This window comes from Leptodactylus fuscus, chromosome 6 (genome assembly GCF_031893055.1).
Source record: "Leptodactylus fuscus isolate aLepFus1 chromosome 6, aLepFus1.hap2, whole genome shotgun sequence".
In the NCBI taxonomy this organism is placed as follows: domain Eukaryota; kingdom Metazoa; phylum Chordata; class Amphibia; order Anura; family Leptodactylidae; genus Leptodactylus; species Leptodactylus fuscus.
Genome location: NC_134270.1, coordinates 180,862,195 through 181,006,373, shown reverse-complemented (window position 1 = coordinate 181,006,373; position 144,179 = coordinate 180,862,195). Strand labels below are relative to the sequence as shown.

General features: G+C 40.7%; 2 protein-coding genes across 2 annotated transcripts; one reads left to right on the top strand and one right to left on the bottom strand.

Moving 5' to 3' along the window:
- Positions 1–14,626: 14,626 nt before the first annotated feature.
- On the top strand, positions 14,627–21,419 carry LOC142210211 (uncharacterized). Its single transcript, XM_075279235.1, has 5 exons — positions 14,627–14,684; positions 16,107–16,226; positions 18,103–18,261; positions 19,115–19,261; positions 21,280–21,419. The coding sequence occupies exons 1-5, from the start codon at positions 14,627–14,629 to the stop codon at positions 21,417–21,419; spliced, it is 624 nt and encodes a 207-aa protein (XP_075135336.1).
- A 24,060-nt stretch (positions 21,420–45,479) lies between these two features.
- LOC142209906 (uncharacterized) lies at positions 45,480–125,017 on the bottom strand. The gene is made up of 5 exons (XM_075278946.1): positions 124,937–125,017; positions 54,175–54,291; positions 50,531–50,683; positions 49,345–49,497; positions 45,480–45,773 (listed from the first exon to the last, which is right to left on the bottom strand). Exons 1-5 carry the CDS (start codon positions 124,989–124,991, stop codon positions 45,622–45,624), a joined length of 630 nt encoding a protein of 209 aa, XP_075135047.1. The 5' UTR covers positions 124,992–125,017; the 3' UTR covers positions 45,480–45,621.
- Positions 125,018–144,179: the final 19,162 nt, after the last annotated feature.

Here is a 144,179-nt window from a genome sequence, read left to right as displayed (position 1 = left end):
GGGAACAGTCTGTATAATAGAGGGAGAATGGGGAGCAGTCTGTGTAATAGAGGGAAGTATGGGGAGCAGTTTGTGTAATAGAGGGAGTGTGGGGAACAGTCTGTATAATAGAGGGAGTATGGGGAGCAGTCTGTGTAATAGAGGGAGTATGGGGAGCAGTCTGTGTAATAGAGGGAGTATGGGGAGCAGTCTGTGTAATAGAGGGAGTATGGGGAACAGTCTGTGTAATAGAGGGAGTATGGGGAGCAGTCTGTGTAATAGAGGGAGTATGGGGAACAGTGTATAATAGAGGGAGTATGGGGATCAGTCTGTATGAGGGGGCATGGGGAGCAGTATGTGTAATAGAAGGAGTGTGGGGAGCAGTCTGTATAGTAGAGGGAGTATGGGTAGCAGTCTGTATAATAGAAGGAGTATGGGGAGCAGTCTGTATAATGGAGAATGGGGAGCAGTCTGTATAATAGAGGGAGAATGGGGAACAGTCTGTATAATAGAGGGAGAATGGGGAGCAGTATGTGTAATACAGGGAGTATGGGGAGCAGTCTGTGTAATAGAGGGAGTGTGGGGAGCAGTCTGTGTAATAGAGGGAGTGTGGGGAGCAGTCTGTGTAATAGAAGGAGAGTGGGGAGCAGTCTGTGTAATAGAGGGAGAGTGGGGAGCAGTCTGTGTAATAGAGGGAGAGTGGGGAGCAGTCTGTGTAATAGAGGGAGAATGGGGAGCAGTCTGTGTAATAGAGGGAGAATTGGGAGCAGTCTGTATAATAGAGGGAGTATGGGGAACAGTCTGTATAATAGAGGGAGAATCGGGAGCAGTCTGTGTGAATGACACATGTGGAACACTTAGTTTAACATAATGGGATACTGAAGCAGTCCTTGGTCATGTGATGGACACAGATGCACAGCTTGTTACAGTCTCAGCTCAGTAAGCAGAGCTCTGTCTTGCAATGAGTTGTGCACCTTGGTGGTCATCACATGACCATGGACTGATTTTATCCAGTAGACGTAAATAATGAATGACAGCAAGCAGAGATCTAGACCATCATGAGGAATAAATGCAAAAAGTGTATTGGGAAATTGTAGAACTTCATTATACAAACAATAACATTTATTTGCAAAATAGAGGAGAATCCATTTAACTTAAGCTGTGCCTGTTCCATCACTGCCCAGTGCTCTCTGTATTATACAGCCAGGACAGGACTATAGCCGTGCTTGCTACCTCACTGCCCAGTGCCCTCTGTATTATACTGCCAGGTCAGGACTATAGCCGTACTTGCTACCTCACTGCCCAGTGCCCTCTGTATTATACTGCCAGGTCAGGACTATAGCCGTGCTTGCTACCTCACTGCCCAGTGCCCTCTGTATTATACTGCCAGGACAGGACTATAGCCGTACTTGCTACCTCACTGCCCAGTGCCCTCTGTATTATACAGCCAGGACAGGACTATAGCCGTGCTTGCTACCTCACTGCCCAGTGCCCTCTGTATTATACAGCCAGGACAGGACTATAGCCGTGCTTGCTACCTCACTGCCCAGTGCCCTCTTTATTATACTGCCAGGTCAGGACTATAGCCGTACTTGCTACCTCACTGCCCAGTGCCCTCTTTATTATACTGCCAGGTCAGGACTATAGCCGTGCTTGCTACCTCACTGCCCAGTGCCCTCTGTATTATACTGCCAGGTCAGGACTATAGCCGTACTTGCTACCTCACTGCCCAGTGCCCTCTGTATTATACAGCCAGGACAGGACTATAGCCGTGCTTGCTACCTCACTGCCCAGTGCCCTCTTTATTATACTGCCAGGTCAGGACTATAGCCGTACTTGCTACCTCACTCCCAGTGCCCTCTGTATTATACAGCCAGGTCAGGACTATAGCCGTGCTTGCTACCTCACTGCCCAGTGCCCTCTTTATTATACTGCCAGGTCAGGACTATAGCCGTACTTGCTACCTCACTGCCCAGTGCCCTCTGTATTATACAGCCAGGTCAGGACTATAGCCGTGCTTGCTACCTCACTGCCCAGTGCCCTCTTTATTATACTGCCAGGTCAGGACTATAGCCGTACTTGCTACCTCACTCCCAGTGCCCTCTGTATTATACAGCCAGGTCAGGACTATAGCCGTGCTTGCTACCTCACTGCCCAGTGCCCTCTGTATTATACTGCCAGGACAGGACTATAGCCGTACTTGCTACCTCACTGCCCAGTGCCCTCTGTATTATACAGCCAGGACAGGACTATAGCCGTGCTTGCTACCTCACTGCCCAGTGCCCTCTTTATTATACTGCCAGGTCAGGACTATAGCCGTACTTGCTACCTCACTGCCCAGTGCCCTCTTTATTATACTGCCAGGTCAGGACTATAGCCGTGCTTGCTACCTCACTGCCCAGTGCCCTCTTTATTATACTGCCAGGTCAGGACTATAGCCGTGCTTGCTACCTCACTGCCCAGTGCCCTCTGTATTATACAGCCAGGACAGGACTATAGCCGTGCTTGCTACCTCACTGCCCAGTGCCCTCTTTATTATACTGCCAGGTCAGGACTATAGCCGTACTTGCTACCTCACTCCCAGTGCCCTCTGTATTATACAGCCAGGTCAGGACTATAGCCGTGCTTGCTACCTCACTGCCCAGTGCCCTCTGTATTATACAGCCAGGACAGGACTATAGCCGTGCTTGCTACCTCACTGCCCAGTGCCCTCTGTATCATACAGCCAGGACAGGACTATAGCCGTGCTTGCTACCTCACTGCCCAGTGTCCTCTGTATTATACAGCCAGGACAGGACTATAGCCGTGCTTGCTACCTCACTGCCCAGTGCCCTCTGTATTATACAGCCAGGACAGGACTATAGCCACATACCTCCCAACTTTTGAAGAACTGAAAGAGGGACAAAATGTGTGGTGCGCGTAGTGCGCCGCGGCAAATTTAGCCCCACCCGCTTTTGTGTTGACTCCGCCCATTCCTTAATTTTTCATGTGCCCGCACACAGTATAATCCTCCTACAGTCACCCATAAATTATATGTCTCCCCTCTATCTCTCCCCCAGTTTCATATACACCCTTCATCTTCCCCCAGTTTCATGTCCCTCTTCCATCTCTGCCCCCAGATTCATGTCCCTCCATCTCTGCCCCCAGATTCATGTCCCCCATCTCTGCCCCCAGATTCATGTCCCCCATCTCTGCCCCCAGATTCATGTCCTCTCCATCTCTGCCCCCAGATTCATGTCCCCCATCTCTGCCCCCAGATTCATGTCCCTCCATCTCTGCCCCCAGATTCATGTCCCTCCATCTCTGCCCCCAGATTCATGTCCTCTCCATCTCTGCCCCCAGATTCATGTCCCCCATCTCTGCCCCCAGATTCATGTCCCCCATCTCTGCCCCCAGATTCATGTCCTCTCCATCTCTGCCCCCAGATTCATGTCCCCATCTCTTCCCCCAGTTTCATGTCCACTCCATCTCTGCCCCCAGATTCATGTCCCTCCATCTCTGCCCCCAGATTCATGTCCCCACATCTCTGCCCCCAGTTTCATGTCCACTCCATCTCTGCCCCCAGATTCATGTCCCTCCATCTCTGCCCCCAGATTCATGTCTCCCCCATCTCTGCCCCCAGATTCATGTCCCTCCATCTCTGCCCCCAGATTCATGTCCCTCCATCTCTGCCCCCAGATTCATGTCCCTCCATCTCTGCCCCCAGATTCATGTCCTCTCCATCTCTGCCCCCAGATTCATGTCCCCCATCTCTGCCCCCAGATTCATGTCCTCTCCATCTCTGCCCCCAGATTCATGTCCCCCATCTCTGCCCCCAGTTTCATGTCCACTCCATCTCTGCCCCCAGATTCATGTCCCTCCATCTCTGCCCCCAGATTCATGTCCCCACATCTCTGCCCCCAGTTTCATGTCCACTCCATCTCTGCCCCCAGATTCATGTCCCTCCATCTCTGCCCCCAGATTCATGTCCCTCCATCTCTGCCCCCAGATTCATGTCCTCTCCATCTCTGCCCCCAGATTCATGTCCCCCATCTCTGCCCCCAGATTCATGTCCTCTCCATCTCTGCCCCCAGATTCATGTCCCCCATCTCTGCCCCCAGTTTCATGTCCACTCCATCTCTGCCCCCAGATTCATGTCCCTCCATCTCTGCCCCCAGATTCATGTCCCCACATCTCTGCCCCCAGTTTCATGTCCACTCCATCTCTGCCCCCAGATTCATGTCCCTCCATATCTGCCCCCAGATTCATGTCCCCACATCTCTGCCCCCAGATTCATGTCCCACATCTCTTCCCCCAGATTCATGTCCCACATCTCTGCCCCCAGATTCCTGTCCCTCCATCTCTGCCCCCAGTGTCATGCCGTCCTCTCCTTCATCTGCCCCCAGATTCACGTTCCACCTCCACATTAAACTTACCTTCTCCTCCGCTCCCTCGCCGCTCTCTGCCCGCCTCTCTCGCTGACACATGCGGCTGAAGGAAGGAGCTGACACAGGTCAGCTACTCGCTTCGCGCTGACCGCCTCTCTCCCTGACACATGCGGCTGAAGCTGCTCGCGTGCTCGCTTCGCCGCTGCGTCTCTCTCTCGCTGACACATGCGGCTGAAGCGAGGAGCTGACCTGTGTCAGCTCCTGGCTTGTACATCGCGTCTACAAGCCAGGAGCTGGCGGCAGCAGCGAAGCGAGGAGCTGACACAGGTCAGCTCCTCGCTTCAGCCGCATGTGTCAGGGAGAGAGGCGGGCAGCGGCGAAGCGAGGAGCTGACCTGTGTCAGCTCCTTGCTTCAGCTGCATATGTGTTCAACTCAGATCTGCGTCCTCTGGACGCAGATCTGAGTTGAAATCGGGACATACCTCCGTCCAACCGGGACCACGGGACATGTTACCCAAATCGTGACTGTCCCGCGGAAATTGGGGCGGTTGGGAGGTATGTAGCCATACTTGCTATCTCACTGCCAAGTGCCCTCTGTATTATACTGCCAGGACAGGACTATAGCCATGCTTGCTACCTCACTGCCAAGTGCCCTCTGTATTATACAGCCAGGACCTGCAAGGTGGTCTGCAAAGGCTTTAGCTTGCCAAGGAAACATGGCACCCCTCCTTATCTCCCTAGTAAATATAAAAACTGAGTACCCTTCCTTCCCCTTTGTGTTAAACACTGTTGTAAAACAAAAAAAAATGCAATGCAAAAAGTGTTGTTTTATGGGTACCTCACCTGTCCACAAAAGTTGTATATATCAGAAAAATATACTAAAAAAACTGCAGCTCATCCTCAAAAAAAATAAGCCCTCACAAAGTACTGTCTTTAAAAAATACAAAAACCGTGTGGCTATATATACAGGTATATGTGTTTGCACCTTTCTCTATATATGATCACACATTCTATATAACTATAGGGGCATCGAGGTGACAAATTAGATTATCGTCTCCCATTTAGCAATGTCACCTTTGTAGTTTCACCCTTGCTGTATTTTTACACCTTATATTTACTTAGTTTGTAGTACAAGGGTGTCAGACCACAAAGGCACACAATGAGTCACATACACATAATGTACATTTTCTTCAAGTCTGTAGATTATTATCTCATTCCCCACCTCAATTTATTTTCCAATAACTCAGTGATACTGAAGTACACGCGATGTATTAGAGTATGGACAATGGAGGGTTGGGTTGTGGACTCCTGGATAAGGAGTTTTTGTATTCAGTTATGGACCATCGATCGATATCCACCATAATGGTACATTGGCACAGCTCTGATAGTGAGTTTTAACCTCTTGGATGCCACGGTCGAACATGACAGCGGCATCCAAGGGGTTCCACCAGCCTACATGTCCCCATCGGTGAGATGGGGGGGTACCGATATGCATTTCTGCGCCACAGGGTCTGCCCAGTGACCCCAGGTTTCTAGTAGCCCCTAGTACCCCTCTGATCCTGCCCAGAAGTGAGGAAGTCAGCCTATGCATCTGCATAGGCTGACCTCCTCTATAGACTGCATTAATCGTGTATTGCAGTCTATAGTGCTGAACCAGCGATCAGTGCAACGCTGATTCAGGTCCCCTAGTGGGACATGACTAAAATCCACAACAAGGCGCAGTGTTCTACATCACAGGCTCTCAGCAGCCAGGAAATAGCTGGGGTTTTTTAACGTGATTTGTAATGAAATAATCCGAATCAAATTGAATCGTTTATGAAAATTCGACAAAGTTGAAGAATCGAGTTTTTGAAAAATTCACTCATTTCTAGAAATAAACCCCATTTTTTTTAAAAAAATGGTGCAAATGCAATGTTTTTCTAATTCCTCACCAGTCTAATTTCTTACAGCTTTAATATGAAACAGCGCCATTAAGAAATAGAGTTTGTACCACAAAAAAAAAACAAACCCTCAAGCAGTTCTGTGAACAGAAAAATGAGCAAAGTTTAGATTTTTAGAGAGTTAAAAAAAATTAAAGCGCAAAAACAAAAATAGCAACGGCAGGAAGGGGTTAATGTACACGGTCACTAATAGAGATGAGCGAGTAGTATTCAATCGAATACCTGGCTCCCATAGAAATGCGTGTAAGCGGCCGAACACCAAGGGGTTCAGCGCATTGACTGTTCACTGTGCTTAACCCCTTGGTGTTCGGCCGCTTACACGCAAGCAAGGTATTCGATCAAATACTATTGGCTCATCTCTAGTCACTAATGGTCTTCGGGGGCGTATGGCTTTCTATGTCACATCAAAAACTCAGAATTAAAAAAATATATATCTAGTTCTGGGCTTTTAACCCTTTGGATGTCACAGTCAATAATGACAGTGGGTTTTCCATGGCAAGGGGCTCCCCCCGTCAGGCATTTACACCCTTGAGAATGGGATTGAATTGCAGGGCTCTGATGCAGCCGGGTCTGTCTATAGTATATTCCTACAGGGTAGGCCTGCGTCTGGCCTAGCCTAATAAACTGACGATGTGATACAGTCCATTGCAATGTATTATGTAAGACATTAAAGCTTCCAAGTCCACGTACCCCAAAATATTAAATAAAGGTTTATTCAAAAATAAATAAATAAATAATAATAATAATAATAATAATAATAATAATAATAATAATAATAATAATAATAATCATTAAAGCCACTTCATAGATTGTAAGCTCTTGGACCCTCAGTCCCATTGTGTGAATTGACTACTGTTCTGTAATGTAACTTTTTGTCTGTATTTGAACCCTACAAATTGTACAGCGCTGCGGAATATGTTGGCGCTATATAAATAAAATGTATTATTATTATTATTATTATTATTATTATTATTATTATTAATTTTTTTTATTATTATTATTATTATTATTTTTTTTTTAATAATTCCCATCTGAAAAAAAATTCCTTCAACAAGAGGCAGCCACTACATCGATCTGCTGATAACTGCCCCATACACCACAGGGGGCTCTATGGCCTGCCTAGTGGCTGGGTGCCGGTACTGCAGCTCAGCTGTGTATATTATTTGGGGTCTCTGTCTATGAAAGATACAGTAAAACACAACAACAGACTTTTCATTTGACTCTGGTCTCTCGTGCTATACGGACATGCGCTACACTAAACTCATGGTAAATATAATTATATTCATTATGTTCATCTCCGCAGCCTCAGTCTTTAATAAACCATAATTGCCGGATACCTGCCTTTCCTGCAAACAGTCAAGGGGCCATGTTATCCGCCTGCTGCCAACACATGTCCTGAACCTTGAATGACTCTAACCCCGTTCACTCTATCTAGGCTTATTGTGTTATATTCGACTCCAAAAATCTGCAAAAAGATGTCAAAATCATCTAAACATTTGACTTTTGCATTGTCCTTTCCTTCTCTCTCTGAGCCCAGACCACCATGAAGACTTCTGCACCACCTTCCCATCCCTGCCAGTGCCCCCCACCCATCTAGTGACTGTGCCCCCTTATGTGCCACATCCTCCCTAATAGATTCCCTTCTTGACTATATTCTATTAGACAAGTGATACTTTTGCCGCTAATTGGTTGATCTTCTCCTTTCTGACAGTGGAAGGCTGTGTATTATACTCACTCCAGCTCACCAGAGGGCAGGGGGAATAAACTTACTATGGACAGACTGCGATTGATGAATTTTTTCCATTACGGTAACCTGTGGCCCCCGTGGCTTCTGTATCCAATTGCAGCCGCCCCTAATTCTTTTTGTAACAAAAAATGTAAACAATTTCCGTAAAGATTTGGGAAATTGGATACTTCCAAGTTCCCATTCGTACCTGTGGATATTGCCGTGGCCAGAAGGAAGACAGCAATGAAGAACTTCATGGTTGACGACCACCTTAGTGAAGACACTGCCACGCTCTACGAAGTCTTTTGCACCGACTCTACAAAGGATACGTTTCAATCTCAGCGAGAGTCGCGGCCGAGTCTAAAGGTTGACATTCGTCCCAGTCTTTAAATATAAAGGGCGAGGTGGATTCCAACAGTTTTATAAAAAGATTTTCCCAACTTGAGTAACACAGTCCCTATCAGAAAGCAAATATTGAAGTCTCGATAGGAGACAAGGCACAATGGCATGAGGTCAATTTTTAGGTGCAAACACATAGTATTGGGTGAGGCTATAGAATTACGTAACATTACTTTGTCAAGGATAACATCTGCAACAATACAAAACGTACGTCACAAACATCGGTCTTTGCAAGGTAAGAAGTAGCATTGGGTTATTCTTAGTCCTTGTTCGTCAACTAACAAAATTGAGTGATTGAAGAAAATGTAAATCTCATCAATATTTGCTCTGACCTTTGCCCTTTATCCTTCCAAGTGTCGGACTCAGGTTCCTTGGGTCAACCAAATAAACCAGTAAACCCCCCAAAAATAGACCATAGTAATTGAATGTTTTCTACTGGACCATTATTGTACTGGAGTCTTGGCTCCTCTGGTTCTCTGGTGAGCCATGGTAATACGTGTTCTCAGTATTCAACAGGGGCGTAACTATCGGGGTAGCAGCTGCCACAGGGCCCGTCACATTAGGTGCCAATGACAGCCGCTATCCCTGCGTTTTTTTTCTGAATAGGCTGTTACCGGCTGCTTTTACTTCAGCCTGTAACAGGCCCTATTTACTATTTATGGCTACTATGGGACATCATAATATGTGTAGGGGCCACTATGGGACATAATACTGTGTACAGGAGCCACTATGGGGGATAATACTGTGTGCAGGGGCCACTATGGGGGATAATACTGTGTGCAGGGGCCACTATGGGGGATAATACTGTGTGCAGGGGTCACTATGGGGGATAATACTGTGTGCAGGGGTCACTATGGGACATAATACTGTGTGCAGGGGTCACTATGGGACATAATACTGTGTGCAGGGGCCACTATGGGAATAATACTGTGTGCAGGGGCCACTATGGTGGATAATACTGTGTGCAGGGGCCACTATAGGGTATAATACTGTGTGCAGGGGCTACTATGGGACATAATACTGTGTTCAGGGGCCACTATGGGGAATAATACTGTGTGCAGGGGTCACTATGGGGCATAATACTGTGTGCAGGGCCACTATGGGGGATAATACTGTGTGCAGGGCCACTATGGGGGATAATACTGTGTGCAGGAGCCACTATGGGACATAATACTGTGTGCAGGGGCCACTATGGGGCATAATACTGTGTGCAGGGCCACTATGGGACATAATACTGTGTGCAGGGGCCACTATGGGGGATAATACTGTGTGCAGGGGCCACTATGGGGCATAATACTGTGTGCAGGGGCCACTATGGGGGATAATACTGTGTGCAGGGGCCACTATGGGACATAATACTGTGTGCAGGGGTCACTATGGGACATAATACTGTGTGCAGGGGCCACTATGGGACATAATACTGTGTGCAGGGGTCACTATGGGACATAATATTGTGTGCAGGGGCCACTATGGGACATAATACTGTGTTCAGGGCTACTATGGGGGATAATACTGTGTGCAGGGGCCACTATGGGGGATAATACTGTGTGCAGGGCCACTATGGGGACATAATACTGTGTGCAGGGGCCACTATGGGACATAATACTGTGTGCAGGGGCCACTATGGGACATAATACTGTGTGCAGGGGCCACTATGGGGGATAATACTGTGTACAGGGGCCACTATGGGGACATAATACTGTGTGCAGGGGCCACTATGGGGGATAATACTGTGTGCAGGGGCCACTATGGGACATAATACTGTGTGCAGGGGCCACTATGGGACATAATACTGTGTGCAGGGGTCACTATGGGACATAATACTGTGTGCAGGGGCCACTATGGGGCATAATACTGTGTGTAGGGCCACTATGGGGGATAATACTGTGTGCAGGGGCCACTATAGGACATAATACTGTGTGCAGGGGCCACTATGGGGGATAATACTGTGTTCAGGGCTACTATGGGGGATAATACTGTGTGCAGGGGCCACTATGGGACATAATACTGTGTGCAGGGCCACTATGGGACATAATACTGTGTGCAGGGGCCACTATGGGACATAATACTGTGTTCAGGGCTACTAAGGGACATAATACTGTGTGCAGGGGTCAGTATGGGGGATAATACTGTGTGTAGGGGCCACTATGGGGTATAATACTGGGTGCAGGGGCCACTATGGGACATAATACTGTGTGCAGGGGCCACTATGGGGATAATACTGTGTGCAGGGGTCACTATGGGACATAATACTGTGTGCAGGGGCCACTATGGGACATAATACTGTGTTCAGGGCTACTAAGGGACATAATACTGTGTGCAGGGGTCAGTATGGGGGATAATACTGTGTGTAGGGGCCACTATGGGACATAATACTGTGTGCAGCGGCCACTATGGGGGATAATACTGGGTGCAGGGGCCACTATGGGACATAATACTGTGTGCAGGGGCCACTATGGGGTATAATACTGAGTGCAGGGGCCACTATGGGACATAATACTGTGTGCAGGGGCCACTATGGGGTATAATACTGGGTGCAGGGGCCACTATGGGACATAATACTGTGTGCAGGGGCCACTATGGGGTATAATACTGTGTACAGGGGCCACTATGGGACATCATACTGTGTGCAGGGACCACTATGGGACATAATACTGTGTGCAGGGGTCACTTTTGGGGGATAATACTGTGTGCAGGGGTCACTTTTGGGGGATAATACTGTGTAGGGGCCACTATGCCACTATTTCTGAAGAATTCTTACTTTGGAGCATTTTTCCCCACCTGCCTTAAACATAAATATGAAGGGTTTGGTACAAAGTCAATGTTCTTTGTCATAACCCAATACTGTAGGGCTAGGAAATGGGCGATATCTAAGGCAAACATGTGAGTCAGGAGTTTCATTAATAGTTGGATATTATGACTAAAAATCATGGTAAAGAAGAGGACTAGGCGGTGGAGAATTTGTCGTCACAACCTGGGACATGGTGGGAGAGGGGAGGTTATTAAAAAGGGTTTATTGGGACGTATAAGCTTTAAAGGGGTTACATGGGGAAATTATTTTTTGAATTATTTTTTATTGAGGTTCTTTTTCATCCAAACCTTGGATTTCCAGGCTGATTCCAACTTGTGGTCACATGATCAAAACCAGCACCCGGCATCCAAGTGAAATTAGCCAATGCATTGGAATCTTCCATCTGGAGGGCACCATAAAATATCCATTATTCTCTCCTATTCACCACTGAATGGGCAAAGATCAGGACAGGTGGCACAGGTATGAGTCAGATGAATAGGCAGAAGTCAGGACAGGTGGCACAGGTACAAGTCAGATGAATGGACAGAGGTCAGGATAGGTGGCACAGAATGAGTCAACTAAATGGACAGAGGTCAGGAGAGGTGGCGCAGGTATGAGTCAGATGAATGGACAGAGGTCAGGAGAGGTGGCGCAGGTATGAGTCAGATGAATAGGCAAAAGTCAAGACAGGTGGCACAGGTACGAGTCAGATGAATGGACAGAGGTCAGGATAGGTGGCACAGATATGAGTCAGATGAATGGACAGAAGTCAAGACAGATGGCACAGGTTCATCGAAACACCCCATAGACTCATTAACTGGACCAGCACAGCAACTGCTTGAGGCGGCCATAGGGGGGTCCTGGTAGTTTAGATGTCATCACTTTTTTTGGACGGAAAGTTTCTTTTACCTTGATATTATATTAGCAAAAATACCATAGTTGGAGTTTCCCGGGAATCTTGCAAGCTTATAGCTTAGATACAAAGTGACTCATTGGCATTGAAGAATTCCTGAATATTCGAGTATGCAAAACATGAGACGCTAAATATTTTTGAGTGAAAATGTTCCCATGTCTTACACAGTAGGTGCACACCAGACGCGCTTGCCTTAGTTACAGGGATGTTTGACGTAGGATTTCTCCCCGCCATGTCTCGCTGTAGCTGGCACCTTGTATTTCATTAAAAACTAAATGAAATGTAAATACGGCTCAGACATCACCACGGAGGACTCATTTCATTTTTAATATTCTTTGAAAATGTCAAGGTCTAAATCTAGAACTTTCCATGAAGTGAAATTAAAGGGGTGTTGTGGTTCATTTGTTTTAACCTCTAGGCTGGCTCAAAATAATAAACACTATAGGGGTGTCCCATCGGAGGGTCTTTATTGTTCCCCAGTCATTGTTTGCCTTCAGCTTACGGGTGGCGGGGCACTGGGCCCAATGATGGTGGGGCTCTTCCAAAGTCCCATACTTTGAGTGCTGCCCTTCTGTTTTGGTGGTAGTTAGAAATTTCAGCTTTCTTAGGACACAGATAAAGTTAAATATAATAGTAGAGCACAAACTACTCTGTGCTTCACCATTCAGAACGCAGCAAGGAGGTGCGATGAGCTGCAGGCAGCTACATGGGTATGGTGTTAGGGGAGTGGTGACTGAGGGCGCATGGGGTTACATGATGGGACACTATAAGGGGGTCTTTAAATTATGTGGAGGGGAACTTATGAAACTTTTGATCAGGCCCAAACTAAAGTGTTAAAATGTCCCTGGTTCCATCTCTAAACAAGTCTGCCCATTGAAAACATCTTCACTGATATTAGTTGACCAAATTTTTTCATTCAGGCAATTAATTATATTTAGGCTAGTCTCCTTGTAACCCAATGGGAATGGATCTACTGTGATTTTGCTTGGGACTACGCCTAAGAGGTCCACTGGCTTTCACGCTTTAAGCTTGTACAGGGATCTACAGGAAACCCCCATGTGGCTACCCCTTGGAGTTGGCTCAGTTTAGTGATGACTGACTATGGCAGCTCAAGAAACCCTGGAATGAAAGGACAAACTAAAAAATAAGGCAAGTTGAGGTCAAAGCAGAAGGATTTTGTGCAAAATGGAATATAGGCAGATGGCAGGACAGGTGGCACTGGTACGGGTCAGATAAATGGACAGAGGTCAGGACAGGTGGCACAGATATGTGTCAGATGAATGGACAGAGGTCAGGAGAGGTGGCACAGGTACGAGTCAGATGAATGGGCAAAGATCAGGACAGGTGGCACAGGTATGAGTCAGATGAATGAACAAAGTTCAGGACAGGTGCCACAGGAATGAGTCAGATGAATGGGCAGAGGTCAGGACAGGTGGAACGGGTACAAGTCAAATAAATGGGCATAGGTCAGGACAGGTGGCACAGATGTGAGTGAGATAAATGGGCAGAAGTCATGACAGATGGCATAGGTATGAGTCAGATGAATGGGCAAAGGTCAGGACGGGTTGCCCAGGTACGAGTCAGATAAATGGGCAAAGGTCAGGACAGGTGGTACAGATACGACTCAGATGAATGGGCAGAGGTCAAGACAGATGGCACAGGTGTGAGTGAGATGAGTGGGCAGAGATCAGGACAGGTGGCACACGTACGAGTTAGATGAATGGGCAGAGGTCAGAACATGACAGAATGCAGAAAACCTTTACACAAACTAGCAAAGTAGGAAAATTGTAACTCAGCCACCCTCTCGTGGAGGAACATGCCTCATGAATGGTCTACACAAAAGGGAGTCCACTACAAATGGAGCTTGGTAGGCGGCTGCTCATGGGCATATAGGGGGAGCCAAACACAAAATAGTGTATAACAGTTGACCAGTTGTTACAGTAATCATCCCGTACCGTGCACAACCAGTGGGACATGGGTTCTGAAACCTCCAATGGGAACCAAACAATCCCACAATTCCTGCGGGGAATTCAAGGAAATTGAAACATTTGTTTCACCTTTCCAGATGTATCCTATAACTTATTTTGTGTAACTTGAATCCACTTTGAGATACGAATCTGCTTTTGCTTCGGTGGAACATCCCATTACGAAATTCTTCCAAGAACCCAAAACCACCTGACAATGAACTTGACAATATTTTCATGAGAAAACTATCAGACCTGATCACAATCTTGACTGTGAGGAACCCTCTACCTAAAATGAAAGGCGACTCCATAAATCTCTCCTCGCTATACTAAGTAACATACGACGATGAATAAGATCTTTTTTTTTTTTTTTGCAAATGTTGGCAGAAGCTGAGAAATTTCTGCCAAGTAATTCATGTAAGGATTAACGCTCAGCCTCGGTGGAATCGTTCTGTCTGAGTACTGTCCAAATGCCCTCCCCAAAATACAAAAGAAGCTACCTGTGGGATTAACTTCGGAAGACGGCAGTAGCTCGCAGGCTGTCAACATGACACGATACGTCGTCGCTGCTGTCCTCATCATCCTCTTTGTCGTTGATGCAAGAGGTGAGTTTTTTTTCCCCAAAAGCAATTATTTTTATGAGAAAATATTTATTGAATTTACGTTCTTCGCATTCCTAAAAACTTTTAATGTTTACGTAATTAAAATTGGGACATTTTTAAATTTTCTTGACTTCTTAAGTCTTAGCTGTTTTTGTGCAACCGATGCCAAGTCTTGTAGGATTTCGATGTGCTGTGTTGTCCATAGAGTACTCAGAAAACCCCCATACACTCAGGGAATTGACAGCCCAAAGATGTCTTAGGTTTTTTTTAATTTTTTTTAAATTTTTGCAGAATGTGTAGGGTGAACGGCCGATATTAGTCCTTGATGAAAATTTTCATAAGACGTTGGGAGGATGGGACAGTGCTTATTAACGGAAGAGAGGGGGAAAGAGGGAAAAGGGGGAGGGGAAATGCCCCTTTTTTACCTGTATTTGTTAAGAATTTTTCCAAAATTGTTATTTCTAAATAGTTACCGTCCTTTGTCATCAGAGTATACAGGATTCCCTCTGGTTCAGTGCCTGTTTACAATAAGTTCTTGAAGGATATTGTTCCACTTGTTGGTTTGGCCCACTCCTCCGCACTCCCTTTTTGGTCCAAGACCCAGAGGGAATCCTGTATATTGTGTATTGCCCAATCTTGGTTGATGCAAGGGGATTAGCTGCTGGTGCCACGTTTTTCATTCATATGCACTATCACAACATTTCAAGGTAAGAGGCCATCTATTGGTCCTATTAATTATCACCCACATCTGACCTACTACACCAGATCAGCGCTTGGTGCCTCTCCCTATTTTTGTAATCGGAGTAGTCACATGATGCTCTAATACATTGGTTACTACTTGACCCCCCTCACAGTTTCCAAGAAATAGTATAAACATTTTTTAAGACCCCTTATATCATGGGGAAATATCATCAGAGGAAAGTCAACAACAGGTCTCTAGTATCCCCATGTGCCAATATCTGGGCACAAATAATAGATGTTTTTGGGTATTGTACTGGTGACCTCAACTGTTTACATTAAACTCTCATGCAGCTGACACATCTTCCAACAGATTACCCCATCAATTTGGCCTATGATGGTAGCTCTATCCCCTAAAAACAAAGAGGTTGGACATTCAACAGAGTTCTACCTTATTTTCCCCAAAAATTGTTGCTATGAAAAAGTTGTGGGGCACTTATACCCATAAGATGGGTGGCTGACCCTGACAAAATTTTCAGGCTCCAAGAATTTTTCACCTACATTTACGGGGACCTTAAGACTTTTGAGGAAAATGTATTGAACCCGGCGCAAGAGAAAAGTGGGCCAATTGCCTAGGAGGGTCAATGGGGTTGCCGTTGTCATTGGGTTCATCGGTTACATTTCTGTATAATCTCTCGCTTTATTATTCCGGCTCTATTTAAGTCACGTTTCTGTTTTTCCCCATAGAGAAGGAATTAAGGTGTATGGATTGCCGCAGCGCTAAAACAGGTTTCTGTAAGGGTAAATCATTAAGATGTCCAGCAGGTTCAATAGGTTGTATAAAAACCTTGGAATTATCAGTCATTGGTGAGTATGTTGTGATTGGTTGTGATCAGATGGAATATTTCCGTTAACGTTAAGCCATATTCTGTAAAAAAAAAACATATGTGTTATTATATGGAATATTGTTTGGTAGAATGTCCTAAGTAGAGATGGGCAAACTTCTGAAGGTTCAGGAAGAAATTGTTCAAATATAGAACCGTAAGTGAAATTATTATACACTGGAGTCTCCTTAGACCACACAGTACAATAGGTGGAGGACTAGAGGAGGTTATTCTCACCTTCCTGGGTTGTCTTCTGGCCCCTTCCATCCTCGTGTCCCAGGGTTATTGCTGAGATCTATGATTGGGCCTTAGTGGTGACATGGGGCACGTCAACTTTTTGATCTGATCTTGAGGCCTGATCAAAGGCATCAGCGGTGATCCCCAGGGGCCTGACATCACCCAGGAAGCCAAAGAAGGACCTAGAGAAAATTCTGGATCTCCTCTACACCTATTATATTCTGGGATTTGAAGAAACCTCAGAGTATAATAATTTCCCTTGGAGTTTGGGTCAAACCCAAAACTTTTGGAAAATTCAGGTCAAATATGGTTTGATCCAAACTGGTTCGCTCATCTCTAGTCCTAAGATAAATAAAACATACAACTGGGACTATTTTAGGAGACCAAATATTGTGGATAATGTTTAGCTTTGTTTTCTCTGCGTAACTGGACACATACCAGTTGACCAAATTAAAATTCAGGCAATAGGAGTAGTCACCTCCAGAAAAAGACAAAGTAACAATCATGAGGCATTCTAAGAGACATAAAATTGAAATTGAAAATTGAAATTGAAAATTGAAATTTTCCAGAAAAAGTAACTTGCAAAAGTTTTCACAGGTTTGAAAAACAATGTTGCAAAGTGAGAAATCTGTATAAAATAGTGTTAATAGTTTAAAGAAATGTAATTCCCATCAATATTTGGTGTGACCTTTGCATTTTGGCGGAGGAGTCCTGGAAGTGATGATACGGCCCCAACAGATATAGCCCCAACATCTGCCCCAACATCTCAACATCATCCAGTCTGTCGGGGATGTCATGAAGAGACAGAAGAATTGGAACAAGTAGCATCCAGAGAAAATCTGTGCTTAGTTCTCCAACATGGTGGTGGGAACAACCTCTCTGCCCAATTCGCCAAAAACTGTCTGCAAGTACCGAGAAGAATTGGTGGTTACACCAAATATTGATGGAATTTATACTTCTCTTCTGTAAACTATTGAAACTTCAGCATTTTTTCCACACCAGCCTAAAATTTTCCACACCGTGTACTAGAATAAAGACGCAAAGTCAATTGAAAGGGTTGAGCAATCGGGATCGGGAAAGATCGGATCCCGATCGGCGATCGAGCAAATTTCATGATCGCGATCGGAATCGGCAGGAAAATGATTGAATATCAGATTTTAAAAATGATCTAAAATCTCAAGATTGGCTCAACCCTATTGTAGACTCCGTAGAACCACCAAGAGAGAAGACTTGGTGAAATTGGTCAATCCTCCTAATTTTGATAGGCCTGCCAAAAATTACTAAAAGTTAGACAAGTCAAGGACAAAATCACAAAACAACTCAGGTGAAAATTTGGTGTCATGTGAATTTGACTATTAGTTTACGTGGCCCGTTCTTAGACAATTTTAGGGGGCGTCACACTTGTGCCCTGTCTCATTCCGCTGGGTTTTCATCCTCAGCCCCAAAAAACTGGACAGGGGATGGATTCCTGGCAGTCAGCTTAAAACGCATTCATTTGAATGGGTGTTTAAAGGGAACCGCCGGTGTCCGCCTGCGGGCTCTCGACTGGGAAATCAATCTGCATTGTGTTTAATAGCTCCGTATTGAGTTGTTATGTGTCTTTTATCTTTTTTTACATGCAGGTAACAAAACTCATATGTCATTCTCCCGGGGTTGTAACAATGACCCCCATAAATGTGACAAACAGTTCAGCTTCAACAGTGGCGATAAACATAAGCAGATACGTATGATATCCGAGTGCTGTGATTGGAGTAATAACTGCAATAAGTGCAAGATAAGGGGTAAGTGCCCAGTCTTAATGGTCTGAGGAGGATAGACATTGAAGGCCTATGGCTAGGATACATCATGAATGTCCGATAGAGGGGGAATTCACTCACTGTTACCAGTAGAGGATGTAGACAGTTCTGGGTTTGTTACAAATTTTCCAAATTTTTTGGTTTGGCCCGGCTACAAAATGTTGCCGTTTGCCCCTTATGAACCACTATTATACCCAAGGGAGGTGGACAAACAGAATAAAGAGTTTTATACGCTTCTCCTGGGTTCTGTCATGGTAGCCAGTGGTCCTCCCGGCCTCTATAATCCTTCTGAATGAGTCCATGGACCACTGAGGCCTGTGATGGGGCCTGTGGTCACGATGCTTGATCTAATAGTAGCTGACCAAACAACTCACCGATATTCATCAATATTTGGTGAAACGCATCTCATGTCATCGTTAACCACAAAGCTCATTAGTTTATGCATTTACCTGCATTCTAATAACCAGTTGTAAGTTACTGTTAAAATAATCGAGCCCCCTGATCTGTGGGACCCCTACGCAGATACACATGTTGCACCAGTGGTATGTCTACCCCTGATTGTTACTCTGACGACCAGAATTGGACAATTCTACCCATCGGAGTCTTTATGTTGGGTTGTTATCGTCAATGGGCCATCATGCGTTTGGCAGGGCCATTGGTAAACAAGCACTTACCACCTAGTTCACCCTATGGCTATAATAGGTGCCTAGAGTCAGAGGAACCATCAACTGAAGGCTAGCCTAATTCACAGGGGCTACAGATCCACATAGAGTTCATCATTAGCTGATTTGACATCTTTATTAAATAAGTAGAGTGAGGAAAATGTCTCTTCTTTCAGTACCTCCATACAACAAAACCTTGAACAAATTAATTTGCCCCGTGTGCTATTTGCATGGCGACTACAATTGTGAGCACAAAAGCTACATGTACTGCAAAGGATATGAGACCGAGTGCATGGACATTGCCGCTACAATACACAGACAAGGTAAGAAAATAAGCTACATAGACAATATATTGGCCCATTACTCAGTCCATGAGGCAGCCAGGTATAATGATATTAAAGGGGCTGTCCAGGATTTTTGTTATGACATCCTTAAGACAAGCCAGAAATATCTGATTGGTGGGAGGTAGAGATGTGCGAACGCCGTTCGATCGAATAGGTGTTCGATCGAATACCAGGCCGCACATGCAGTAAAAATTAATGTCCCCTCCCACCTTCCCTGGCGCGTTTTTTGCACCAATAACTGTGCAGGGGAGTTGGGACAGGAACTACGACAACTGAGGCAGTGAAAAAAATTGAAAAAACCCATTGGCTTCCGAAATCAGGTGACCTCCCATTTATAAGAACGGCCGCCGCCCTATTCGTGTCATTTCAGTTTTGGAGTCATAGAGAGAGTGTGGTGTCAGACTCTCAGTGCGATACAGGGCTGTGGTTAGGCAAGAATTGTCAATAATAACAGCTCAGAGCTCAATAATCGCTAGTTAAAAAAATCATGCAGCGTAGCAGCAGGGGACGTGGGCGAGGACGTGGACGTGCATACCCAGCTGTATATCCACCCCACAGTCCAGGTACTGGAGAGGGGCGGCAGCAGTGCCTCTCGTCAGTAGCAGCAGAGGACGTGGACGTGCATACCCAACTGGGTGTCTAGTCCACAGTCCAGGTACTGTAGAGGGGATGTCACGAATGTCCTTCGTCATTATGAGCAGGGGACGTGGGCTAGGATGTGGATACCCAGCTGTATATCCACCCCACAGTCCAGGTACTGGAGAGGGGATGTCACGAATGTCCTTCGTCATTATGAGCAGGGGACGTGGGCTAGGATGTGGATACCCAGCTGTATATCCACCCCACAGTCCAGGTACTGGAGAGGGGCTGCCAGAAGCAGCAGGGGACATGGGTGAGGACATGGATATCCAGCTGGGTATCCACTCCATAGTCCAGGTACTGGAGAGATTCATCAGCAAACAATTTACTCCTCCTCCTACAACCCCAGCCCCTAATTCTGCATGTGAATTTTTTATTTATTTATTTTTTTTAATAAACCCAGGGGGTTGCAACTCAATTTTTTAGGGCTCCAGCCCAAGGGCCTGAAAATTAATGTTTTAGGGGTCACCCCAAGGGCCAAAAAATGAAACACTGCTGCTGCATGGCTCTAGTCACAAGAAGGGCATAAAACACTGCTTTCTAAAGGCTCCACTCACCCAAAGGGCCAACAAATCTCTGCTGGTGAAGGCTGAACTAAGTGACAGGGCCTAAAACTCTGCAGGTAGAGGGTGAAGTCACCTGAAGGGCCTCAATCTCTGCTGCGAGCTCAGCTTAAGGGCCTGGAACTTCGTTTGGAAGGGCTCATGTTAAGGGCCAGAAAAGTGAATTTTGGAAGGTCTCACCACATCACACACATCCACAATGACAGGTCAGGGGGGGACTGAAGGATTTACCATTGTCTATTCCATCTGTGTTTGTTATGGGGAACGTGATTTAAAGGGGGGCTTGGTAATGTTTGTTGAGCTTAAATTGGGGTTTGTGTCCATCCATTTGTAGAGTAAAGAAGGTTTCCAGGTATTTTCCCACTTTGATAGAGGTTGTAGTGAGTGTGTATAGTGTGTAGTTGTTAGGCTGTGATAGTGGGGTAATAGAGGGGCTTTGGTGTGTTAGATGCCCCCAGACATGCGCCCCCTGCTGTCCCAGTTACATTGCAGAGGTGTTGGCATCATTTCCTGGGGTGTCATAGTGGACTTGGTGACCCTCCTGAGTCGAATTGTGGGTTTCCCATGAAACGAAGCATTTTCTCCCATAGACTATAATGGGGTTCCATATTTGTTTGAATAGTCCAATATTGGGGGGCTATTTGAATCGAATATCGAATAGTTCACTGTTCGCTCATCTCTATTAGTAAGCCATTAAAAAAGGTATCAACTACTGAAGACTCTCAAGTTTTTTGTTTTTTATATTTCCATTGAGGTTTATGACATTCCCATAAATTGTATGTTTTCTTTTGACAGAATATCCAGAATTCATTTTCTCTGCCATGGGTTGCACCACTGAACACGGTTGTTCTTTGGCACCAAAGATGGCACCAACATCGATAATAAAATCTGCTCTAAAGTTTTCATGCAGTCCGGCAAAGCCTATTACTCACTAATAGAGGTTTCTACTCCGGTCTACTGTTGGTGACGTCCAAACAACCCGAGCTTTTTCGATTAAAGTCTAGGTCACCTCTTACGGGAGACAGAGGAGTCGTCTTATCTTTTGGCTTTGTACTCTGAGAATCATTAGATGAATCCACAAATTGGGGAAATTAATAATATCTATTCTTTCTGTAATAAATTGCCAATAAAAAAAAAATAAAATGATCACACAGTGAGCCAAAGAGCTTGAAGGTACAGTGCCACCATGATATTATACTCACCGGCCTAAATGTGACATAAATAGTGCCGCAATAAGGAGACGTAGAGGTACATAGGCGTGGGCAAAGCTAAAAAATCAACTGGGCAGTGACAATTGGGTTTGGAAGTCACTGGGACCGTCAGAATATGTAGAACAGGGAATCTATCTACAGATGTAGCAAAGTTTAACTTGACTGGTAACAAATGTTACATTGACAGGCTTTAATTGGCTTTTATTGTATTAAGCTACAATTAGAGATAAGTGAGCCAAATCGTAACAATAGTGGTTCGGTTATGGCAGGTAAGGTGTTTAAGAACTAAATGATATCTGTTACCTTTCCTGGGCTCCGCCACAGGATCCTCCAATGTTCTGGTCATCTTCTGGGATCATTTGTCATCTTAAAGGGGTTGCCAGGGTATACAATTGCCCAAAGATGCTGAGAACTCGTCCCTGTGCTCCGGGGTCTCCCACTGAGGTCTGTTCCTGCTGGATCCGGGGTCTCGTGGCTTCAGTGGCACAAGGAAAGACAAGGGACATCCCAGGTGACATGTGCGAGTGATGTCCTGGCTCCTTTACTTCAGGACTTCCACCAGAATAAACACCTTTCCTGGCCTCCTTGCGCTAACCTGTATATCCTGGACAACCCCTTTAATTATTTTATCGAGCCCCCTCGTCTCGCTGCAGAGGGCTGTGATTGGACCTCGGCTCGATGGCACCAGAACAGGGGTGCCAGGGAGGAGCCCCGGAAAGATGAGCAGTGCTATTCCTTATTATTATACACCTTCCCTGCCCGCTGGTTATTATACTGCGGGTCCTGACAATTATACGTAACCTCCTGACAAAAAAAGTTTGAACCAAAAAAGTTCAGTCGGAAACTAATTTTTTGCCGAAACCTCACAAATATTTGTTCATCGCTAGTTAAAATTTAAGTTAAGGTTTGCTACCTATCCTTTCTATTGCACATCCAATATAATATAATATAACATAATATACAGCTGGGCTGTATATTATAAGGCTCTGCCATAGCAGGGCGGTATACTATAAGGTTCTGCCATAGCAGGGCGGTATACTATAAGGCTCTGCCATGGCAGGGCAATATACTATAAGGTTCTGCCATAGCAGGGCGGTATACTATAAGGTTCTGCCATAGCAGGGCGGTATACTATAAGGTTCTGCCATAGCAGGGCGGTATACTATAAGGCTCTGCCATGGCAGGGCAATATACTATAAGGTTCTACCATAGTGGGGCGGTATACTATAAGGCTCTGCCATAGTGGGGCGGTATACTATAAGGTTCTGCCATAGCAGGACGGTATACTATACGGTTCTGCCATAGCAGGGCGGTATACTATACGGTTCTGCCATAGCAGGGCAGTATACTATAAGGCTCTGCCATAGTGGGGTGGTATACTATAAGGTTCTGCCATAGCAGGGCGGTATACTATACGGTTCTGCCATAGCAGGGCGGTATACTATAAGGTTCTGCCATAGCAGGGCGGTATACTATAAGGCTCTGCCATAGCAGGGCGGTATACTATAAGGTTCTGCCATAGCAGGGCGGTATACTATAAGGTTCTGCCATAGTGGGGCGGTATACTATATGGTTCTGCCATAGCAGGGCGGTATACTATAAGGTTCTGCCATAGCAGGGCGGTATACTATAAGGCTCTGCCATGGCAGGGCAATATACTATAAGGTTCTACCATAGTGGGGCGGTATACTATAAGGCTCTGCCATAGTGGGGCGGTATACTATAAGGTTCTGCCATAGCAGGGCGGTATACTATACGGTTCTGCCATAGCAGGGCGGTATACTATACGGTTCTACCATAGTGGGGCGGTATACTATAAGGCTCTGCCATAGTGGGGCGGTATACTATAAGGTTCTGCCATAGCAGGGCGGTATACTATACGGTTCTGCCATAGCAGGGCGGTATACTATACGGTTCTGCCATAGCAGGGCGGTATACTATACGGTTCTGCCATAGCAGGGCAATATACTATAAGGTTCTGCCATAGCAGGGCGGTATACTATAAGGTTCTGCCATAGTGGGGCGGTATACTATACGGTTCTGCCATAGCAGGGCAATATACTATAAGGTTCTGCCATAGTGGGGCGGTATACTATATGGTTCTGCCATAGCAGGGCAGTATACTATAAGATTCTGCCATAGCAGGGCGGTATACTATAAGGTTCTGCCATAGCAGGGCGGTATACTATAAGGTTCTGCCATAGCAGGGCGGTATACTATAAGGTTCTGCCATAGCAGGGCGGTATACTATAAGGTTCTGCCATGGTAGGGCAATATACTATAAGGTTCTACCATAGTGGGGCGGTATACTATAAGGCTCTGCCATAGTGGGGCGGTATACTATAAGGTTCTGCCATAGCAGGGCGGTATACTATACGGTTCTGCCATAGCAGGGCGGTATACTATACGGTTCTGCCATAGCAGGGCAATATACTATAAGGTTCTGCCATAGCAGGGCAATATACTATAAGGTTCTGCCATAGTGGGGCGGTATACTATATGGTTCTGCCATAGCAGGGCAATATACTATAAGGTTCTGCCATAGCAGGGCGGTATACTATAAGGCTCTGCCATAGCAGGGCGGTATACTATAAGGTTCTGCCATAGCGGGGAGGTATACTATAAGGTTCTGCCATAGCAGGGTGGTATACTATAAGGTTCTGCCATAGCGGGGAGGTATACTATAAGGTTCTGCCATGGTAGGGCGGTATACTATAAGGTTCTGCCATAGCAGGGCGGTATACTATAAGGTTCTGCCATAGCGGGGAGGTATACTATAAGGTTCTACCATAGCAGGGCAATATAATATAAGGTTCTACCATAGCAGGGCAAGATAATATAAGGTTTTGCCATAGTGGGGCGGTATACTATAAGATTATGCCCTAGATGGGTTCTATATTGTAATGTTCTTCCACAGTGGGGCTCTATATTATAAGGTTCTGCTATATCTGGGCTGTATATTATAAGGTTCTGTCATGGTTCTGCCATAGCAGGGTGGTATAATATAAGGTTCTACCATAGTGGGGCTCTGGGTTATAAAGTTCTGCCATAGATGGACAATATGATATAAGGTTCTGCCATAGCGGGGCTCTAGATTATAAGATTATTCCCTAGCTGGGCTCTATATAATAAGGTTCTGCCATATCTGGGCTCTATATTATAAGGTTCTGCCATATCTGGGCTCGAAGGTTCTGCCATATCTGGGCTCTATATTATAAGGTTCCGCCATGGCTGGGCTCTATATTATAAGGTACTACCATATATGAGCTGTATATTATTAGGTTCTGCCATAGATGTGCGGTATTTTGTAAGCTTCTGCCATAGTGGGGTTGTATATTATAAGCTAGTACCATAGATGAGCTTGTCACATATTTCTTCATGGTCACCACTAGGGTTGAGACGATGTTTTGCCATGGACACACTTCCATTGATTTCAATAGGACAGCTGCCTACATCTTTGCATATTTTTCCGCCTGATATTTGGGAAAAAAATAATTGATATCTGATTTCCTGAATTCTTGCTGCGGATCTGCGGCATGTAAAATTCAGCAGGTCAGTCTAGTAACAGATTTTTCTGACCCCCCCAACAATCAATAGCATGGCGGTCTCTGAGTGCCCCATGTGAGTGACGTGTGATCATATACCATTCACTTCTATGAGAACTATGCTACCACGTCAGTCCCCTAGACGTCAATGGCATGGTGGCCAAGCGTGTCCACTACCTCTCTATTCACATGGGTTCTCGGACAGCCCGATTCTCATGGTGGCTGGGGTCTGACCACAGGGAACCCAGCAATCTGACCATTATACTATATCTTGCTTGAAACTGGGGTTTTCCAAACTAAAACTATTGCTTACCTATCCTAAGGATATCTGATTAGTATCGGTTTGGTAGGGGTCTAACACCCAGGACCCCCACCGATCAGCAGACAATACACAGAGAATGGAGCAGGAAGCAGACAGCTCGGTTCTCCCTCTAGTGGCCAGACTAGCGCTGTCTGCTTCCTACTCCATTCTCTGCGTATCAGCTGATCAATAGGGAGTGAGTGATCAATGTCTACTTTGGATAGATCATCAATATTTTAACCTGGAAATCCCCTTTTAAAGTCAAATTTTGGGTTGTTTCTCTGTTAGCTTTGCCTAGTCTAGGTGCTTAGAACAGTCCTGACTGCGGAGGTTACATTTACATGTCTGACTATAATATCATGGACTCTCTGTATTCTCTGTGTTAAAGTAATAAGGAATGGGATGACAATGGCGGCATGTGTAGTGTGTATGACAATAAAACTCAAGCTATCAGCAATCTTAGGCTACTTTTCTTGACTGTGTAGCGCGATCTCCTTCCATGATGTTGTGTGTTCCGGCTCCTTGCTAAATTGTGTATTTTAGTAGTTTTTATATCCAGGAAATTCTTGCAAAAATTCTAAAACCTAAGGTTACATTCACACCAACAAAAGCGGACAAAACCGTCACTTGGGTTGAGCCGATCTTGAGATTTCAGGATCTTTTTCAAAATCCGATTTCCAATCATTTTCCAGCCGATCCCAATCGTGAAATTTGCTTGATCGCCGATCGGGATCCGATATTTCCTAATCCCGATTGCTCGACCCTATCTGTGACCACTAGGGTTGAGCGATCAGGATTGGAAAACATTGGTTTCGATCCCTATCTTTTTGGCGGGAACTAGGTCTCACGTTAGTTCCCACAATGCTTGGCTACTGGCCAATCATTGGGGGAAAAGCAAAAATGTTGTTAGCTTTGCATCAGCAACTTCCTAGGGGGGTTGGTGGGCTTTTACAGTTGCCCATTTTAAGGGTATTTTTGTACACAAGAATGAAAGGCTGCCTTGTTTTCACTGAAAATTTGCAAACCTCCCCAAAAAAATTGCAAAACAAAATTTCTAGTTGTGGTGATGCTGCAGATTTGCCACATATTTAAAGGGTTGTCCCATGAAAAGCATCCTATCTATACTGCTTATGTGGATTTAAGACTTTTCCTAAATACATTGCTTTATCAAAACTGCTTTGTTTGGCCGCTATCTTAATTTATTCACTTCATTGTTGACACTGCGTTTCTATGGCCACTGGGCTAAGTGACGTAGCTGCCTGCTCTCACGGGGGGAGGCGCTGACAAGCAATGGAACTCCTCAGATAGGGGAGGGGGGAGGTGAGGGCTCCGGGATTACTGTGCTGTCTATCTTCAGCTTTTCCACTTATCAGCCGGTTTAATTGAATTTGGCTGATAAGGGCTGAGATAAGGAGTCCGTTACCTCTGTATGTAATGCAAGCTGACTCAAATCCAGCTCTGCTACATCAGTTTCCACATCAGCTTTATACTGTGGCAATGCATTTATAACCAATCCCTCATTACTGACTGCAAACATACCAGATACCAGAGCAAGTGAAACCCCGCCCACCAATGTGCCGAAAAATCCAGGAAGTGAAGAGAGCACAGAGCCCTGCAGGCTGCAGAACAAGAGTTATGGGAATATCTTTAACACTTCGCATTGCAAAAATTGAAATCCACAACTAAAATCTGCAGCATGCAAACCAGGGATTTATTATCTTCTAAGGCTGAATTGACATGGGGTTTTTGGCTGGATTTTGACGCGGAAAGCCACCTCAGAATCTGGACTAAAAAAACAACTCCCGTGACTAGCCACGATAGTCGCAGCATTCCGCTCCAGATTAGGCCCAAATGAATGGTCCTAGTCGGGAGGGAGTGTCGGGCCGCGGATTCCACAGTTCATTCTACCATGAAATCTGTGGCAAGAACAGACAGGTCGCTTCTTTTTCCACAAGCAGGAAGAAACCTCTCGCGGAAAAAGGTAGTGAACGGCTCCCATTTTGGTCAAGTCCATTAAACTCTGTGTGTATGAATTGAGGAAGCCATCATCATCATCTCCGGTTTTCACAGATTCTAGACGGTTGATCTGTTTTCAGCCATGGTCACCACACATCATGTCTATAAAGTTATCAGGATCGTGTACTGTCCATGGAGAACATAGAGAGGAGACATCTTTGAAAAATGGACACATGAATGACCCTTACGGCTAGGTCTGTGTGTGCCGGAATTATAGTGCGTGCACCAGACTATAGTACAGGACGGTGTGTGTATGGCAGGGGGAGAACTATAATGTTAGGTGTACCTCTCCCGGCATACAGGTGAAACTGGGTTGTACGATTCTAGCCTAAAGCTACATTCATACGACAATCTAAAGACCTTGTGACTTTACACAACAGCATTAAATTCAGTGTCATGACCATAATTTTGACTATCTGTTGTCACTAGGGTTGAGCGATCGGGATCGGAAAAGATCGGATTCCGATCCTGATCTTTTTTGGCGGGATCGAGGTCTCATGTTAGTTGCAACAATGCTTGGCTACTGGCACTGGCCAGTAGCCAAGCATTGTGGGAACTAACGTGAGACCTCGATCCCGCCAACAAAGATTGGGATCGGAATCCAATGTTTTCCGATCCTGATCGCTCAACCCTAGTTGTCACAGATAGGGTTGAGCGATCGGAATCAGAATAGAACGGATCCCGATCGGCGATCGAGCAAATTTCACAATCGGCATGGGCTGGAAAATGATCGGAAATCGGATATTAAAATCGATCCTGAAATCTCAAGATCGGCTCAACCCCAGTCACAGACCCTCAAAATATATGTCATGGCCTATGTTTTTCCTTTTTCACGGATCCTTCCATATGCTCAAAGGAATGGGGGAATCCGTGAAAATGGGCGCACCTCAAGTGAAAATTTGAAGGCTACATTCAGATGACTGACGTGCTGTGAAAAACGTCCCAAGCAATGGCAACTGATCCTGCAAAAACTAAGTCCTCACAAAGCTCTATCAATAAAAAAAATGGAAAAAAATATGACTCTCGGAAAATACCAATACATAAAAAGGGGGCTACATTTCCCCCATGCAAGGTATGGAATTAAAATGTCTGCCGATTTTTTCAGTCTATGGAAATAAAACTGAAAAAAAAAAAAAAAAAAAAACGCAACAAAACTACTATGTGTATAATAAAGGGGGAAAACAGCCAAAAAAAATCATTAAAAAATCCTCGCAATTCTGACGTTTTTTTCTGCCATCTTATAGAAAAAAAAATGCAAATCTTTGTGCTAGAGAGGACCTTTCACCTCCTCCACCAATTCAAGTTTTTTAATATCTCTTAATAGTTGTTGCTCTACTGATTCCAACACGATTGACATTTTCTCTGTAGCCTTCATCGTTCCTTGGGCAAAAAGTGCAGATAGTTTTGGTGCCTGACGTGCTACTTAGGCTCTATACTGTCAGGTGGGCGGTGTCAGATAGGATTATGACTCAGAGCTCCAATCAGAGGCAGCCAGTGTCATAACTCAGAATCACACCCACTTGTCTGCTCCTGCCGGACCCCGCCCTCCTGACAATAGAGTATAAATAGCATATCAGGCACCAAAACTAACAGTATTGATTGCTCAGGAATGACGGGGGCTGGAGGAAAAACTGCAACTGTGCTGGAATCAGTGGAGCAAGTCTCATTAAAGGATGTAAAGAACTCAAGTTGTTGTAGATGGTGAAAGGTTTAGCCTCAAATTGACCAATTGTATACCAGAAACTCACTCTTGTAGTGCCTTGCAGTGTCCTAGGCACTCTGCAGTGAGAACTTATGGATGATCAGGTATAAAGACAACGGAATTCAATGATATCGACCACAATACACATTGACAGTTATACCTAGTACCTGTTCCCAGAGGTGGGGCATAAATCTCCTAGGCCAGGGGCCACACGGTGGCTCAGTGGTTAGCACTGCAGCCTTGCAGCACTGGAGTCCTGGTGTTCAAATCCCGTCAAGGGTAAAAAACCATCTGCAAGGAGTTTGTATGTTCTCCCCGTGTTTGCATGGATTTCCATCCCATATTTCAAAGACATACTGATAGGGAAAAATGTACATGGTGAGCTCTATGTGGGGCTCACAATCTACAAAAAAAAAAAAAAAAAAAAATCTCCTGGCCCCCATTGCAAAATCAGCAATGGGGCTCTCTGCTTAGGGTCACATACACGCGCTACTTCTCCAGGCGAACTTGCCGATTCAACTGGTGCAACATGCTTGGCATAGCTACTATACTCTATACCCACCAAATTTGGCATTTTGCGGGCCCGGTTCTGGGACATCCACAGAGAGTCTGAAGAAGGTCTTGGTTTTAGCCTGAAAGAATGTTTTCCTCTACAACGATTGCACTTGTGAGAAATAAAGAGAAAAAACATTTGCACATTCCGGTGGGATGTCCATCTTTACACTATTGGCTATGGGTGGGGACCTTAAAGGGGTTGTCCCATCACAAGGATCCTATCTATACTGATAGTTTATGTGGATTTTTTTAAACACATTGCTTTATCAAAACTGCTTTGTTTGGCCGCTATCTTCATTTATTCACTTCATTGTTTACACCTTGTTTCTATGGCACTTGGGATTATCTGCTCATTTGTCAAGTGATGTAGCTGCCTGCTCTCGGGGGGAGGGGCTGGGAGCAGCTCTGAGCTGGTTGTGTCTGATAAGTAGCGGAGCTTCTCACATAGGCGAGGTGAGAGCTCCGGGATTTCTGAGCTCTTATCAGTCAGTTTAATTGAATTTGGCTGATAAGCGCTGAGATAGGGAGTCCGTTACCTCTGTATGTAATGCAAGCTGACTCAAATCCAGCTCTGCTACATCAGCTTCACACTGTAGTAATTCATTTACAACCAATCCCGTGCAAGTGAAACCCCGCCCACCATTGTGCTGAGAAAAGGAGGAAGTGAAGAGAGCACAACAGCCTGCAGGTTAGTGAACAAGCGTCATGGGAATACCCCTTTAAGCTCACACGGTCCAGAAACCACAGCTGCATCCCAAATCCTGACAAAAAGACGGCCCCTATTGAAATCAATGGAAGCCATTTGTTCCGGCTTTCGGAAAAAGAAGCGAGTTGCCCATTCTTTCATTCATCCGCCTGAAGACATTCCCTCCCGACTAGTTCCATTCATTTGGGCCTAATCCGGAGTGGACTGTGTGACTGGATGCCGGTGCACTGTATGGGCATCCAGTCGCAGCTACCTGTATTTTGTTCCAGAACCTCCACCTCAAGTTCCGGAAAAAAAACAAACATGTGAACTTACTCTTAGGCTAGTGGTGTTAGAGGACTGTCTACGTAGGACATGTTCACATGGCACATTCTAATTAGCATTAGGCTACCTGACACATTTTTCACGCTGTTTTTCTATTGTATCCATGCTAACAATTGCTATGGAGTCGAGGATCGGTTCTGGTCCCCCAGTGCTGTCATCTATTAAACGAGTCTCCAATCACCAGGACCGCAGGACCACGACACTCCGTCTTCCTGCTGATGCTCGCCGTTTATGTATCTTTTTTGTAGGTGACATTTACTTTTTGGACTAACTAAATTAAAACTTTAACTTTTAATTAACTAAACGAGTTCCTGCCAAGTGGTAAATACATTGTCTATTGACTTGAGCCGTATGTTCCTGTTATGCCGGTTCTGAGATATCGTCTCAGTGAGGTTTTTGGTTTTTTTTTTGGTTATTCGTATAGCCTTGTGTGCAAATCTGCCAAAATTCTGCAAGAGTTTGCAAGACTATGAAAACTGCAAGAGCCAAGGAAGCCCAGGAGCCTGCACGGGATCTGCCTTATGGGGGAACCTGTCCATATACTGTAGGACAGACTTAAAAGGAATACATTAGGGTTGAGCCGATCTTGAGATTTCAGGATCGTCTTTAACATCCAATTTCCGATCATTTACCATTCGAACCCGATCCCAATTCCGATCCTAATACAGTCAATGGGATTTTTTTTATTGATCGAAGATTTTAAAAACGATCCTATTCACTACACAGCATGGAGTCCAAAAATTGAACGCTTTAATATTTGGACTCCATGCTGTGTAGTGATTAAAAAAAAAATCCGCTGGCTACCTAGTCCCCCCTGGTGTCCACTTACCTGCACAGATCACTGCCGCTGCCGCTCCCCGTTCTTCTCGCACCTCTTCTCTCTTATTCACATGCCTTCAGAGCGCCTCCTCCCTAGGCTAGTGTTAGAGAATCTGGGAGTAGGCGGGGCTTGTTGTGGCTTAGGAGAGTATGGGCGGGTACAGGGCAGGGAGATATAAGTGCATCACTCACGTCTACCCTCCCAGTTCTGCCCACACTCTCCTAAGCCACAAGCCACACCTTCTTCCAGCATCTCTAACTCTAGCCTAGGGAGGCGGGGGCACACACGACGCTCTGAGATGAGAGAGAAGAGGAGCGAGAAGAACGGGGAGCGGCAGTGGATCTGTGCAGGTAAGTTGAGCAATCGGGATCAGAATTCTGTTCCCGATCTTTTTTAGGCAAGATCGGAACACGATCGCAAAATTTACTCGATCGCCGATCGGGATCCGATCTTTTCCGATCCCAATTATACATTCATATAATATATTTCCTACGGCTGAATAGTTATTCAGGTATGTGTCCACGAAACGCAACAATATGAGATCTATTCTGTTCTCTCCTTAAATTCCTCCAGTCACATTTAGGGCTAGTTCACACGGAGTTCCGCGTGAACACATTCCGCTCCGAATTAGGCCCAAATGAATGGGCCTAGTCCGGAGGGTGGTGTCGCCAAACAGACACCACAGATGAATCAGCTGTGGAATACGCCTGAAGAAAGGGTAGCTTGCTCACGGAAAAAGGATATGACCAGCTTCCATTGATTTCAATGGGAGGAGGCAGGATTTTGATGCAGATTCTGCGTCAAAAGCCTGACCATTTTGCCCCATGTGAACTGGCCCTTATTCCTCCCACTCTCTACTAATAATAATAATAATAATAATAATAATAATAATAATAATAATAATATCACTACTGCTACTAATAATAGCTGGGCCTGTTTCTATGGGAGAATGAGACAGTTGTAAAGCGGATTCTCTTGTACTTGCTGTGTGCAGGGCAGCTCCAGCCAATCACAGAGAAGACTACAAACTAAAGTCTGCAGAGGGGAAAACTGCTAAAACAGTCTGCAGAGGGGAAAACTGTTAAAACTGCAGATCATAAATCATATAATAGTCAGAAGTAAGTAAAAAATTAAATAAAATCAATAAATGCATACACATCTGTAAGGGCAGACCTCAGAAGATTCAGCTTCAGATGGTTCAGTCCAAAGATTGGTTTCAGGTTGAATGACAATGATCCTCAGCTCACCCAGTGTGACAGCTAAGGCCTAATTAAAGGCCTCAGTGGTGTCCCAGGCACATGACATCGCCCAAAAGAGGATCCATAGAGAGCCACGAATAGAAGAGGCCCAGAACATTCGGAGGACCTAAACCTGTTATAGTCTGGAGTCTGAAGAGACCCCAGTGTATAATAATATTACGGTTCATGGGAGATGAACTTGCAAAAGTTTTAAACTTTTGGAATATTTGGAGCCAATCGGTTTGTCCATCACTAACCGAGTCTGAATCACATTCGGTATAGAAATTACTTTGTTCCAGCAAACAACATAAGAGGATCGGTGAGAAGCGAATCTCCCGTATAGATGTCATTCATCTTCAATTCTATTGTTAAAAATAATCCCTTAGCGCCATCTACTGATCATACACAGGGTTGGACCCAAATCGTTTTCATCGTTTCCAATTATTTAATGCGACAGTCCAGTTAATGCAGCAGGTAATAGGTCATTTTTACTTACTTATCCCTTCTACTGCCCACAGCCACCTCTGCGGAGGTTGCGGCATTAGGAGGCCATACAGTGACCCAGTGGCAGAGTAACGAGGTGGTAGCAGCCTTATGAGGAGGCCACAGAGTGGCAAGGTGATATAATGTGGAGGTAGCAACAGTCTTAGGAGGCCATACAGTGGCAGAGTGAGGTTGTGGCAGTGGCCTTAGGAGGCCATACAGTGACCAATGACAGAGAGTGGCGAGGCAGCATGGGTCATTTAATCTGATGCATCAGGCATTGGTGGGTGGAAATCCCAGCTGATCCACGCCTAATTCATCTTCACAAAGGTCAGTCTCTACAAATTTTGGTTGGACAGGTGAGTTTTCCTTGGGGTAACTATGGCCCCCGCACTAAACACCCGTTCTGATGCCACACTACTGGCCGGGCAGGACAGCTTTTCCAGGGCAAACTCGGCCAATTGCGGCCACAAATCCAGTTTGGCTGCCCAGAAGTCCAGCCGATCTTTCAGGACGGGTGGCAGGGTGCACTCTAAGTATGACACCACCTGCTGGTGCAAATTCTGCTCTGTTTGTAACTGCTGATGAGCAGCTTCATCACTATGTGGCTCAGGCTGCTGCTAATGGAGTCCATAAAGCTCCTGCCACCCCCTCCCACAGCTGCCATGCCTGTGTAAGTTGACCGCTCAGGGTTCCCCCTGTAGGACATGCGAGAGGATGGATGATGGTGTAGATAGGCAGCGACCAACTTGCTACATATTATATCTCTTTAGTAGTTCGGATTGTCCTCCCTCTCAATGGGTGTAAAAAAGGCCCCCATTTTTTCCCGGTAGCGAGGGTCTAAACATTGCAGAGAGCCAGTAATCATCCCAATTGGGACTGGCTACATCGTCATCCGATAATGCCTCCAGGTCACTAATGTCCTCTATAACAGTCTCTAAGTCACAAACCTGACCAAACTAACAACTTTTTGAAAATTGACATAAAGACAGGAGATATTTTTGTTTCACCATTTTAATGTGATTGGATTTATTTCATATTAAGCTGCAAACCTGAGAAATTCTTCTGACGTGTATCAGTCACTATACATGACCAGCTTGCGGTTACGGGTTATGCTCGGAGGTTCCTCTTACTCTTCCTCTTCGTACACGGTACCAGTTCTGGGTCGCTGCAGGTAAGTTCTAGTTGTTTTATGTCTTTAGCTCCCAGCAGAAGTCCGAATCCTAACAAACATCCGCCCTTGGTGACGCAGCCTTGCACAGATGCCGGTTGTATTGAACCATCTACCAAAACACAAGAATTAGAGATGAACGAACAGTCAAATATTCGATATTCGTTTTGAGCAGCCACTCAATATTCGACTAATTGATCGAATATGGAACCCCATTATAGTCTATGGGGGAAAATGCTTTGTTTCAGGGGATCCCACCATTCGACTCAGGGGGTCACCAAATCCACTATGACACCCCAGGAAATGATGCAAACACCTCTGGAATGACACTGGGCCAGCAGGGGGCGCATGTCTGGGGGCATCTAACACACCAAAGCCCCTCTATTACCCCAACATCACAGCCTAACAACTACACACTATACACACTCACTACAACCTCTATCAAAGTGGGGAAATACCTGGAAACCTTCTTTCCTCCCCAATTAGATGGACACAAACCCCAATTTAAGCTCCACAAACATTACCAAGCCCCCCTTTATATCACATTGCCAATGACAACTACAGATGGAATAGACAATGGGAAATCCTTCAGTCCCCCCTTGACCTGTCATTGTGTGTGTGTGTGTGATGTGGTGAGACCTTCCAAAATTCACTTTTATGGCCCTTAACATGAGCCCTTCCAAATGAAGTTCCAGGCCCTTAAACTGAGCTCCAGCAGAGATTGGGGCCCTTCAGGTGACTTCAGCCTCTACCTGCAGAGATTTAGGCCGTTATAGTGAGTAGAGCCTTGCACCAGCAGTGTTTTTGGCCCTTGGAGTGAGTTGAGCCTCTAACCAGCAGAGTTGGGGGTATCAGGGTGGATTGATCCTAGTAGGATCAGAATTGTGCAGCGCTGATGGAGGAGGAGTATGAGGAGGAGGAGGAATTGGAGAGCTGGAGCACACACCTGCAACTTCATGTCATGGTACTTGACACCAGTGGACATGAAAATGTTGGGTCTATCCAGTGGCTATTCAGTTTTATGAGCATTAGCCGGTCAGCACTGTCAGCTCACAGCCAGCTACGCTTATCCGTAATTATGCCACCGGCAGTGCTGAAGACCCTTTCGGAAAACACGCTGGCGGCAGGGCAGGAAAGGACCTTCAATGCGTACAGCGCAAGTTCCAGCCACAAATCCAACTTGGAGACCCAATAAGTATAGGCCGCAGAGGGATCGGAGAGGACAGAGCTGGGGTCAGCCAGGTACTCCTGCAACATGCGCATATACTTATCCCTCCTGGTGACACTAGGCCCCTCAGTGGTGGTACTTTGGCGAGTGTGTGCCATTAACGTGTCCCAGACCTTGGAGAGTGTGCCCCTGCCGGGTGTGGACCGGATGACAGTTTGTCGCCTGTTGGAGGAACTCTCCTGTGTGCCACCAAACGAGAGTTGATGGAAACATCTCCATCATATTCTGCACCAGTTGCTTGTGGCAATCACTCATGCGACTGGCCCTCCCCTCTACCGGAATAAAATTACAAACATTATTTTTATACCGGGGGCTCGAGGATTGCAAAAATCCAGTAGTCATTGCTCTCCAGGATTTTGACAATGCATTTGTCAGTTGCAAAGCACTCCAACATGTATTCAGCCATGTGTGCCAGAGTGTTACTTGGTGTCACTTGGCTGCCCCCACCGGAATGCTCACTCTCCATTTCCTCCTCCTCCTCCATTTCGCCCCAACTGTGCAGCAGCAATGGGACGCAATAAACTTCCCCGCTAGCCTCCTGTGTGACAATGAGATTTGCCACTTCGTCCTCATTAATGGGAATTTCTACAGACGACTTACCAGCGAGCTGAATTATTCCTCTATAGTTCACACACTCCGTCTCTGCACCTCTACACTTGACTTTACCCATCGGTATACATCCGTCCGTAGTGCTGTTACTATAACACGCATCGCACTGATAACCGTTCTCCTTTCCCAGAGATTCACAGTCGACTGTAAAACAAAGTCATCAGATATTTTCTTATCAGAATTTCAAGAAGATCTTCAGGTTCCTACTGAGTGTCTGTTCACCAGGTTGGTTCTGACACGGGCTCTGGGATGCCACACCAAAATCCACAACCCATGCACATGAAAGAGGTTTCTACAACCCCAATCACATGTACCAAACATTACAGGAAAAAATTTATGTAAAGTCCTGGAAAAAAACAGGCTGCAAAAATTATTGCATGCTACATATTTTACTAGGAAAACACAAGGACCCACTATAAAGTTCTACATGTACTGGGGAACTTGTGATGGGCTTGTGCTAAGAGACAGAAGCCAAATCGGAACAAGAAGAGTTGCAGTGTGAAGAATGAGGACAGGGCAAAGCGATACAACCCGGGCCGGGCCGCTGTCTGTAGTTCACCTAGCGAATGTTTGCTTAAAATATAACCAGTGGCTTGTAACCGGCAACATGGTTTTATGGGTCACTACACTGGTGGTAACAAGCCAAAGACTATACTCAACCAACCATCCAATATCTGAACTGGAAACACCAGTGACCTAACCTGGAGTTCCACCATCACCTAACCCAAACATATGGACCCTAATGGCAAGTGATTGGCTTCTGTTGTATTAGTAGCCCATTAGTAGCCTGAAGGACTCTCTGGTGCTCTGGTTGGCCCGGTCTACTGACCCCTAATACCATATGTGCTCCAGATTTATATTACGACCTATAGTAATGCCAATAAGAAGCTCTATTATGTGTCATGTTGGCTATTTGATCATTGTAGCCCCTTACTCTTAGCAGCACTGGCTACATTTGCACTTACTTCCATAGGAAAGATTGTCGTTGCTGAGGTTTCCCGTAGCGCACTGAGAGCTGACCCGGACAGTTAAGCCGCGTTCGGTGGAGACAGAGAAGCAGCCATTACAAGTCGCGTTATCTCCGCACGATTTCCTTATTGATCTATATTCCTTATCATCTGGAAGAAGAACAAGCCTGGTCATTTCCTTACAGCTCAGCGCCAATGTTACAGTGTGTCCGCTTCAGGATTTAGGAAATGTTTTTTTTTTTTTTTTTTTCCACCAGCACAGTGTATGCACCTTGAAAAAACTGCTAGTGGTTTTTCCACATGGTTTTTGTCAACTCCACGTGGATTTTCTGCCTCCCATTGACTGCGTTAGTTTTTGCAGGCAAAATCCGCCTGAAGGAAGCTGGCGGAACCCATAGAACTCTATGGGAAAGCGTTTTGGTGGATGGCTTCATACATGGATACATACATGGATTCAGTGCCAAAATCCTCGCCAAAAAACTCAGTGTGGCTGAGGCCCCACATAGCATAGACACAGCCAAAGCCAAAGTCCAGAATGGCTACAAAAAGAATGGAAAATATAAAGGAAGCGCCTAAATGTTTTCCTTCTGTTAATTCCAAGGAAGTAAAAAAAAAAAAACCCACAAAACACAAAACATACTCAGTTACTCTGGTTCCTCCCAGCACAGTCTGGTCATGCAGCTCTGCTGTCCTCCAGCATAAGTCAATGCTGCACGTGATCACTGAAACCAATCAGTGACCTCAGTGGAAGGGACCCAATGATGTCACTACCTGTAACATCCCTGGAGCCTTGCCTGTGGCTGCTCATCGGTCATGTGATCATCGAGGCCAATCAGCAGCCTCAATGGAAGGGACCCAGTGATGTCACTACCTGTGACATCCCCGGGGCCTTGCCTGTGGCTGCTCATTGGGCTCAGCAGTCACGTGATCATTGAGGCCAATCAGCAGCCTCAGTGGAAGGGGCCTGGGACATCACAGCCAATGAGGCAAGAGCAGAAGGACTAGACCACGCTTGGAGGACACCAGAGCATCGGGAACAGGTGAGTATGTTTATATAATTTTTTTTTTTTCTCTTCTCATGGTCTAATTGAAAAATAATATTTTTTCTGGACAACCCCTTTAACGTGAGGCCACACATAGCAAATTACAGCCCAAAAATTGCTGAAGAAGAGTCACGGACACCACAGTGAGGAAGAAGTCAACAAAAGCTCTTGTATTTTTTACTGCTTTTGGGCTACATTTGGCCTCCCTCGTATAAGTCCTTCCCCTTTTCTAGAAACTTTTCTGACAAGGCTGCAGAGAGAGCCCTTCCCTACTAGAGGAATTGTAAGCCCACCTCTAAAAACTCCCATAAGGCCTTATTCATACCTGTGTGATGGACACGTGGGCTCTCGCTGTATAGGTACTAAAAAAGTTGTTAATAATGAGAAGCCCACGCTTAGTCCTGATCTGATTTTGGAGCATCTTCCATTGATACCCGATTACATCAATTCTAAAAGGAGCCATTACGAGGTGAGATTGTTATTTTTTAGTTAAAAGGTATATAAAAGTTACATACATAGTGTACAGTGTTCCGAAACTGTCATGCACAGACCACTAGGACATGTAGTCATATTCGCTGGACAACACTCCGTCTGGCCAATATTCCAGCAAGTTCTGCATTCAGTGGGATCGTCTGAAATGGAAGAAAATCTAGTGTGAAACAATACATAGAAGAAGAGGGGGAGTGGGGGTGTGCAGCTGCAGATTCTATGTTTTTCTAGAACTTAGTCTATGCATAGTCTATCCTTTATTGGATTCTACTTACCTGAAGCAACTAAAGTCACAAAGACAGCTAGGATACAGATGTAAGAAGCCTTCATCTTGCTGAAGTTCTGCCTGGCAGGGTTCTGTGCACATGGTCGGTGTCCGCTCTATTTGTATGTTGAAGTGACGTCATGGCATTCACCAACTCCCCAAGTAACAAGCCAATTCACATCAGTCTAAAATATTGCAAGAAAATATTTCATTACAAAAGTCAACTAGTACACAGTGTTCCCGAAATTGTCATGCATAGATCAAGTGGTTGTATGGGTTGGACAACATTCTGTCTGGCCAACATTCCAGAAACTTCTGCAATCAGTGGACTGATCTGAAATAGAAGAAAATCTTGTGTGAAAACAATACATAGAAGAAGAGGGGGAGTGGGGGTGTGCAGCTGCAGCTTCTATTCTTAGCATATGTGAGGCTGCATGCTGTGAGAGGGGAGAAGCAGCACTAGTTTTCTGGTGTACATAGGAATAGTTGTGATGTATCTTTGGTGTTCAGCCCTTTTTTGCACCACTTCTCTCTTTCTGTCCTCTGCCTAATGCTTTTTGTGAAAGTGGGGCGAGTGTGATGGTGACCCAGGGCATGGACTCCTTGGCCCCAAAAAATGATCATAACTCAAGATAGAAAACTGATGTATATTCTATAAATCTAGAGGTGTAAAAGTGATTCTACAGTTTCCAGAAATATCTCTCGAAGGATGGGGCCCCACAGGTCGGAAACGCCGCAGGAAAAAATTGCTGGGGTCTTAACCTAAGGCTTCATGTATACGACCAAAGGTTCAATCCGAGGGTCCAGTTCCAATGTTCTAGTTTCGAGGATCAGAGCCGACCATTCTGAATGGTGTCCATTTTTTCCCACTGTTTCATTTGTTTCAATAGGCAGCCCAGATCTGTGAAAATGGATCTGAATAGGACATGAGAATAACAAAAGATTTTGCAACCAACATACTGAACAGAAGACACTCAGATCGTACACGGGGTCATGTGTATGAAACCTTACAGAGCACACAGTGAAATACGCCCTCAGGTGCAAGACGGCCGCGAACAATGGATGTTTTTCGTGATTGTTTTGCACCTCGGTCATCTGAGTGTAGCCTTAAGGCCTGTGAAAAGCAGTGACAGCTCTTAGATGTAATCTCTGACTGACCCACCATAGAAGCCGAGGATTCTCCAGGGGTCCAGACTCTGCCACAGTAATAGAAAGACGCCCCCAGAGCCATCAGCAAAGAGGGACATGACTTTGGGGTGGAGGAACCAATTTGGTGTGGTTGGACAGATTGCCGGCTAGACCTTTGTAGCTCCATGGACTGTCCCCTCAAGAGGAAGGGGTTTGTATCCGGAATTATTTTTGGTTTAATATTTTGGTCTGGGGAATGGGCGGGCCAGTCAATAGCTTCAATGCCTTCATCTTGCAGGAATTGCTGACACACTCCGGCCACATGAAGTCTGGCATTGTCCTGCATTAAGAGGAACCCAGGGCCAACCAAACCAGCATATGGTCTCACAAGGGGTCTGAGGATCTCATCTCAGTACCTAATGGCAGACAGGCTACCTCTGGTGAGCACATGGAGGGCTGTGTGGCCCACCAAAGAAATGCCACCGCACACCATTACTGACCCACTGCCAAACTGGTCTTGCTGAAGAATGTTGCAGGCAGCAGATCGCTCTTCACGGCACCTCCAGACTCTGTCACATCTGTCTCCTGTGCTCACTGTGAACCTGCTTTCATCTGTGAAGAGCACAGGGCGCCAGTGGGGAAGATGCCAATCCTGATGTTCTGTGGCAAATGCCAAGCGTCCTGCACGGTGTTGGGCTGTGAACACAACCCCCTTGTGTGGACGTCGGGCCCTCATACCATGCTCATGGAGTCGGTTTCTAACCATTTTTGCAGACACATGCACATTTGTGGCCTGCTGGAGGTCATTTTGCAGGGCTCTGGCAGTGCTCCTCCTGTTCCTCCTTGGAGGAGGTAGCGGTCCTGCTGCAGGGTTGTTTCCCTCCATGTCTCCTGATGTACTGGCCTGTCTCCTGGTAGCGCCTCCAACCTCTGGACACTGCGCTGACAGACACAGCAAACCTTCTTTCCACAGTTCACATTGATGTGCCATCCTGGATGAGCTGCACTACCTGAGCCACTTGTGTGGGTTGTACAGTCCGTCTCATGCTACCACCAGTGTGAAAGTGACCGAAACGTCAGCCAGAAAGCATTGGTACTGAGATGTGGTCTGTGGTCCCCGCCTGCAGAACCCTCCTTTATTGAGTGCTTCCATAATTGCCAATAATTTCCATCTGTTGCCTATTCCATTTGCACAACAGCAGGTGAAAGGGATTGCCAGTCAGTGTCGCTTGGAGTTACATTGTGTATCTTAAGTGTTCCCTTTATTTTTTTGAGCAGTGTTTTATATCTAGATCATATTTACGTACATGGATTACTATTATTATATGTTACTATGGCGTCATATACTGCAGACGCTCCCATTACTGTGACATATACTACTGTATGTGATGGGTTATTTCTCAGGGGGGTCCTATAATAGGATGGTGCCAACATAAGTACCATACATACATAGCTACGTAGCTGAGTGATCTAGTACACGTGGTAGAGAGGATCCTGCCCGTCTGGGCCTCCAATCCTTAGGCTAGTGGTTTACTCTGTTATTGTCAGTGACCTTGCCTTATTATGTAACCCCATAGGGCATGGTTATTCAGGATTCGGACATGTACAAAATGTCCTAATGTGTCCAAGCCATTGTGTAACCTGTTTATACCATTCCTTGACTGAATGTGTTTACTTTAGCTTGCATATAATCCTACACTATAGCCATTGTTGTGCAATATCATTCGCACTATTGACAATAAATATATATTTTTAAGTTTTTATGGGTCCTTGAAGTTACTTATAATTTGCCCAGTGCAGGGGTAACCATTGGAGGTATGGCCTCCTAGTGCAGGGGTAACCATTGGAGGTATGGCCTCCTGGTGTGGAGAGGTGACCATCGGAGGTATGGCCCCCTGGTGTGGAGAGGTGACCATCGGAGGTATGGCCCCCTGGTGTGGAGAGGTAACAATAGGAGGTATGGCCCCCTGGTGTGGAGAGGTGACCATCGGAGGTATGGCCCCCTGGTGTGGAGAGGTAACAATCGGAGGTATGGCCCCCTGGTGTGGAGAGGTAACCATCGGGAGGTATGGACCCCTGGTGTGGAGAGGTAACCATTGGCGGTATGGCCCCCTGGTGTGGAGGGGTAACCATTGGAGGTATGGCCCCCTGGTGTGGAGAGGTAACCATTGGCGGTATGGCCCCCTGGTGTGGAGGGGTAACCATTGGAGGTATGGCTCCCTGGTGTGGAGAGGTAACCATTGGAGGTATGGCCCCCTGGTTTGGAGAGGTAACCATCGGAGGTATGGCCCCCTGGTGTGGAGAGGTAACCATTGGCGGTATGGCCCCCTGGTGTGGAGAGGTAACCATCAGAGGTATGGCCTCCTAGTGCAGAGGTAACCATTGGAGGTATGGCCTCCTGGTGTGGAGAGGTAACCATCGGAGGTATGGCCCCCTGGTGTGGAGGGGTAACCATTGGAGGTATGGCACCTTGGTGTGGAGAGGTAACCATTGGAGGTATGGCCCCCTGGTGTGGAGAGGTAACCATTGGAGGTATGGCCCCCTGGTTTGGAGAGGTAACCATCGGAGGTATGGCCTCCTGGTGTGGACAGGTGACCATCGGAGGTATGGCCCCCTGGTGTGGAGAGGTAACAATCGGAGGTATGGCCCCCTGGTGTGGAGAGGTAACCATCGGGAGGTATGGACCCCTGGTGTGGAGAGGTAACCATTGGCGGTATGGCCCCCTGGTGTGGAGGGGTAACCATTGGAGGTATGGCCCCCTGGTGTGGAGAGGTAACCATTGGCGGTATGGCCCCCTGGTGTGGAGGGGTAACCATTGGAGGTATGGCTCCCTGGTGTGGAGAGGTAACCATTGGAGGTATGGCCCCCTGGTTTGGAGAGGTAACCATCGGAGGTATGGCCCCCTGGTGTGGAGAGGTAACCATTGGCGGTATGGCCCCCTGGTGTGGAGAGGTAACCATCAGAGGTATGGCCTCCTAGTGCAGAGGTAACCATTGGAGGTATGGCCTCCTGGTGTGGAGAGGTAACCATCGGAGGTATGGCCCCCTGGTGTGGAGGGGTAACCATTGGAGGTATGGCACCTTGGTGTGGAGAGGTAACCATTGGAGGTATGGCCCCCTGGTGTGGAGAGGTAACCATTGGAGGTATGGCCCCCTGGTTTGGAGAGGTAACCATCGGAGGTATGGCCCCCTGGTGTGGAGAGGTAACCATTGGCGGTATGGCCCCCTGGTGTGGAGAGGTAACCATCGGAGGTATGGCCCCTGATGTGGAGAGGTAACCATCAGAGGTATGGCCCCCTGGTGTGGAGAGGTAACCATCGGAGGTATGGCCCCCTGGTGTGGAGGGGTAACCATTGGAGGTATGGCTCCCTGGTGTGGAGAGGTAACCATTGGTGGTATGGCCCCCTGGTGTGGAGGGGTAACCATTGGAGGTATGGCCCCCTGGTGTGGAGAGGTAACCATCGGAGGTATGGCCCCCTGGTGTGGAGAGGTAACCATTGGCAGTATGGCCTCCTGGTGTGGAGAGGTAACCATCGGAGGTATGGCCTCCTGGTGTGGACAGGTGACCATCGGAGGTATGGCCTCCTGGTGTGGAGAGGTAACCATCGGAGGTATGGCCCCCTGGTGTGGAGAGGTAACCATCGGAGGTATGGCCTCCTGGTGTGGAGAGGTAACCATTGGAGGTATGGCTCCCTGGTGTGGAGCGGTGACCATCGGAGGTATGGCCTCCTGGTGTGGACAGGTGACCATCGGAGGTATGGCCTCCTGGTGTGGAGAGGTAACCATCGGAGGTATGGCCCCCTGGTGTGGAGAGGTAACCATCGGAGGTATGGCCTCCTGGTGTGGAGAGGTAACCATTGGAGGTATGGCTCCCTGGTGTGGAGCGGTGACCATCGGAGGTATGGCCCCCTGGTGTGGAGAGGTAACCATTGGCAGTATGGCCTCCTGGTGTGGAGAGGTAACCATCGGAGGTATGGCCTCCTGGTGTGGACAGGTGACCATCGGAGGTATGGCCCCCTGGTGTGGAGAGGTAACTAATATTTTATTGTTCTGATAATTGACTTTTTTTTTCTCGTGTGTCGGGGGTTGGCTGGATTGGATATTTTTTTTTTTTATTTCCCTTTCCATGTATACAATACCATGAGATCTTATTTATTGGTCAATCTCTTATAAATAATATAATTTCAGTCTGGAGGACCTGTCCTGTCTCTCAGCTCCAAGGACCTGTCCTATCTTTCAGCCTGAAGGACCTGTCCTGCCTCATAGTCTGGAGGACCTGCCCTATCTCTCATCCTGGAGGACCTGTCCTGTCTCTCAGTCTGGAGAACCTGTCCTGTCTCTCAGCTCCAAGGACATGTCCTGTCTCTCATCCTGGAGGACCTGTCCTGTCTCTCAGCCTGGAGGACCTGTCCTGTCTCTCAGTCTGGAGAACCTGTCCTGTCTCTCAGCTCCAAGGACATGTCCTGTCTCTCATCCTGGAGGACCTGTCCTGTCTCTCAGCCTGGAGGACCTGTCCTGTCACTCATCCTGGAGGACCTGTCCTGTCTCTCATCCTGGAGGACCTGACCTGTCTCTCATCCTGGAGGACCTGTCCTGTCTCTCATCCTGGAGGACCTGTCCTGTCTCTCATCCTGGAGGACCTGTCCTGTCTCTCATCCTGGAGGACCTGTCCTGTCTCTCATCCTGGAGGACCTGTCCTGTCTCTCAGTCTGGAGGATCTGTCCTGTCTCTCAGTCTGGAGGATCTGTCCTGTCTCTCAGCCTGGAGGACCTGTCCTGTCTCTCAGCCTGGAGGACCTGTCCTGTCTCTCATCCTGGAGGACCTGTCCTGTCTCTCATCCTGGAGGACCTGTCCTGTCTCTCAGTATGGAGGACCTGACCTGTCTCATCCTGGAGGACCTGTCCCATCCTGTATTCTACATACAGTACATCCCATTGATTTGTGGAGTGGATAACATGTAATAATCATTTTTCCCTGTGGTGTCGCTGCAAGGAATCTGAACACTTACTGCCAGGTTTACCCACAGATGAGGATCGCTGTAACACTTTGTGCTGAACCTTTCGTTGAGGAATCCTTTCAACAAGTTGGGTTTGTCAGCGGCGGACAGCCCTACCATGCTAGAAATCCTTTGTTATAGACCAAACTAACAACTTTTTGAAAATTGATAAAAAGACAGGAGATATTTTTTTGCTTCATCGTTTTAATGTGATTGGATTTATTTCATATTAAGCTGCAAATCTAACTGAGAAATTCTCATTACATGTATCCGTCACTAGACAGGACACAGGCCCAGCTTGCGGTTACTTTGCGGTTACGGGTTACCCTGGGAGGTTCCTTTAGTCTTCCTTTTCTATCGGGACCTTTTCTGCCGCAGTACAGGCAAGTTCTAGTTCTTTCATGCTTTTAGCTCCCGGCATAGCTCCAAATCCTAAGGCACACCCGCCCTTGGTGATGCAGCCTTTCACAGATACTTGTTGTACTGTGTGATCTACAAAACATAAGAATATGTCCATTAAAGATCTTAATAAACATCTACAAATTGTATCAATATCCCCATTAACCCCTTAGTGATCAGCCTGATGTGGACCTAAAGGTGTCCCTGATGTAGCTTATATTAGGTTCATGGGGAAACATTCCGTATAATCTCATGTATCCATTGAATCCATTCGCTCTTTTTATGCTGAGAAGTCAAGGGGGCGGTCCTATCAGTGATTGACAACTATCTCATAGTCACTAGCTAGGACCACCTGCTTGAAGTAGCATAGAAAGCAGGGCCGCGTCAGCTTTTTTTATTTTAAATACGAGGGCCCCGGCCCCCCTCCCCCTCTCCTGGCGCTGCCATTAATAATAATAGTAATAATAATAATACATGTTATTTCTATAGCGCCAACATATTCCGCAGCGCTGTACAATTTGTAGGGTTCAAGTACAGACAGAAAGATACATTACAGAGAAATAGTCACTGCACGCAATGGGACTGAGGGCCCTGCTCACAAGAGCTTACAATCTATGAGGTAGAGAGGATGACACAAGAGGTAGCAGGGGCGGTATTGCTTATACAGGGGTCAGACACTTTTGTAATAGAGGTGACTGTCATTACACAAACATAAGACTGTCTGAGCCGTCACCAGTCGTGTCCTGTAACATGTGGATGGAGCTTGGACAGATAAAGTTATCCTGAGATGACCTCATATCATGTGGGGTAATGTGGGGGCGGGGACAGAAGAGGGGTCATTTTAGGGAATTTAGTTACGGTACAGAAGGGGTTACATTAGGAATTGTGATCGGCCGGTCTGATAAGATGTGTCTTTAGTTTGCGTTTGAAGCTGTAGAAATTGGCAGCTAATCTGATTGTCCGGGGTAGAACATTCCAGAGTAGTGGTGCAGCTCGGGAGAAGTCTTGTATACGAGCGGGGGAGGTTCTGATAATAGAGGATGTAAGTGTTAGGTCATTGAGTGAATGGAGAGCACGGGTTGGGCGATAGAGATGAGGGAGGAAATGTAGGGAGGTGAGGCATTATGGAGAGCCTTGTGGGGGAGGGGGAGAACTTCATATTTTATTCTATAATGAATAGGCAGCCAATGTAACGACTGGCACAGACCGGAGGCCTCGCTGTAGTGACTGGCACAGACCGGAGGCCTCACTGTAGTGACTGGCACAGACCGGAGGCCTCGCTGTAGTGACCGGAACAGACCGGAGGCCTCGCTGTAGTGACCGGCACAGACCGGAGGCCTCGCTGTAGTGACCGGCACAGACCAGAGGCCTCGCAGTAGCGACCTGTGCAGACCGGAGGCCTCGCTGTAGTGACCGGCACAGACCGGAGGCCTCGCTGTAGTGACCGGCACAGACCGGAGGCCTCGCTGTAGTGACCGGCACAGACCGGAGGCCTCGCTGTAGTGACCGGCACAGACCGGAGGCCTCGCTGTAGTGACCGGCACAGACCGGAGACCTCGCTGTAGTGACCGGCACAGACCGGAGGCCTCGCTGTAGTGACCAGCACAGACCGGAGGCCTCGCTGTAGTGACCGGCACAGACCGGAGGCCTCGCTGTAGTGACCGGCACAGACCGGAGGCATCGCTGTAGAGACTGGCACAGACCGGAGGCCTCGCTGTAGTGACCGGCACAGACCAGAGGCATCGCTGTAGAGACCGGCACAGACCGGAGGCCTCGCTGTAGTGACTGGCACAGACCGGAGGCCTCGCTGTAGTGACCGGCACAGACCGGAGGCCTCGCTGTAGCATCTCGCCTGATAGATGAGCCTGGCCGCTGCATTCAGAATAGATTGTAGGGGGGAGAGTTTAGTGAGGGGAAGACGGATTAGTAAGGAGTTACAGTAGTCAAGGTGAGAATGAATCAGAGAGACAGTAAGTGTCTTTAGTGTATCTCTGGTGAGGAAAGGGCGTATTCTGGAGATGTTTTTGAGGTGGAGGTGACATGAACGTGCGAGTGATTCAATATGAGGGGTGAAGGAAAGGTCTGCGTCACACATGACCCCGAGGCAGCGGGCCTACTGCCTAGGAGTTATAGTAAGGCCTGAGACTGCAATGGATATATCAGGGACAGATCTATTAGATGGTGGAAACAGTAGTAGTTCAGTCTTAGAGAGATTTAGTGTCAGATAGAGCGAGGACATGATATTAGAGACAGCAGAGAGACAGTCACTGGTGTTCTGTATGAGTGCAGGGGTGATGTCACGGGAAGATGTGTATAATTGGGTGTCATCAGCATAAACATGGTACCTGAAGCCAATGGGGGCTGTGTAGAGAGAAAAGAGGAGGGGGCCTAGGACCGAGCCCTGAGGAACCCCAACAGCAAGGGAAAGAGGGGAAGAAACAGAGCCCGCAAATGATACACTGAAAGTGCGGTCTGAGAGATAAGAGGAGAACCAGGAGAGCGCAGTGTCCATGAGGCCGACTGAGAGGAGCATAGGAAGGAGGAGATGATGGTCAACAGTGTCAAAAGCTGGTCAAGAAAAATAAGAAGAGAGAAGTCGCCATTGGATTTAGCCATTAGGAGATCATTGGAGACTTTTGTGAGAGCCGTTTCAGTAGAGTGCAGAGCGCGGAAACCAGATTGTAAGGGGTCAAGCAGAGAGTTAGCAGAGAGATAGCGGATTAACCGAGAATAGACCAGGCGTTCCAAGAGTTTAGAGATGAAGGGGAGGTTAGAGACGGGTCGATAGTTAGCAGCACAGGATGGGTCCAGGGAGGGTTTCTTCAATAGCGGGGTTATAACAGCATGCTTGAAGGAGGATGAGACAGGATGATGTAATTAGGAAGACAGTTGCTGCCTCATTGTTGCAAACCAATAGAGGGCGCTCACTGGAATGTGCAAGCCTGTCTTAAGACAGGATTCCAGTGAAATAACCCAATAATGGCTGCTCCCTTTAGCCTCATGGAAGGCGGATTTGCATATTCTTCCCATAGTGAAGGAGGATGGGAAGATTCCAGAAGAGAGAGAGAGGTTAAATATTTTAGTAAGGTAAGTCGTGACATCTTGTGCTTATAACTAGTTAAAATGCTTCCTGCAACTGGGCATGAGACCTGCGGTTTACAAGACAATGAGAATGCAGACAGACGTCGGCTTCCCAGCACAGACAGTGCAATGACGTCATAACATCGCGACACCTGTGCCGAGACCGACTTCCTGCGCGTGGACAGGCAAGGGCTGGCAGCTCCGTTCATCAGGATCGCAAGTAGGTGAGAATAAGCACTTTCAATGTGGTTCGGGTGCGTGGCGAAGTAAGGCAAGTCCCAGCTGGAAGAAGTGGTCATGGCGGCCCAAAGGGAAGAGACGGGAGATGTGAAGGATTAGTCACAAAATGTTACCGCACTGTATTCACCTAAATCATCTGTAAAGCCTTGGATAGAGCTGATATATATCACTACATGGTCACCGTATAGTGATATCAACATACCTAAGTTGGCATCCCACATGGACATGTTTGCCCCTCCCCCTCTGTGCTGAGCCCCTTCTGACTCCAGGACAGAGTATTTGGGGCAAAAATAAGGAGGAGGGGTATATGATCATTAATGGGGAATTTCTACAGACAACTTACCAGAGACCTGAATTATTCCTCTGAACGTCACACAATCCAGCTCAGATCCTGAACACATGACTTTACCCGTCGGTATACATCCATCCATAGTGCTGTTACTATAACACGCATCGCACTGATGACCGTTCTTCTTTTCCAGAGATTCACAGCCGACTGTAAAACAAAGTCATCAGATATTTTCTTATTCTCATCATTCCAAACAGATCTTCAGGTTCCTACTGAGTGTTTGTTCCCATGAGTTGGTTCTGGCACGGGCTTTGGGACAGATTCCTCACCAAAATCCACATCCCATGCACGTGAAAGAGGTTTCCACAACTCCATTCACATGCAACCAAAAATTACTGGAAAAAATTTATGCAAAGCCCTGGAATAAAGAGGCTGCAAAATGATTGTCTACTAGGAAAACACAAGGACCCATCATTAATTTCTTCATGTATTGGGGAACTTGTGATGGGCTTGTGCTAAGAGACAGCAACCAATTGGAACAAGAAGAGTTGCAGTGTGAAGAATGAGGACCGGGCAAAGCGATACAACCCGGGCCGGGCCGCTGTCTGTAGTTCACCTAGCGAATGTTTGCTTAAAATATAACCAGTGGCTTGTAACCAGCAACATGGTTTTATGGGTCACTACACTGGTGGTAACAAGCCAAAGACTATACTCAACCAACCATCCAATATCTGAACTGGAAACACCAGTGACCTAACCTGGAGTTCCACCATCACCTAACCCCAAAATATAGACCAGAGGTTCCAAAACTTTTTTTCTCCTTGACCACTGTCAACATTTTACTGGTTTTGGTGGACCCCCTGTTGCTACATTTCTACCATATTCCCAAAACTCGTCAAAAAATGTGAAGATTAGATCTAACGATGGAAATTTACATCGCGGCTGAGACTCCTGGGGGTCCCCCTGGACCACTTTGGGAATCACTGATATAGACCCTAATGCCAAGGGATTGGCCTCTGTTGTATTAGTAGCCCATTAGTAGCCTGAAGGACTCTCTGGTGCTCTGCTTGGCCAGTCTGAACCTGAAGGGTTTGGTCTACTGACCCCTAATACCATATGTGCTCCAGATTTATATTACGACCTATAGTAATGCCAATAAGAAGCTCTATTATGTGTCATGTTGGCTATTTGATCATTGTAGCCCCTTACTCTTAGTAGCACTGGGTACATTTGCACTTACTTCCGTAGCAATGACCATCGTTGCTGTGGTTTCCCGTAGAGCACTGAGAGCTGACCCGGACAGTTAAGCCTTGTTCCGTGGTGACAGAGAAGCAGCCATTACAAGACGTTTTATCTCCGCACATTTTAGTTATTGTTTTATGATGCTGACCATCTGGAAGAAGAACAAGCCTGGTCATTACCTTACAGCTCAGGGCCAAGGTTACGGTGTGTACTTGCTGCAATCTCTGAGACTATTGGGCCGTATCTAGTCACATGTTACAGCATTAGTTTACCATTGGTGGGCTGAAGACAAACCTCATGTTACCGCCTGTATTAGGGAGCTTCGTGTCGGACATCTCCCAATATATAGATGACAGCAGACAGGGCCGCCATCAGGAATTTTGGGGGCCCATACAGCCTAAGTGTCTGCCCCCCCCCCCCGCCATTTTAAAACTACTTTATTTTGCGACATACCCATTCTGTATTACATTTCCCTTTATTTAGCAGCATTACAAGGCTAAGGGGGGAGTTCACACGGAGTTACGTGCCGCGTGATGTGGCACCAGTTCCGCACCTCCCATGAGGCGACCTGAAGCGAGCGCTTCAGGCGGCACTATGCCAGGGCCTCAGGGAGGGCGGCATTTTTGCTAACCTAAGCCAGTCCAGGACAAGCTGTCCTGGACTGGCTTAGCACCGAGCGGTGGTTTGGGGAGGCCACTGGAGCAACGCTCCTCCAGCAGCCTCCCCTCACACTCAGGCAGAGAGCAGGCAGTCTCTGGGCCTGCTCTCTGCCAGCGAACGGCGCTAAGCCCCGCCCCCTTTGAGTCGCCAAGCCCCTCCGCTAAGCCACGCCCCCGCTCCACCCCCTCCCCCAGCGGGGGGGGGGGGGGCGGCTTTCTGTACTTCGCCTCGGGCAGCGAAAGGAGCAGGTTCACCCCTGTGTGGCACGTAGACGCCGCGGGACCCTTTGTGGGCCGTACATGCTCCCATTGATTGAATAAATGCACAGCCGCAAACTAGCGCGGCGCATACGATCCCCGCTGCCATTGAAATCAATGGGAGCTTGTACGGCCCGCAAAGGGTCCCGCGGCGTCTACATGCCACATCACGCGGCACGTAACTCCGTGTGAACTCCCCCTTAATCAGATTCTATTTGCAGGTAAAATCTGCTCCGTGTGACAGCGCCTATAGAGAGCCAACACCATCTATAAGAGCCCTCCTAATAAATCCTCAGGGCTTATTCACATTGCGTTTTTGGCCTCCCTTGCCGGGATACGTTGGTAACCAGTCAGAATCAGCTGTCAACTTATCCCTGCACGGAGAACTGGCCATTAAAAAAAGGGGGGCCTGCAGTTCTCCGTGTAGGGATAAGTGGGGAGCTGATTGTGACTGGTTACCAACGTATCCCGGCAAGGGAGGCCAAAAACGCAACGTGAATACTCCTTTAAAGTGAAAGTCCCACCCCCAAACAGGCTGCTATGCTAGTAGTATAGCAGCCTACATCATTATTAATACAAAGCACACATACCATTGGAGGTATTGTGTGCTTTGTAGTTCTCCAGCTAAAAACTTATATATTATATATTATTGCCCCAGTTTCCTCTCCGCAGTGCCGCACACCCGATGCCCCAACAATCCCCCCCCCCCCCCGTCCACCTTCTAACATCTTTCCATTGCCCCCTGTACCCATACCTCCCAACTTTTGAAGAACCAAAAGAGGGACAAAATGTGCAGCGCGCATAGTGTGCCGCGGTAAATTTAGCACCACCCACTTTTGTGTTGACTCCGCCCATTCTCATTAATTTTTCATGTGCCCGCACACAGTATAATCCCGCTACAGTCACCCGTAAATTATATGTCTCCCCTCTATCTCTGCCCCCAGTTTCATATACACCCTTCATCTGCCCCCAGTTTCATGTCCCTCCATCTCTGCCCCCAGTTTCATGTCCCTCCATCTCTGCCCCCAGTTTCATGTCCCTCCATCTCTGCCCCCAGTTTCATGTCCCTCCATCTCTGCCCCCAGATTCATGTCCCCCATCTCTGCCCCCAGATTCATGTCCCCCCTCCATCTCTGCCCCCAGATTCATGTCCTCTCCATCTCTGCCCCCAGTTTCATGTCCCCCCTCCACCTCTGCCCCCAGATTCATGTCCCCCATCTCTGCCCCCAGATTCATGTCCCCCCTCCATCTCTGCCCCCAGATTCATGTCCCTCCATCTCTTTTGTTGTAGAGATGGAGGGACATGAATCTGGGGGCAGAGATAGAGGGGGGACATCCGCACTCTGTTCTGGATTAGGCCCAATGAATGAGCCTAGTCGGGAGGGAGTGTCTTCAGGCGGATGTTGCGAGGCATGAAGAATAAGCACCTCGCTTCTTTCTCCGGGAGCCAGAACAAACAGCTCTTGGAAAAAAGAACTAAGTGGCTCCCATTGATTTCAATGGGAGCCGTGTTTTTGGTCAGGATTTTGAGGCGAATACGGCCTCAATATCCTGACCAAAAAACTCAGTGTGAACTTACCCTTAGGCTAAGGCTACACTGGACGTCCCACAGCTCTTTAGACAAACAGTTCATGGAGTTTTCCTCCGCGGACTTTCTGTTATAATGATACCTATGGGGAAACCTCCGGTGTTTCTATAGGTATAATTGACATTCTGTGATGTCCATAACGTCTTTGGTTTTGGAAACCATGGTATGTCGGCACCACGGTTTTTACCGCACAGTGGGCATGGCATTCATTAGAATCCAATCCTCTTTGCCCTTACTGTAAAATGCCACGATTTTTCCCTCGGTGTTTCCACCACGGGCAAATTGTGGCATTTCCAGTCCGTGAGGCCCCGATCTTACGCTTAGGCACCACGTTGCATGAGCATGTGTCTTTTTTATAGCCAAAGCCAAGAATGGCTACAAAGAGAATGGAAAATATAAAGGAGGCTCCTAGATGTTTTCCTTCTGTTAAATCCAGTCCTGACTTTGGCTCAAAAAACACAGCAAAAAAGGCTGCGCTTCTACAATGTGGTGTCTCTGTCTTAAAAAGGTTGTCAAAGCTATAAAACATACTCACCTGCTCCGGTGCCTCCCAGCGCGGTCCGGTCATGTAGCTCCACTGTCTTCCAGCATAAGTCCCTGTTGCACGTGACCACTGAGGTCAAATAGCCACCTCGGCGGCCACAGGAAGGGACCCAGTGAGGTCTCTACCTGTAACATCCCCGGGTCCCTTCCTATGGCTGCAGATTGGGTGCAGCGGTCAGCTGACTGGCCTCAGTGATCACGTGACTGCCAAGCTCAATCAGTAGCCTCGGTGGAAGAGACCCCGGACTGTGCAGAGAATGCAGAGTTTTGGAAAATGCAATGTTATTTGTTATTTTACCTTCTCCTTTTCTTGAAAGTTTTCTGACAAGGCTGTAGAGAGAGCCCATCCCCACTGGAGGAATTGTAAGCCCCCTGACTCTGATGAACCCACCTCTTAAACCTCCTATAAGGCCTTATTCATACCTGTGTGATGGACACGTGGGCTCTCGCTGTATATTTACTCCTAAAAAAGTTGATTGAAATGAGAAGCCCGCGCTTAGTCCTGATCTGATTTTGGAGCAGCCATTAAGAGGTGAGACCTGAGTCACTTTCATTGTTATTGTTTAGTTAACAAGGTACATAAAAGGTACGTACTTAGTATACAGTGTTCCGAAACTGTCATGCATACACCACTAGGACATTTTACTGATTTGGTTGGACAACACTCCGTCTGGCCAATATTCCAGCAACTGCTACATTCAGTGGGATCGTCTGAAATAGAATAAAATATAGTGTGAAAATACATAGAAGAAGAGGGGGAGTGGGGGTGTGCGGCTGCAGCTTCTATTCTTAGTGTCTGTGAGACTGCATGCTGTGAGAGGGGAGAAGCAGTGGGGGAATTCACTAGTTTTATGGTGTATATGGGAATAGCTGTGATACATCTTTAGTGTTCAGTAGAGATGAGCGAACACTAAAATGTTCGAGGTTCGAAATTCGATTCGAACAGCCGCTCACTGTTCGAGTGTTCGAATGGGTTTCGAACCCCATTATAGTCTATGGGGAACATAAACTCGTTAAGGGGGAAACCCAAATTCGTGTCTGGAGGGTCACCAAGTCCACTATGACACCCCAGGAAATAGATACCAACACCCTGGAATGACACTGGGACAGCAGGGGAAGCATGTCTGGGGGCATAAAAGTCACTTTATTTCATGGAAATCCCTGTCAGTTTGCGATTTTCGCAAGCTAACTTTTCCCCATAGAAATGCATTGGCCAGTGCTGATTGGCCAGAGTACGGAACTCGACCAATCAGCGCTGGCTCTGCTGGAGGAGGCGGAGTCTAAGATCGCTCCACACCAGTCTCCATTCAGGTCCGACCTTAGACTCCGCCTCCTCCGGCAGAGCCAGCGCTGATTGGCCGAAGGCTGGCCAATGCATTCCTATGCGAATGCAGAGACTTAGCAGTGCTGAGTCAGTTTTGCTCAACTACACATCTGATGCACACTCGGCACTGCTACATCAGATGTAGCAATCTGATGTAGCAGAGCCGAGGGTGCACTAGAACCCCTGTGCAAACTCAGTTCACGCTAATAGAATGCATTGGCCAGCGCTGATTGGCCAATGTATTCTATTAGCCTGATGAAGTAGAGCTGAATGTGTGTGCTAAGCACACACATTCAGCACTGCTTCATCACGCCAATACAATGCATTAGCCAGTGCTGATTGGCCAGAGTACGGAATTCGGCCAATCAGCGCTGGCTCTGCTGGAGGAGGCGGAGTCTAAGGTCGGACCTGAATGGAGACTGGTGTGGAGCGATCTTAGACTCCGCCTCCTCCAGCAGAGCCAGCGCTGATTGGTCGAGTTCCGTACTCTGGCCAATCAGCGCTGGCCAATGCATTCTATTAGCCCGATGAAGTAGAGCTGAATGTGTGTGCTTAGCACACACATTCAGCTCTACTTCATCAGACTAATAGAATACATTGGCCAATCAGCGCTGGCCAATGCATTCTATTAGCTTGATGAAGCAGAGTGTGCACAAGGGTTCAAGCGCACCCTCGGCTCTGATGTAGCAGAGCCGAGGGTGCACAAGGGTTCAAGTGCACCCTCGGCTCTCCTACATCAGAGCCGAGGGTGCGCTTGAACCCTTGTGCAGCCTCGGCTCTGCTACATCAGAGCCGAGGGTGCGCTTGAACCCTTGTGCACACTCTGCTTCATCAAGCTAATAGAATGCATTGGCCAGCACTGATTGGCCAGAGTACGGAATTCGGCCAATCAGCGCTGGCCAATGCATCCCTATGGGAAAAAGTTTATCTCACAAAAATCACAATTACACACCCGATAGAGCCCCAAAAAGTTATTTTTAATAACATTCCCCCCTAAATAAAGGTTATCCCTAGCTATCCCTGCCTGTACAGCTATCCCTGTCTCATAGTCACAAAGTTCACATTCTCATATGACCCGGATTTGAAATCCACTATTCGTCTAAAATGGAGGTCACCTGATTTCGGCAGCCAATGACTTTTTCCAATTTTTTTCAATGCCCCCAGTGTCGTAGTTCCTGTGCCACCTCCCCTGCGCTGTTATTGGTGCAAAAAAGGCGCCAGGGAAGGTGGGAGGGGAATCGAATTTTGGCGCACTTTACCACGTGGTGTTCGATTCGATTCGAACATGGCGAACACCCTGATATCCGATCGAACATGTGTTCGATAGAACACTGTTCGCTCATCTCTAGTGTTCAGCCCTTTTTTGCACCACTTCCCTCTTTCTGTGCTCCGCCTACCGCTTTTTGTGAAAGTGGGGTGAACAGGATGGTGAGCCAGGGCATGGAATCCTTGGCCCCAAAAAATTAGGTGTAGAGGCGATTCTACAGTTTCCAGATATATCTTTCTAAGGCTTCATGCCCACGACCAACTGTTCAATCCAAGGGTCTCCATTTTGGTCTTTGTTCAGGATTTTTTTTTTCCTTGAACAATATTTCCTATTCCTGTTTCCCTGTTTCTCCCATTGCTATAAGAAAAAAGAACCCATTGAAATTAATGGGCGGCTTTTTTTTCAGTGTTGAAATTCCACACTAAATTCCTCACCATTTTCCTCATTTGTGAATGTCCCTACATATAACCTGTGGGGCTAATCACTGAGACCCTTATAGCTCTCCCCATATACACAGTGTCTGTACTAATAGCTATGCCTATATACACATAGTGTCTGTACTAATAGCTATCTCCATATACACATAGTGTCTGTACTAATAGCTATCTCCATATACACAGTGTCTGTACTAATAGCTATGCCTATATACACATAGTGTCTGTACTAATAGCTATCTCCATATACACATAGTGTCTGTACTAATAGCTATCTCCATATACACATAGTGTCTGTACTAATAGCTATCCCCATATACACAGTGTCTGTACTAATAGCTATCTCCATATACACATAGTGTCTGTACTAATAGCTATCTCCATATACACACAGTGTCTGTACTAATAGCTATCCCATATACACATAGTGTCTGTACTAATAGCTATCCCCATATACACAGTGCCTGTACTAATAGCTATCCCCATATACACATAGTGTCTGTACTAATAGCTATCCCCATATACACATAGTGTCTGTACTAATAGCTATCCCCATATACACATAGTGTCTGTACTAATAGCTATCTCCATATACACATAGTGTCTGTACTAATAGCTATCTCCATATACACATAGTGTCTGTACTAATAGCTATCTCCATATACACATAGTGTCTGTACTAATAGCTATCCCCATATACACAGTGCCTGTACTAATAGCTATCCCCATATACACATAGTGCCTGTACTAATAGCTATCCCCATATACACATAGTGTCTGTACTAATAGCTATCTCCATATACACATAGTGTCTGTACTAATAGCTATGCCCATATACACATAGTGTCTGTACTAATAGCTATCTCCATATACACATAGTGCCTGTACTAATAGCTATCCCCATATACACATAGTGTCTGTACTAATAGCTATCTCCATATACACATAGTGCCTGTACTAATAGCTATCCCTATATACACATAGTGTCTGTACTAATAGCTATCTCCATATACACATAGTGTCTGTACTAATAGCTATCCCCATATACACATAGTGTCTGTACTAATAGCTATCTCCATATACACATAGTGTCTGTACTAATAGCTATCTCCATATACACATAGTGTCTGTACTAATAGCTATCTCCATATACACATAGTGTCTGTACTAATAGCTATCCCCATATACAAAGTGCCTGTACTAATAGCTATCCCCATATACACATAGTGTCTGTACTAATAGCTATCTCCATATACACATAGTGCCTGTACTAATAGCTATCCCCATATACACATAGTGTCTGTACTAATAGCGATCCCCATATACACATATTGTCTGTACTAATAGCTATCTCCATATACACATATTGTCTGTACTAATAGCTATCCCTATATACACATAGTGTCTGTACTAATAGCTATCCCCATATACACAGTGTCTGTACTAATAGCTATCTCCATATACACATAGTGTCTGTACTAATAGCTATCTCCATATACACATAGTGTCTGTACTAATAGCGATCCCCATATACACATAGTGTCTGTACTAATAACTATCCCCATATACACAGTGTCTGTACTAATAGCTATCCCCATATACACATAGTGTCTGTACTAATAGCTATCTCCATATACATATAGTGTCTGTACTAATAGCTATCTCCATATACACATAGTGTCTGTACTAATAGCTATCCCCATATACACATAGTGTCTGTACTAATAGCTATCTCCATATACACATAGTGTCTGTACTAATAGCTATCCCCATATACACATAGTGTCTGTACTAATAGCTATCCCCATATACACAGTGTCTGTACTAATAGCTATCTCCATATACACATAGTGTCTGTACTAATAGCTATCCCCATATACACATAGTGTCTGTACTAATAGCTATCCCATATACACATAGTGTCTGTACTAATAGCTATACCCATATACACATAGTGCCTGTACTAATAGCGATCCCCATATACACATAGTGTCTGTACTAATAGCGATCCCCATATACACATAGTGTCGGTACTAATAGCTATCCCCATATACACATAGTGTCTGTACTAATAGCTATCCCCATATACACATAGTGTCTGTACTAATAGCTATCCCCATATACACATAGTGTCTGTACTAATAGCTATCCCTATATACACATAGTGCCTGTACTAATAGCTATCCCATATACATATAGTGTCTGTACTAATAGCTATCCCCATATATACACAGTGTCTGTACTAATAGCTATCTCCATATACACATAGTGTCTGTACTAATAGCTATCCCCATATACACATAGTGTCTGTACTAATAGCTATCCCTATATACACATAGTGTCTGTACTAATAGCTATCTCCATATACACATAGTGTCTGTACTAATAGCTATCCCTATATACACATAGTGCCTGTACTAATAGCTATCCCATATACATATAGTGTCTGTACTAATAGCTATCTCCATATACACATAGTGTCTGTACTAATAGCTATCCCCATATACACATAGTGCCTGTACTAATAGCTATCTCCATATACACATAGTGTCTGTACTAATAGCTATCTCCATATACACATAGTGTCTGTACTAATAGCTATCTCCATATACACATAGTGTCTGTACTAATAGCTATCCCTATATACACACAGTGTCTGTACTAATAGCTATCCCCATATACACAGTGTCTGTACTAATAGCTATCCCTATATACACATAGTGTCTGTACTAATAGCTATCCCCATATACACATAGTGTCTGTACTAATAGCTATCTCCATATACACATAGTGTCTGTACTAATAGCTATCTCCATATACACATAGTGTCTGTACTAATAGCTATCTCCATATACACATAGTGTCTGTACTAATAGCTATCCCCATATACACATAGTGTCTGTACTAATAGCTATCCCCATATACACATAATGTCTGTACTAATAGCTATCCCCATATACACAGTGTCTGTACTAATAGCTATCCCTATATACACATAGTGTCTGTACTAATAGCTATCCCCATATACACATAGTGTCTGTACTAATAGCTATCTCCATATACACATAGTGTCTGTACTAATAGCTATCTCCATATACACATAGTGTCTGTACTAATAGCTATCTCCATATACACATAGTGTCTGTACTAATAGCTATCCCCATATACACATAGTGTCTGTACTAATAGCTATCCCCATATACACATAATGTCTGTACTAATAGCTATCTCCATATACACATAGTGTCTGTACTAATAGCTATCCCTATATACACATAGTGTCTGTACTAATAGCTATCCCCATATACACATAGTGTCTGTACTAATAGCTATCTCCATATACACATAGTGTCTGTACTAATAGCTATCTCCATATACACATAGTGTCTGTACTAATAGCTATCTCCATATACACATAGTGTCTGTACTAATAGCTATCTCCATATACACAGTGTCTGTACTAATAGCTATCCCATATACACATAGTGTCTGTACTAATAGCTATCTCCATATACACATAGTGTCTGTACTAATAGCGATCCCCATATACACATAGTGTCTGTACTAATAGCTATTCCATATACATATAGTGTCTGTACTAATAGCTATCCCTATATACACATAGTGTCTGTACTAATAGCTATCCATATATACACATAGTGTCTGTACTAATAGCTATTCCATATACACATAGTGTCTGTACTAATAGCTATCCCCATATACACATAGTGTCTGTACTAATAGCTATTCCATATACATATAGTGTCTGTACTAATAGCTATCCCTATATACACATAGTGCCTGTACTAATAGCTATCCCATATACACATAGTGTCTGTACTAATAGCGATCCCCATATACACATAGTCTCGGTACTAATAGCTATCCCCATATACACATAGTGTCTGTACTAATAGCTATCCCCATATACACATAGTGTCTGTACTAATAGCTATTCCATATACATATAGTGTCTGTACTAATAGCTATCCCTATATACACATAGTGTCTGTACTAATAGCTATCCATATATACACATAGTGTCTGTACTAATAGCTATTCCATATACACATAGTGTCTGTACTAATAGCTATCCCCATATACACATAGTGTCTGTACTAATAGCTATCCCTATATACACATAGTGTCTGTACTAATAGCTATCCCTATATACACATAGTGCCTGTACTAATAGCTATCCCATATACATATAGTGCCTGTACTAATAGCTATCCCCATATACACAGTGTCTGTACTAATAGCTATCTCCATATACACATAGTGTCTGTACTAATAGCTATCCCCATATACACATAGTGTCTGTACTAATAGCTATCCCTATATACACATAGTGTCTGTACTAATAGCTATCCCTATATACACATAGTGCCTGTACTAATAGCTATCCCATATACATATAGTGCCTGTACTAATAGCTATCCCCATATACACAGTGTCTGTACTAATAGCTATCTCCATATACACATAGTGTCTGTACTAATAGCTATCCCCATATACACATAGTGTCTGTACTAATAGCTATCCCATATACATATAGTGCCTGTACTAATAGCTATCCCCATATACACAGTGTCTGTACTAATAGCTATCTCCTTATACACATAGTGTCTGTACTAATAGCTATCCCTATATACACACAGTGTCTGTACTAATAGCTATCCCCATATACACATAGTGTCTGTACTAATAGCTATCTCCATATACACATAGTGTCTGTACTAATAGCTATCCCCATATACACATAGTGTCTGTACTAATAGCTATCTCCATATACACATAGTGTCTGTACTAATAGCTATCCCCATATACACATAGTGTCTGTACTAATAGCTATCCCTATATACACATAGTGTCTGTACTAATAGCTATCCCCATATACACATAGTGTCTGTACTAATTGCTATCTCCATATACACATAGTGTCTGTACTAATAGCTATCTCCATATACACATAGTGCCTGTACTAATAGCTATCCCCATATACACATAGTGTCTGTACTAATAGCTATCTCCATATACACATAGTGTCTGTACTAATAGCTATCCCTATATACACATAGTGTCTGTACTAATAGCTATCCCCATATATACACAGTGTCTGTACTAATAGCTATCTCCATATACACATAGTGTCTGTACTAATAGCTATCCCTATATACACATAGTGTCTGTACTAATAGCTATCCCATATACATATAGTGTCTGTACTAATAGCTATCCCCATATATACACAGTGTCTGTACTAATAGCTATCTCCATATACACATAGTGTCTGTACTAATAGCTATCTCCATATACACATAGTGTCTGTACTAATAGCTATCTCCATATACACATAGTGTCTGTACTAATAGCTATCCCTATATACACATAGTGTCTGTACTAATAGCTATCCCATATACACATAGTGCCTGTACTAATAGCTATCTCCATATACACATAGTGTATGTACTAATAGTTATCCCATATACACATAGTGTCTGTACTAATAGCTATCCCCATATACACATAGTGTCTGTACTAATAGCTATCCCATATACACATAGTGTCTGTACTAATAGCTATCCCCATATACACATAGTGTCTGTACTAATAGCTATCTCCATATACACACAGTGTCTGTACTAATAGCTATCCCCATATACACATAGTGTCTGTACTAATAGCTATCTCCATATACACATAGTGTCTGTACTAATAGCTATCCCCATATACACATAGTGTCTGTACTAATAGCTATCTCCATATACACATAGTGTCTGTACTAATAGCTATCCCCATATACACATAGTGTCTGTACTAATAGCTATCCCTATATACACATAGTGTCTGTACTAATAGCTATCCCATATACACATAGTGTCTGTACTAATAGCTATCTCCATATACACATAGTGTCTGTACTAATAGCTATCCCATATACATATAGTGTCTGTACTAATAGCTATCCCATATACACACAGTGTCTGTACTAATAGCTATCTCCATATACACACAGTGTCTGTACTAATAGCTATCTCCATATACACATAGTGTCTGTACTAATAGCTATCTCCATATACACATAGTGTCTGTACTAATAGCTATCCCATATACACATAGTGCCTGTACTAATAGCTATCTCCATATACACATAGTGTATGTACTAATAGTTATCCCATATACACATAGTGTCTGTACTAATAGCTATCCCCATATACACATAGTGTCTGTACTAATAGCTATCCCATATACACATAGTGTCTGTACTAATAGCTATCTCCATATACACACAGTGTCTGTACTAATAGCTATCCCCATATACACATAGTGTCTGTACTAATAGCTATCTCCATATACACATAGTGTCTGTACTAATAGCTATCCCCATATACACATAGTGTCTGTACTAATAGCTATCTCCATATACACATAGTGTCTGTACTAATAGCTATCCCCATATACACATAGTGTCTGTACTAATAGCTATCCCTATATACACATAGTGTCTGTACTAATAGCTATCCCATATACACATAGTGTCTGTACTAATAGCTATCTCCATATACACATAGTGTCTGTACTAATAGCTATCCCATATACATATAGTGTCTGTACTAATAGCTATCCCATATACACACAGTGTCTGTACTAATAGCTATCTCCATATACACACAGTGTCTGTACTAATAGCTATCTCCATATACACATAGTGTCTGTACTAATAGCTATCTCCATATACACATAGTGTCTGTACTAATAGCTATCCCCATATACACATAGTGTCTGTACTAATAGCTATCCCCATATACACATAGTGTCTGTACTAATAGCGATCCCCATATACACTTAGTGTCTGTACTAATAGCGATCCCCATATACACATAGTGTCGGTACTAATAGCTATCCCCATATACACATAGTGTCTGTACTAATAGCTATCTCCATATACACATAGTGTCTGTACTAATAGCTATCCCCATATACACATAGTGTCTGTACTAATAGCTATCCCTATATACACATAGTGTCTGTACTAATAGCTATCCCTATATACACATAGTGTCTGTACTAATAGCTATCCCTATATACACATAGTGCCTGTACTAATAGCTATCCCATATACATATAGTGTCTGTACTAATAGCTATCCCCATATATACACAGTGTCTGTACTAATAGCTATCTCCATATACACATAGTGTCTGTACTAATAGCTATCCCCATATACACATAGTGTCTGTACTAATAGCTATCCCATATACATATAGTGTCTGTACTAATAGCTATCCCATATACACACAGTGTCTGTACTAATAGCTATCCCATATACATATAGTGTCTGTACTAATAGCTATCCTCATATACACATAGTGTCTGTACTAATAGCTATCCCATATACACATAGTGTCTGTACTAATAGCTATCTCCATATACACATAGTGTCTGTACTAATAGCTATCCCATATACACATAGTGTCTGTACTAATAGCGATCCCCATATACACATAGTGTCTGTACTAATAGCTATCTCCATATACACATAGTGTCTGTACTAATAGCTATCTCCATATACACATAGTGTCTGTACTAATAGCTATCTCCATATACACATAGTGTCTGTACTAATAGCTATCTCCATATACACATAGTGTCTGTACTAATAGCTATCCCATATACACATAGTGTCTGTACTAATAGCTATCCCCATATACACATAGTGTCTGTACTAATAGCTATCTCCATATACACAGTGTCTGTACTAATAGCTATCCCATATACACATAGTGTCTGTACTAATAGCTATCTCCATATACACATAGTGTCTGTACTAATAGCGATCCCCATATACACATAGTCTCGGTACTAATAGCTATCCCCATATACACATAGTGTCTGTACTAATAGCTATCTCCATATACACATAGTGTCTGTACTAATAGCTATCCCTATATACACATAGTGTCTGTACTAATAGCTATCCATATATACACATAGTGTCTGTACTAATAGCTATTCCATATACATATAGTGTCTGTACTAATAGCTATCCCTATATACACATAGTGCCTGTACTAATAGCTATCCCATATACATATAGTGTCTGTACTAATAGCTATCCCCATATATACACAGTGTCTGTACTAATAGCTATCTCCATATACACATAGTGTCTGTACTAATAGCTATCTCCATATACACATAGTGTCTGTACTAATAGCTATCCCCATATACACATAGTGTCTGTACTAATAGCTATCCCATATACATATAGTGCCTGTACTAATAGCTATCCCCATATACACATAGTGTCTGTACTAATAGCTATCCCCATTTACACATAGTGCCTGTACTAATAGCTATCTCCATATACACATAGTGTCTGTACTAATAGCTATCTCCATATACACATAGTGTCTGTACTAATAGCTATCTCCATATACACATAGTGTCTGTACTAATAGCTATCCCTATATACACACAGTGTCTGTACTAATAGCTATCTCCATATACACATAGTGTCTGTACTAATAGCTATCCCCATATACACATAGTGTCTGTACTAATAGCTATCCCCATATACACATAGTGTCTGTACTAATAGCTATCTCCATATACACATAGTGTCTGTACTAATAGCTATCCCCATATACACATAGTGTCTGTACTAATAGCTATCCCCATATACACATAGTGTCTGTACTAATAGCTATCCCCATATACACATAGTGTCTGTACTAATAGCTATCTCCATATACACATAGTGTCTGTACTAATAGCTATCCCCATATACACATAGTGTCTGTACTAATAGCTATCTCCATATACACATAGTGTCTGTACTAATAGCTATCCCATATACATATAGTGTCTGTACTAATAGCTATCCCATATACACATAGTGTCTGTACTAATAGCTATCCCCATATACACATAGTGTCGGTACTAATAGCTATCCCCATATACACATAGTGTCGGTACTAATAGCTATCTCCATATACACATAGTGTCTGTACTAATAGCGATCCCCATATACACTTAGTGTCTGTACTAATAGCGATCCCCATATACACATAGTGTCGGTACTAATAGCTATCCCCATATACACATAGTGTCTGTACTAATAGCTATCCCCATATACACATAGTGTCTGTACTAATAGCTATCCCTATATACACATAGTGTCTGTACTAATAGCTATCCCTATATACACATAGTGTCTGTACTAATAGCTATCCCTATATACACATAGTGCCTGTACTAATAGCTATCCCATATACATATAGTGTCTGTACTAATAGCTATCCCCATATATACACAGTGTCTGTACTAATAGCTATCTCCATATACACATAGTGTCTGTACTAATAGCTATCCCCATATACACATAGTGTCTGTACTAATAGCTATCTCCATATACACATAGTGTCTGTACTAATAGCTATCCCCATATACACATAGTGTCTGTACTAATAGCTATCCCCATATACACAGTGTCTGTACTAATAGCTATCTCCATATACACATAGTGTCTGTACTAATAGCTATCTCCATATACACATAGTGTCTGTACTAATAGCTATCCCCATATACACATAGTGTCTGTACTAATAGCTATCTCCATATACACATAGTGTCTGTACTAATAGCTATCCCCATATACACATAGTGCCTGTACTAATAGCTATCCCCATATACACATAGTGTCTGTACTAATAGCTATCTCCATATACACATAGTGTCTGTACTAATAGCTATCTCCATATACACATAGTGTCTGTACTAATAGCTATCTCCATATACACATAGTGTCTGTACTAATAGCTATCTCCATATACACATAGTGTCTGTACTAATAGCTATCTCCATATACACATAGTGTCTGTACTAATAGCTATCCCATATACACATAGTGTCTGTACTAATAGCTATCCCCATATACACATAGTGTCTGTACTAATAGCTATCTCCATATACACATAGTGTCTGTACTAATAGCTATTTCCATATACACATAGTGTCTGTACTAATAGCTATCCCATATACACATAGTGTCTGTACTAATAGCTATCCCCATATACACATAGTGTCTGTACTAATAGCTATCTCCATATACACATAGTGTCTGTACTAATAGCTATCTCCATATACACATAGTGCCTGTACTAATAGCTATCTCCATATACACATAGTGTCTGTACTAATAGCTATCTCCATATACACATAGTGCCTGTACTAATAGCTATCTCCATATACACATAGTGTCTGTACTAATAGCTATCCCCATATACACATAGTGTCTGTACTAATAGCTATCTCCATATACACATAGTGTCTGTACTAATAGCTATCTCCATATACACATAGTGCCTGTACTAATAGCTATCTCCATATACACATAGTGTCTGTACTAATAGCTATCTCCATATACACATAGTGCCTGTACTAATAGCTATCTCCATATACACATAGTGTCTGTACTAATAGCTATCTCCATATACACACAGTGCCTGTACTAATAGCTATCCCTATATACACATAGTGTCTGTACTAATAGCTATCCCCATATACACATAGTGTCTGTACTAATAGCTATCTCCATATACACATAGTGTCTGTACTAATAGCTATCCCTATATACACATAGTGTCTGTACTAATAGCTATCCCTATATACACATAGTGCCTGTACTAATAGCTATCCCATATACATATAGTGTCTGTACTAATAGCTATCCCCATATATACACAGTGTCTGTACTAATAGCTATCTCCATATACACATAGTGTCTGTACTAATAGCTATCTCCATATACACATAGTGTCTGTACTAATAGCTATCCCCATATACACATAGTGCCTGTACTAATAGCTATCTCCATATACACATAGTGTCTGTACTAATAGCTATCCCCATATACACATAGTGTCTGTACTAATAGCTGTCCCATATACATATAGTGTCTGTACTAATAGCTATCCCCATATATACACAGTGTCTGTACTAATAGCTATCTCCATATACACATAGTGTCTGTACTAATAGCGATCCCCATATACACATAGTGTCTGTACTAATAGCTCTCCCCATATACACATATTGTCTGTACTAATAGCTATCCCCATATACACATAGTGTCTGTACTAATAGCGATCCCCATATACACATAGTGTCTGTACTAATAGCGATCCCCATATACACATAGTGTCTGTACTAATAGCTATCCCCATATACACAGTGTCTGTACTAATAGCTATCTCCATATACACATAGTGTCTGTACTAATAGCTATCCCCATATACACATAGTGTCTGTACTAATAGCTATCTCCATATACACATAGTGTCTGTACTAATAGCTATCTCCATATACACATAGTGTCTGTACTAATAGCTATCTCCATATACACATAGTGTCTGTACTAATAGCTATCCCCATATACACATAGTGTCTGTACTAATAGCTATCCCCATATACACATAGTGTCTGTACTAATAACTATCCCCATATACACAGTGTCTGTACTAATAGCTATCCCCATATACACATAGTGTCTGTACTAATAGCTATCTCCATATTCACATAGTGTCTGTACTAATAGCTCTCCCCATATACACATAGTGTCTGTACTAATAGCTATCCCCATATACACAGTGTCTGTACTAATAGCTATCTCCATATACACATAGTGTCTGTACTAATAGCTATCCCCATATACACATAGTGTCTGTACTAATAGCTATACCCATATACACATAGTGCCTGTACTAATAGCGATCCCCATATACACATAGTGTCTGTACTAATAGCGATCCCCATATACACATAGTGTCGGTACTAATAGCGATCCCCATATACACATAGTGTCTGTACTAATAGCTATCCCCATATACACATAGTGTCTGTACTAATAGCTATCCCCATATACACATAGTGTCTGTACTAATAGCTATCCCATATACACATAGTGTCTGTACTAATAGCTATCCCATATACATATAGTGTCTGTACTAATAGCTATCCCATATACACATAGTGTCTGTACTAATAGCTATCCCATATACATATAGTGTCTGTACTAATAGCTATCCCTATATACACATAGTGTCTGTACTAATAGCTATCCCTATATACACATAGTGCCTGTACTAATAGCTATCCCATATACATATAGTGTCTGTACTAATAGCTATCCCCATATATACACAGTGTCTGTACTAATAGCTATCTCCATATACACATAGTGTCTGTACTAATAGCTATCCCCATATACACATAGTGTCTGTACTAATAGCTATCCCATATACACACAGTGTCTGTACTAATAGCTATCCCCATATACACACAGTGTCTGTACTAATAGCTATCTCCATATACACATAGTGCCTGTACTAATAGCTATCTCCATATACACATAGTGTCTGTACTAATAGCTATCCCATATACACATAGTGTCTGTACTAATAGCTATCCCTATATACACACAGTGTCTGTACTAATAGCTATCTCCATATACACATAGTGTCTGTACTAATAGCTATCTCCATATACACATAGTGTCTGTACTAATAGCTATCTCCATATACACATAGTGTCTGTACTAATAGCTATCTCCATATACACATAGTGTCTGTACTAATAGCTATCTCCATATACACATAGTGTCTGTACTAATAGCTATCCCTATATACACACAGTGTCTGTACTAATAGCTATCTCCATATACACATAGTGTCTGTACTAATAGCTATCTCCATATACACATAGTGTCTGTACTAATAGCTATCCCTATATACACACAGTGTCTGTACTAATAGCTATCTCCATATACACATAGTGTCTGTACTAATAGCTATCCCTATATACACACAGTGTCTGTACTAATAGCTATCTCCATATACACATAGTGTCTGTACTAATAGCTATCTCCATATACACATAGTGTCTGTACTAATAGCTATCTCCATATACACATAGTGTCTGTACTAATAGCTATCCCATATACACATAGTGTCTGTACTAATAGCGATCCCCATATACACACAGTGCCTGTACTAATAGTGATCCCCATATACACATAGTGTCTGTACTAATAGCTATCCCCATATATACACAGTGTCTGTACTAATAGCTATCCCCATATACACATAGTGTCTGTTCTAATAGCTATTCCATATACATATAGTGTCTGTACTAATAGCTATCTCCATATACACATAGTGCCTGTACTAATAGCTATCTCCATATACACATAGTGCCTGTACTAATAGCTATCTCCATATACACATAGTGTCTGTACTAATAACTATCTCCATATACACATAGTGCCTGTACTAATAGCTATCTCCATATACACATAGTGTCTGTACTAATAGCTATCTCCATATACACATAGTGTCTGTACTAATAGCTATCTCCATATACACATAGTGCCTGTACTAATAGCTATCTCCATATACACATAGTGCCTGTACTAATAGCTATCTCCATATACACATAGTGCCTGTACTAATAGCTATCTCCATATACACACAGTGTCTGTACTAATAGCTATCCCATATACATATAGTGTCTGTACTAATAGCTATCCCCATATACACACAGTGTCTGTACTAATAGCTATCTCCATATACACATAGTGTCTGTACTAATAGCTATCTCCATATACACATAGTGCCTGTACTAATAGCTATCCCCATATACACATAGTGTCTGTACTAATAGCTATCTCCATATACACATACTGTCTGTACTAATAGCGATCCCCATATACACATAGTGTCTGTACTAATAGCTATCCCCATATATACACATAGTGTCTGTACTAATAGCTATCTCCATATACACATACTGTCTGTACTAATAGCTATCCCCATATACACATAGTGTCTGTACTAATAGCTATCTCCATATACACCTAGTGTCTGTACTAATAGCTATCCCCATATACACAGTGTCTGTACTAATAGCTATCCCCATATACACATAGTGTCTGTACTAATAGCTATCTCCATATACTCATAGTGTCTGTACTAATAGCTATCTCCATATACACATAGTGTCTGTACTAATAGCTATCCCCATATACACATAGTGTCTGTACTAATAGCTATCTCCATATACACATAGTGTCTGTACTAATAGCTATCCCCATATACACATAGGGTCTGTACTAATAGCTATCCCCATATACACAGTGTCTGTACTAATAGCTATCCCCATATACACTAGTGTCTGTACTAATAGATATCTCCATATACACATAGTGTCTGTACTAATAGCTATCCCCATATACACATAGTGTCTGTACTAATAGCTATCTCCATATACACATAGTGTCTGTACTAATAGCTATCTCCATATACATATAGTGTCTGTACTAATAGCTATCCCATATACATATAGTGTCTGTACTAATAGCTATCCCCATATACACATAGTGTCTGTACTAATAGCTATCCCTATATACACATAGTGTCTGTACTAATAGCTATCCCCATATACACATAGTGTCTGTACTAATAGCTATCCCTATATACACATAGTGTCTGTACTAATAGCTATTCCATATACACATAGTGTCTGTACTAATAGCTATCTCCATATACACATAGTGTCTGTACTAATAGCTATCTCCATATACACATAGTGCCTGTACTAATAGCTATCCCATATACATATAGTGTCTGTACTAATAGCTATCCCCATATACACAGTGTCTGTACTAATAGCTATCTCCATATACACATAGTGTCTGTACTAATAGCTATCTCCATATACACATAGTGTCTGTACTAATAGCTATCCCATATACATATAGTGTCTGTACTAATAGCTATCTCCATATACACATAGTGTCTGTACTAATAGCTATCCCCATATACACAGTGTCTGTACTAATAGCTATCTCCATATACACATAGTGTCTGTACTAATAGCTATCTCCATATACACATAGTGTCTGTACTAATAGCTATCTCCATATACACATAGTGTCTGTACTAATAGCTATCCCCATATACACATAGTGTCTGTACTAATAGCTATCTCCATATACACATAGTGTCTGTACTAATAGCTATCTCCATATACACATAGTGTCTGTACTAATAGCTATCCCCATATACACAGTGTCTGTACTAATAGCTATCCCCATATACACAGTGTCTGTACTAATAGCTATCTCCATATACACATAGTGTCTGTACTAATAGCTATCTCCATATACACAGTGTCTGTACTAATAGCTATCCCCATATACACATAATGTCTGTACTAATAGCTATCTCCATATACACATAGTGTCTGTACTAATAGCTATCCCTATATACACATAGTGTCTGTACTAATAGCTATCCCTATATACACAGTGTCTGTACTAATAGCTATCCCCATATACACATAGTGTCTGTACTAATAGCTATCTCCATATACACATAGTGTCTGTACTAATAGCTATCTCCATATACACATAGTGTCTGTACTAATAGCTATCTCCATATACACATAGTGTCTGTACTAATAGCTATCTCCATATACACAGTGTCTGTACTAATAGCTATCCCATATACACATAGTGTCTGTACTAATAGCTATCTCCATATACACATAGTGTCTGTACTAATAGCGATCCCCATATACACATAGTCTCGGTACTAATAGCTATCCCCATATACACATAGTGTCTGTACTAATAGCTATCCCCATATACACATAGTGTCTGTACTAATAGCTATTCCATATACATATAGTGTCTGTACTAATAGCTATCCCTATATACACATAGTGTCTGTACTAATAGCTATCCATATATACACATAGTGTCTGTACTAATAGCTATTCCATATACATATAGTGTCTGTACTAATAGCTATCCCTATATACACATAGTGCCTGTACTAATAGCTATCCCATATACATATAGTGTCTGTACTAATAGCTATCCCCATATATACACAGTGTCTGTACTAATAGCTATCTCCATATACACATAGTGTCTGTACTAATAGCTATCCCCATATACACATAGTGTCTGTACTAATAGCTATCCCATATACATATAGTGCCTGTACTAATAGCTATCCCCATATACACATAGTGTCTGTACTAATAGCTATCTCCATATACACATAGTGTCTGTACTAATAGCTATCTCCATATACACATAGTGTCTGTACTAATAGCTATCCCTATATACACACAGTGTCTGTACTAATAGCTATCCCCATATACACATAGTGTCTGTACTAATAGCTATCTCCATATACACATAGTGTCTGTACTAATAGCTATCCCCATATACACATAGTGTCTGTACTAATAGCTATCTCCATATACACATAGTGTCTGTACTAATAGCTATCTCCATATACACACAGTGTCTGTACTAATAGCTATCTCCATATACACATAGTGTCTGTACTAATAGCTATCCCCATATACACATAGTGTCTGTACTAATAGCTATCTCCATATACACATAGTGTCTGTACTAATAGCTATCCCTATATACACATAGTGTCTGTACTAATAGCTATCCCCATATATACACAGTGTCTGTACTAATAGCTATCCCTATATACACATAGTGTCTGTACTAATAGCTATCCCATATACATATAGTGTCTGTACTAATAGCTATCCCCATATATACACAGTGTCTGTACTAATAGCTATCTCCATATACACATAGTGTCTGTACTAATAGCTATCCCCATATACACATAGTGTCTGTACTAATAGCTATCTCCATATACACATAGTGTCTGTACTAATAGCTATCCCCATATACACATAGTGTCTGTACTAATAGCTATCCCTATATACACATAGTGTCTGTACTAATAGCTATCCCATATACACACAGTGTCTGTACTAATAGCTATCTCCATATACACACAGTGTCTGTACTAATAGCTATCTCCATATACACATAGTGTCTGTACTAATAGCTATCTTCATATACACATAGTGTCTGTACTAATAGCTATCCCCATATACACATAGTGTCTGTACTAATAGCTATCCCCATATACACATAGTGTCTGTACTAATAGCGATCCCCATATACACTTAGTGTCTGTACTAATAGCGATCCCCATATACACATAGTGTCGGTACTAATAGCTATCCCCATATACACATAGTGTCTGTACTAATAGCTATCTCCATATACACATAGTGTCTGTACTAATAGCTATCCCCATATACACATAGTGTCTGTACTAATAGCTATCCCTATATACACATAGTGTCTGTACTAATAGCTATCCCTATATACACATAGTGTCTGTACTAATAGCTATCCCTATATACACATAGTGCCTGTACTAATAGCTATCCCATATACATATAGTGTCTGTACTAATAGCTATCCCCATATATACACAGTGTCTGTACTAATAGCTATCCCCATATACACATAGTGTCTGTACTAATAGCTATCCCCATATACACATAGTGTCTGTACTAATAGCTATCTCCATATACACATAGTGTCTGTACTAATAGCTATCCCATATACACATAGTGTCTGTACTAATAGCGATCCCCATATACACATAGTGTCTGTACTAATAGCTATCTCCATATACACATAGTGTCTGTACTAATAGCTATCTCCATATACACATAGTGTCTGTACTAATAGCTATCTCCATATACACATAGTGTCTGTACTAATAGCTATCTCCATATACACATAGTGTCTGTACTAATAGCTATCCCATATACACATAGTGTCTGTACTAATAGCTATCCCCATATACACATAGTGTCTGTACTAATAGCTATCTCCATATACACAGTGTCTGTACTAATAGCTATCCCATATACACATAGTGTCTGTACTAATAGCTATCTCCATATACACATAGTGTCTGTACTAATAGCGATCCCCATATACACATAGTCTCGGTACTAATAGCTATCCCCATATACACATAGTGTCTGTACTAATAGCTATCTCCATATACACATAGTGTCTGTACTAATAGCTATCCCTATATACACATAGTGTCTGTACTAATAGCTATCCATATATACACATAGTGTCTGTACTAATAGCTATTCCATATACATATAGTGTCTGTACTAATAGCTATCCCTATATACACATAGTGCCTGTACTAATAGCTATCCCATATACATATAGTGTCTGTACTAATAGCTATCCCCATATATACACAGTGTCTGTACTAATAGCTATCTCCATATACACATAGTGTCTGTACTAATAGCTATCTCCATATACACATAGTGTCTGTACTAATAGCTATCCCCATATACACATAGTGTCTGTACTAATAGCTATCCCATATACATATAGTGCCTGTACTAATAGCTATCCCCATATACACATAGTGCCTGTACTAATAGCTATCCCCATTTACACATAGTGCCTGTACTAATAGCTATCTCCATATACACATAGTGTCTGTACTAATAGCTATCTCCATATACACATAGTGTCTGTACTAATAGCTATCTCCATATACACATAGTGTCTGTACTAATAGCTATCCCTATATACACACAGTGTCTGTACTAATAGCTATCTCCATATACACATAGTGTCTGTACTAATAGCTATCCCCATATACACATAGTGTCTGTACTAATAGCTATCCCCATATACACATAGTGTCTGTACTAATAGCTATCTCCATATACACATAGTGTCTGTACTAATAGCTATCTCCATATACACATAGTGTCTGTACTAATAGCTATCCCCATATACACATAGTGTCTGTACTAATAGCTATCTCCATATACACATAGTGTCTGTACTAATAGCTATCCCCATATATACACAGTGTCTGTACTAATAGCTATCTCCATATACACATAGTGTCTGTACTAATAGCTATCCCTATATACACATAGTGTCTGTACTAATAGCTATCCCCATATATACACAGTGTCTGTACTAATAGCTATCTCCATATACACATAGTGTCTGTACTAATAGCTATCCCCATATACACATAGTGTCTGTACTAATAGCTATCCCCATATACACATAGTGTCTGTAATAATAGCTATCTCCATATACACATAATGTCTGTACTAATAGCTATCTCCATATACACATAGTGCCTGTACTAATAGCTATCCCCATATACACATAGTGTCTGTACTAATAGCTATCTCCATATACACATAGTGTCTGTACTAATAGCTATCTCCATATACACATAGTGTCTGTACTAATAGCTATCTCCATATACACATAGTGTCTGTACTAATAGCTATCTCCATATACACATAGTGTCTGTACTAATAGCTATCCCATATACACATAGTGCCTGTACTAATAGCTATCTCCATATACACATAGTGTCTGTACTAATAGCTATCTCCATATACACATAGTGTCTGTACTAATAGCTATCCCATATACACATAGTGTCTGTACTAATAGCTATCTCCATATACACATAGTGTCTGTACTAATAGCTATCCCATATACATATAGTGTCTGTACTAATAGCTATCCCATATACACATAGTGTCTGTACTAATAGCTATCTCCATATACACACAGTGTCTGTACTAATAGCTATCTCCATATACACATAGTGTCTGTACTAATAGCTATCCCATATACACATAGTGTCTGTACTAATAGCGATCCCCATATACACATAGTGTCGGTACTAATAGCTATCCCCATATACACATAGTGTCTGTACTAATAGCTATCCCCATATACACATAGTGTCTGTACTAATAGCTATCCCTATATACACATAGTGTCTGTACTAATAGCTATCCCTATATACACATAGTGTCTGTACTAATAGCTATCCCTATATACACATAGTGCCTGTACTAATAGCTATCCCATATACATATAGTGTCTGTACTAATAGCTATCCCCATATATACACAGTGTCTGTACTAATAGCTATCTCCATATACACATAGTGTCTGTACTAATAGCTATCCCCATATACACATAGTGTCTGTACTAATAGCTATCTCCATATACACATAGTGTCTGTACTAATAGCTATCCCCATATACACATAGTGTCTGTACTAATAGCTATCTCCATATACACATAGTGTCTGTACTAATAGCTATCTCCATATACACATAGTGTCTGTACTAATAGCTATCTCCATATACACATAGTGTCTGTACTAATAGCTATCTCCATATACACATAGTGTCTGTACTAATAGCTATCTCCATATACACATAGTGTCTGTACTAATAGCTATCCCATATACACATAGTGTCTGTACTAATAGCTATCCCCATATACACATAGTGTCTGTACTAATAGCTATTCCCATATACACATAGTGTCTGTACTAATAGCTATCTCCATATACACATAGTGCCTGTACTAATAGCTCTCTCCATATACACATAGTGTCTGTACTAATAGCTATCTCCATATACACATAGTGCCTGTACTAATAGCTATCTCCATATACACATAGTGTCTGTACTAATAGCTATCCCCATATACACATAGTGTCTGTACTAATAGCTATCTCCATATACACATAGTGTCTGTACTAATAGCTATCTCCATATACACATAGTGCCTGTACTAATAGCTATCTCCATATACACATAGTGTCTGTACTAATAGCTATCTCCATATACACATAGTGCCTGTACTAATAGCTATCTCCATATACACATAGTGTCTGTACTAATAGCTATCTCCATATACACACAGTGCCTGTACTAATAGCTATCCCTATATACACATAGTGTCTGTACTAATAGCTATCCCCATATACACATAGTGTCTGTACTAATAGCTATCTCCATATACACATAGTGTCTGTACTAATAGCTATCCCTATATACACATAGTGTCTGTACTAATAGCTATCCCTATATACACATAGTGCCTGTACTAATAGCTATCCCATATACATATAGTGTCTGTACTAATAGCTATCCCCATATATACACAGTGTCTGTACTAATAGCTATCTCCATATACACATAGTGTCTGTACTAATAGCTATCTCCATATACACATAGTGTCTGTACTAATAGCTATCCCCATATACACATAGTGCCTGTACTAATAGCTATCTCCATATACACATAGTGTCTGTACTAATAGCTATCCCCATATACACATAGTGTCTGTACTAATAGCTGTCCCATATACATATAGTGTCTGTACTAATAGCTATCCCCATATATACACATAGTGTCTGTACTAATAGCTATCCCTATATACACATAGTGTCTGTACTAATAGCTATCTCCATATACACATAGTGTCTGTACTAATAGCGATCCCCATATACACATAGTGTCTGTACTAATAGCTCTCCCCATATACACATATTGTCTGTACTAATAGCTATCCCCATATACACATAGTGTCTGTACTAATAGCGATCCCCATATACACATAGTGTCTGTACTAATAGCGATCCCCATATACACATAGTGTCTGTACTAATAGCTATCCCCATATACACAGTGTCTGTACTAATAGCTATCTCCATATACACATAGTGTCTGTACTAATAGCTATCCCCATATACACATAGTGTCTGTACTAATAGCTATCCCCATATACACAGTGTCTGTACTAATAGCTATCCCCATATACACATAGTGTCTGTACTAATAGCTATCTCCATATACACATAGTGTCTGTACTAATAGCTATCCCCATATACACATAGTGTCTGTACTAATAGCTATCCCCATATACACATAGTGTCTGTACTAATAACTATCCCCATATACACAGTGTCTGTACTAATAGCTATCCCCATATACACATAGTGTCTGTACTAATAGCTATCTCCATATACACATAGTGTCTGTACTAATAGCTATCTCCATATACACATAGTGTCTGTACTAATAGCTCTCCCCATATACACATAGTGTCTGTACTAATAGCTATCCCCATATACACAGTGTCTGTACTAATAGCTATCCCCATATACACATAGTGTCTGTACTAATAGCTATACCCATATACACATAGTGCCTGTACTAATAGCGATCCCCATATACACATAGTGTCTGTACTAATAGCGATCCCCATATACACATAGTGTCGGTACTAATAGCTATCCCCATATACACATAGTGTCTGTACTAATAGCTATCCCCATATACACATAGTGTCTGTACTAATAGCTATCCCATATACACATAGTGTCTGTACTAATAGCTATCCCATATACATATAGTGTCTGTACTAATAGCTATCCCATATACACATAGTGTCTGTACTAATAGCTATCCCATATACATATAGTGTCTGTACTAATAGCTATCCCTATATACACATAGTGTCTGTACTAATAGCTATCCCTATATACACATAGTGCCTGTACTAATAGCTATCCCATATACATATAGTGTCTGTACTAATAGCTATCCCCATATATACACATAGTGTCTGTACTAATAGCTATCCCCATATACACATAGTGTCTGTACTAATAGCTATCCCATATACACACAGTGTCTGTACTAATAGCTATCCCCATATACACATAGTGCCTGTACTAATAGCTATCTCCATATACACATAGTGTCTGTACTAATAGCTATCCCTATATACACACAGTGTCTGTACTAATAGCTATCTCCATATACACATAGTGTCTGTACTAATAGCTATCTCCATATACACATAGTGTCTGTACTAATAGCTATCTCCATATACACATAGTGTCTGTACTAATAGCTATCTCCATATACACATAGTGTCTGTACTAATAGCTATCTCCATATACACATAGTGTCTGTACTAATAGCTATCCCTATATACACACAGTGTCTGTACTAATAGCTATCTCCATATACACATAGTGTCTGTACTAATAGCTATCCCATATACACATAGTGTCTGTACTAATAGCGATCCCCATATACACACAGTGCCTGTACTAATAGTGATCCCCATATACACATAGTGTCTGTACTAATAGCTATCCCCATATATACACAGTGTCTGTACTAATAGCTATCCCATATACACATAGTGTCTGTTCTAATAGCTATTCCATATACATATAGTGTCTGTACTAATAGCTATCTCCATATACACATAGTGCCTGTACTAATAGCTATCTCCATATACACATAGTGCCTGTACTAATAGCTATCTCCATATACACATAGTGTCTGTACTAATAGCTATCTCCATATACACATAGTGCCTGTACTAATAGCTATCTCCATATACACATAGTGTCTGTACTAATAGCTATCCCATATACACATAGTGTCTGTTCTAATAGCTATCTCCATATACACATAGTGCCTGTACTAATAGCTATCTCCATATACACATAGTGCCTGTACTAATAGCTATCTCCATATACACATAGTGTCTGTACTAATAGCTATCTCCATATACACATAGTGCCTGTACTAATAGCTATCTCCATATACACATAGTGCCTGTACTAATAGCTATCTCCATATACACATAGTGCCTGTACTAATAGCTATCTCCATATACACACAGTGTCTGTACTAATAGCTATCCCATATACATATAGTGTCTGTACTAATAGCTATCCCCATATACACACAGTGTCTGTACTAATAGCTATCTCCATATACACATAGTGTCTGTACTAATAGCTATCTCCATATACACATACTGTCTGTACTAATAGCTATCCCCATATATACACATAGTGTCTGTACTAATAGCTATCTCCATATACACATACTGTCTGTACTAATAGCGATCCCCATATACACATAGTGTCTGTACTAATAGCTATCCCCATATACACAGTGTCTGTACTAATAGCTATCCCCATATACACATAGTGTCTGTACTAATAGCTATCTCCATATACACCTAGTGTCTGTACTAATAGCTATCCCCATATACACAGTGTCTGTACTAATAGCTATCCCCATATACACACAGTGTCTGTACTAATAGCTATCTCCATATACTCATAGTGTCTGTACTAATAGCTATCTCCATATACACAGTGTCTGTACTAATAGCTATCTCCATATACACATAGTGTCTGTACTAATAGCTATCCCCATATACACATAGGGTCTGTACTAATAGCTATCCCCATATACACAGTGTCTGTACTAATAGCTATCCCCATATACACTAGTGTCTGTACTAATAGATATCTCCATATACACATAGTGTCTGTACTAATAGCTATCCCCATATACACATAGTGTCTGTACTAATAGCTATCTCCATATACACATAGTGTCTGTACTAATAGCTATCTCCATATACACATAGTGTCTGTACTAATAGCTATCTCCATATACATATAGTGTCTGTACTAATAGCTATCCCATATACATATAGTGTCTGTACTAATAGCTATCCCCATATACACATAGTGTCTGTACTAATAGCTATCCCTATATACACATAGTGTCTGTACTAATAGCTATCCCCATATACACATAGTGTCTGTACTAATAGCTATCCCTATATACACATAGTGTCTGTACTAATAGCTATTCCATATACACATAGTGTCTGTACTAATAGCTATCTCCATATACACATAGTGCCTGTACTAATAGCTATCCCATATACATATAGTGTCTGTACTAATAGCTATCCCCATATACACAGTGTCTGTACTAATAGCTATCTCCATATACACATAGTGTCTGTACTAATAGCTATCTCCATATACACATAGTGTCTGTACTAATAGCTATCTCCATATACACATAGTGTCTGTACTAATAGCTATCCCATATACATATAGTGTCTGTACTAATAGCTATCTCCATATACACATAGTGTCTGTACTAATAGCTATCCCCATATACACAGTGTCTGTACTAATAGCTATCTCCATATACACATAGTGTCTGTACTAATAGCTATCTCCATATACACATAGTGTCTGTACTAATAGCTATCTCCATATACACATAGTGTCTGTACTAATAGCTATCTCCATATACACATAGTGCCTGTACTAATAGCTATCGCCATATACACATAGTGCCTGTACTAATAGCTATCCCCATATACACAGTGTCTGTACTAATAGCTATCTCCATATACACATAGTGCCTGTACTAATAGCTATCCCCATATACACATAGTGTCTGTACTAATAGCTATCTCCATATACACATAGTGTCTGTACTAATAGCTATCTCCATATACACATAGTGCCTGTACTAATAGCTATCCCCATATACACATAGTGTCTGTACTAATAGCTATCCCATATACACATAGTGTCTGTACTAATAGCTATCTCCATATACACATAGTGTCTGTACTAATAGCTATCTCCATATACACATAGTGCCTGTACTAATAGCTATCCCTATATACACATAGTGTCTGTACTAATAGCTATCTCCATATACACATAGTGTCTGTACTAATAGCTATCCCCATATACACATAGTGTCTGTACTAATAGCTATCTCCATATACACATAGTGTCTGTACTAATAGCTATCCCCATATACACATAGTGCCTGTACTAATAGCTAACCCCATATACACATAGTGTCTGTACTAATAGCTATCTCCATATACACATAGTGCCTGTACTAATAGCTATCTCCATATACACATAGTGTCTGTACTAATAGCTATCCCATATACACATAGTGTCTGTACTAATAGCTATCCCATATACACATAGTGTCTGTACTAATAGCTATCCCATATACACATAGTGCCTGTACTAATAGCTATCTCCATATACACATAGTGTCTGTACTAATAGCTATCCCATATACACATAGTGTCTGTACTAATAGCTATCCCATATACACATAGTGCCTGTACTAATACCTATCTCCATATACACATAGTGTCTGTACTAATAGCTATCCCATATACACATAGTGTCTGTACTAATAGCTATCCCTATATACACACAGTGTCTGTACTAATAGCTATCCCATATACACACAGTGTCTGTACTAATAGCTATCCCATATACACATAGTGTCTGTACTAATAGCTATCTCCATATACACATAGTGTCTGTACTAATAGCTATCCCATATACACATAGTGTCTGTACTAATAGCTATCCCCATATACACATAGTGTCTGTACTAATAGCTATCCCATATACACATAGTGTCTGTACTAATAGCTATCCCCATATACACATAGTGTCTGTACTAATAGCTATCCCATATACACATAGTGTCTGTACTAATAGCTATCCCATATACACATAGTGTCTGTACTAATAGCTATCCCCATATACACATAGTGTCTGTACTAATAGCTATCCCCATATACACATAGTGTCTGTACTAATAGCTATCTCCATATACACAGTGTCTGTACTAATAGCTATCCCCATATACACATAGTGTCTGTACTAATAGCTATCCCCATATACACATAGTGTCTGTACTAATAGCTATCTCCATATACACATAGTGTCTGTACTAATAGCTATCTCCATATACACATAGTGTCTGTACTAATAGCTATCTTCATATACACATAGTGTCTGTACTAATAGCTATCCCCATATACACATAGTGCCTGTACTAATAGCTATCTCCATATACACATAGTGTCTGTACTAATAGCTATCTTCATATACACATAGTGTCTGTACTAATAGCTATCCCCATATACACATAGTGCCTGTACTAATAGCTATCTCCATATACACATAGTGTCTGTACTAATAGCTATCCCATATACACATATTGCCTGTACTAATACCTATCTCCATATACACATAGTGTCTGTACTAATAGCTATCCCATATACACATAGTGTCTGTACTAATAGCTATCCCTATATACACACAGTGTCTGTACTAATAGCTATCCCATATACACACAGTGTCTGTACTAATAGCTATCCCATATACACATAGTGTCTGTACTAATAGCTATCTCCATATACACATAGTGTCTGTACTAATAGCTATCCCATATACACATAGTGTCTGTACTAATAGCTATCCCATATACACATAGTGTCTGTACTAATAGCTATCCCTATATACACATAGTGTCTGTACTAATAGCTATCCCTATATACACATAGTGTCTGTACTAATAGCTATCCCCATATACACATAGTGTCTGTACTAATAGCTATCCCCATATACACATAGTGTCTGTACTAATAGCTATCTCCATATACACAGTGTCTGTACTAATAGCTATCCCCATATACACATAGTGTCTGTACTAATAGCTATCCCCATATACACATAGTGTCTGTACTAATAGCTATCTCCATATACACATAGTGTCTGTACTAATAGCTATCTCCATATACACATAGTGTCTGTACTAATAGCTATCCCCATATACACATAGTGCCTGTACTAATAGCTATCTCCATATACACATAGTGTCTGTACTAATAGCTATCCCCATATACACATAGTGTCTGTACTAATAGCTATCTCCATATACACATAGTGTCTGTACTAATAGCTATCCCCATATACACATAGTGTCTGTACTAATAGCTATCTCCATATACACATAGTGTCTGTACTAATAGCTATCCCCATATACACATAGTGTCTGTACTAATAGCTATCCCCATATACACATAGTGTCTGTACTAATAGCTATCTCCATATACACATAGTGTCTGTACTAATAGCTATCCCCATATACACATAGTGTCTGTACTAATAGCTATCCCCATATACACATAGTGTCTGTACTAATAGCTATCCCCATATACACATAGTGTCTGTACTAATAGCTATCCCCATATACACATTGTGTCTGTACTAATAGCTATCCCATATACACATAGTGTCTGTACTAATAGCTATCCCATATACACATAGTGTCTGTACTAATAGCTATCCCATATACACAGTGTGTGTACTAATAGCTATCTTCATATACACACAGTGTCTGTACTAATAGCTATCCCATATACACATAGTGTCTGTACTAATAGCTATCTCCATATACACATAGTGCCTGTACTAATAGCTATCCCATATACACATAGTGTCTGTACTAATAGCTATCTCCATATACACATAGTGCCTGTACTAATAGCTATCCCATATACACATAGTGTCTGTACTAATAGCGATCCCCATATACACATAGTGTCTGTACTAATAGCTATCCCCATATACACAGTGTCTGTACTAATAGCTATCTCCATATACACATAGTGTCTGTACTAATAGCGATCCCCATATACACATAGTGCCTGTAATAATAGCTATCTCCATATACACAGTGTCTGTACTAATAGCTATCTCCATATACACATAGTGTCTGTACTAATAGCTATCTCCATATACACATAGTGTCTGTACTAATAGCTATCCCCATATACACATAGTGTCTGTACTAATAGCTATCTCCATATACACATAGTGTCTGTACTAATAGCTATCCCTATATACACATAGTGTCTGTACTAATAGCTATCTCTATATACACATAGTGTCTGTACTAATAGCTATCTCTATATACACAGTGTCTGTACTAATAGCTATCTCCATATACACATAGTGTCTGTACTAATAGCTATCTCCATATATACATAGTGTCTGTACTAATAGCTATCTCCATATACACAGTGTCTGTACTAATAGCTATCCCATATACATAGTGTCTGTACTAATAGCTATCCCATATACACACAGTGTCTGTACTAATAGCTATCTCCATATACACACAGTGTCTGTACTAATAGCTATCTCCATATACACATAGTGTCTGTACTAATAGCTATCTCCATATACACATAGTGTCTGTACTAATAGCTATCTCCATATACACATAGTGTCTGTACTAATAGCTATCTCCATATACACATAGTGTCTGTACTAATAGCTATCCCCATATACACATAGTGTCTGTTCTAATAGCTATCCCCATATACACATAATGTCTGTACTAATAGCTATCCCCATATATACACAGTGTCTGTACTAATAGCTATCCCATATACACATAGTGTCTGTACTAATAGCTATCTCCATATACACATAGTGCCTGTACTAATAGCTATCTCCATATACACATAGTGTCTGTACTAATAGCTATCTCCATATACACATAGTGTCTGTACTAATAGCTATCTCCATATACACATAGTGTCTGTACTAATAGCTATCCCCATATATACACAGTGTCTGTACTAATAGCTATCTCCATATACACATAGTGTCTGTACTAATAGCTATCCCCATATACACATAGTGTCTGTACTAATAGCTCTCCCCATATACACATAGTGTCTGTACTAATAGCTATCTCCATATACACATAGTGTCTGTACTAATAGCTATCTCCATATACACATAGTGTCTGTACTAATAGCGATCCCCATATACACATAGTGTCTGTACTAATAGCTCTCCCCATATACACATATTGTCTGTACTAATAGCTATCTCCATATACACATAGTGTCTGTACTAATAGCTATCTCCATATACACATAGTGTCTGTACTAATAGCTATCCCCATATACACAGTGTCTGTACTAATAGCTATCTCCATATACACATAGTGTCTGTACTAATAGCGATCCCCATATACACATAGTGTCTGTACTAATAACTATCCCCATATACACAGTGTCTGTACTAATAGCTATCCCCATATACACATAGTGTCTGTACTAATAGCTATCTCCATATACATATAGTGTCTGTACTAATAGCTATCTCCATATACACATAGTGTCTGTACTAATAGCTATCCCCATATACACATAGTGTCTGTACTAATAGCTATCTCCATATACACATAGTGTCTGTACTAATAGCTATCCCCATATACACATAGTGTCTGTACTAATAGCTATCCCCATATAAACAGTGTCTGTACTAATAGCTATCTCCATATACACATAGTGTCTGTACTAATAGCTATCCCCATATACACATAGTGTCTGTACTAATAGCTATCCCCATATAAACAGTGTCTGTACTAATAGCTATCCCATATACACATAGTGTCTGTACTAATAGCTATCCCCATATACACATAGTGTCTGTACTAATAGCTATCCCCATATACACACAGTGTCTGTACTAATAGCTATCCCATATACACATAGTGTCTGTACTAATAGCTATCTCCATATACACATAGTGCCTGTACTAATAGCTATCCCCATATAAACAGTGTCTGTACTAATAGCTATCTCCATATACACATAGTGTCTGTACTAATAGCTATCCCTATATACACATAGTGTCTGTACTAATAGCTATCCCTATATACACATAGTGTCTGTACTAATAGCTATCCCCATATACACATAGTGTCTGTACTAATAGCTATCTCCATATACACATAGTGTCTGTACTAATAGCTATCCCCATATACACATAGTGTCTGTACTAATAGCTATCCCATATACACATAGTGTCTGTACTAATAGCTATACCCATATACACATAGTGCCTGTACTAATAGCTATCTCCATATACACATAGTGTCTGTACTAATAGCTATCCCCATATACACATAGTGTCTGTACTAATAGCTATCCCCATATAAACAGTGTCTGTACTAATAGCTATCTCCATATACACATAGTGTCTGTACTAATAGCTATCCCTATATACACATAGTGTCTGTACTAATAGCTATCCCATATACATATAGTGTCTGTACTAATAGCTATCCCCATATATACACAGTGTCTGTACTAATAGCTATCTCCATATACACATAGTGTCTGTACTAATAGCTATCCCCATATACACATAGTGTCTGTACTAATAGCTATCCCATATACACATAGTGTCTGTACTAATAGCTATCCCATATACATATAGTGTCTGTACTAATAGCTATCCCCATATATACACAGTGTCTGTACTAATAGCTATCTCCATATACACATAGTGTCTGTACTAATAGCTATCCCCATATACACATAGTGTCTGTACTAATAGCTATCCCCATATACACATAGTGTCTGTACTAATAGCTATCCCCATATACACATAGTGTCTGTACTAATAGCTATCTCCATATACACATAGTGTCTGTACTAATAGCTATCTCCATATACACATAGTGTCTGTACTAATAGCTATCTCCATATACACATAGTGCCTGTACTAATAGCGATCCCCATATACACATAGTGTCTGTACTAATAGCGATCCCCATATACACATAGTGTCGGTACTAATAGCTATCCCCATATACACATAGTGTCTGTACTAATAGCTATCTCCATATACACATAGTGTCTGTACTAATAGCTATCCCATATACATATAGTGTCTGTACTAATAGCTATCCCCATATATACACAGTGTCTGTACTAATAGCTATCTCCATATACACATAGTGTCTGTACTAATAGCTATCCCCATATACACATAGTGTCTGTACTAATAGCTATCCCTATATACACATAGTGTCTGTACTAATAGCTATCCCTATATACACATAGTGCCAGTACTAATAGCTATCCCATATACATATAGTGTCTGTACTAATAGCTATCCCCATATATACACAGTGTCTGTACTAATAGCTATCTCCATATACACATAGTGTCTGTACTAATAGCTATCCCCATATACACATAGTGTCTGTACTAATAGCTATCCCATATATACATAGTGTCTGTACTAATAGCTATCTCCATATACACATAGTGCCTGTACTAATAGCTATCTCCATATACACATAGTGTCTGTACTAATAGCTATCCCATATATACATAGTGTCTGTACTAATAGCTATCTCCATATACACATAGTGCTTGTACTAATAGCTATCTCCATATACACATAGTGTCTGTACTAATAGCTATCTCCATATACACATAGTGTCTGTACTAATAGCTATCTCCATATACACATAGTGTCTGTACTAATAGCTATCCCCATATACACATAGTGTCTGTACTAATAGCTATCTCCATATACACACAGTGCCTGTACTAATAGCTATCCCTATATACACATAGTGTCTGTACTAATAGCTATCCCCATATACACATAGTGTCTGTACTAATAGCTATCCCTATATACACATAGTGCCTGTACTAATAGCTATCCCATATACATATAGTGTCTGTACTAATAGCTATCCCCATATATACACAGTGTCTGTACTAATAGCTATCTCCATATACACATAGTGTCTGTACTAATAGCTATCCCCATATACACATAGTGTCTGTACTAATAGCTATCCCTATATACACATAGTGTCTGTACTAATAGCTATCTCCATATACACATAGTGTCTGTACTAATAGCTATCCCTATATACACATAGTGCCTGTACTAATAGCTATCCCATATACATATAGTGTCTGTACTAATAGCTATCTCCATATACACATAGTGTCTGTACTAATAGCTATCTCCATATACACATAGTGTCTGTACTAATAGCTATCCCTATATACACATAGTGCCTGTACTAATAGCTATCCCCATATACATATAGTGTCTGTACTAATAGCTATCTCCATATACACATAGTGTCTGTACTAATAGCTATCCCATATACATATAGTGTCTGTACTAATAGCTATCTCCATATACACATAGTGTCTGTACTAATAGCTATCTCCATATACACATAGTGTCTGTACTAATAGCTATCTCCATATACACATAGTGTCTGTACTAATAGCGATCCCCATATACACATAGTGTCTGTACTAATAGCTCTCCCCATATACACATATTGTCTGTACTAATAGCTATCTCCATATACACATAGTGTCTGTACTAATAGCTATCCCCATATACACAGTGTCTGTACTAATAGCTATCTCCATATACACATAGTGTCTGTACTAATAGCGATCCCCATATACACATAGTGTCTGTACTAATAACTATCCCCATATACACAGTGTCTGTACTAATAGCTATCCCCATATACACATAGTGTCTGTACTAATAGCTATCTCCATATACATATAGTGTCTGTACTAATAGCTATCTCCATATACACATAGTGTCTGTACTAATAGCTATCCCCATATACACATAGTGTCTGTACTAATAGCTATCTCCATATACACATAGTGTCTGTACTAATAGCTATCCCCATATACACATAGTGTCTGTACTAATAGCTATCCCCATATAAACAGTGTCTGTACTAATAGCTATCTCCATATACACATAGTGTCTGTACTAATAGCTATCCCCATATACACATAGTGTCTGTACTAATAGCTATCCCCATATAAACAATGTCTGTACTAATAGCTATCCCATATACACATAGTGTCTGTACTAATAGCTATACCCATATACACATAGTGCCTGTACTAATAGCTATCTCCATATACACATAGTGTCTGTACTAATAGCTATCCCCATATACACATAGTGTCTGTACTAATAGCTATCCCCATATAAACAGTGTCTGTACTAATAGCTATCTCCATATACACATAGTGTCTGTACTAATAGCTATCCCTATATACACATAGTGTCTGTACTAATAGCTATCCCCATATACACATAGTGTCTGTACTAATAGCTATCTCCATATACACATAGTGTCTGTACTAATAGCTATCCCCATATACACATAGTGTCTGTACTAATAGCTATCTCCATATACACATAGTGTCTGTACTAATAGCTATCCCCATATACACATAGTGTCTGTACTAATAGCTATCCCATATACACATAGTGTCTGTACTAATAGCTATACCCATATACACATAGTGCCTGTACTAATAGCTATCTCCATATACACATAGTGTCTGTACTAATAGCTATCCCCATATACACATAGTGTCTGTACTAATAGCTATCCCCATATAAACAGTGTCTGTACTAATAGCTATCTCCATATACACATAGTGTCTGTACTAATAGCTATCCCTATATACACATAGTGTCTGTACTAATAGCTATCCCATATACATATAGTGTCTGTACTAATAGCTATCCCCATATATACACAGTGTCTGTACTAATAGCTATCTCCATATACACATAGTGTCTGTACTAATAGCTATCCCCATATACACATAGTGTCTGTACTAATAGCTATCTCCATATACACATAGTGTCTGTACTAATAGCTATCCCCATATACACATAGTGTCTGTACTAATAGCTATCCCCATATACACATAGTGTCTGTACTAATAGCTATCCCCATATACACATAGTGTCTGTACTAATAGCTATCTCCATATACACATAGTGTCTGTACTAATAGCTATCTCCATATACACATAGTGTCTGTACTAATAGCTATCTCCATATACACATAGTGCCTGTACTAATAGCGATCCCCATATACACATAGTGTCTGTACTAATAGCGATCCCCATATACACATAGTGTCGGTACTAATAGCTATCCCCATATACACATAGTGTCTGTACTAATAGCTATCTCCATATACACATAGTGTCTGTACTAATAGCTATCCCCATATACACATAGTGTCTGTACTAATAGCTATCCCTATATACACATAGTGTCTGTACTAATAGCTATCCCTATATACACATAGTGCCAGTACTAATAGCTATCCCATATACATATAGTGTCTGTACTAATAGCTATCCCCATATATACACAGTGTCTGTACTAATAGCTATCTCCATATACACATAGTGTCTGTACTAATAGCTATCCCCATATACACATAGTGTCTGTACTAATAGCTATCCCATATATACATAGTGTCTGTACTAATAGCTATCTCCATATACACATAGTGCCTGTACTAATAGCTATCTCCATATACACATAGTGTCTGTACTAATAGCTATCCCATATATACATAGTGTCTGTACTAATAGCTATCTCCATATACACATAGTGCCTGTACTAATAGCTATCTCCATATACACATAGTGTCTGTACTAATAGCTATCTCCATATACACATAGTGTCTGTACTAATAGCTATCTCCATATACACATAGTGTCTGTACTAATAGCTATCTCCATATACACATAGTGTCTGTACTAATAGCTATCCCCATATACACATAGTGTCTGTACTAATAGCTATCTCCATATACACACAGTGCCTGTACTAATAGCTATCCCTATATACACATAGTGTCTGTACTAATAGCTATCCCCATATACACATAGTGTCTGTACTAATAGCTATCCCTATATACACATAGTGCCTGTACTAATAGCTATCCCATATACATATAGTGTCTGTACTAATAGCTATCCCCATATATACACAGTGTCTGTACTAATAGCTATCTCCATATACACATAGTGTCTGTACTAATAGCTATCCCCATATACACATAGTGTCTGTACTAATAGCTATCCCTATATACACATAGTGTCTGTACTAATAGCTATCTCCATATACACATAGTGTCTGTACTAATAGCTATCCCTATATACACATAGTGCCTGTACTAATAGCTATCCCATATACATATAGTGTCTGTACTAATAGCTATCTCCATATACACATAGTGTCTGTACTAATAGCTATCTCCATATACACATAGTGTCTGTACTAATAGCTATCCCATATACATATAGTGTCTGTACTAATAGCTATCCCTATATACACATAGTGCCTGTACTAATAGCTATCCCCATATACATATAGTGTCTGTACTAATAGCTATCTCCATATACACATAGTGTCTGTACTAATAGCTATCCCATATACATATAGTGTCTGTACTAATAGCTATCTCCATATACACATAGTGTCTGTACTAATAGCTATCTCCATATACACATAGTGTCTGTACTAATAGCTATCCCCATATACACAGTGTCTGTACTAATAGCTATCCCCATATACACATAGTGTCTGTACTAATAGCTATCTCCATATACACATAGTGTCTGTACTAATAGCTATCCCATATACATATAGTGTCTGTACTAATAGCTATCTCCATATACACATAGTGTCTGTACTAATAGCTATCCCCATATACACAGTGTCTGTACTAATAGCTATCCCTATATACACATAGTGTCTGTACTAATAGCTATCCCCATATACACATAGTGTCTGTACTAATAGCTATCTCCATATACACATAGTGTCTGTACTAATAGCTATCTCCATATACACATAGTGTCTGTACTAATAGCTATCTCCATATACACATAGTGTCTGTACTAATAGCTATCCCCATATACACATAGTGTCTGTACTAATAGCTATCCCCATATACACATAATGTCTGTACTAATAGCTATCTCCATATACACATAGTGTCTGTACTAATAGCTATCCCTATATACACATAGTGTCTGTACTAATAGCTATCCCCATATACACATAGTGTCTGTACTAATAGCTATCTCCATATACACATAGTGTCTGTACTAATAGCTATCTCCATATACACATAGTGTCTGTACTAATAGCTATCTCCATATACACATAGTGTCTGTACTAATAGCTATCTCCATATACACAGTGTCTGTACTAATAGCTATCCCATATACACATAGTGTCTGTACTAATAGCTATCTCCATATACACATAGTGTCTGTACTAATAGCTATCCCCATATACACATAGTGTCTGTACTAATAGCTATCCCTATATACACATAGTGTCTGTACTAATAGCTATCCATATATACACATAGTGTCTGTACTAATAGCTATCCCCATATACACATAGTGTCTGTACTAATTGCTATCTCCATATACACATAGTGTCTGTACTAATAGCTATCTCCATATACACATAGTGTCTGTACTAATAGCTATCCCCATATACACATAGTGTCTGTACTAATAGCTATCTCCATATACACATAGTGTCTGTACTAATAGCTATCCCTATATACACATAGTGTCTGTACTAATAGCTATTCCCATATATACACAGTGTCTGTACTAATAGCTATCTCCATATACACATAGTGTCTGTACTAATAGCTATCCCTATATACACATAGTGTCTGTACTAATAGCTATCCCATATACATATAGTGTCTGTACTAATAGCTATCCCCATATATACACAGTGTCTGTACTAATAGCTATCTCCATATACACATAGTGTCTGTACTAATAGCTATCTCCATATACACACAGTGTCTGTACTAATAGCTATCTCCATATACACATAGTGTCTGTACTAATAGCTATCCCTATATACACATAGTGTCTGTACTAATAGCTATCTCCATATACACATAGTGTCTGTACTAATAGCTATCTCCATATACACATAGTGTCTGTACTAATAGCTATCCCATATACACATAGTGCCTGTACTAATAGCTATCTCCATATACACATAGTGTATGTACTAATAGTTATCCCATATACACATAGTGTCTGTACTAATAGCTATCTCCTTATACACATAGTGTCTGTACTAATAGCTATCTCCATATACACATAGTGTCTGTACTAATAGCTATCTCCATATACACATAGTGTCTGTACTAATAGCTATCTCCATATACACATAGTGTCTGTACTAATAGCTATCCCCATATACACATAGTGTCTGTACTAATAGCTATCCCCATATATACACATAGTGTCTGTACTAATAGCTATCCCCATATACACATAGTGTCTGTACTAATAGCTATCCCATATACACATAGTGTCTGTACTAATAGCTATCTCCATATACACACAGTGTCTGTACTAATAGCTATCCCCATATACACATAGTGTCTGTACTTATAGCTATCTCCATATACACATAGTGTCTGTACTAATAGCTATCCCCATATACACATAGTGTCTGTACTAATAGCTATCCCATATACACATAGTGTCTGTACTAATAGCTATCTCCATATACACATAGTGTCTGTACTAATAGCTATCCCATATACATATAGTGTCTGTACTAATAGCTATCCCATATACACACAGTGTCTGTACTAATAGCTATCTCCATATACACATAGTGTCTGTACTAATAGCTATCTCCATATACACATAGTGTCTGTACTAATAGCTATCTCCATATACACATAGTGTCTGTACTAATAGCTATCCCCATATACACATAGTGTCTGTACTAATAGCTATCCCCATATACACATAGTGTCTGTACTAATAGCGATCCCCATATACACTTAGTGTCTGTACTAATAGCTATCTCCATATACACATAGTGTCTGTACTAATAGCTATCCCCATATACACATAGTGTCTGTACTAATAGCGATCCCCATATACACTTAGTGTCTGTACTAATAGCGATCCCCATATACACATAGTGTCTGTACTAATAGCTATCTCCATATACACATAGTGTCGGTACTAATAGCTATCCCCATATACACATAGTGTCTGTACTAATAGCTATCTCCATATACACATAGTGTCTGTACTAATAGCTATCCCCATATACACATAGTGTCTGCACTAATAGCTATCTCCATATACACATAGTGTCTGTACTAATAGCTATCTCCATATACACATAGTGTCTGTACTAATAGCTATCTCCATATACACATAGTGTCTGTACTAATAGCTATCCCTATATACACATAGTGTCTGTACTAATAGCTATCCCTATATACACATAGTGCCTGTACTAATAGCTATCCCATATACATATAGTGTCTGTACTAATAGCTATCCCCATATATACACAGTGTCTGTACTAATAGCTATCTCCATATACACATAGTGTCTGTACTAATAGCTATCCCCATATACACATAGTGTCTGTACTAATAGCTATCTCCATATACACATAGTGTCTGTACTAATAGCTATCCCATATACACATAGTGTCTGTACTAATAGCGATCCCCATATACACATAGTGTCTGTACTAATAGCTATCTCCATATACACATAGTGTCTGTACTAATAGCTATCTCCATATACACATAGTGTCTGTACTAATAGCTATCTCCATATACACATAGTGTCTGTACTAATAGCTATCTCCATATACACATAGTGTCTGTACTAATAGCTATCCCATATACACATAGTGTCTGTACTAATAGCTATCCCCATATACACATAGTGTCTGTACTAATAGCTATCTCCATATACACAGTGTCTGTACTAATAGCTATCCCATATACACATAGTGTCTGTACTAATAGCTATCTCCATATACATATAGTGTCTGTACTAATAGCGATCCCCATATACACATAGTCTCGGTACTAATAGCTATCCCCATATACACATAGTGTCTGTACTAATAGCTATCTCCATATACACATAGTGTCTGTACTAATAGCTATCCCTATATACACATAGTGTCTGTACTAATAGCTATCCCCATATACACATAGTGTCTGTACTAATAGCTATCTCCATATACACATAGTGTCTGTACTAATAGCTATCCCTATATACACATAGTGTCTGTACTAATAGCTATCCATATATACACATAGTGTCTGTACTAATAGCTATTCCATATACATATAGTGTCTGTACTAATAGCTATCCCTATATACACATAGTGCCTGTACTAATAGCTATCCCATATACATATAGTGTCTGTACTAATAGCTATCCCCATATATACACAGTGTCTGTACTAATAGCTATCTCCATATACACATAGTGTCTGTACTAATAGCTATCTCCATATACACATAGTGTCTGTACTAATAGCTATCCCCATATACACAAAGTGTCTGTACTAATAGCTATCCCATATACATATAGTGCCTGTACTAATAGCTATCCCCATATACACATAGTGTCTGTACTAATAGCTATCTCCATATACACATAGTGTCTGTACTAATAGCTATCTCCATATACACATAGTGTCTGTACTAATAGCTATCTCCATATACACATAGTGTCTGTACTAATAGCTATCCCTATATACACACAGTGTCTGTACTAATAGCTATCTCCATATACACATAGTGTCTGTACTAATAGCTATCCCCATATACACATAGTGTCTGTACTAATAGCTATCCCCATATACACATAGTGTCTGTACTAATAGCTATCTCCATATACACATAGTGCCTGTACTAATAGCTATCCCCATATACACATAGTGTCTGTACTAATAGCTATCCCTATATACACATAGTGTCTGTACTAATAGCTATCCCCATATACACATAGTGTCTGTACTAATAGCTATCCCATATACACATAGTGTCTGTACTAATTGCTATCTCCATATACACATAGTGTCTGTACTAATAGCTATCTCCATATACACATAGTGTCTGTACTAATAGCTATCTCCATATACACATAGTGTCTGTACTAATAGCTATCCCCATATACACATAGTGTCTGTACTAATAGCTATCTCCATATACACAGTGTCTGTACTAATAGCTATCCCCATATATACACAGTGTCTGTACTAATAGCTATCGCCATATACACATAGTGTCTGTACTAATAGCTATCCCCATATATACACAGTGTCTGTACTAATAGCTATCTCCATATACACATAGTGTCTGTACTAATAGCTATCCCTATATACACATAGTGTCTGTACTAATAGCTATCCCTATATACACATAGTGTCTGTACTAATAGCTATCCCCATATACACATAGTGTCTGTACTAATAGCTATCTCCATATACACAGTGTCTGTACTAATAGCTATCTCCATATACACATAGTGTCTGTACTAATAGCTATCCCCATATATACACAGTGTCTGTACTAATAGCTATCTCCATATACACATAGTGTCTGTACTAATAGCTATCCCTATATACACATAGTGTCTGTACTAATAGCTATCCCCATATATACACATAGTGTCTGTACTAATAGCTATCCCCATATACACATAGTGTCTGTACTAATAGCTATCTCCATATACACATAGTGTCTGTACTAATAGCTATCCCTATATACACATAGTGTCTGTACTAATAGCTATCTCCATATACACATAGTGTCTGTACTAATAGCTATCTCCATATACACATAGTGTCTGTACTAATAGCTATCCCATATACACATAGTGCCTGTACTAATAGCTATCTCCATATACACATAGTGTATGTACTAATAGTTATCCCATATACACATAGTGTCTGTACTAATAGCTATCTCCTTATACACATAGTGTCTGTACTAATAGCTATCCCCATATACACACAGTGTCTGTACCAATAGCTATCCCTATATACACATAGTGTCTGTACTAATAGCTATCCCCATATACACATAGTGTCTGTACTAATAGCTATCTCCATATACACATAGTGTCTGTACTAATAGCTATCCCCATATACACATAGTGTCTGTACTAATAGCTATCTCCATATACACATAGTGTCTGTACTAATAGCTATCCCCATATACACATAGTGTCTGTACTAATAGCTATCCCTATATACACATAGTGTCTGTACTAATAGCTATCCCATATACACATAGTGTCTGTACTAATAGCTATCTCCATATACACATAGTGTCTGTACTAATAGCTATCCCATATACATATAGTGTCTGTACTAATAGCTATCCCATATACACATAGTGTCTGTACTAATAGCTATCTCCATATACACACAGTGTCTGTACTAATAGCTATCTCCATATACACATAGTGTCTGTACTAATAGCTATCCCCATATACACATAGTGTCGGTACTAATAGCTATCCCCATATACACATAGTGTCTGTACTAATAGCTATCTCCATATACACATAGTGTCTGTACTAATAGCTATCCCCATATACACATAGTGTCTGTACTAATAGCTATCCCTATATACACATAGTGTCTGTACTAATAGCTATCCCTATATACACATAGTGTCTGTACTAATAGCTATCCCTATATACACATAGTGCCTGTACTAATAGCTATCCCATATACACATAGTGTCTGTACTAATAGCTATCTCTATATACACAGTGTCTGTACTAATAGCTATCTCCATATACACATAGTGTCTGTACTAATAGCTATCTCCATATACACATAGTGTCTGTACTAATAGCTATCTCCATATACACATAGTGTCTGTACTAATAGCTATCTCCATATACACATAGTGTCTGTACTAATAGCTATCTCCATATACACATAGTGTCTGTACTAATAGCTATCCCATATACACATAGTGTCTGTACTAATAGCTATCCCCATATACACATAGTGTCTGTACTAATAGCTATCTCCATATACACATAGTGTCTGTACTAATAGCTATTTCCATATACACATAGTGTCTGTACTAATAGCTATCCCATATACACATAGTGTCTGTACTAATAGCTATCCCCATATACACATAGTGTCTGTACTAATAGCTATCTCCATATACACATAGTGCCTGTACTAATAGCTATCTCCATATACACATAGTGTCTGTACTAATAGCTATCCCCATATACACATAGTGTCTGTACTAATAGCTATCTCCATATACACATAGTGTCTGTACTAATAGCTATCTCCATATACACATAGTGCCTGTACTAATAGCTATCTCCATATACACATAGTGTCTGTACTAATAGCTATCTCCATATACACATAGTGCCTGTACTAATAGCTATCTCCATATACACATAGTGTCTGTACTAATAGCTATCTCCATATACACACAGTGCCTGTACTAATAGCTATCCCTATATACACATAGTGTCTGTACTAATAGCTATCCCCATATACACATAGTGTCTGTACTAATAGCTATCTCCATATACACATAGTGTCTGTACTAATAGCTATCCCTATATACACATAGTGTCTGTACTAATAGCTATCCCTATATACACATAGTGCCTGTACTAATAGCTATCCCATATACATATAGTGTCTGTACTAATAGCTATCCCCATATATACACAGTGTCTGTACTAATAGCTATCTCCATATACACATAGTGTCTGTACTAATAGCTATCTCCATATACACATAGTGTCTGTACTAATAGCTATCCCCATATACACATAGTGCCTGTACTAATAGCTATCTCCATATACACATAGTGTCTGTACTAATAGCTATCCCCATATATACACAGTGTCTGTACTAATAGCTATCTCCATATACACATAGTGTCTGTACTAATAGCGATCCCCATATACACATAGTGTCTGTACTAATAGCTCTCCCCATATACACATATTGTCTGTACTAATAGCTATCCCCATATACACATAGTGTCTGTACTAATAGCGATCCCCATATACACATAGTGTCTGTACTAATAGCTATCCCCATATACACAGTGTCTGTACTAATAGCTATCTCCATATACACATAGTGTCTGTACTAATAGCTATCCCCATATACACATAGTGTCTGTACTAATAGCTATCCCCATATACACAGTGTCTGTACTAATAGCTATCCCCATATACACATAGTGTCTGTACTAATAGCTATCTCCATATACACATAGTGTCTGTACTAATAGCGATCCCCATATACACATAGTGTCTGTACTAATAACTATCCCCATATACACAGTGTCTGTACTAATAGCTATCCCCATATACACATAGTGTCTGTACTAATAGCTATCTCCATATACACATAGTGTCTGTACTAATAGCTCTCCCCATATACACATAGTGTCTGTACTAATAGCTATCCCCATATACACAGTGTCTGTACTAATAGCTATCTCCATATACACATAGTGTCTGTACTAATAGCTATCCCCATATACACATAGTGTCTGTACTAATAGCTATACCCATATACACATAGTGCCTGTACTAATAGCGATCCCCATATACACATAGTGTCTGTACTAATAGCGATCCCCATATACACATAGTGTCGGTACTAATAGCTATCCCCATATACACATAGTGTCTGTACTAATAGCTATCCCCATATATACATAGTGTCTGTACTAATAGCTATCCCATATACACATAGTGTCTGTACTAATAGCTATCCCATATACATATAGTGTCTGTACTAATAGCTATCCCATATACACATAGTGTCTGTACTAATAGCTATCCCATATACATATAGTGTCTGTACTAATAGCTATCCCATATACACATAGTGTCTGTACTAATAGCTATCCCATATACACATAGTGTCTGTACTAATAGCTATCCCATATACATATAGTGTCTGTACTAATAGCTATCCCTATATACACATAGTGTCTGTACTAATAGCTATCCCTATATACATATAGTGTCTGTACTAATAGCTATCCCATATACATATAGTGTCTGTACTAATAGCTATCCCTATATACACATAGTGTCTGTACTAATAGCTATCCCATATACATATAGTGTCTGTACTAATAGCTATCCCCATATATACACAGTGTCTGTACTAATAGCTATCCCCATATACACATAGTGTCTGTACTAATAGCTATCCCATATACACATAGTGTCTGTACTAATAGCTATCCCCATATACACATAGTGTCTGTACTAATAGCTATCCCATATACACACAGTGTCTGTACTAATAGCTATCCCCATATACACAGTGTCTGTACTAATAGCTATCTCCATATACACATAGTGTCTGTACTAATAGCTATCTCCATATACACATAGTGTCTGTACTAATAGCTATCCCTATATACACACAGTGTCTGTACTAATAGCTATCTCCATATACACATAGTGTCTGTACTAATAGCTATCTCCATATACACATAGTGTCTGTACTAATAGCTATCCCTATATACACACAGTGTCTGTACTAATAGCTATCTCCATATACACATAGTGTCTGTACTAATAGCTATCTCCATATACACATAGTGTCTGTACTAATAGCTATCCCCATATACACATAGTGTCTGTAATAATAGCTATCTCCATATACACATAGTGTCTGTACTAATAGCTATCTCCATATACACATAGTGCCTGTACTAATAGCTATCTCCATATACACATAGTGTCTGTACTAATATCTATCCCATATACATATAGTGTCTGTACTAATAGCTATCCCTATATACACATAGTGTCTGTACTAATAGCTATCCCATATACACATAGTGTCTGTACTAATAGCTATCCCATATACACATAGTGTCTGTACTAATAGCTATCCCCATATACACATAGTGCCTGTACTAATAGCTATCTCCATATACACATAGTGTCTGTACTAATAGCTATCCATATATACACACAGTGTCTGTACTAATAGCTATCTCCATATACACATAGTGTCTGTACTAATAGCTATCTCCATATACACATAGTGTCTGTACTAATAGCTATCTCCATATACACATAGTGTCTGTACTAATAGCTATCTCCATATACACATAGTGTCTGTACTAATAGCTATCTCCATATACACATAGTGTCTGTACTAATAGCTATCCCTATATACACACAGTGTCTGTACTAATAGCTATCTCCATATACACATAGTGTCTGTACTAATAGCTATCTCCATATACACATAGTGTCTGTACTAATAGCTATCCGTATATACACACAGTGTCTGTACTAATAGCTATCTCCATATACACATAGTGTCTGTACTAATAGCTATCTCCATATACACATAGTGTCTGTACTAATAGCTATCCCTATATACACATAGTGTCTGTACTAATAGCTATCCCCATATACACATAGTGTCTGTACTAATAGCTATCTCCATATACACATAGTGTCTGTACTAATAGCTATCTCCATATACACATAGTGTCTGTACTAATAGCTATCCCATATACATATAGTGTCTGTACTAATAGCTATCTCCATATACACATAGTGTCTGTACTAATAGCTATCCCCATATACACAGTGTCTGTACTAATAGCTATCCCTATATACACATAGTGTCTGTACTAATAGCTATCCCCATATACACATAGTGTCTGTACTAATAGCTATCTCCATATACACATAGTGTCTGTACTAATAGCTATCTCCATATACACATAGTGTCTGTACTAATAGCTATCTCCATATACACATAGTGTCTGTACTAATAGCTATCCCCATATACACATAGTGTCTGTACTAATAGCTATCCCCATATACACATAATGTCTGTACTAATAGCTATCTCCATATACACATAGTGTCTGTACTAATAGCTATCCCCATATACACATAGTGTCTGTACTAATAGCTATCTCCATATACACATAGTGTCTGTACTAATAGCTATCTCCATATACACATAGTGTCTGTACTAATAGCTATCCCCATATACACATAGTGTCTGTACTAATAGCTATCCCTATATACACATAGTGTCTGTACTAATAGCTATCCATATATACACATAGTGTCTGTACTAATAGCTATCCCCATATACACATAGTGTCTGTACTAATTGCTATCTCCATATACACATAGTGTCTGTACTAATAGCTATCTCCATATACACATAGTGTCTGTACTAATAGCTATCCCCATATACACATAGTGTCTGTACTAATAGCTATCTCCATATACACATAGTGTCTGTACTAATAGCTATCCCTATATACACATAGTGTCTGTACTAATAGCTATTCCCATATATACACAGTGTCTGTACTAATAGCTATCTCCATATACACATAGTGTCTGTACTAATAGCTATCCCTATATACACATAGTGTCTGTACTAATAGCTATCCCATATACATATAGTGTCTGTACTAATAGCTATCCCCATATACACATAGTGTCTGTACTAATAGCTATCCCCATATACACATAGTGTCTGTACTAATAGCTATCCCCATATACACAGTGTCTGTACTAATAGCTATCTCCATATACACATAGTGTCTGTACTAATAGCTATCTCCATATACACATAGTGTCTGTACTAATAGCTATCTCCATATACACATAGTGTCTGTACTAATAGCTATCTCCATATACACATAGTGTCTGTACTAATAGCTATCCCTATATACACATAGTGTCTGTACTAATAGCTATCTCCATATACACATAGTGTCTGTACTAATAGCTATCCCTATATACACATAGTGTCTGTACTAATAGCTATCTCCATATACACATAGTGTCTGTACTAATAGCTATCTCCATATACACATAGTGTCTGTACTAATAGCTATCTCCATATACACATAGTGTATGTACTAATAGTTATCCCATATACACATAGTGTCTGTACTAATAGCTATCTCCTTATACACATAGTGTCTGTACTAATAGCTATCTCCATATACACATAGTGTCTGTACTAATAGCTATCTCCATATACACATAGTGTCTGTACTAATAGCTATCTCCATATACACATAGTGTCTGTACTAATAGCTATCCCCATATACACATAGTGTCTGTACTAATAGCTATCCCCATATACACATAGTGTCTGTACTAATAGCTATCCCATATACACATAGTGTCTGTACTAATAGCTATCTCCATATACACACAGTGTCTGTACTAATAGCTATCCCCATATACACATAGTGTCTGTACTTATAGCTATCTCCATATACACATAGTGTCTGTACTAATAGCTATCCCCATATACACATAGTGTCTGTACTAATAGCTATCTCCATATACACATAGTGTCTGTACTAATAGCTATCCCCATATACACATAGTGTCTGTACTAATAGCTATCCCTATATACACATAGTGTCTGTACTAATAGCTATCCCATATACACATAGTGTCTGTACTAATAGCTATCTCCATATACACATAGTGTCTGTACTAATAGCTATCCCATATACATATAGTGTCTGTACTAATAGCTATCCCATATACACACAGTGTCTGTACTAATAGCTATCTCCATATACACACAGTGTCTGTACTAATAGCTATCTCCATATACACATAGTGTCTGTACTAATAGCTATCTCCATATACACATAGTGTCTGTACTAATAGCTATCCCCATATACACATAGTGTCTGTACTAATAGCTATCCCCATATACACATAGTGTCTGTACTAATAGCTATCCCCATATACACATAGTGTCTGTACTAATAGCTATCCCCATATACACATAGTGTCTGTACTAATAGCTATCTCCATATACACATAGTGTCTGCACTAATAGCTATCCCCATATACACATAGTGTCTGCACTAATAGCTATCCCTATATACACATAGTGTCTGTACTAATAGCTATCCCTATATACACATAGTGTCTGTACTAATAGCTATCCCTATATACACATAGTGCCTGTACTAATAGCTATCCCATATACATATAGTGTCTGTACTAATAGCTATCCCCATATATACACAGTGTCTGTACTAATAGCTATCCCCATATACACATAGTGTCTGTACTAATAGCTATCCCATATACACACAGTGTCTGTACTAATAGCTATCCCCATATACACATAGTGTCTGTACTAATAGCTATCCCATATACACACAGTGTCTGTACTAATAGCTATCCCCATATACACAGTGTCTGTACTAATAGCTATCTCCATATACACATAGTGTCTGTACTAATAGCTATCTCCATATACACATAGTGTCTGTACTAATAGCTATCCCTATATACACACAGTGTCTGTACTAATAGCTATCTCCATATACACATAGTGTCTGTACTAATAGCTATCTCCATATACACATAGTGTCTGTACTAATAGCTATCCCTATATACACACAGTGTCTGTACTAATAGCTATCTCCATATACACATAGTGTCTGTACTAATAGCTATCTCCATATACACATAGTGTCTGTACTAATAGCTATCCCCATATACACATAGTGTCTGTAATAATAGCTATCTCCATATACACATAGTGTCTGTACTAATAGCTATCTCCATATACACATAGTGTCTGTACTAATAGCTATCCCATATACACATAGTGTCTGTACTAATAGCTATCTCCATATACACATAGTGTCTGTACTAATAGCTATCCCATATACACATAGTGTCTGTACTAATAGCTATCCCTATATACACATAGTGTCTGTACTAATAGCTATCCCATATACACATAGTGTCTGTACTAATAGCTATCCCATATACATATAGTGTCTGTACTAATAGCTATCCCTATATACACATAGTGTCTGTACTAATAGCTATCCCTATATACACATAGTGCCTGTACTAATAGCTATCCCATATACATATAGTGTCTGTACTAATAGCTATCCCCATATATACACAGTGTCTGTACTAATAGCTATCTCCATATACACATAGTGTCTGTACTAATAGCTATCCCCATATACACATAGTGTCTGTACTAATAGCTATCCCATATACACACAGTGTCTGTACTAATAGCTATCCCCATATACACATAGTGCCTGTACTAATAGCTATCTCCATATACACATAGTGTCTGTACTAATAGCTATCCATATATACACACAGTGTCTGTACTAATAGCTATCTCCATATACACATAGTGTCTGTACTAATAGCTATCTCCATATACACATAGTGTCTGTACTAATAGCTATCTCCATATACACATAGTGTCTGTACTAATAGCTATCTCCATATACACATAGTGTCTGTACTAATAGCTATCTCCATATACACATAGTGTCTGTACTAATAGCTATCCCTATATACACACAGTGTCTGTACTAATAGCTATCTCCATATACACATAGTGTCTGTACTAATAGCTATCTCCATATACACATAGTGTCTGTACTAATAGCTATCCGTATATACACACAGTGTCTGTACTAATAGCTATCTCCATATACACATAGTGTCTGTACTAATAGCTATCTCCATATACACATAGTGTCTGTACTAATAGCTATCCCTATATACACATAGTGTCTGTACTAATAGCTATCCCCATATACACATAGTGTCTGTACTAATAGCTATCTCCATATACACATAGTGTCTGTACTAATAGCTATCCCATATACATATAGTGTCTGTACTAATAGCTATCTCCATATACACATAGTGTCTGTACTAATAGCTATCCCCATATACACAGTGTCTGTACTAATAGCTATCCCTATATACACATAGTGTCTGTACTAATAGCTATCCCCATATACACATAGTGTCTGTACTAATAGCTATCTCCATATACACATAGTGTCTGTACTAATAGCTATCTCCATATACACATAGTGTCTGTACTAATAGCTATCTCCATATACACATAGTGTCTGTACTAATAGCTATCCCCATATACACATAGTGTCTGTACTAATAGCTATCTCCATATACACATAGTGTCTGTACTAATAGCTATCCCCATATACACATAGTGTCGGTACTAATAGCTATCCCCATATACACATAATGTCTGTACTAATAGCTATCTCCATATACACATAGTGTCTGTACTAATAGCTATCCCTATATACACATAGTGTCTGTACTAATAGCTATCCCCATATACACATAGTGTCTGTACTAATAGCTATCTCCATATACACATAGTGTCTGTACTAATAGCTATCTCCATATACACATAGTGTCTGTACTAATAGCTATCTCCATATACACATAGTGTCTGTACTAATAGCTATCCCCATATACACATAGTGTCTGTACTAATAGCTATCTCCATATACACATAGTGTCTGTACTAATAGCTATCCCCATATACACATAGTGTCGGTACTAATAGCTATCCCCATATACACATAATGTCTGTACTAATAGCTATCTCCATATACACATAGTGTCTGTACTAATAGCTATCCCTATATACACATAGTGTCTGTACTAATAGCTATCCCCATATACACATAGTGTCTGTACTAATAGCTATCTCCATATACACATAGTGTCTGTACTAATAGCTATCTCCATATACACATAGTGCCTGTACTAATAGCTATCTCCATATACACATAGTGTCTGTACTAATAGCTATCTCCATATACACAGTGTCTGTACTAATAGCTATCCCATATACACATAGTGTCTGTACTAATAGCTATCTCCATATACACATAGTGTCTGTACTAATAGCTATCCCCATATACACATAGTGTCTGTACTAATAGCTATCCCTATATACACATAGTGTCTGTACTAATAGCTATCCATATATACACATAGTGTCTGTACTAATAGCTATCCCCATATACACATAGTGTCTGTACTAATTGCTATCTCCATATACACATAGTGTCTGTACTAATAGCTATCTCCATATACACATAGTGTCTGTACTAATAGCTATCCCCATATACACATAGTGTCTGTACTAATAGCTATCTCCATATACACATAGTGTCTGTACTAATAGCTATCCCTATATACACATAGTGTCTGTACTAATAGCTATTCCCATATATACACAGTGTCTGTACTAATAGCTATCTCCATATACACATAGTGTCTGTACTAATAGCTATCCCTATATACACATAGTGTCTGTACTGATAGCTATCCCATATACATATAGTGTCTGTACTAATAGCTATCCCCATATACACATAGTGTCTGTACTAATAGCTATCCCCATATACACATAGTGTCTGTACTAATAGCTATCCCCATATACACATAGTGTCTGTACTAATAGCTATCCCCATATACACAGTGTCTGTACTAATAGCTATCTCCATATACACATAGTGTCTGTACTAATAGCTATCTCCATATACACACAGTGTCTGTACTAATAGCTATCTCCATATACACATAGTGTCTGTACTAATAGCTATCCCTATATACACATAGTGTCTGTACTAATAGCTATCTCCATATACACATAGTGTCTGTACTAATAGCTATCTCCATATACACATAGTGTATGTACTAATAGTTATCCCATATACACATAGTGTCTGTACTAATAGCTATCTCCTTATACACATAGTGTCTGTACTAATAGCTATCTCCATATACACATAGTGTCTGTACTAATAGCTATCTCCATATACACATAGTGTCTGTACTAATAGCTATCTCCATATACACATAGTGTCTGTACTAATAGCTATCCCCATATACACATAGTGTCTGTACTAATAGCTATCCCCATATACACATAGTGTCTGTACTAATAGCTATCCCATATACACATAGTGTCTGTACTAATAGCTATCTCCATATACACACAGTGTCTGTACTAATAGCTATCCCCATATACACATAGTGTCTGTACTTATAGCTATCTCCATATACACATAGTGTCTGTACTAATAGCTATCCCCATATACACATAGTGTCTGTACTAATAGCTATCTCCATATACACATAGTGTCTGTACTAATAGCTATCCCCATATACACATAGTGTCTGTACTAATAGCTATCCCTATATACACATAGTGTCTGTACTAATAGCTATCCCATATACACATAGTGTCTGTACTAATAGCTATCTCCATATACACATAGTGTCTGTACTAATAGCTATCCCATATACATATAGTGTCTGTACTAATAGCTATCCCATATACACACAGTGTCTGTACTAATAGCTATCCCCATATACACAGTGTCTGTACTAATAGCTATCTCCATATACACATAGTGTCTGTACTAATAGCTATCCCCATATACACATAGTGTCTGTACTAATAGCTATCCCCATATACACATAGTGTCTGTACTAATAGCTATCCCCATATACACATAGTGTCTGTACTAATAGCTATCTCCATATACACATAGTGTCTGTACTAATAGCTATCTCCATATACACATAGTGTCTGTACTAATAGCTATCCCCATATACACATAGTGTCTGTACTAATAGCTATCCCCATATACACATAGTGTCTGTACTAATAGCGATCCCCATATACACTTAGTGTCTGTACTAATAGCGATCCCCATATACACATAGTGTCGGTACTAATAGCTATCCCCATATACACATAGTGTCTGTACTAATAGCTATCTCCATATACACATAGTGTCTGTACTAATAGCTATCCCCATATACACATAGTGTCTGCACTAATAGCTATCCCTATATACACATAGTGTCTGTACTAATAGCTATCCCTATATACACATAGTGTCTGTACTAATAGCTATCCCTATATACACATAGTGCCTGTACTAATAGCTATCCCATATACATATAGTGTCTGTACTAATAGCTATCCCCATATATACACAGTGTCTGTACTAATAGCTATCTCCATATACACATAGTGTCTGTACTAATAGCTATCCCCATATACACATAGTGTCTGTACTAATAGCTATCTCCATATACACATAGTGTCTGTACTAATAGCTATCCCATATACACATAGTGTCTGTACTAATAGCGATCCCCATATACACATAGTGTCTGTACTAATAGCTATCTCCATATACACATAGTGTCTGTACTAATAGCTATCTCCATATACACATAGTGTCTGTACTAATAGCTATCTCCATATACACATAGTGTCTGTACTAATAGCTATCTCCATATACACATAGTGTCTGTACTAATAGCTATCCCCATATACACAGTGTCTGTACTAATAGCTATCTCCATATACACATAGTGTCTGTACTAATAGCTATCCCCATATACACATAGTGTCTGTACTAATAGCTATCTCCATATACACATAGTGTCTGTACTAATAGCTATCCCCATATACACAGTGTCTGTACTAATAGCTATCCCATATACACATAGTGTCTGTACTAATAGCTATCTCCATATACATATAGTGTCTGTACTAATAGCGATCCCCATATACACATAGTCTCGGTACTAATAGCTATCCCCATATACACATAGTGTCTGTACTAATAGCTATCTCCATATACACATAGTGTCTGTACTAATAGCTATCCCTATATACACATAGTGTCTGTACTAATAGCTATCCCCATATACACATAGTGTCTGTACTAATAGCTATCTCCATATACACATAGTGTCTGTACTAATAGCTATCCCTATATACACATAGTGTCTGTACTAATAGCTATCCATATATACACATAGTGTCTGTACTAATAGCTATTCCATATACATATAGTGTCTGCACTAATAGCTATCCCTATATACACATAGTGCCTGTACTAATAGCTATCCCATATACATATAGTGTCTGTACTAATAGCTATCCCCATATATACACAGTGTCTGTACTAATAGCTATCTCCATATACACATAGTGTCTGTACTAATAGCTATCTCCATATACACATAGTGTCTGTACTAATAGCTATCCCCATATACACATAGTGTCTGTACTAATAGCTATCCCATATACATATAGTGCCTGTACTAATAGCGATCCCCATATACACATAGTGTCTGTACTAATTGCTATCTCCATATACACATAGTGTCTGTACTAATAGCTATCTCCATATACACATAGTGTCTGTACTAATAGCTATCTCCATATACACATAGTGTCTGTACTAATAGCTATCCCCATATACACATAGTGTCTGTACTAATAGCTATCTCCATATACACAGTGTCTGTACTAATAGCTATCCCCATATATACACAGTGTCTGTACTAATAGCTATCGCCATATACACATAGTGTCTGTACTAATAGCTATCCCCATATATACACAGTGTCTGTACTAATAGCTATCTCCATATACACATAGTGTCTGTACTAATAGCTATCCCTATATACACATAGTGTCTGTACTAATAGCTATCCCTATATACACATAGTGTCTGTACTAATAGCTATCCCCATATACACATAGTGTCTGTACTAATAGCTATCTCCATATACACAGTGTCTGTACTAATAGCTATCTCCATATACACATAGTGTCTGTACTAATAGCTATCCCCATATATACACAGTGTCTGTACTAATAGCTATCTCCATATACACATAGTGTCTGTACTAATAGCTATCCCTATATACACATAGTGTCTGTACTAATAGCTATCCCCATATATACACAGTGTCTGTACTAATAGCTATCTCCATATACACATAGTGTCTGTACTAATAGCTATCCCCATATACACATAGTGTCTGTACTAATAGCTATCTCCATATACACATAGTGTCTGTACTAATAGCTATCCCTATATACACATAGTGTCTGTACTAATAGCTATCTCCATATACACATAGTGTCTGTACTAATAGCTATCTCCATATACACATAGTGTCTGTACTAATAGCTATCCCATATACACATAGTGCCTGTACTAATAGCTATCTCCATATACACATAGTGTATGTACTAATAGTTATCCCATATACACATAGTGTCTGTACTAATAGCTATCTCCTTATACACATAGTGTCTGTACTAATAGCTATCTCCATATACACATAGTGTCTGTACTAATAGCTATCCCCATATACACACAGTGTCTGTACCAATAGCTATCCCTATATACACATAGTGTCTGTACTAATAGCTATCCCCATATACACATAGTGTCTGTACTAATAGCTATCTCCATATACACATAGTGTCTGTACTAATAGCTATCCCCATATACACATAGTGTCTGTACTAATAGCTATCTCCATATACACATAGTGTCTGTACTAATAGCTATCCCCATATACACATAGTGTCTGTACTAATAGCTATCCCTATATACACATAGTGTCTGTACTAATAGCTATCCCATATACACATAGTGTCTGTACTAATAGCTATCTCCATATACACATAGTGTCTGTACTAATAGCTATCCCATATACATATAGTGTCTGTACTAATAGCTATCCCATATACACATAGTGTCTGTACTAATAGCTATCCCCATATACACACAGTGTCTGTACTAATAGCTATCTCCATATACACATAGTGTCTGTACTAATAGCTATCCCCATATACACATAGTGTCTGTACTAATAGCTATCCCTATATACACATAGTGTCTGTACTAATAGCTATCCCTATATACACATAGTGTCTGTACTAATAGCTATCCCTATATACACATAGTGCCTGTACTAATAGCTATCCCATATACACATAGTGTCTGTACTAATAGCTATCCCCATATACACATAGTGTCTGTACTAATAGCTATCTCCATATACACATAGTGTCTGTACTAATAGCTATCTCCATATACACATAGTGTCTGTACTAATAGCTATCTCCATATACACATAGTGTCTGTACTAATAGCTATCTCCATATACACATAGTGTCTGTACTAATAGCTATCTCCATATACACATAGTGTCTGTACTAATAGCTATCTCCATATACACATAGTGTATGTACTAATAGCTATCCCATATACACATAGTGTCTGTACTAATAGCTATCCCCATATACACATAGTGTCTGTACTAATAGCTATCTCCATATACACATAGTGCCTGTACTAATAGCTATCTCCATATACACATAGTGTCTGTACTAATAGCTATCCCCATATACACATAGTGTCTGTACTAATAGCTATCTCCATATACACATAGTGTCTGTACTAATAGCTATCTCCATATACACATAGTGCCTGTACTAATAGCTATCTCCATATACACATAGTGTCTGTACTAATAGCTATCTCCATATACACATAGTGCCTGTACTAATAGCTATCTCCATATACACATAGTGTCTGTACTAATAGCTATCTCCATATACACACAGTGCCTGTACTAATAGCTATCCCTATATACACATAGTGTCTGTACTAATAGCTATCCCCATATACACATAGTGTCTGTACTAATAGCTATCTCCATATACACATAGTGTCTGTACTAATAGCTATCCCTATATACACATAGTGTCTGTACTAATAGCTATCTCTATATACACATAGTGTCTGTACTAATAGCTATCCCTATATACACATAGTGCCTGTACTAATAGCTATCCCATATACATATAGTGTCTGTACTAATAGCTATCCCCATATATACACAGTGTCTGTACTAATAGCTATCTCCATATACACATAGTGTCTGTACTAATAGCTATCTCCATATACACATAGTGTCTGTACTAATAGCTATCCCCATATACACATAGTGCCTGTACTAATAGCTATCTCCATATACACATAGTGTCTGTACTAATAGCTGTCCCCATATACACATATTGTCTGTACTAATAGCTATCCCCATATACACATAGTGTCTGTACTAATAGCGATCCCCATATACACATAGTGTCTGTACTAATAGCGATCCCCATATACACATAGTGTCTGTACTAATAGCTATCCCCATATACACAGTGTCTGTACTAATAGCTATCTCCATATACACATAGTGTCTGTACTAATAGCTATCCCCATATACACATAGTGTCTGTACTAATAGCTATCCCCATATACACAGTGTCTGTACTAATAGCTATCCCCATATACACATAGTGTCTGTACTAATAGCTATCTCCATATACACATAGTGTCTGTACTAATAGCGATCCCCATATACACATAGTGTCTGTACTAATAACTATCCCCATATACACAGTGTCTGTACTAATAGCTATCCCCATATACACATAGTGTCTGTACTAATAGCTATCCCCATATACACATAGTGTCTGTACTAATAGCGATCCCCATATACACATAGTGTCTGTACTAATAGCGATCCCCATATACACATAGTGTCTGTACTAATAGCTATCCCCATATACACAGTGTCTGTACTAATAGCTATCTCCATATACACATAGTGTCTGTACTAATAGCTATCCCCATATACACATAGTGTCTGTACTAATAGCTATCCCCATATACACAGTGTCTGTACTAATAGCTATCCCCATATACACATAGTGTCTGTACTAATAGCTATCTCCATATACACATAGTGTCTGTACTAATAGCGATCCCCATATACACATAGTGTCTGTACTAATAACTATCCCCATATACACAGTGTCTGTACTAATAGCTATCTCCATATACACATAGTGTCTGTACTAATAGCTATACCCATATACACATAGTGCCTGTACTAATAGCGATCCCCATATACACATAGTGTCTGTACTAATAGCGATCCCCATATACACATAGTGTCGGTACTAATAGCTATCCCCATATACACATAGTGTCTGTACTAATAGCTATCCCCATATATACATAGTGTCTGTACTAATAGCTATCCCATATACACATAGTGTCTGTACTAATAGCTATCCCATATACATATAGTGTCTGTACTAATAGCTATCCCATATACACATAGTGTCTGTACTAATAGCTATCCCATATACATATAGTGTCTGTACTAATAGCTATCCCATATACACATAGTGTCTGTACTAATAGCTATCTCCATATACACATAGTGTCTGTACTAATAGCTATCCCATATACATATAGTGTCTGTACTAATAGCTATCCCATATACACATAGTGTCTGTACTAATAGCTATCCCATATACATATAGTGTCTGTACTAATAGCTATCCCATATACACATAGTGTCTGTACTAATAGCTATCCCATATACATATAGTGTCTGTACTAATAGCTATCCCTATATACACATAGTGTCTGTACTAATAGCTATCCCTATATACACATAGTGCCTGTACTAATAGCTATCCCATATACATATAGTGTCTGTACTAATAGCTATCCCCATATATACACAGTGTCTGTACTAATAGCTATCTCCATATACACATAGTGTCTGTACTAATAGCTATCCCCATATACACAGTGTCTGTACTAATAGCTATCTCCATATACACATAGTGTCTGTACTAATAGCTATCTCCATATACACATAGTGTCTGTACTAATAGCTATCCCTATATACACACAGTGTCTGTACTAATAGCTATCTCCATATACACATAGTGTCTGTACTAATAGCTATCTCCATATACACATAGTGTCTGTACTAATAGCTATCCCTATATACACACAGTGTCTGTACTAATAGCTATCTCCATATACACATAGTGTCTGTACTAATAGCTATCTCCATATACACATAGTGTCTGTACTAATAGCTATCCCCATATACACATAGTGTCTGTAATAATAGCTATCTCCATATACACATAGTGTCTGTACTAATAGCTATCCCATATACACATAGTGTCTGTACTAATAGCTATCTCCATATACACATAGTGTCTGTACTAATAGCTATCCCATATACACATAGTGTCTGTACTAATAGCGATCCCCATATACACACAGTGCCTGTACTAATAGTGATCCCCATATACACATAGTGTCTGTACTAATAGCTATCCCCATATATACACAGTGTCTGTACTAATAGCTATCCCATATACACATAGTGTCTGTTCTAATAGCTATCTCCATATATACACAGTGTCTGTACTAATAGCTATCCCATATACACATAGTGTCTGTTCTAATAGCTATCCCCATATATACACAGTGTCTGTACTAATAGCTATCCCATATACACATAGTGCCTGTACTAATAGCTATCTCCATATACACATAGTGCCTGTACTAATAGCTATCTCCATATACACATAGTGTCTGTACTAATAGCTATCTCCATATACACATAGTGCCTGTACTAATAGCTATCTCCATATACACATAGTGTCTGTACTAATAGCTATCCCATATACACATAGTGTCTGTACTAATAGCTATCCCTATATACACATAGTGTCTGTACTAATAGCTATCCCATATACACATAGTGTCTGTACTAATAGCTATCCCATATACATATAGTGTCTGTACTAATAGCTATCCCTATATACACATAGTGTCTGTACTAATAGCTATCCCTATATACACATAGTGCCTGTACTAATAGCTATCCCATATACATATAGTGTCTGTACTAATAGCTATCCCCATATATACACAGTGTCTGTACTAATAGCTATCTCCATATACACATAGTGTCTGTACTAATAGCTATCCCCATATACACATAGTGTCTGTACTAATAGCTATCCCATATACACACAGTGTCTGTACTAATAGCTATCCCCATATACACATAGTGCCTGTACTAATAGCTATCTCCATATACACATAGTGTCTGTACTAATAGCTATCCCTATATACACACAGTGTCTGTACTAATAGCTATCTCCATATACACATAGTGTCTGTACTAATAGCTATCTCCATATACACATAGTGTCTGTACTAATAGCTATCTCCATATACACATAGTGTCTGTACTAATAGCTATCTCCATATACACATAGTGTCTGTACTAATAGCTATCTCCATATACACATAGTGTCTGTACTAATAGCTATCCCTATATACACACAGTGTCTGTACTAATAGCTATCTCCATATACACATAGTGTCTGTACTAATAGCTATCTCCATATACACATAGTGTCTGTACTAATAGCTATCCGTATATACACACAGTGTCTGTACTAATAGCTATCTCCATATACACATAGTGTCTGTACTAATAGCTATCTCCATATACACATAGTGTCTGTACTAATAGCTATCCCCATATACACATAGTGTCTGTAATAATAGCTATCTCCATATACACATAGTGTCTGTACTAATAGCTATCTCCATATACACATAGTGTCTGTACTAATAGCTATCTCCATATACACATAGTGTCTGTACTAATAGCTATCCGTATATACACACAGTGTCTGTACTAATAGCGATCCCCATATACACACAGTGCCTGTACTAATAGTGATCCCCATATACACATAGTGTCTGTACTAATAGCTATCCCCATATATACACAGTGTCTGTACTAATAGCTATCCCATATACACATAGTGTCTGTTCTAATAGCTATCTCCATATACACATAGTGCCTGTACTAATAGCTATCTCCATATACACATAGTGCCTGTACTAATAGCTATCTCCATATACACATAGTGTCTGTACTAATAGCTATCCCATATACACATAGTGTCTGTTCTAATAGCTATCTCCATATACACATAGTGCCTGTACTAATAGCTATCTCCATATACACATAGTGCCTGTACTAATAGCTATCTCCATATACACATAGTGTCTGTACTAATAGCTATCTCCATATACACATAGTGCCTGTACTAATAGCTATCTCCATATACACATAGTGCCTGTACTAATAGCTATCTCCATATACACACAGTGTCTGTACTAATAGCTATCCCATATACATATAGTGTCTGTACTAATAGCTATCCCCATATACACACAGTGTCTGTACTAATAGCTATCTCCATATACACATAGTGTCTGTACTAATAGCTATCTCCATATACACATACTGTCTGTACTAATAGCTATCCCCATATATACACATAGTGTCTGTACTAATAGCTATCTCCATATACACATACTGTCTGTACTAATAGCGATCCCCATATACACATAGTGTCTGTACTAATAGCTATCCCCATATACACAGTGTCTGTACTAATAGCTATCCCCATATACACATAGTGTCTGTACTAATAGCTATCTCCATATACACCTAGTGTCTGTACTAATAGCTATCCCCATATACACAGTGTCTGTACTAATAGCTATCCCCATATACACATAGTGTCTGTACTAATAGCTATCTCCATATACACATAGTGTCTGTACTAATAGCTATCTCCATATACACAGTGTCTGTACTAATAGCTATCTCCATATACACATAGTGTCTGTACTAATAGCTATCTCCATATACACATAGGGTCTGTACTAATAGCTATCCCCATATACACAGTGTCTGTACTAATAGCTATCCCCATATACACTAGTGTCTGTACTAATAGCTATCTCCATATACACATAGTGTCTGTACTAATAGCTATCCCCACATACACATAGTGTCTGTACTAATAGCTATCCCCATATACACATAGTGTCTGTACTAATAGCTATCTCCATATACACATAGTGTCTGTACTAATAGCTATCTCCATATACATATAGTGTCTGTACTAATAGCTATCCCATATACATATAGTGTCTGTACTAATAGCTATCCCCATATACACATAGTGTCTGTACTAATAGCTATCCCTATATACACATAGTGTCTGTACTAATAGCTATCCCCATATACACATAGTGTCTGTACTAATAGCTATCTCCATATACACATAGTGTCTGTACTAATAGCTATCTCCATATACACATAGTGTCTGTACTAATAGCTATCCCATATACATATAGTGTCTGTACTAATAGCTATCTCCATATACACATAGTGTCTGTACTAATAGCTATCCCCATATACACATAGTGTCTGTACTAATAGCTATCTCCATATACACATAGTGTCTGTACTAATAGCTATCTCCATATACACATAGTGTCTGTACTAATAGCTATCTCCATATACACATAGTGTCTGTACTAATAGCTATCTCCATATACACATAGTGTCTGTACTAATAGCTATCCCCATATACACAGTGTCTGTACTAATAGCTATCTCCATATACACATAGTGTCTGTACTAATAGCTATCCCCATATACACAGTGTCTGTACTAATAGCTATCTCCATATACACATAGTGTCTGTACTAATAGCTATCTCCATATACACATAGTGTCTGTACTAATAGCTATCTCCATATACACATAGTGTCTGTACTAATAGCTATCTCCATATACACATAGTGTCTGTACTAATAGCTATCTCCATATACACATAGTGTCTGTACTAATAGCTATCCCCATATACACATAGTGTCTGTACTAATAGCTATCCCCATATACACAGTGTCTGTACTAATAGCTATCTCCATATACACATAGTGTCTGTACTAATAGCTATCCCATATACATATAGTGTCTGTACTAATAGCTATCCCCATATACACAGTGTCTGTACTAATAGCTATCTCCATATACACATAGTGTCTGTACTAATAGCTATCTCCATATACACAGTGTCTGTACTAATAGCTATCTCCATATACACATAGTGTCTGTACTAATAGCTATCCCCATATACACAGTGTCTGTACTAATAGCTATCTCCATATACACATAGTGTCTGTACTAATAGCTATCCCCATATACACATAGTGTCTGTACTAATAGCTATCTCCATATACACATAGTGTCTGTACTAATAGCTATCTCCATATACACATAGTGTCTGTACTAATAGCTATCTCCATATACACATAGTGTCTGTACTAATAGCTCTCCCCATATACACATAGTGTCTGTACTAATAGCTATCCCCATATACACAGTGTCTGTACTAATAGCTATCTCCATATACACATAGTGTCTGTACTAATAGCTATCCCCATATACACATAGTGTCTGTACTAATAGCTATCCCATATACACATAGTGTCTGTACTAATAGCTATCCCCATATACACATAGTGTCTGTACTAATAGCTATCTCCATATACACATAGTGCCTGTACTAATAGCGATCCCCATATACACATAGTGTCTGTACTAATAGCGATCCCCATATACACATAGTGTCGGTACTAATAGCTATCCCCATATACACATAGTGTCTGTACTAATAGCTATCCCCATATACACATAGTGTCTGTACTAATAGCTATCCCATATACACATAGTGTCTGTACTAATAGCTATCCCATATACATATAGTGTCTGTACTAATAGCTATCCCATATACACATAGTGTCTGTACTAATAGCTATCCCATATACATATAGTGTCTGTACTAATAGCTATCCCATATACACATAGTGTCTGTACTAATAGCTATCCCATATACACATAGTGTCTGTACTAATAGCTATCCCTATATACACATAGTGTCTGTACTAATAGCTATCCCTATATACACATAGTGCCTGTACTAATAGCTATCCCATATACATATAGTGTCTGTACTAATAGCTATCCCCATATATACACAGTGTCTGTACTAATAGCTATCCCCATATACACATAGTGTCTGTACTAATAGCTATCCCATATACACACAGTGTCTGTACTAATAGCTATCCCCATATACACATAGTGCCTGTACTAATAGCTATCTCCATATACACATAGTGTCTGTACTAATAGCTATCCCTATATACACACAGTGTCTGTACTAATAGCTATCTCCATATACACATAGTGTCTGTACTAATAGCTATCTCCATATACACATAGTGTCTGTACTAATAGCTATCTCCATATACACAGTGTCTGTACTAATAGCTATCTCCATATACACATAGTGTCTGTACTAATAGCTATCTCCATATACACATAGTGTCTGTACTAATAGCTATCCCTATATACACACAGTGTCTGTACTAATAGCTATCTCCATATACACATAGTGTCTGTACTAATAGCTATCTCCATATACACATAGTGTCTGTACTAATAGCTATCCCCATATACACATAGTGTCTGTAATAATAGCTATCTCCATATACACATAGTGTCTGTACTAATAGCTATCCCATATACACATAGTGTCTGTACTAATAGCTATCTCCATATACACATAGTGTCTGTACTAATAGCTATCCCATATACACATAGTGTCTGTACTAATAGCGATCCCCATATACACACAGTGCCTGTACTAATAGTGATCCCCATATACACATAGTGTCTGTACTAATAGCTATCCCCATATATACACAGTGTCTGTACTAATAGCTATCCCATATACACATAGTGTCTGTTCTAATAGCTATCTCCATATACACATAGTGCCTGTACTAATAGCTATCTCCATATACACATAGTGCCTGTACTAATAGCTATCTCCATATACACATAGTGTCTGTACTAATAGCTATCTCCATATACACATAGTGCCTGTACTAATAGCTATCTCCATATACACATAGTGTCTGTACTAATAGCTATCCCATATACACATAGTGCCTGTACTAATAGCTATCCCCATATACACATAGTGTCTGTTCTAATAGCTATCTCCATATACACATAGTGCCTGTACTAATAGCTATCTCCATATACACATAGTGCCTGTACTAATAGCTATCCCATATACACATAGTGTCTGTACTAATAGCTATCTCCATATACACATAGTGCCTGTACTAATAGCTATCTCCATATACACATAGTGTCTGTACTAATAGCTATCTCCATATACACATAGTGCCTGTACTAATAGCTATCTCCATATACACATAGTGCCTGTACTAATAGCTATCTCCATATACACATAGTGCCTGTACTAATAGCTATCTCCATATACACATAGTGTCTGTACTAATAGCTATCTCCATATACACATAGTGCCTGTACTAATAGCTATCTCCATATACACATAGTGTCTGTACTAATAGCTATCTCCATATACACATAGTGCCTGTACTAATAGCTATCTCCATATACACATAGTGCCTGTACTAATAGCTATCTCCATATACACATAGTGCCTGTACTAATAGCTATCTCCATATACACACAGTGTCTGTACTAATAGCTATCCCATATACATATAGTGTCTGTACTAATAGCTATCCCCATATACACACAGTGTCTGTACTAATAGCTATCTCCATATACACATAGTGTCTGTACTAATAGCTATCTCCATATACACATACTGTCTGTACTAATAGCTATCCCCATATATACACATAGTGTCTGTACTAATAGCTATCTCCATATACACATACTGTCTGTACTAATAGCGATCCCCATATACACATAGTGTCTGTACTAATAGCTATCTCCATATACACATACTGTCTGTACTAATAGCGATCCCCATATACACATAGTGTCTGTACTAATAGCTATCCCCATATACACAGTGTCTGTACTAATAGCTATCCCCATATACACATAGTGTCTGTACTAATAGCTATCCCTATATACACATAGTGTCTGTACTAATAGCTATCTCCATATACACATAGTGTCTGTACTAATAGCTATCTCCATATACACATAGTGTCTGTACTAATAGCTATCTCCATATACACAGTGTCTGTACTAATAGCTATCTCCATATACACATAGTGTCTGTACTAATAGCTATCCCCATATACACATAGTGTCTGTACTAATAGCTATCCCCATATACACAGTGTCTGTACTAATAGCTATCCCCATATACACTAGTGTCTGTACTAATAGCTATCTCCATATACACATAGTGTCTGTACTAATAGCTATCCCCATATACACATAGTGTCTGTACTAATAGCTATCCCCATATACACATAGTGTCTGTACTAATAGCTATCTCCATATACACATAGTGTCTGTACTAATAGCTATCTCCATATACATATAGTGTCTGTACTAATAGCTATCCCATATACATATAGTGTCTGTACTAATAGCTATCCCCATATACACATAGTGTCTGTACTAATAGCTATCCCTATATACACATAGTGTCTGTACTAATAGCTATCTCCATATACACATAGTGTCTGTACTAATAGCTATCCCCATATACACATAGTGTCTGTACTAATAGCTATCCCCATATACACAGTGTCTGTACTAATAGCTATCTCCATATACACATAGTGTCTGTACTAATAGCTATCCCCATATACACAGTGTCTGTACTAATAGCTATCCCCATATACACATAGTGTCTGTACTAATAGCTATCTCCATATACACATAGTGTCTGTACTAATAGCTATCTCCATATACACATAGTGTCTGTACTAATAGCTATCTCCATATACACATAGTGTCTGTACTAATAGCTATCCCCATATACACAGTGTCTGTACTAATAGTTATCTCCATATACACATAGTGTCTGTACTAATAGCTATCCCCATATACACAGTGTCTGTACTAATAGCTATCTCCATATACACATAGTGTCTGTACTAATAGCTATCCCCATATACACAGTGTCTGTACTAATAGCTATCTCCATATACACATAGTGTCTGTACTAATAGCTATCTCCATATACACATAGTGTCTGTACTAATAGCTATCTCCATATACACATAGTGTCTGTACTAATAGCTATCTCCATATACACATAGTGTCTGTACTAATAGCTATCTCCATATACACATAGTGTCTGTACTAATAGCTATCCCCATATACACATAGTGTCTGTACTAATAGCTATCCCCATATACACAGTGTCTGTACTAATAGCTATCTCCATATACACATAGTGTCTGTACTAATAGCTATCCCATATACATATAGTGTCTGTACTAATAGCTATCCCCATATACACAGTGTCTGTACTAATAGCTATCCCATATACATATAGTGTCTGTACTAATAGCTATCTCCATATACACATAGTGTCTGTACTAATAGCTATCCCCATATACACAGTGTCTGTACTAATAGCTATCTCCATATACACATAGTGTCTGTACTAATAGCTATCTCCATATACACATAGTGTCTGTACTAATAGCTATCTCCATATACACATAGTGTCTGTACTAATAGCTATCTCCATATACACATAGTGTCTGTACTAATAGCTATCTCCATATACACATAGTGTCTGTACTAATAGCTATCCCCATATACACAGTGTCTGTACTAATAGCTATCCCATATACACATAGTGTCTGTACTAATAGCTATCCCATATACACATAGTGTCTGTTCTAATAGCTATCTCCATATACACATAGTGTCTGTACTAATAGCTATCTCCATATACACATAGTGTCTGTACTAATAGCTATCCCCATATACACATAGTGTCTGTACTAATAGCTATCTCCATATACACATAGTGTCTGTACTAATAGCTATCTCCATATACACATAGTGTCTGTACTAATAGCTATCTCCATATACACATAGTGTCTGTACTAATAGCTATCTCCATATACACATAGTGTCTGTACTAATAGCTATCCCCATATACACATAGTGTCTGTACTAATAGCTATCCCCATATATACACATAGTGTCTGTACTAATAGCTATCTCCATATACACATAGTGTCTGTACTAATAGCTATCCCTATATACACATAGTGTCTGTACTAATAGCTATCCCCATATACACTTAGTGTCTGTACTAATAGCTATCCCTATATACTATAATGTGTAGGGGTTGTGGACTGGAGATATTAACCCCTTACATTCATGTTATATCCTTGTATAGGATGAGAGAGTCTCAGCTCCGCAGGTTATCTGCAGGTACATTCACTCCATCTTAGATGCTGACTGGTGCCATGTCCTTCCCATAACACTATAATAAAAGTTAAGTTTTCTTTTTCTAGTAGGTTTATTCCATCCTGTGACAGTCTTTGATAGCAGGAATAAGGACATAACGTCTGTGATTTGCTTCAGCATACTGAAGACACTCAGATCGCACATGGGTTTATGTGCATGAAGCCTTACAGAGCACACAGTGTAATCTGCCCCCAGGTGCAAGATGCCTGCGAACAATGGAAGTTTTTTTTATGACCATTTTGCACCTTGGTCATTTCACTGCAGCCCTAAGGTCTGTGAGAAGCCCTGACAGCTTTTAGATGTAATCCCTGACTGAGCCCCCATAGAAGCAGAGGATTCCCCGGGGTCCAGGCTCTGCTACAGTAACAGAATGCAGAACACATGTGGGAGAAATGGACAAGTGAATGAGCCCTTATTCCTTATTCCTTAGTGACAGCCATTTTAATACCTTGAGTGCCTATGGCTCTATTCACACATCTGTTTTTTGATGGAGCATTTTCCCAGGCTCAGCTCTAGAGCTGTGTGAATAGACCCCTAGACATTCATGTGAATGAGACCCTAGTCTAGGCATTGTCTATCCTTTATTGGATTCTACTCACCTGAAGCAGCTGAGGTCACGAGGACGGCCAGGATACAGATGTAAGACGCCTTCATTCTGCTGGAGATCTGTCTGTCAGGGTTCTCTCGCAGGATCTGTGCATATGGTCGCTGTCTGCTCTACTTGTATATTGAAGTTCACGTCACGGCCTCCGCCGACTCCCCGAACCATTAGCCAATACAAATCAGGCTAAAATATTACAATAAAATATTAATGACAAAAGTCAATAAAGCCTTCCAGCGTCATTGGTTTGCCCCTGGGGCACTTGGGCTTCTTATTGCCAATTTCTACTTCCTTCTCCATTGTTTCGAGAACGTCTCGTATTTGTCTATTGCTTCTTAGAATCTGACGTATGGATCGTAGTTTGGAAAAACACTAGCAGCTTTCCGCAATGCTGTATCCTTCTCCCCTGTCTAGGTCGATACTGAATAGAAAAATAGCAACTATAGACAAGTATCAAAACTCCACTTACCCCAAAATAGGAAGACCCTAAAGAGGTTCCATCTGATGTCTGGGACTGAGACCATCCGTGCGTCCCAGACGTCTTCCATGCTGCATTTGCTCTATACCCTGAAATTTATATGAACTGAAGTTTTTCATGTCTTTAAGGGTAGTAGCACATGACCGGGTTTCACGCATAAAACTTCTCTGTGTGTTAGGCCTTGTTCATATCTGCGTTGGTATTCCGTCCGGGGGAAGTCTGCATGGGGACCCCCCGAATGGAATACAAATGCAATTGCAAGCGCTGTGCTGTAAAAGCACATGGACCCCATAGACTATAATGGGGTCCATGTGCTTGCCGCCTGCTGCCCGCACGAATCATGTGGACAGGAAAGTAGGTGGTGAACTAAATTTTAAATCAATTATGTACAAAAATATCCCAAATAACAGCTTAAGGCTGAGGCCCCTTGTTGCCGAAGCCCAGCTTTTTCTGTTGCAGATTATGTTGCAGTTTTTTGAGCCAAAGCCAAGAGTGGCTACAAAAGGAATGGGAGATATCTAGGAAGTTCTTATACTTCTACCTTCTGCTTAATCCACTCCTGGCTTTGGCTCAAAAATCTGCAACAAAAAAGCTGCGTTTCTGCAACGTGGGGCCTGGATTCAGACTTGGTTTTTTTGGACCTGATTTTGACGCTTGAAGCCAGCTCAGAATACGGACCAAAAAATGCTGCCGCGACTGTTGTGGCGTTCCGCTCCGGATTAGGCCTAAATAAATAAACCGCTCACGGAAAAAGGAATTGTACTTCAATGGGAGGCGGTTTTTTGAGCTGGATTTTCACACGTCAAAATCCGGTCCAAAAAACCCCATCTGAACCCAGCCTAAGGGTCCATTCACACGGAGGATTTTGGTGCAGATTCTGGTGTGGAATCTGTGAGGAATCGGCGTCAGAATTCACACGGAAAAAAGCCTCCTATAGAGCCAGAATCAGCGCCAAAGTCCTCCATGAGAATGGACCCTAAAAGGTCAATGATTGACTGAGTGATCAGAAGAAGAAGCAGAGACTGGCAGCGGACCCGGGAACATCAGGAAATACCATAAGTAATAATGTAACAAAGTAACAAAGTAACAGACCGTGTTTTTGTTTTGTTTTTCGGCCTGGATACCTCTTTCACGGAATCATACATGGCATAACTTGCAGCATCTCATGTGACTCAAGACATTATATTCACATTTTCCTCGTTTTCTGTTGATTATGTTAGAAATTCTAAAACTGAATTCTTGCTTATGGGAACGAGGTTTGTTCTGAATGGGAAATGTTGCAACTTATTTTTCATTTAAATATCCTTGAAGTAATTAGAAGCAGAAGTGAAATGGAGGCAAATACTCAATTCTGAAATATTTTTCATTGATTTGTCTTTGGACACTTCTCACTTATTTTATAGTGATAGTTTCTTGTACAATGTGGAATATGGTGAAGTGTAATGTCTAATAGAATAGATGATTTTAGTGTAAGTGTTACTATAAGCTCTCTATGTGTCCATATGTATTGTCAGAGGTTTATCACCTTGGCACAGCCTATATCCTAGTGTAACAGCTGGGATTGAAAGTTACTCCAATTCCACCCATTTATCCCCTTACATGTCATAGTGACTACAGCAATTTGATGGTGGGCGCCCCCTAATTTTCATGTCATTTTGATTTGTCCATGTTCTATATTTATCTTACTTGTGGCCTAATAGAAGCACCAAGGAGTTTCTTTATACTGTCCACCATCTATGGTCCTGGCAGCACCGAGCACTTCTTCCAAGCCTGTGATTGCTCTGTAGTTGTCCTTCCTTTCCGAGTCCTCCTGTGAGATACAATAGCAGTTTGCGGTCACCTGCACTGTAGGTTATTCCAATACTCAGAAGAATTTTCCTAAGAAATTATTTGCTTTCTCTCCTTTTGAAAATAAACAATTCAGAGCTAAAATATTATTAGAAAAGAAATAATGTAAATTATAGAGTAAAAGACACTTTCTAGTAAAGAAAACCCTTGCAACAAAGTGTCTAGTTCTTATAATCTGAGGTCAAAGGAGTCCAGCAGTGGAGGACACCCCTGACCACGTCCTTAAGGAAATGTGCTGTATCAGCAGTCTGCACCTAGACCATGGTCACCAGTATGTGTGGACCCCCAGATCACAGCGGTCAGGAGAAACATTCATATCCAGACCGCTGTCCTAATACATTACAATATCTGCAGAAGGGATCACTAATGGTTCCTGCTTCCTACATAGCGGTAACATGGCACTACTGTAATGTATTACAGATAAATGGACAAGGACAATGGACATTTACCTCCTGACCATTGTGACTGTCAGCTGTCAGAGGGTCATGGTGTGTGTTGGGGCAATACACTGTGTAGGGGGCACTATGGGGTATAATACTGTGTGCAGGAGCCACTATGGGATATAATACTGTGTGCAGGGGCCACTATGGGACATAATACTGTGTGCAGGGGCCACTATGGGGTATAATACTGTGTGCAGGGGCCACTATGGGACATTATACTGTGTGCAGGGGCCACTATGGGGCATAATACTGTGTGCAGGGGCCACTATGGGGGATAATACTGTGTGCAGGGGCCACTATGGGGGATAATACTGTGTGCAGGGGCCACTATGGGACATTATACTGTGTGCAGGGGCCACTATGGGGCATAATACTGTGTGCAGGGGCCACTATGGGGGATAATACTGTGTGCAGGGGCCACTATGGGGGATAATACTGTGTGCAGGGGCCACTATGGGGTATAATACTGTGTGCAGGGGCCACTATGGGACATAATACTGTGTGCAGGGGCCACTATGGGGTATAATACTGTGTGCAGGGGTCACTATGGGGTATAATACTGTGTGCAGGGGCCACTATGGGGGATAATACTGTGTGCAGGGGCCACTATGGGGGATAATACTGTGTGCAGGGGCCACTATGGGGTATAATACTGTGTGCAGGGGCCACTATGGGGGATAATACTGTGTGCAGGGGCCACTATGGGACATAATACTGTGTGCAGCGGCCACTATGGGACATAATACTGTGTGCAGGGGCCACTATGGGACATAATACTGTGTGCAGGGGCCACTATGGGACATAATACTGTGTGCAGGGGCCACTATGGGGGATAATACTGTGTGCAGGGGCCACTATGGGGGATAATACTGTGTGCAGGGGCCACTATGGGACATAATACTGTGTGCAGGGGCCACTATGGGACATAATACTGTGTGCAGGGGCCACTATGGGGTATAATACTGTGTGCAGGGGTCACTATGGGGTATAATACTGTGTGCAGGGGCCACTATGGGGGATAATACTGTGTGCAGCGGCCACTATGGGACATAATACTGTGTGCAGGGGCCACTATGGGACATAATACTGTGTGCAGGGGCCACTATGGGACATAATACTGTGTGCAGGGGCCACTATGGGGGATAATACTGTGTGCAGGGGCCACTATGGGACATAATACTGTGTGCAGGGGCCACTATGGGACATAATACTGTGTGCAGGGGCCACTATGGGGTATAATACTGTGTGCAGGGGTCACTATGGGGTATAATACTGTGTGCAGGGGCCACTATGGGGGATAATACTGTGTGCAGCGGCCACTATGGGACATAATACTGTGTGCAGGGGCCACTATGGGACATAATACTGTGTGCAGGGGCCACTATGGGACATAATACTGTGTGCAGGGGCCACTATGGGGTATAATACTGTGTGCAGGGGTCACTATGGGGTATAATACTGTGTGCAGGGGCCACTATGGGGGATAATACTGTGTGCAGCGGCCACTATGGGACATAATACTGTGTGCAGGGGCCACTATGGGACATAATACTGTGTGCAGGGGCCACTATGGGACATAATACTGTGTGCAGGGGCCACTATGGGACATAATACTGTGTGCAGGGGCCACTATGGGACATAATACTGTGTGCAGGGGCCACTATGGGACATAATACTGTGTGCAGGGGCCACTATGGGACATAATACTGTGTGCAGGGGCCACTATGGGACATAATACTGTGTGCAGGGGCCACTATGGGACATAATACTGTGTGCAGGGGGCACTATGGGGGATAATACTGTGTGCAGGGGGCACTATGGGGGATAATACTGTGTGCAGGGGCCACTATGGGACATAATACTGTGTGCAGGGGCCACTATGGGGCATAATACTGTGTGCAGGGGGCCACTATGGGGCATAATACTGTGTGCAGGGGCCACTATGGGACATAATACTGTGTGCAGGGGCCACTATGGGACATAATACTGTGTGCAGGGGCCACTATGGGGCATAATACTGTGTGCAGGGGCCACTATGGGACATAATACTGTGTGCAGGGGTCACTATGGGACATAATACTGTGTGCAGGGGCCACTATGGGACATAATACTGTGTGCAGGGGCCACTATGGGACATAATAATGTGTGCAGGGGCCACTATGGGGGATAATACTGTGTGCAGGGGCCACTATGGGACATAATACTGTGTGCAGGGGCCACTATGGGGTATAATACTGTGTGCAGGGGCCACTATGGGGGATAATACTGTGTGCAGGGGCCACTATGGGGGATAATACTGTGTGCAGGGGCCACTATGGGGGATAATACTGTGTGCAGGGGCCACTATGGGACATAATAATGTGTGCAGGGGCCACTATTGGACATAATACTGTGTGCAGGGGCCACTATGGGACATAATACTGTGTGCAGGGGCCACTATGGGACATAATACTGTGTGCAGGGGCCACTATGGGACATAATACTGTGTGCAGGGGCCACTATGGGACATAATACTGTGTGCAGGGGCCACTATGGGACATAATACTGTGTGCAGGGGCCACTATGGGACATAATACTGTGTGCAGGGGGCACTATGGGGGATAATACTGTGTGCAGGGGGCACTATGGGGGATAATACTGTGTGCAGGGGCCACTATGGGACATAATACTGTGTGCAGGGGCACTATGGGGCATAATACTGTGTGCAGGGGGCCACTATGGGGCATAATACTGTGTGCAGGGGCCACTATGGGACATAATACTGTGTGCAGGGGCCACTATGGGACATAATACTGTGTGCAGGGGCCACTATGGGGCATAATACTGTGTGCAGGGGCCACTATGGGACATAATACTGTGTGCAGGGGTCACTATGGGACATAATACTGTGTGCAGGGGGCCCTATGGGACATAATACTGTGTGCAGGGGCCACTATGGGGTATAATACTGTGTGCAGGGGCCACTATGGGGTATAATACTGTGTGCAGGGGCCACTATGGGACATAATAATGTGTGCAGGGGCCACTATTGGACATAATACTGTGTGCAGGGGCCACTATGGGACATAATACTGTGTGCAGGGGCCACTATGGGACATAATACTGTGTGCAGGGGCCACTATGGGACATAATACTGTGTACTGGGGCCACTATGGGGTATAATACTGTGTGCAGGGGCCACTGAGCCACCCTGATATTTTATGTCATATGGGTGTCTTAATGCAGAGAAATGCAAAGTTTTTATATTTTATTATAGACCTATGGATCCTAAATCTACCAGAAATATAATAAAATACAAAGTGTCACAACAATGCGTTCTCTAATCCCTGACAGACCCCATTATAGTCTACAGTAGGATCTTGTTATGGCCGTCCTATTAGATCTAGTTTTACATTTTTCAGTTTTTTTCTTATATCTGGAACCGATCCCACCATTTGTGCTGAGGTTACTGAAGATAAGTTCTAGTTAGCCTTTGTCTATTGTCTGCCACACTTTTCTCGTAGTTCCTGCATATTGACTCTGCTAATATTTGCTGCCTATTCTTTTATTCTGAGCTGCAGAATCCAACCCCCCCGGCATATAGATATTATAACATCAGGGTAGAGATTATTGCACCGCCCTGACCGAGGACCATTCATCTGCAGTGATGTCTCCTATTCCATCAGCCTCCCATCACTAGGCCCATAGGACACTGACTCTCACTTCTTACAGGGCGCAGCAGTACTGCACATTGTATTTGCCGCGGGGCGATGGCATCAGATGCTCCCTGGCGTATGTTCAAGAGTAAAATTTACTTTTCGGATTAAATAAATTAAAACTTAACTACCTGAAATCTTTGCACTCCTTCCTGCCCGGTGGCAGCTGCATTGTCTATGTGCCCGTGCTATACAGTTACTAAGAAACCTCGTCATCAGGTTTTGTTGGTTTTGTCTATCGCCGCGGGTGCAAATCTGCAAAAGTTCTGCATGACCTTGTGCGTAGTATGCAAACTGCAAGGGCAGAGGAGGCCAGGGGACCTGCACGTGGCCTGTCATGTGGGCTATGGGTATAGGATAGCCGGGTAACCTAAACCAGCACAGGGGGTCATTGTGGCAGAAGGGCCCGCAGAAGTTTTAATACAAACGGAGGGCCAATAATATTTGACTCACCCTTGTAAATTCTTCATACACTTTGGTGGTGAATATTCAAGGGAATTGTCTGGATTGGAACCCAGAACTTCAGCGCTGCAAAACATTAGGTCTAACCACTGTGCTAATGGCAGGTCACATGACTCCTACTTATAGAAGTCTATGGAGAGGGGATGGGACGGAGTAAGCAGGGAGTGCAGGATATAAGAGAAGGAGGACACGTTTAGGGTAATGGTGGAGCGACATAGAAGCCGTCTACATACATCAGCACAGGTCAGGACTTCTCTCTTTATGTCCTGCAGGGTGCTCAGACTGGGTTACAGCAGATTCCTCCTCTACCTGTGATGTGCAGTGTATGGCAGCTCAGAGAGGAAGGCAAACAGAAACTGAAGAGGGGGAGACGCAGTGTAACGGCCAGTCATATAATGGCAGGAATAACATGAATCCGCATGTACAAACACAAGGGCTTCTCCTGAGAAGTCACCGGTGGTATCAACAGGCTCATGGCAATGACACAAATCCAATTTCACACTAAGTATTAGCACAATGTAGAGCCGAGATATCCTAATCCAGAAGGCAAATAATCCAGATTGTAAGGTGACATCTAAAGGAGACATGAAGGACCCGCGTTATAGGATCGGAGCGGCAGCAACTGAATACGCTCTATCCGAACCATGGATGTCTCAAAAAGAAGAAACTGGCAACAGATGATTGTAAGATGGTATCAGATATCTGTAAGATGGTGTCAGGTGATTGTAAAATGGAGTCAGGTGATTGTAAGATGGTGTCAGGTGATTGTAAGATGGTGTCAGGTGATTGTAAGATGGTGTCAGGTGATTGTAAGATGGTGTCAGGTGATTGTAAGATGGTGTCAGGTGATTGTAAGATGGTGTCAGGTGATTGTAAGATGGTGTCAGGTGATTGTAAGATGGTGTCAGATGATTGTAAGATGGAGTCAGGTGATTGTAAAATGGAGTCAGGTGATTGTAAGATGGTGTCAGGTGATTGTAAGATGGTGTCAGGTGATTGTAAGATGGTGTCAGATGATTGTAAGATGGTGTCAGGTGATTGTAAGATGGTGTCAGATGATTGTAAGATGGAGTCAGGTGATTGTAAAATGGAGTCAGGTGATTGTAAGATGGTGTCAGGTGATTGTAAGATGGTGTCAGGTGATTGTAAGATGGTGTCAGGTGATTGTAAGATGATGTCAGGTGATTGTAAAATGGTGTCAGGTGATTGTAAGATGGAGTCAGGTGATTGTAAGATGGAGTCAGGTGATTGTAAGATGGTGTCAGGTGATTGTAAGATGGTGTCAGGTGATTGTAAGATGGTGTCAGGTGATTGTAAGATGGTGTCAGGTGATTGTAAGATGGTGTCAGGTGATTGTAAGATGGTGTCAGGTGATTGTAAGATGGTGTCAGATGATTGTAAGATGGAGTCAGGTGATTGTAAAATGGAGTCAGGTGATTGTAAGATGGTGTCAGGTGATTGTAAGATGGTGTCAGGTGATTGTAAGATGGTGTCAGATGATTGTAAGATGGTGTCAGGTGATTGTAAGATGGTGTCAGATGATTGTAAGATGGAGTCAGGTGATTGTAAAATGGAGTCAGGTGATTGTAAGATGGTGTCAGGTGATTGTAAGATGGTGTCAGGTGATTGTAAGATGGTGTCAGGTGATTGTAAGATGGTGTCAGGTGATTGTAAAATGGTGTCAGGTGATTGTAAGATGGAGTCAGGTGATTGTAAGATGGAGTCAGGTGATTGTAAGATGGAGTCAGGTGATTGTAAGATGGTGTCAGGTGATTGTAAGATGGAGTCAGGTGATTGTAATAAAGCATCAGATGACTGAAAGATGATATAAGAAGATTGTAAGATGACTGAAAGATGATTGTGAGATGGCCTCAGATGATTTTAACATGGTGTCAGATGATTGCAAGACAGCATTGGATGATTGTAAGATAGTATCACATGATTTTAAGATGGTGTCAGGTGATTGTAAAAAAGCATCATATGACTGTAAGATGATATAAGAAGATTACAAGATGACATCAGATGATTATAAAATGGTGTCAGAAGATTGTAAGGGTCAGTTCACACGTGAAAACCGCCTAGCTTATTTGTGCGAGGTAAAAAACCTCGAGGAGTTTTTTTGACGCTGTTTTTTGCATTCCACACGGTTTTTGACGAGGTTTTTGACGCGGTTTTCGCTAGCGGTTTTCGCTAGGGTTTTTTTTTCCTATATGTGCTATAGAAACTGCAGGCGAAAACCGCGCGGTTTTTTGCAAAAAACCGCGCGGTTTTGTGTGCAAAAAACCGCGCGTTTTTTTACCGCGCGGTTTTCGCCTCCCATTCACTTCTATGCAATTCTTCAGGCGTTTTCCGCCTGAAGAAAGGTCATGTCGCTTCTTCAGGCGGAAAACGCTAGGAGGAAAAAAAAAGCTAGTGGTCTACATAGACCACCATGTTAAAGGAGAGGTTTTTGAAGCGAATTCCGCTGTCAAAAACCTCCCCTTTGCCCACGTGTGAACTAGCCCTAACATGGTATTGTATGAGGGGGTGCAGAAGTAGCAGTCACAACAGTGAACCTGAGGGGCCCAATAATTCACCTGCCAAATATAATATCCCATTATTTCACATGCCACCTGGTATTAAGGGCTCCATTACAGATTTTGCATTGTGGCCCAGGAGCTTGTGAATGTCCATCCATGTAATCCATGACTGTGTTGTGTCCGGCAGAGCAGGATCTCGTCTCACTGAACAGATCTTTGTCCTCCTTTAATATTTGCCCTAGAAAAACTTTTTGTTTAGAATCAGAAATTCAGCTTATTGTTACTTTTGAGTTTAATTCCCATTATTTTTATGTTTGTAACTTACTTTCCCTACTTTCAGCCCTGTCACATGATTTGCTGTGTTATATCATTACTGTAGTCAACATTAGCAAATATTCTTTAAAAATATAGATGTTTTACATAAACCAGGATTGTAACAATAGGCCGTTTCCTGGTGACACTTTCCCTTTAAGAGTGTAAGTTACCAGAGCAATGAATAGAGCAGGAGGTCAGCCATTACAGTCCATTGTTAGATTTACTACTCTGGTTCTGTCATTACTGTGTTGGATGGGACTGAGCCCACTTTAGGGATCCCTGTAACAGGGTGCAGCTGCTTATACAACTCCTTCTGCAGGATCATCAGAGGTGAGACACGGCTTTACAGACAAGACGTTCCTTGTGACGAGTTTCTGAGATTTGCCCTCCGGTATTTTCCTCCTTATTTTGGCTGCTGATGATCTTCTCAAATAAGGACATAGAGATAAATATCTGAGAGCTGCTCAAACAATGGCCGAGCCCCATCGCCCCTGCAGTCAGAGCCTCAGCGGAGACAGGAATAACAGGGTGACACCCGGTCTACACTGCGCCCTGTAACTGCTCAGATCTTCTGCATCGCTGTCACGATTTTGGGGGAAGATTTTGCTGGAATGGTTTCTGCTCCCATGTTGTATTTGCAAAGCCCATTAAATAACAGTACAATGGAAACCCCCAAATAGTGACCCATTTTGGAAACTGCACCCTCACAGAAAAAAAAAAACAAGGGGTGTAGAGTCCAGGGGGTGATGCAACACAGAAATTGCAATGTTCCCAGATTTATCTACCTCAGCCCCAATATGTCATGTCCAGCTTGTGGCACCACAGACAGTCGGCTCTACAGTAGGGTTGAGCAATCGGGAAAAATCGGATACCAGTTGGCGATAGAGCAAATTTCACGATCGGGATCGGCTGGAAAATGATTGGAAATCTGATTGTAAAATCGATCCTGAAATCTCAAGATTGGCTCAACCCTAATCTCTAGTTATTATGTTCTGTATCCCGATTTTGGAAGCCCCCTGTACACGGTCCTAATGTTTTACCTGGAAATATCACAAGGCTCAAAAGTGAAAGAGAACCAAGAACACGATGTCTAATATGAACATTTAGGCTGCATGGCCGTGCTATTTCCAAAATGGGGTCACAGGTCAGGGGTTTCTTTTTTGGTACTTCAGGGTTCTGCAAAAGAGTCATGGCATCCAAAAACAGTCTAAGGAGGTGCTCCAAAAATCAATGAGTGCACCGTCCCTTCTGCGCCCAAACAGCAGTATATAGATGTCTGCTTTCTGTTGCCTTGTCATGTCTGCAGAATCCTAAGGTGTTAGTAAAGTGGAACCCAACAGGAGTGACCCCCAAAACTGCACGGGTGTAATGAGCATTCGTATCCCAGATGTGACTGTACACCTGGGAAAAGTGAATGTAAACTGTGCGGAGTGCAGGGATTATCCCCTGTAAGCTCTAAATCTGGGGCGCCCTGATATTCACTCCCACAACTTATACATCTCCCTTCCTGCACAGCCAGTTTGGTCCTAAATATTTGGCGATTATTAGATTTTATATCCTATCGTACATATTTTTTGGGTGGTGTATCTATACGAGGGCTTGTTTTTTGTGAGCTGAGATACATTTTGCACTGCCTAAAAAAAGACAAAACATCAATTTCAGGATTGCTTTTTAAATTCAATTTTTTTGCCCTTCACCATACAACCTAGGTATTATGTTACCTTTATTCTATGGGTCGGTACAATTACGGCGATACCCAATTTATATTGTTTTTTTATGCGTTACCAAATGTACAGAATAAAAATCCATTTTTTGGGGAAAAAAATCTATTTCTGTATTTTGTGGGCGGTTATTTATTTTTCCAATACTTATGATATTTTTTGACTTTTTTTTCCGCGTATTTTAATTTTCTCCCAATTGGGGGCTTGAACTTGCGATTTTCTGACTGCTGGCTCAGCATTATAAACTTTAATACAAAAGTTTACTGGCCTATATGTAAGGTTGACCCTTCCCCCCGGGATGACGCGGATGGAGGAAGTCTGATAGGCTACTGCGTTACATTGTTACATTGTTGCTGCGTTACATTGTTGTACATTGTACATCGTTGCTAGGGCAATTCATTAATTGACGATGACATCCGATAATTGGATTAATCCAGTGGCCAAACTCAGTGAGTGGAAATCAATGCAAAATACTGCGCTTGGAGCTTGTAATAATAAGAAGTGTCACAGGGTGGCGGTATAACGCAGACAGCGACCGGCAAATCCAGCCGAAAATAGATCCTGTCTAACTGGTCAGTATGGATTGTAACAGATATGGACGGTTACTGTGGTGGATAATAAGACACTAAGGTCAGAGGTGAAGCTGCAGCTAAAAAGAGGAGGGGGAGGCGACATGACTTGTCAGGAGGGGGATCGGTATATCCGGGCAGCACCGAGTCTATCTGCAGCTATATGGGACTATGACTACACCATAGTCCTGCAGGACAGTTTAATAATCTGCGTCCTCCCATTTCTCCCATTATCCCTCTTATTCTGCGCCCTCACAGCTTCCTTTTGTGGCTCCTTATCTGTTCCGTTAGACTAATAAGAGCCCGTTCACACGGAGTAAACACATGTGTATTTTGGCAAAATGCAGAAATAAAGAATACACCCGTCAAAATAAGACTCTCACTGACTTCAATGACATTTTTTTTTACACGTGTAAGAAATACACGTCCAAATACACATGTAATATGTCATTAAAGTCAATGGGAGTCAAAATACACGTGTGTTTACTCCATGTGAACAGGCTCTTAATGGGTTTCTGCTTTGACCCTGCAGGTGCTGATACAGAGTCCAGTCTGCTGCTGTTGTAGAGGCGCCGCCTCCCTGCGCTGTCTCTGCCCCTGGCAAGTGTCACGGGAAATTTGTGAGTGACAAAAACCTGGACCCCTCCCATTTATTGTTGTGTTTTCTAACTATAATGCAACTACTGTCCTTCCTATCTAAAATCCCTTTTTAATAATCCCATGGTGCTCTGTACATTATTATATTAATCCCATGGTGCTCTGTACATTATTATATTAATCCCATGGTGCTCTGTACATTATTATATTAATCCCATGGTGTTCTGTATATTATTATATTAATCCCATGGTCCAGTACATTATTATATTAATCCTATGGTGCTCTGTACATTATTATATTAATCCCATGGTGCTGTACATTATTATATTAATCCCATGGTGCTCTGTACATTATTATATTAATCCCATGGTGCTCTGTACATTATTATATTAATCCCATGGTGCTGTACATTATTATATTAATCCCATGGTGCTCTGTACATTATTATATTAATCCCATGGTGCTCTGTACATTATTATATCAATCTCATGGTGCTCTGTACATTATTATATTAATCCCATGGTACATTATTATATTAATCCCATGGTGTTCTGTATATTATTATATTAATCCCATGGTGCTCTGTACATTATTATATTAATCTCATGGTGCTCTGTACATCATTATATCAATCCTATGGTGCTCTGTACATTATTATATTAATCCCATGGTGCTCTGTACATTATTATATTAATCTCATGGTGCTCTGTACATTATTATATTAATCCCATGGTGCTGTACATTATTATATTAATCCCATGGTGCTCTGTACATTATTATATTAATCCCATGGTACATTATTATATTAATCCCATGGTGTTCTGTATATTATTATATTAATCCCATGGTCCAGTACATTATTATATTAATCCCATGGTGCTGTACATTATTATATTAATCCCATGGTGCGCTGTACATTATTATATTAATCCCATGGTACATTATTATATTAATCCCATGGTGTTCTGTATATTATTATATTAATCCCATGGTCCAGTACATTATTATATTAATCCCATGGTGCTGTACATTATTATATTAATCCCATGGTGCTCTGTACATTATTATATTAATCCCATGATGCTCTATACATTATTATATTAATCCCATGGTGATCTACATTATTATATTAATCCCATGGTGCTGTACATTATTATATTAATCCCATGGTGCTCTGTACATTATTATATTAATCCCATGGTGTTCTGTACATTATTATATTAATCCCATGGTGCTGTACATTATTATATTAATCCCATGGTGCTCTGTACATTATTATATTAATCCCATGGTGCTCTGTACATTATTATATTAATTCCATTGTGTTCTGTACATTATTATATTAATCCTATGGTGCTCTGTACATTATTATATTAATCTCATGGTGCTCTGTACATTATTATATTAATCCCATGGTGCTCTGTACATTATTATATTAATCCCATGGTACATTATTATATTAATCCCATGGTGTTCTGTATATTATTATATTAATCCCATGGTCCAGTACATTATTATATTAATCCCATGGTGCTGTACATTATTATATTAATCCCATGGTGCTCTGTACATTATTATATTAATCCCATGGTGCTCTGTACATTATTATATTAATCCCATGGTGCTGTACATTATTATATTAATCCCATGGTGCTCTGTACATTATTATATTAATCCCATGGTGCTCTGTACATTATTATATCAATCTCATGGTGCTCTGTACATTATTATATTAATCCCATGGTGCTCTGTACATTATTATATTAATCTCATGGTGCTCTGTACATCATTATATCAATCCTATGGTGCTCTGTACATTATTATATTAATCCCATGGTGCTCTGTACATTATTATATTAATCTCATGGTGCTCTGTACATTATTATATTAATCCCATGGTGCTGTACATTATTATATTAATCCCATGGTGCTCTGTACATTATTATATTAATCCCATGGTACATTATTATATTAATCCCATGGTGTTCTGTATATTATTATATTAATCCCATGGTCCAGTACATTATTATATTAATCCCATGGTGCTGTACATTATTATATTAATCCCATGGTGCGCTGTACATTATTATATTAATCCCATGGTACATTATTATATTAATCCCATGGTGTTCTGTATATTATTATATTAATCCCATGGTCCAGTACATTATTATATTAATCCCATGGTGCTGTACATTATTATATTAATCCCATGGTGCTCTGTACATTATTATATTAATCCCATGATGCTCTGTACATTATTATATTAATCCCATGGTGATCTACATTATTATATTAATCCCATGGTGCTGTACATTATTATATTAATCCCATGGTGCTCTGTACATTATTATATTAATCCCATGGTGTTCTGTACATTATTATATTAATCCCATGGTGCTGTACATTATTATATTAATCCCATGGTGCTCTGTACATTATTATATTAATCCCATGGTGCTCTGTACATTATTATATTAATTCCATTGTGTTCTGTACATTATTATATTAATCCTATGGTGCTCTGTACATTATTATATTAATCTCATGGTGCTCTGTACATTATTATATTAATCCCATGGTGCTCTGTACATTATTATATTAATCCCATGGTACATTATTATATTAATCCCATGGTGTTCTGTATATTATTATATTAATCCCATGGTCCAGTACATTATTATATTAATCCCATGGTGCTGTACATTATTATATTAATCCCATGGTGCTCTGTACATTATTATATTAATCCCATGGTACATTATTATATTAATCCCATGGTGTTCTGTATATTATTATATTAATCCCATGGTCCAGTACATTATTATATTAATCCCATGGTGCTGTACATTATTATATTAATCCCATGGTGCTCTGTACATTATTATATTAATCCCATGGTGTTCTGTACATTATTATATTAATCCCATGGTGCTGTACATTATTATATTAATCCCATGGTGCTCTGTACATTATTATATTAATCCCATGGTGCTCTGTACATTATTATATTAATTCCATTGTGTTCTGTACATTATTATATTAATCCTATGGTGCTCTGTACATTATTATATTAATCTCATGGTGCTCTGTACATTATTATATTAATCCCATGGTGCTCTGTACATTATTATATTAATCCCATGGTACATTATTATATTAATCCCATGGTGTTCTGTATATTATTATATTAATCCCATGGTCCAGTACATTATTATATTAATCCCATGGTGCTGTACATTATTATATTAATCCCATGGTGCTCTGTACATTATTATATTAATCCCATGGTACATTATTATATTAATCCCATGGTGTTCTGTATATTATTATATTAATCCCATGGTCCAGTACATTATTATATTAATCCCATGGTGCTGTACATTATTATATTAATCCCATGGTGCTCTGTACATTATTATATTAATCCCATGGTGCTCTGTACATTATTATATTAATCCCATGGTGATCTACATTATTATATTAATCCCATGGTGCTGTACATTATTATATTAATCCCATGGTGCTCTGTACATTATTATATTAATCCCATGGTGTTCTGTACATTATTATATTAATCCCATGGTGCTGTACATTATTATATTAATCCCATGGTGCTCTGTACATTATTATATTAATTCCATGGTGCTCTGTACATTATTATATTAATTCCATTGTGTTCTGTACATTATTATATTAATCCTATGGTGCTCTGTACATTATTATATTAATCCTATGGTGCTCTGTACATTATTATATTAATCTCATGGTGCTCTGTACATTATTATATTAATCCCATGGTGCTGTACATTATTATATTAATCCCATGGTGCTCTGTACATTATTATATTAATCCCATGGTACATTATTATATTAATCCCATGGTGTTCTGTATATTATTATATTAATCCCATGGTCCAGTACATTATTATATTAATCCCATGGTGCTGTACATTATTATATTAATCCCATGGTGCTCTGTACATTATTATATTAATCCCATGGTACATTATTATATTAATCCCATGGTGTTCTGTATATTATTATATTAATCCCATGGTCCAGTACATTATTATATTAATCCCATGGTGCTGTACATTATTATATTAATCCCATGGTGCTCTGTACATTATTATATTAATCCCATGGTGCTCTGTACATTATTATATTAATCCCATGGTGATCTACATTATTATATTAATCCCATGGTGCTGTACATTATTATATTAATCCCATGGTGCTCTGTACATTATTATATTAATCCCATGGTGCTCTGTACATTATTATATTAATTCCATTGTGTTCTGTACATTATTATATTAATCCTATGGTGCTCTGTACATTATTATATTATTCCTATGGTGCTCTGTACATTATTATATTAATCTCATGGTGCTCTGTACATCATTATATTAATCCTATGGTGCTCTGTACATTAATATATTAATCTCATGGTGCTCTGTACATTATTATATTAATCCCATGGTGCTCTGTACATTATTATATTAATCTCATGGTGCTCTGTACATTATTATATTAATCCCATGGTGCTCTGTACATTATTATATTAATCCCATGGTGCTCTGTACATTATTATATTAATCTCATGGTGCTCTGTACATTATTATATTAATCCCATGGTGCTCTGTACATTATTATATTAATCCTATGGTGCTCTGTACATTATTATATTAATCTCATGGTGCTCTGTACATTATTATATTAATCCCATGGTGTTCTGTACATTATTATATTAATCCCATGGTGCTGTACATTATTATATTAATCCCATGGTGCTCTGTACATTATTATATTAATCCCATGGTGCTCTGTACATTATTATATTAATTCCATTGTGTTCTGTACATTATTATATTAATCCTATGGTGCTCTGTACATTATTATATTAATCCTATGGTGCTCTGTACATTATTATATTAATCTCATGGTGCTCTGTACATTATTATATTAATCCCATGGTGCTGTACATTATTATAATAATCCCATGGTGCTCTGTACATTATTATCTTAATCCCATGGTACATTATTATATTAATCCCATGGTGTTCTGTATATTATTATATTAATCCCATGGTCCAGTACATTATTATATTAATCCCATGGTGCTGTACATTATTATATTAATCCCATGGTGCTCTGTACATTATTATATTAATCCCATGGTACATTATTATATTAATCCCATGGTGTTCTGTATATTATTATATTAATCCCATGGTGCTCTGTACATTATTATATTAATCCCATGGTGCTGTACATTATTATATTAATCCCATGGTGCTGTACATTATTATATTAATCCCATGGTGCTCTGTACATTATTATATTAATCCCATGGTGCTCTGTACATTATTATATTAATTCCATTGTGTTCTGTACATTATTATATTAATCCTATGGTGCTCTGTACATTATTATATTAATCCTATGGTGCTCTGTACATTATTATATTAATCTCATGGTGCTCTGTACATAATTATATTAATCCTATGGTGCTCTGTACATTAATGTATTAATCTCATGGTGCTCTGTACATTATTATATTAATCCCATGGTGCTCTGTACATTATTATATTAATCTCATGGTGCTCTGTACATTATTATATTAATCCCATGGTGCTCTGTACATTATTATATTAATCCCATGGTGCTCTGTACATTATTATATTAATCTCATGGTGCTCTGTACATTATTATATTAATCCCATGGTGCTCTGTACATTATTATATTAATCTCATGGTGCTCTGTACATTATTATATTAATCCCATGGTGCTCTGTACATTATTATATTAATCCTATGGTGTTCTGTACATTATTATATTAATCTCATGGTGCTCTGTACATTATTATAATTAATCCTATGGTGTTCTGTACATTATTATATTAATCCCATGGTGCTCAGTACATCATTATATTAATCCTATGGTGCTCTGTACATTATTATATTAATCTCATGGTGCTCTGTACATTATTATATTAATCCCATGGTGCTCTGTACATTATTATATTAATCCCATGGTGCTCTGTACATTATTATATTAATCCCATGGTGCTGTACATTATTATATTAATCCCATGGTGTTCTGTACATTATTATATTAATCCCATGGTACATTATTATATTAATCCCATGGTGTTCTGTATATTATTATATTAATCCCATGGTCCAGTACATTATTATATTAATCCCATGGTGCTGTACATTATTATATTAATCCCATGGTGCTCTGTACATTATTATATTAATCCCATGGTACATTATTATATTAATCCCATGGTGTTCTGTATATTATTATATTAATCCCATGGTCCAGTACATTATTATATTAATCCCATGGTGCTGTACATTATTATATTAATCCCATGGTGCTCTGTACATTATTATATTAATCCCATGGTGCTCTGTACATTATTATATTAATCCCATGGTGCTCTGTACATTATTATATTAATCCCATGGTGCTCTGTACATTATTATATTAATCCCATGGTGCTCTGTACATTATTATATTAATCCCATGGTGATCTACATTATTATATTAATCTCATGGTGCTCTGTACATTATTATA

Bases quoted from the DNA above. Each gene is read 5' to 3' on its own strand.
- LOC142209906 (XM_075278946.1), bottom strand. From the start codon at position 124,991: ATGAAGGCGTCTTACATCTGTATCCTGGCCGTCCTCGTGACCTCAGCT. The intron at 54,292-124,936 runs GTGAGTAGAATC...ATTCTATTTCAG, and splicing joins CGTGACCTCAGCTGCTTCAG to ACGATCCCACTGAATGTAGC. The intron at 50,684-54,174 runs GTACGTACCTTT...TTCTTCTTCCAG, and splicing joins TTCGGAACACTGTATACTAA to ATGGTCAGCATCATAAAACA.
- LOC142210211 (XM_075279235.1), top strand. From the start codon at position 14,627: ATGACACGATACGTCGTCGCTGCTGTCCTCATCATCCTCTTTGTCGTT. The intron at 16,227-18,102 runs GTGAGTATGTTG...TTTTACATGCAG, and splicing joins CTTGGAATTATCAGTCATTG to GTAACAAAACTCATATGTCA. The intron at 18,262-19,114 runs GTAAGTGCCCAG...CTCTTCTTTCAG, and splicing joins CAATAAGTGCAAGATAAGGG to TACCTCCATACAACAAAACC.